Source organism: Micropterus salmoides, unplaced genomic scaffold (genome assembly GCF_014851395.1).
Source record: "Micropterus salmoides isolate LMB-PRFRI ecotype aquatic unplaced genomic scaffold, ASM1485139v1 Ms_hic_scaffold_17, whole genome shotgun sequence".
Lineage (NCBI taxonomy): Eukaryota > Metazoa > Chordata > Actinopteri > Centrarchiformes > Centrarchidae > Micropterus > Micropterus salmoides.
Genome location: NW_024040817.1, coordinates 10,050,692 through 10,189,902, shown reverse-complemented (window position 1 = coordinate 10,189,902; position 139,211 = coordinate 10,050,692). Strand labels below are relative to the sequence as shown.

The following is a 139,211-nucleotide window of genomic DNA, read 5'->3' as shown; positions in this document are numbered from 1 at the left end:
TATTAATTTGGTAAATACGATTACAATGATTCTGAATGTAAATTTATTGTACTGAGACTGTTTCTGGGACAACATTGTGCTACCAAGTATACTGTTTAGCACAAAGCCACACAGAAACATGGCTTGCAGAGCAAACCCGAGTCTGTGTGGGAGAATGCTTTGCTATCTCAGTTTGATTTGCACCTGCAAAATTCACCAAGACGTGTTTCATAAGCAGGTCGACCCACATCCTGTGAGAATAAGAGCAAAAATATTCATACTTTCTCTGCATAAGAGTGTTTATCCTGTTTCTGAGAGAGAGAGAGAGAGAGAGAGAGAATCTTCCCAAATAAAAAATTTGCATGAAATAAAAATATTTAACTTACTGTTGAATTCCTCTTTTGCTCTCAACGGGACATCAGTTGGGTCTGTTAAGGTGGATTGAGTGGAGTTTTGCAAAGCTGAAATGAAGATTGGAAAAGAAAGAAGTCAGTAACAGAATGAGCATCAAGCTAGGCTACTTACCAATTCACCACATCAAAGATCTACCACACGATTTGAAGAGTAACCGCTTGACCAAGTGTCTTATATCCGTGTATTAGCATGTCAATTGAGGGTAGTGTGGGTGAAACATGGTGAGTCACACCACCAATACGTTTTTCTCTAACTTTATTAATACATGCATACAAATGTGTATTTTCCACTTTTAATCCAGAACTTTTTTCATCTTTTTAATTACTTGTCAGCTCCTCAGCATCTGTGTAAATGACATTTGAATTTTCTTCAAGGCATTTTCTATAAAGAAAATTGTTTACCCAATGAATAGTTTCCGCTTGTGAATTTCTTCTGAAATACACTGAATAAGATATAGCAAACTTCACAATGCTTTGCCAGTAGTTTGCCAAAAAATACTCTATCCCTCTGACAGCAGTGTGTATCTTTATCCATGTAAAGTGTATAGCGTTATTTACTTTTCTTCAGATAAATTATGGCAAGGAAATTGTAAAATACAAAACAATAACCAGCTTCTACCATTTCCCTTCACTGACAACAATAATTTAACATGTTTCAGTCATTTATAATTTCCATTTAAAATTTAATTTAATTTAAACACAATTTAGGCTAAACTATCCGATTTAAGAGAGAACCCCTTGCGAAGTAAACACATCTCAAAATATAGTTTTCCTTTTCAATAAAGTGAAAGTGCATAACTCTCAACGGTTTCTAAATAACTTTTAAATATCAAGTTTATAAATGTATTAAACTGTATACATTACCTTGACAAAGACAAGTCAATTGGACAATTAAAATGCATTTCATCAGCTTCATGTTGTAGACAGAAGGTGAGAAACAGCTTCTATTGTCTCTGTTCGAAGTTGAAACTCAAACTGTGCACTGGAGAACAAAATCTACTGAGCCTGTGTGCTGAATGTGTGGCTTCCTGTCTTGTTCCCTTGATATTCAATCAGCAGAACTTCCCATTTACAATCAGTTACATTAATAGAGGAAGTGAAGCCCATGACTAAGTCACTGGCACACAAGGACAAAAAACACATTCATGATGCTGAAGCTTGCGCCAGTCTATTAATTTTCTTATTAGATCTAAAGCATATAGTGCTAATAATACACCTCGTTCTGTCTTTGATATGAACGTTACAGTTAAACTTCTGTCATGGACACTTTAGCAGTGTAGTGAAGTAACAATATGTAGTAACTAAACGTCTAAAAAAATAATGTTTAATTCAAGTCATATCATAATGTACACAGCACAGCACTACACAAACCTCAAATTGAGATCAGAGTGCAACATTTATAGTTTTAATTATATAGAAATGACCAAATTACTTAAACTGCACTTACACACATGTTTTGTGTGGTAATTGTATGGTAGGTATGAATCTTATTACATAAAATAAATTTAATCTTATGATGCTTAATGGTTTAAAGTATGTTTCTGTTGTTGTTTTTTCATGCAAAGAAATGTTATTATTAAAATAAAACGTGATGTCAAGTCAACAGCCATGTAATCATATTCACAGGATGTAAGGGAAATAAATAGTTTGACTGAGCTACACTGAGCCTGGTGAAATAAAACTACATTTACCCAGAGGGCGGCGACATAACTTCAAGCTAGTTGTGGTGCAAGTTTCAGCCGAAATGTTCAATATTGTCTTTGAAACTGATTAGGCTGAATTTAAAAGACAAACACAACACACTATAAATACTCTAGGATATTCTACAATTAGGCAAAGCTATATGATATAACATTTGATGTTTGCTTTAAAATTAAAACATGTTAACCATTAGGGAAATTTAAACACAAATTATACTGAGATCATGCATGTCCACAGTATTTTTTATTTCTTTTTTCGGAAAAAATGTCGGGGGACCCTTCAGTGGGTATTTGGTGGATATTTTAAAGGCTGATTCCACAATTGTATTTTAACTGGACTACCTTTACGCCAGAAAAGAAAGAAAGAACTATAATTATTATATTTAATAATAGCAGTATATTATTATTATTATTATTATTATTATTATCATCATCAGTAATAAAAATAACTGTATAAAGCTTTTGAAGCTTGTTTTATTTTGAGATTTTTTGCAAAAATTATTTGCGATCAGTGATAATGAAACAATAAATGCTGTCCATCTAACAAACTGTGCACTTCACGGACAGTTTACCATTAATACGATGTTTCACATGTACATGTATTTATGTAGAGGAGTTGGAAGACATTTATCATGACTTGTGACATGATTACATTTTAAAAGCGGTGTGACTGCTGCTCTGGTCCGACCTCCCCTCTGACAGCTGCCTGCTTTGTTTACATCCTGGACAAGGAACACGTGCTCTACTCAACTCTCTCTCCTATTGGCTCTCCTGTTATGTAGCCCCGCCCACTACTGGCAGGCTGGAAAATTCAACTGACAGGAAGAAAAAATAAAAGGACAAGTCGACGTTAATGTAAGATTCATGTTAGTTACATACATTTCCTATTGCTATAAAGCTTTATAAACACTTAAAGCAAACATGTGATTTAATTAAACTGCGTCCGCACCTTAGAAACGAGAGTTTATCTTTTAAGTTGCTGGTTCAGTTAACTTAGTGTTACAGTTAAAAGCTACACCAGCAGCGTTAAGGCAGTTACAACTAAAGCAAAGGGAATAAATACAAAACAATTTTAGCGACTCACCTGTAAATTAAATATGTTTTAGGTCTTAACCTCGGCTTAAATGGATTAGGGTTGGGAGTATTTATACACATGCGCAATGTGCAGCTAACGCACATTTGTTGGCGCCAGCGCCAATTGGAAAGCAGTTTGATTTGGGGTCGGAACCGAGGAAGGTAAGCTGCAGCTGTTTCTGTAGAGTTAGCACGTCTTTGTAGCCCAGTATTTTTACCTTTTACAGTTCTGGATCCTTTCTGAGCAATATGTGTGCAGGTGCGATGTCTTGTGCTTCAATTAAAGCAGCAGTTTGTTTGTTATTTTTCTGGTAAAGTCGGTCGGTTTAGAGCTCTTAGTCCGAGTGGCTGTGTTTAGCAAGCTAGCATCAAAGTTAGCTATCAGTAGTAAGCAAGTATATGTTGGCTGGTTGACAGTGAAGAATAGTGAGGATGCAGAGTTTCTGAGCTAAATGAGTAAGTTAACGTTAAACTAAATCCCCTCTGTTTCTGTTTCGGGATGAATGATTATGCATCTGAATCATGACTGAACCAGCTGCTACAACTGACGTTAGTACAACGGATTAAATGTTTAAGAACTAATAATCATGTTACTGTTGGTTAGTGTTGAGTTCAAAAATTGTTCAATCAGTGGTACTTGAGACAAAATGTCTTTCTTGGGCCTTTGTGGTGTTGTTGCTGCAGATCAGTTGTAGCTTTTGGGAGGATTTCACTGCTCTCTATGCTGTTCATGGTCGTTTCGTCTCATGCAACTACAGGGTCTTAAGTCCAGAACTATTTATAGAGGTGATACAAAGCGACACAGATCAGTAAGTTTTTAGCAGCAACGATTTGTTTCGCGGGTGATGGCTGCAGACTACTGCTAATTTACGCGCTCATTAATAATGTTGGCGCGTATTATAATAAATATTCCGGAAACTGTGTGTTGTTGTTGTTGTTTCATCGGGCTTGGTTTTGCATGTTTTGTGCAAGTTGAGATGGCAGCTGGTTGTTGCTGCTGAACTTCCTTGTTTCCTTGTTCCTCCTTTTCACAGACCGAAGCAGCCACAGCCATGACTAGACGAAGGTAATGACCACTTTTGTTGCATTATGAATTGATATTATTGTTCTTATCTTGATTGGTTGTTGGGCTGTTGTCAAATCTCCTGCTCCATGTTGAGTTCAGTTTGATTTCTTTGCAGTGGTCGCCTGCAGAAAAGATCTGAAAATGCTCCAGGGCAGAAAGGCAACACAACAAAGGTAAGAGTCCTTTAATAGCAAACTATTAATTTAAGAGGATACTGTATAGCTTTTAATTCATGATTATAAAGACAAGTGTTGTCTAGATGGTCTGACATACAACTTATCTTTTCAGCGCAGCAACAGAAAAAAGGTTCAGCCCCTGTCAAAGCTGCAGTGTGAGAAGGTATGTCCCATGTCAATTTCTTTTATTGAAATTTTTGTTTTTTTCACAGGTGTATTACTATTTTACATACTATCTTAAGTAACTCTAGGAGCCAAGAGTAGTTTCAGAAATTCTAAGAACAAAAATCACTCATACAATAACGTTAAGATCCCCTTAATCACCCTTCACACTCTACTCCCCCAAAACCCCAACTCAGGTCATCGTATAACCTAGATTACCACCCATGAGGCAAAGGAGGTTTGTGCTCTTCATAGATTTTGTTTATAAAAACAGATGTTTTATTATATTTTCTCATTTCCATTTCAGAACCAGCTGGTACTTGAAGGTGTCGCCAAGCCTTGTAATCTCATAGAGACTCATGAGAAGGGAGTTTCCACTGCAGGAGATTCCTTGGTTTGGCAGTCACCTCTGCCTCATCTTGGGTGATTATTATTTTTTAATTTAGCCATGGTTTGTCTATCAATAATGTCCTGATGAAATCATCTGCCAGACAGTTTAACATAAATGTTTCTCTTTAAGGCTGCAACTAAAGGTTATTTTCATTATCAATTATTCTCCCAGTTTGTTTCTCAAGTATTTGTCTGGTCTGATCACAATATCCCTAGAGCACAAGGTGCCAAATGTCTTGTTGTGTGACCAACAACCCAAAACCCAAAGATATTGTATTTACTATAACGTAAGACCCAAATTCTCACATTTAAGAAACTGTAACTATCAGATGTTTGTAATTCTAAACTATTAATCATTTATCAATCCGGCTGCCAATTAATTTTCTTTCAGTTGATGAAGTGACTAATCGTTGCAGCTCTGTGTATCTGCATGTTACAGATGGGGATCTTCTGAAGATGTGTGGGTGAAGATGGTCGGCAGGGAGCAGAATTACACACACAGCAAGAGATTTATGCAGAAGCACCCCACAATACAACCCAGAATGAGATCAATCCTCCTCGACTGGTTAATTGAGGTGCATCTTCAGCTGCCTCTCCAAATTTTTACCAAAGTTATTGTTTATATGCTTCAATGGGTTTCTTAAAAAACATTTGCTCCCTAAAATATTTGTTACAGTTAAACATTCATCTGCTTTTAAATAGAACATTATCTTTCAGATTTCTGGGTATTGTTGATTATACAACCTTGTGTAAAATTCTTTTATGGTGGCAATGTTGTTAAACTGAGACTAAAACAACCAAATTAGTTATTTCATATTTGACCTCTTTACATCATCATTCTTGAGTTGTTTTGCACAAGCCTGGTTTATTATTAATTATAATTAATAATATTTTAAATGCATTTTTCACAAGTTCAATTACAAAATTCTTGTGTCTAATGTCAATTGTTTTACCAGGTGAGCGAGGCCTATACTCTTCACCGGCAGACGTTCTACCTGGCACAGGACTACTTTGACCGGTTCATGTTGACCCAGAACAACATTGAAAAGAATATGCTGCAGCTTATTGGGATAACCTGTCTTTTTATAGCATCAAAGATGGAGGTAAGCAGGGGTCAGGTCTAATTTTCCAAATCATTCTAAAGTAAAACGTGCAGCACTGCGACAAGTGCAGTGCTGCACTTGACACATCTCAATACATTTTCAAGACTTTCCACATTTCCCACATCGTCTCTGTTTGGTGCAAAACACCCAGCAGCCAGTTGAGAAGCCTGGTGAAGTGTTAGAGAAGTTTACTTTTCTTTCCTTATAGGAAGCCTGTCCTCCAAAGCTCTCCCAGATGGCCTATGTGACTGCAGGGACCTACTATGAAGACGAGATTCTTCAAATGGAGTTAATTATTTTAAAGGTAATACTATCACAAGTATAGCCACATTTTTGATTATTTTTCATTAATAAACGATGAGACTTTTGGCGTTATTCTACTTTCCGTTTGTTCTACAGGCATTGAGTTGGAACCTTTCTCCTGAAACAGCCGTGTCTTGGCTGAAGCTTTACTTCCAGGTGGCATCGATGAACACCAACTCTGACCTGCTGGAGCCACAGTTTCCACAGGACACTTACATACAAATGACACGTGTAGGTTTTTTGATGAGATTTTTCTTTTAACATGCATACTGATACACATCTGATCTCAAAGCTGAGTTAAAACCCTTCTGACGCAGTCGACAACAAAAATCCAACATTAAACCAAGGGCTTAGTCTTTTAGACTGGCGACCTGTCCAGGGTGTACCCCGCCTTTCCCCCGATGTAAGCTGGGTTTGGCTCCAGCAACCCTTTTTATTGGATTTTCATTTTGTTTGAAGTTGTCAGAGCTTTTCCTATATCCACTCTCATACTAAAGTAGACAAATTCCCTACAATCATCTGCTTATGTCTCCCAACCAGCAGCTAATGTAAAAAGGAACCAAAACTACATATTTATCTCTTCAGTTTAAGCCTGGCTCATGACTAATTCTGTTTTCTCTTCTGTCTTTTTGACTTTTCTAGCTTTTAGACCTGTGTATCCTCAACATAAACTCTCTGGACTTCCAGTATCGAGTGTTGGCTGCCTCTGTCCTGTGCCATTTCATTCATCAGGAAACAGTTGAAAAAGTTTCAGGTAGGATTTGGGATAATTGTGTTTTATATAAATCGAAGAAAAACATTTTTGTCTAAAAATGTGAGCCTAATAAGGACAAGAGAATGTGACCAGAATGAGCGTGTGTTTAAGTTGATCGAAAAATGCTCCGGTCACTATAACCTCATTGTGTATGTGACCTGAATGTCAGTGTGACCCACAGCGAGGTTGCTTGGTGCATGTAAACATGTTATTTCGTCTGTGTTCAGGACTGTCGAAAGAAGCTACCCAGCTGTGTGTTAACTGGATGGCCCCCTTTGTGGAATCGCTGGGCCAGTTTGGGAGAGCGACACTAAAGGATTTTACTACAATAAAGAAAGAAGACAGACACAACATCCAGACGCACACAGACTACATGACCCTGCTGGTTGGTATTTTATTGTTGTAATTGTAAGGATGTTGCATCACATTAATTTGGCTGATGCTTTTATTTAAGCGACTTACACCAAATGCATTCAACCTCCTTAGGAACACAAGCTAAATATATCAAAACGTCCCTCCCAAACAAAACTAAAGAATGTGATTGAATTTTAAGGTAATGTGGAGGATTCTAAAGTGTATTTCATGATTCTTTTCCATTGGTATGCTGTCAAAGCATCATGGCAGCTGAAGTAGACATAATAGTTACAGCTGCTTTCAAACTCTGTCGCTGCCCAAACACTTGCCCATAAAGCCACTCATTAAATAATTCATATATAGTAGCTTAATAGGTTAACTGCTGTCTCAGCACACAGGACGTCTGAACAGCCTTTTTTGTATCTCAGTACGCACAAATTATTAAATCATGAGTACAAATGAGTCTTGACTCATTTGACTCCCGTGCTGAAACAAGTTATCGATAGTTTGTCTGTCAATCGACTAATCATTTAAACTCTATGGCAACTATTTTGATAAGCTTATGAATCATTCAGTAATTTTTCAAGCTATTTGAATACAATGTTCTGTTAACTGTGAATTGAAATTTTTTCAGACATTGGAAAATGTGACCTTGGACTCGTATTAAAATGGCTGAAAATCTGCTTTAGAGCTGTTATTTAACATCAAAGCTACTTTTAACAAATACTTGAATATTCATTGACTTTCAACCTGTTCCTTTTAGGAGAATGCCAGTAAAAATGAGAACAGCCAGTTTCCCACTCCTCCCAACAGCACAGAGAAAACCTGCCAACACTGAACTGCAAGAGGAAGACTGAAGCAAGTGTGAACAAAGAGGACTCAGGGTTAAGGTCCCACACAGACTTGATTTGTTTAGTGGAGACGGCTCCTAGCCAGTGGGAAAAGGCTAACAGGGATACTGATTGCATTATCCAGGATATTTTAGGCTTTTAAATTTGCTAAAGCTTGCTTGTTTGTTTTTGTTTTTTTAAGTAAGTGGGTGCTTTTGATTCAGAAAAATATTTTGCTGTAAAATATGAGTTTCATTTCTAGGAAATGCTGTTTTATTATTGAAAGTGACCTGCAGTTTACTTTTGTAGCATATTAAATGCATACTGTCTGAAACACTGCTTCAGGGTTAAAATAGATGCAGATGAAAACAAGCTACTTCATCTGTCGGCCAATATCTAAACTTGGTGCGAAAGGTAACTTTAAAGCGCTGATGTACGATACACTGTTTCATGAACCCTGATGAAAGCCATGTGTAAGAAAGCATGGGCTGAATAAAGTGCATACAGTGTGGTTATCTTTACCATGCTGCTGTAACTTGACAGTGATGTAATTTTAAAAAAATCATTCCAAATGATTACAAGTGTACAGATGATCAACTGTATTTATTTAGTTTATTTTTTACCACAAAATAAAATATACATTTCCATCCCCCCCAGAAGTCTGACAGTGATTCACATGTCTCCTAGAAATACAGTTTGGCCATCGCCTGCAGGAATCTCTTCTTTCTCTTCTGTGCAGCAAGCTGCAGCACTTCCTCTGGGTTACTGGTGTTCAGCTCAGACTGCCCGATTGCTTTTATCTGAGGGAGAGCGAAGAGTTTGGAAACTGATGCAGCCTCATCAACTTGGAGATATGCAAGTTAAATTTGGTTGCAAAGTCGAGTTTTAGACATCCGTGTAAGTTATGAGTGTCATTTCTAGGAAACGCACTTAACCCATTTAAACATTATGATTCTAAATATATTTTAAACAAGGTTTATACAAAACCAAAATTCAAAGCTGCTAATTGCCAAGTGAATCCTTACTGCACTAATGTCACTCAATTAAAACTAAATTTGGTGAAATTCAGACAAACCAAAGGATTAAATGTTTCTATAAGAGCTAAGAAGATTACATAAACTATTTAAAAACAGTGTACGGTCTGGAAAAACACAATACTGAAAATACTTCCCACTCTCAAAAGTCCATTTTGGTTTGTCATCATCAAAAGGACAACAAGCTACTCTTAACATTAAACATGATAGTTTTTAAAAGCAGAACAGCAGTTTGTTATCTTTGTACAAAACAGGTTGACAAATTAACTAGGGTTTGACCTACTTACCGCTATTTGTCTCTTCTCAGTCTCTCCACGTTTGTGGTGAATATCTCAATTCGCAGTCAAGGAAGAAAAAATGACGAGCCTCAAGAAACAAGATGATAATTATGAAAAGACAGAGTTAAACAACTTTTTTTGCAAAAGGAGAATTGTCATGGGAGTGATTTAATCCACTTCTGAAGGTCTGTATTTGCAATCATGAATCAAAACATCAGAGAGGATACACGTGAGGAATTCCAGGATGGTGACGTCCCAGATGTATTCGTAGAACGAGTCCATGGCATCGTGACTGTGGGGACAAAAAGAAGATGTGAGAGCTGTTCAGAGTAGTGCTCTTGGTCTTAAATGTTCAGCGTGTCGTGTCATGCCTGTTCTGTTCTTGAAGAGCTTTAAATGCCGTCATGTAGTCCACCTCTCGCAGGAACTGACAGAGAACAGCAACCTAACAAGAAACGGAGACAACCTAGTTTAATGTGGAAAAATCAAAGCAAGCAGGATGTGAAAATAGACATTTTACCATGACGCTGAAAGTGTAACAAACCTGGTATTTTATTCAATCATACCTGGACACCAGTCTAATACGCTGACATTTTCACAAACACTGATGCAGGAAACTGACCTGTGTGTGGCAGTTCATCATTGAACAGCACTTGATCATCCTCTTCAGGACCTGCAAACAACAGTCAGTTATTGAAGTATTGATTCATAGTAATGAGACATGAGAACAACAGTGGACAGACACTGCAATTCATTGACTAAGGATGTTAACTGTCTACCTTTTGTTGTTAATCTTCTTAATGTATGTTGTACTTTAGAATTACTGTAGAAACTGTCAGTGAACGGAAACCTTTTTATTTTTTAAATTTCCAATACCAACAGCTGTTCATTGTAAACCTAGGTGTAATGTTTTATCAGAAACTGGTGAGTAGCCTGTGTGATCTACCTGGTCAGTGTAGACATCAGGGGGAACAGCTTTGGTGAAGAAGTCGGAGCACACAGCTCCAGCCTGGAGGTAAAGGTTCAGTGCAGCAGAGTACTGATTGGTCACTACAAATGGTGAAGAAAAAGAAGGCTTTAGTCTAACTAAGACATCTGGGTCACACTGTGTTTATAATTTCCCTAAATTGTTGTACCATTTTAATCAGCCAGATGTTTGGTGTTTGCCAAAACAATCAGTACTAACCCTTCTTTAATTCAGTGATTCAACAAATAATTTTTGCCACTTCTATTAAACCCTAATTTGTCTAAATCCATTGATGAGCAGTTTAGAAACTCTCAAATATTCATTGATGATTAATTACTAAAGACAAAAAAATCCTTACCAAAGTATATATCGGCCTGTGTGATGAGCCATGACTGGTTATTAGGATTCAGGGTGATGGCATAGGACACCAGCTCTTTGACCGTCACAGCCACAGCCTCCACATCTACTGCCTGTATGCTGCTCGACACAAACACATCGTCACATTTAGTGGTTGGTTAATGAAATCTTAAACATTTCATTAAAGAAAAAGAAATGTCTTACTTTGGAAGGGTAGATGGCCAGATGGTGAGGTGTTCTGCTGTCACTTCATTTACAATATCATCCTAAAGAAAGAGAGAACAGTTGGTGTCCAGACTGAAACTGCAACAAAAGCTACCACGATATTTGTAGACTTACTGCAACATTAAAACCATTCTAGAAAACCCCCTTGCTTTGCTTTTGGATAATTCTACTACCACACATACCCGCACTATGCTGTGGAGCCTCACAAACAGTGAGATGAGGGTTGTCAGCACCAACGGCTCCTGTTAGAAATAAAAAGAAACATGTTACCTCTGCATCAACAGCACCTCATCCAATGAAACTTTAATATGTCCACAGTGGGTTTAAGTTTGGCTTATTGGATACTTACTCTAAGTTTCTTGATGAAGGTGATGAATTTGCTCCTAAATAAGTCAGACAACGAAAATATACAAGAATGAGCACCTGTGTATGCTTATGTGCAGCCTGTAATTGTGTTGTAATGCTCTTTATGTGCATTATTCTAAAACATATTAACACAATCATATCTTAAGTGGTAGTAGGGGTGGCTGCAGCGTACCGGTGCAGGATGCCCATGGAGGACTCTCTGTGTTTAATGAGGCCCACTCTGCCGTCGTTGTTCCTCTTGTGCTGGATGGACACGCTGCAGATCTGCACCACCACGTCCCACAGCTCTTTGGCTGTGCGCCGACACTCTTTAGGACCTGGGAGCTCTTTGCATGTTGATGCCAGTAGCTGGCCGAGCTATATCATAAGGAAACAGAGGGGAGGAAATTTGTGAAAGTGAAAATCACAGCGGCCCTTCTGACTGTGTCACATCCTGGACCCAGCGAAAGGTCCATCTCTCATGGAGATCACTTTTTTCCCCCCCAAAAGGTACCAAATATTTCAAACTGAATTATGGGAACGTGCATAATAAGCATGTGCAATACATTTACTGTTAAAGAATATTTCTGTAGTGGTACAGGCAGTAAATTACACTTTAAATTCTCCCCATTTCCTAAGCATTCGCTTAAATCTGCAATAATTGTTTGTTTTTTTGGCAAATTGGGGGCGCAACAAGAAGCTGTATGCACAACACTGACATGTTATCACCTTATAAAGTCAAATCAGTTGCCTTTTTACACAACGAGCACACATGGAGCAACATTAATACTAATTGGAAGCCTTGTTTCTGTCCATCTGATAAATATCAGTCCAATATTCACTGTCTTTTAACTGTTTTGATCTCCAACTCCTGAGGGAAATATCTGGCTTTTTTGCTGCTAAATGCTCCACTGAGTTCACCAGCTAGCTGCTAATGCTCTCTGTTGTCTGGTGCTGGACAGGTTCCACAAACAGTAGATTTATCAGGGCTTTTTTTTTTTTGCTGAGTGCTGCTGATGAGAGCCAGAAAACCAAAGTAGTGAGCTGAAGGAAGTGACACCTTTCACATGCTCATTAAGAGAGAAATACCGTGGATCTTTAAATGCAGTGGTGCATGCAGCAACAAGCAGACACAGGTTGTTATGCTGTGGCTCTTACTGCAGCTGGCTAATCTTAAGATTTCAGGAATCCAGTGAGCATATAAAGTTTTTTCGGTGGCCCAGTGAAGTCAACATTAACATAGCGGAAAAATAAAACAAAATAGTCTATTTTAATTATTTCATAACTTACAAAAATGTTACGGGCTTCTTGGAACAATGTATTTGTGGAATCAAGTGTAGTAATAGGCTTGAAAACAGACTTTTTACCTTGATGTATGGGTTGTTCATGACCAGAGATGGCGGCACCTGTAGAGTCAGGTAATCGTTCTCCCTCCAGTTCAACATGAAGGCGACACACTCCTCTCCTACCACCTGACGCAGAGGCAGATCTGGAGACAAAGACAAGGACCTCTTGTAATTAAGTGCATCTGAAAAGTAGGTGCTGATGCTGTTTACAGTTTTTGAGGTTGGTGAGAGAAGCTTTAAAATATTAGAAACAGCTTTTGCATAGTCTACAATATTATTGATAGAACGTCCAAACTTCATACATTATCTCTTATTTCACTGCAGTATTAATCTAAGTTAGCAAGTTCCACAAAGCCCAACATCAGAAAATTAAAAAGAAATTATAGGCGGGTAAAGACCAGGTAACAGTTTGTGTCTATCAACTCACCGTGAATCCTCATCTCCAGGTATCCTCTGACCCTGCTTACCAGGTCAGGGGGCGGTCGCTCCTTGCTGCCCTCGGCCGCCATCGTCTCGTGGGCCCGGACTTCCAGCAGCAGCATCTCGTTCAGCATCACCTGCCTCAGCTTCGGAGAGAACTCGGTAACAAGCTCCAGGCAGGCTGAGAAAAGCTGCCGTGCATGGGCAAAGTCCTGAGATAAAGGGAAAACATGATAGATGAAGTATTTAACATTTGAACTTTTATCAGATTGTCACTGCTTGGAGCTGCTAAACAAGCTCATTCCACATTTCTGATCCTATTGAAAAAGTTATTCACAGTGCCTCAAGTAAGACAGCTCAAACAGTCTTCATTGATCATTCTTGCTCTCCATTTTGATGCATAATTAGGAGCCTAAAAATATCCCTAACCAGAAAAGGGTTTTCTTTCCAAATTACATTTCTGAGCACTGATCATGTAAGCACACCTTTATTGATATGCAGTGGAGTCCTTTTGCCATGAGGATGTAAACCAGGTCCTTTGTCAGGTTGTCTTTAATGCCAAGGATCACGTTAATGTAGTCTGGAGGAACTTCCCACTGTACACACAAATGGAAAGAGGTATTTTATTATGTATATTTCATTTGATCTGAAAATCTATATTACAATTTCCACTATAAGCTAAATGAATGTTACATTTTGGTGAATCATATTTAATATGAGTATATTATGTAAAATACAAAATCTTGAATGTCTTTGATACCAGCACTTTTTATTTTTATCAGTTTGTTGACCTCTGACCTTGCTGTTGACCCTCCAGAAGGGTCGTTCGGCCATGCCGTGGAGCTCGATGAGGATCTGTCTGATCCTGCGCGGCTCCAGTGAAAGGATGAGCTGTTGCTCCAACTGCCCTATGTTCACACTCGGTGAAGCTGTGGAGGGGTGAACCAAAATTCAGTCACAAGAGACTGAAACATGCCACTGAGCAGTAATAGATCTTTCCTGTTGACAATGGGCAGTTTGACAGACGACAAACGGATAAGTTGGATGTCACCGAATAGTATGTACAAGAAAATACCTGGAATGTCATAGAAAGAAGGCAGAGGCTTGGCGCTGAGGTTGATTGTAGCCGATCTCTTCCTCATCTGCTCCGCCAGGACCTTCCTCTCCTCCTCCTTCACCAGCTCCATGAAGAGCTTGTGAGACGACACCACAAACAGCAGAGACAGATCCTCCAAGCTTCCACTCAGAGTCCTGAGAGATAAGAAAGGTCTCATTTAAAACACGATTTAGTGATATGGGTCTGTTGACAGTTTCATGTTAAATCAGTGCCGTTTAAGGAGATGCAGACTGTGAAAAAGATACTGCACTGCACAGTGAGCTGCTCTGTAGCCAGAGGTACTTGTACATTTGTTGTACTTGGAAAGTAAAGTGACAATGACTCTGCTGTCACTCACTTCATGAAAATGCCCATGTTTCTTCTGGATGTCTCAGACGGACGCTCCTTTTCCAGGGAAAGTGTGCACACCTGCACGACAACAAAAAATTGTATTTAAATGTGCAGTATCTTCTAATTTTACAATCATAAAGAACAAAAAACAGCCCCAAAGTCCCACAAACCCCTTTCCATAATCAAAAGGTCCAAGCTTTACTACCACTGTTCAGCCTGTTTTCATTATTTAAAGTAATCTGAGTTTGATAGTGGATATCAAAGACTGAAGGAAAGATGGATGCATCTGTTACAACAAGACTTAAATCTGAGACGTCCTTTGTATGTGCCGAGGTTTGTACACTTATCAGCTGAAGCTCCAGGATGTTCCAAACATTAATTATTCATTCAAGAATCTCAAATGACACGCACACTGATTTGGGACATAAGAAGGTGAGTACCTCCAAAATGAAGTCCACCATCCTTTTACTGGGCTTGAGGAGGAGCTGCTGGAAACGCACACTGAGGACTTCTCCTTCCAAAGCATCTCGGACGGCATTGCAAACACACAGCTTATGGCAAACCTCATCCAGGCTTGATTCCCTGCAGGGTGTTAGAAATGGGTTGTTTGACGGATTGTCTGCGCAATAATTTTAATTCTCTCTAAAACTGATAAATTCCCTCTAATAAAGCAAATCTTATTGCAACGGCAATATCGGTCAAAATAATCACAATTAGAATTTTTTTTTTTATCTAAATCTTTAACCTTAATCTTTTTTTTTTATTTAAGCCCTAGGAGGTACCTTGTTTCAATGCATATCATACAGTATGTTTGACATTAGTTTGACTGTCTCACCCTTGTTGGACTTTGTACAGGAACTCCCTAAGAACAGACCGTCTGAAGTCGTTTGGCAAACTGCGGGACACGTTGTCTTTGATGAAGGCTTCAATGACAACCTGTCATAGGGAGGAAGTGGCATTTATTAACAAATTAACATAATTATCCTAGCTTTAGACTTGGTTGAACTGGACTTGGTTGAAGATACTGGAATTCCATATTCCACTATCTTCAACCAAGTCCAGTTGCCCTTGATTTTAACCTTCGTTGGATAACTATGACCTGGATGACTGAGAATCTTCATAGACAAATTAACATAATATTAGTATATAAGTACCACACATGATTCACAATAAAACATGCCACATTTCTCATTATGTAGTTCAAGGTGTATTTTTACAAAACAAATCTTTAGCTTTAATTTCCCTGCAGTGTCTGCTCTGACCTGGTACTTGTGCGCCCTGATCAGGCTGTTGATGTGGTCGTAAGCTGTGGTCTGGGAGTCTGAGGGGTCACAGTCTTCAGTTAAAGCTTTGCAGGCGTTCCAGTAGCCAGCCAGACGTTTCTCATCCAGGTGAACGTGGACAGTCGAGTCCAGCTGAAAGACATAAATAAATGACTGAGATCCACGAACTTCGTTGCAATTGTTGTTATGGACAACAACATCCCAGGACAGCATTGTGACTTCATCTAAGCAATTTCAGGTAGATGTACCTTCTTTAAGAGTTCTTTTGTCTGTCTGAAGTGATCCCGGGCTTTCTGATAGGTTGGCTGGTCTGTGCAGCCTTGCTGGAAGAAAATAGCTCCCAAATCATAATGCACCTGAAACACAAAATACAAATTAGACCAGTTTTGGATTACACACACTAGAAAATCAATTAACTTAAACTGAAACATTATTAAGTTACATTTTGAAAATTCATTTCCATTATTTTTGTCTGCAGATTATATAAAATATGTGAAAATGAAAATGAAATGAAAATCTATTGTTCTGACACACACACTCCCCAGTTTCTCCCTTGAGAGATCAATAAAGCTCATCTAATTGTATGTAATTAAAATTATCTGAGCAAGACAACACTGTTGTTGTGTGTAGTGGACACAGTGTTGTCCACTAACCTGGCAGTGCAGCTCATCGGCACTGATGCGAAGCCCTGCAGTCGATGACTCTGTCTCTCCGTTGGCAGCAGCATCAGCAGCTAGCAGATCCAGAGTCCTCAGGGTGTGAATGTAGAAGTCTTTCTTCAGCTGCAGAGCTCCTTCCAGGACACTGATGGAGTCGGTCGCCTGCTCTTTAAGCTGAGGGCAATAAAAGAGAGCACATTTCATGTAACCTACTAGACAATTTCTTTGACAGTGGACAGGGACAAAACGGGAAAAAGGGATATAATGACATGTTGTTCATCCAGCTATCTGGCATACCTAAATGTATCTAAAATGTGGATGACATGTTTATTAATATCAGCAATAGTTTGAGAAAGTATATAGCATGACAGTGTTTCAAGATTTCCACTTATACATAAAAAAATGTGTTAACTCACCACAGCAAGGATGTTTTCCGTCATCTCTTTCTCCTGCTGCACAACACTCAACCTACGAGAGGCCACAAGAGAAGAACTCACTATCATCTTGATGCCACTAAAACTGAGCTCTTAAAAGTTATTCGGATTTATTTTTTTTAACTGTATGTGCAACAGATAAGCATGAATACATTTATTTGTTCTGTAAAGAATTTAAGCTTGTTCCAAATCAGAGGGCAATAACAGGAAGGAAGGAGCAGAATTTACATGTTCATCTGGTGAGGTCCCGGTTTGGTCTGTTTCTCTGGAAAGCTGCTCAGCACAATGGTTCTGATGGCCCTTTGAAAGACACAAGAAGAATTGGACATGGAGATGGTTAAAATTTGTTGTTTTTCTTTCTATCATCTACATTTATTCTTTGAGACTAATTGCTAAAAATCAATAAATGTTCAGATGCACTCACTAAGTCCGAATCGGGTTACTTGCCAAGTAGGTTTTCCCATTCAAGTGATTTGTTTTGGTATTTTGGTGCATAACAATAAACACAGTAAGAGAAAATAAATTTAAAAAGGCTAAAAAAAAAACAAGTCAATAAAGTATAAATATATAATAGAAAAATGGTCAGTAAACATATGAAAAATATGTACAATATCTCTGTTTTTAGAATGGAAGAGCTATAAGCTGTACAGCTTGCGCAGGAATGTGCAAAAATTCACAGTATAAAGTGTAAGGAATAAGAAATATGTGCAATGTTCAGATAATCTAAAAGATCTGGGTTAATGTGATGCATTGAGACAGATGTGGTGCCTGCGTGTTAATGTAATGTGTAGTGTCTATTGGAGGGGATACAGGTCCATTTCATAGCAGTAGCAGTTCACTTTGAGACAGGATTAGGATAGGATGCGACAATCTGAACTGCCGACCACAGCGGAATTAGCCAGGCTCTCCAACAACAACAAGCTGGTGCGTCTGACCTCATTGAGTTTTGTGTGTTTTCCCAGGGAATCTTACTCACCAGCGGTTGTATATGACAACAGCCATGGCTGTAGTAGGAGGCAGAGTAGACAGATCCAGGTCCACATGTTTCACCCCTGGTGGCACTTTGCTCACACATAGGAGCTCGTTCAGTAACATGTTTAACACTGGAATGGTCAAGCTGGCAGGGAAGAAAGATAAATCATTACATGATGCAACAATCTCTTTCTGTTAAGGTAATTACACAGTTACCATTTTAAAATGTTGGAAAATACATTTGCATAATTTTAAAAGGTCAAAATAACAGAATGCCACAAATCCTGACTGGGTCAAAACCTACAACCTAAAATTTCACACATTAACTAAAATGACGGATTACCGTGTCCTCTACAAAATAACACATTTCTGCTGCCTGCTAAAGTGACTTAAATTAAAAAGGTACACATGCTTAAAAAAAACATGAAAAGTTACACTGACGTCCTCCACATTATAAAGTTAAAAAGCCTTTTCACGCACCCTTTCTCAAGAGCATCCAGATCCCACTTCATATGTGCAGCTACTTTCAGTGCCAGCAGCTTCAGTGTGCGGTTCCTGCGGTTGTCTGCCGGAGGCTGCACTTGATTCTGCTCATTCACCGAGGGCTTGGACGCCTGCTCCAGGAACTGGATGATCAGCTGCACTGGCGTTGGGTCTGTGAAAACATACATACATACATAAAAGCATTAACAGGCACACAATGTGTTCATTCGAGGAGTCCACTCAAAACCCCGACTTAACACATACATCCAACCTCGAATGCTTTTAGACTGTTCCAATTCATAAATGTATTATATGCCATCATCTATATTTATTGTGGACCCACTTTTCATTAATTTGCCTCTTCGGGAGATAATTTTCACAGAGAGAGTGATAGCCTTTGCTTTGTGATTCTTACAAAAACAGCACCAAAGCGTCAAGTGTGCCATCATGATTTTGAGAGCCAATATAAAGCTCTAAAGCTAGATGCACTGCAGATATCACAATATGATGTCTTGTTGTTCCGTGGGGTAACGTTTGACCCGTTACCCAACAGGGGGGAAATGCACCATGAAACAACAAAATGAACATCGGTCATGAACAATTTGTGAATTTGTTTTTGAACAATGTCTTTCCATTTAATAGCCAATTATTATGCAAAACACAAAGATAACTGTTACTTCTATGAAAGTGACACTGAAACAGAGCGACAACATTTATACATTTCATCTAATAAATGCACTTTACTCAACAATGGAAGTCAAAAGACAAGGAGATTGATACAATAAAGAATTGTTACCCAATACACAAGGCACGTATATAGATACGTTTTTGTAAAATGATTTGCGGTGTCATGAGTTTCCATCCATTTTCAGCCATGTTTAACTTATTGAGATAAAAAGAGAAAAGGTTCTATGGTAGTTGATACATTGAGTCCAGATGTTTATTGGAGGGAAAGAATCCGTATTACTAAGATATAAATAAGCTATAAATTATTAACTTGGTTTATTTTATTAAAAGACAAAAACAATTTTACCACAAGGCACTGTTAAATAAATGTTCATAAGTAACACTGAGCTGACCCGGGTTTGACTTCTGCAGGTGTTCCTCTAGCAGACTGCCGTCCAGAAGGAACTCAAACCAGGAAGTCTGAGGAGGAGTGTTGGGCCGGCTGCTGGTCACAGCAGCGACCCGGTCCGCAGCCTCGGCACTCATCCTCCCCTGGTGAAAAATGACAAAGATTTGTTTTAAATGTGTTTAATCTTTTAAGACATCACAGAGACCTACAGTAAAGGTTATAAGTCAGATTCCGACTAGCGTAAAGCTCTATCAGGGTTCCGACTCTTTTCCAGGTCATTTTATGAATAGCCTCAACATAATTTTGCCTACTAAAAAAATCCCAGCATTCTGTTGGACATTAGCTTTCTACAATCACTGTGGTCCTGAGCACAAATGCAGTGTGACGGTACAAAAAGCTATTTCAGACATGTTGCTCTCTGTACATCTGTCGGACCACTGTCACAACGCCACACTTTATTTACACCTCACAACGATATGCAAGTGTAATATGGTATAAAAAACTGGGTCAATAGATGTGCAAATATCAAAAGTTAACTGATATTCTAAAGAACACATCACAAAAATAGGAAATATGAATTTGAAATTAAACCAAGCTGTGTTATAAATATGTTTATCACACCATTTCATATCACATCATTAAAATAATTTCCCTTGACGTAATATTTTGCATGACATTTTTCTTTTTCTCTCATTTTCCATGTGTTTTCCATGACTGGAAAATTGGTCAACCGTTTTCCAGGTTTTCCAGGACATGTGGAAACTTCATCTACTCTCTCTCCGTCTATATCAGCAAGAATGTATGACGCAAGTGTCCTGGAACAAAACAGTGAATCAAGGATGAATGCATATCTGCAAGTGGCGGGCTGTAACTAAGCATGTATTATATTTAAGTACTGTACTTATAAATAGAAAATGTTCTTGATTATTTCCATTGTACTGAAGTACTGAAATACTGTACTTTTTACCCCTCTACATTTATTTGACAGCTATAGTTAATGGTTACTTTGCATATTCAGATTTTTAATACAAAATATAATCAACTAATAAATCGGTGTATGATTTCCTACTATAGATTACTAACACTTAATAATATAATAATTAATAATCCAATAATATAACACAGATTATCTTGAAATGAATTTCAGTTCTTGTACTGTTGTATATTTACATTAAGGTAAGCTTATTTTTATTTATATAATAACAAAATCATTTTTGTAGTTCACATTTCCATATTGAAAACAGACGGCCATATTCTATACCTTTTCTTTACCTAATCTATTATTAATTGTCTTGCATGTTGTGGAAGCATATTATATTATATAAGCTTCCACGTACATCAACAATTTAAGTTGAGTATTTAGATAACTTAATTACCTACTTATGGACCATGAAAGCTAATAAATAATAGCTTTATGTTCGTTCGTTGCCAGGAGAGCTTTAATCTTATTAACGTGCAGTCCCGAATGGGCGGAGTTATCAACTTGTCAGCGAGAAGAGTGGGACTTTGACTTCACAAAGATGTTTCGGGGCTGCAAGTGTACTAAATCAAGCGCTCGTTTTCCACCCATTCTGTGTTGTGTTTGTAACTAGCAGTGTTTTGAGCTAATATTACAGCTAACTGGCTAAAATCTACAGCCGGGCCCGGACACAGAGAGACGGACAATCTTACCTCAACAGGCCAAAATGAACAAGTAGAAGATATGAGGTAAATATACACAAAAAAATCTCAAAATTAAGAGCAGGGACAGCTACACGGGCTGCTTGATTCTCACATAATTCATTCTGCGCTTCGCCATCTCTCCACCGTGTTTCCGGTTCCGCTTCAGGGAGACACACAGAGCGCCATGTATGCGCATATTTATGCTCTGTGCGTGAATTTCAAGTCGGGGAAACTGTTTTTCTGCGTTAAATACTGTCACTGTTGTTTACTATGATTCTGGAGTACTGTATAAAAATGTCATTTTTGGTTTTACGAATGTTGAATGTATTCTTAAAGACAAATACTTTTTGATAAATTTTTCGCAAAGTATTACATCCACAAATGTAAATTCACTAATGGCAAACTAATATTGACTGTACTTAAGAAAGAAATTAAATTACATATTGGAGTGATAAACTCATCCCAGAACAAGATAGCTATCAAAATGGTGAAACTATGCACTTTACACAATTTATTTGTAGATTTATTACCCCAGCTTATTTTTATTTGATTTTCCTTGTTTTCTTTTTGTGTATTCTTTGTACTATGTTTATATTCCCCTGGCAAGTTCTCCATTTTGTACTCATAAGGTTTGTTTGTACATTGTTTTAAAGCATTAAAGGTTATTTAAAAAAAATGTAAAATACTTTAGTATACAGTAGTAGAAAATAACTTTTACATTTACTCCAGCACTGTATTGAAGTGCAATATTTAGGTACTCTTTTCTGGTACTTTATACTTCCGTGCATTTTTGACACCTATTTTGCAACATATGAACAGTTTGTAAAATATAGTGCATTTTTCAGTGCAAAAAATCTGCTTAGTGAGCAATTTCAGACCTTAACATCTCTTATTTTCTTTTGACAAAATCTAGTATTTGTAGTAAAATGTAATATTTATAATTGTAGTATAGCCAAATGCCTTATACTTTCTAAACAAGCTGATTTAAACTAAAAACAAACAAAAAATCCTTGTTTTAAGATATCACTGAATATTTTATCTTAGAATACAGGATACATTTGTGTTGATTTTTGGTGTTTGTGTGCCTGAGAGTTAATTGACCCCCTCCCCCGTTAATGTTTACACAACATATAAGATCTGATTCTGATTTTTCTATTGCACATGTAAGTATCTGTATATGTTATGTCAAACTAATATTTAAGATATCTTTATATTTATAGGTTTATGTTTGTTTACTGTTGTATAGTTGCCAAAACAAATTCCATGTCTGTGTAAAAACAACTTGGCAATAAATCCATTTCTGATTCTGATTTGTTAATTACTAATATATAAGGTTATCTTTTTGTTTCCCTCATTTGCATCCTTTTCCATTCTGCTCTAAAGGGCGTGGCGCGATTGCCTGAAAGGAGCAGAGGTGAAAGGAAATATCTGACAACATTAAAAAGACATTTAAAGCAGCTCATAATAAGCATGTCACCAATACTTGTCACACAATACTGTGGAGGTTAGCTTTTTATTCACCAACTCATACACTTTTTAATCTCCCTAAGTAATTCAATAAAACCTAAGATTCACTACATGGCCTTTTGCGGAGGGAAACTTATTGGTGGGACTTGCATGATAGCACCAGAAGGAATTTACCACCAAATACTTCAACACCCAGGGGATGGGAAATGGCCAGTCTCAGACGTAGCCAAAGAGCTAACAAGTCAGCCAGTCCCCACATCTCAAAATAAGGCATCCAGATGAAGAGGATGAAGACAAAGCAAGAAATGAGCAACTTCACAAGTCAGCTTAAATGTTCACATATACTGTTTCTGTTGTCAAGAGTTGTTCAATCTATATTGAGATATAAAACCCCTCTAATCATTACAGGCACCACTGTGTTATTATGTGTAATATACAGAACTGCTCCACAACAAAACCATAGTGAAAATGGGAAAATAGAGAACAATAAAACCAATCAATCAGTCCATAAATACTGATACTTCATTCATGGTGTTTGAAGCAACGCTACACGCCATATCTGATTTCACAAGTTCCTTGTCCTCCAGTGTCGCTGCTAAGATTCAAATAAATTCACCGTCTGTCGCCAGGAGTTCCGTTTAATGAACTCCTAACGGTTGTCCTCTGTAACAGCAGACATCGGCTCACCCTCGCTTCCCTTTTGCAGAACACATCACACTATAGGCAGCTTACAAAGACACATCTTCCCTATTAAAGCTGAGCATATGAGAAGCAGCAACCTTTTACAAGTACATAACACATATACATTAACTGCATAAGCACTTTTGTGAGGAAACAAGAGCTGAAAGTGGCAGAAAGCAAGAACAGCTGTGTTTGCTAGTATATTTGTTTTAGGTCTCAATTACTCTTATCACATTTTCTTCAGATAAAATGTTATCTTGTGAACAGATCATAGAAAAAATGTCTTGACATAAATTATGGTGTTGTGGTTGGTCAATGATCATTATTTAGATCATTATTCCAAATATAATTTGTTCTTCTCACTATTAAGACATAATTATCCAATTATCTCAGGATAATTAATGTTAGTCATAGGTGCATTACTAGATACCTTTTTCTTTTTAGGCAGACATGACCGACTCCATGATTAGAAAAGTTGGATAGACCATGATTATCCCAAGATAGTGAGCCATATAAATCAAAAGAAAACAATGTTTGTTATGTTGAGATAACTGCATAATTATTATTCACAGATTAGTGGGAATAAAAATAACAAGACCAAGAATCTACAGCCCTGCTAGCAGCTCTGTGAAGTTGTACTTAGGTCGTGCTTCGTGTTAAATGCTAACATCAGCATGCTTTCATGCTCACAAAGCAAATGTTAACTTTCAAATGTTTAGTTACAAGATGTTTACCATCTTAGTTTAGCATGTTATAGCATGCTAAGATTTGCTAATTAATTCAAAATAACAAGTACAGCTAAGGCTGATGGGAATGGCATTAGTCATGCAGGTTTTTGTTCATAAACCAAAGCAATGAAGTAAATGAGAACGTTAAAGGTCGGGTATGAAATTCTAATCTAGTCTTGCAGTCAGTTGTGTGTGCGCACTGAAAATAAATTTGGTGTTTTTAACAGAGTCCTGGATCTGTAAATGGGAAACAAACAAAGTGGCTCGGACTGAACCCCACAGAACGCTATTCCTGCCATGATTTGTGTGTCAGGTAAAGTTACATTACTTGCCCACAGACATTCTGCTTAATTTCTAGGTGGCTGAGACATGCTGTTGTTGTGATGTTAGCCATAGTCGCAGGAAAGTTGTGAGTATCGCTGTCTGGAGCTGATGTGCTGGCTCTGGGACAATTTTGTCTCTGCATGTTAGCTTTGCATCAGCAACACTTTGCTAACTCACAATATATCAATGTTAGTTCCAACACCTGTTGTGTTGTTGCTCGTTTTATATCATGGAATTTGTAATGGTATTGGATTTTTCCAGAATCACATACCCCACCTTTAAGGGATGACCAATTGAAAATATTTGATTACAATTCATCCTCAAGTGGACAAATTTCATGGCAATCCAGCTAATATTTGTCAAGACATTTCACTCTTGAGCCAAAAATGTCAACGGGAGTGCTAGAGGAAAAGTCAGGGGATCACCAAAGGCATTGAGCTTAATCTTTGGAAATCATGAATGTTCGTATAAAATGGTTTGCCTATCTGTCTGATAGATGTTAAAGCTAGGGTAACGTTGGACAAAGAATCATAAGCCAGCTCTTCCCTTCAAACCTCAGGAAGTGCACGGGCAGAGCGCGCACAGGTAGACAGGCAGGTAGGCCGTGCTTATCACAGTCCTGTAAGACCAGAGCATTTGATTTTCTGATTGGTGTCTGGATGTAAAGAGAATTTTAACAAATACTTCTGAAATAAATTGCTTACCCCAGCTTTAAGATATTTCACAGATTAAGAGTCAAAACTTTGACCTGCTGGTGAAGCTACAAGGAAAATCAGTGGATCACCAAAATCTTCAAGATTAAACCTCTGGGCACCATTAGGCATATATGTACTAAATGTAATGGTAATTCTTCCAACAGTTGTTCAGATATTTCTGGTCGAAACGAAAGTGGTGGACCAACAGACCAACTAACAACAGACACTGCCATGATGCTAGCACGGACTGTCCGTTGACTCAAAATAATGAGCATTAAAAAAAATCTACGCTGCTCTTGGCTTCTGAACACACAGATCTCACATATTAACCTCTCGCTTCATTAAAAGCATCACAATAACAGTAACGCATGGCTTATAAAACTACAGTACAGTGATTATTATGGCATATTTCAACTTCAACAGGGTTCTCTCGTGTTGATTTTCATCACACAATGTGTAGGCAAACTCCACTACAGTGCGCTCTGTTGATCCAAGTTGATTTGAATTTGCAGCTGCACCGGTAACAGTGATTCGACATTTCTCTGAGCACACACACTGCAAAAACATGTTTAAGTCCTCTGTGTCACACTGTGGACATGATGTGAAATACTGATGAAGGGCAGAGCCAGGTTCAGTAAAGTCTCAGCAGGGAGGCAGAGGCCCCTGTCAGTACTGGAAGGAAATGACAGAGTTCACTTTGTAGACGTGGTACGAGCGGTTCCAGAAAACTCGAGTGAAGTAGTTTGTATACGGTGAGTAGTTCATCTTTATCTCTTGGCAGAACCTTCCGTGCTTGGAGAAAGAGTAAATCTCCCCTTTGTCATAAACAACCTGAATGGGACAAGAGGATGTGGAACATTAATGAGAATTACAATTGTAACACTTTCTTAAAAGCTAATGTCATAAGCATTACTTTCCAAGAGTGAGGCCACTTTGTAAATAAAGTCTGTGTATTCTGAGAACACTTAGCAAACGCTAAAAATCAATCTCTCATTGTAATTACATATATGTGACGATATGGCAAATGCATTTCCAAGAGTTCCACATGTTGGGGAAACATTATTCACTTTCTTGGCTACAGTTAGATGAGAAGATCAATATGACTCTCATGTCTCTACCACAAATGTGTGCATGAAAACACCACAACTCAGATTTCGGCAGTTTGGCAGCTTGCAGTAAAAGAATAAGTGTCTAAACTCACATGTCCATTGGCGATGTCGAGCAGGTCTTTGATCCTGCAGCCTTTATTAAGACTAAGCTCGTTGCAAATTGACTCCTCGATGATCACATAGTTTGTCTTGTGAGAGGTCAGAATCTTATAGATGTCCTCTGCAGATCTCATTGCATACACCTGGTAAGTCTACAAGGAGAGGAATGAAAAGGTTGTTAGTTAACACATCTGATGAGAGAAATCTAAAATCTTGGACCACGGCAAAAATAAATTGTTGTTCATTTCCATGCCTTGAAAAGAGAATGGGTAGTATAGAGATGACAGATGAGGGGACAGAGGTGGACAACATGCAACAAAACTCCATGGTCAGACTTGAACCGTGGATGTTGGAGCTCATGGATGGTAACCTACACCCCTAAGCAACTAGGGCCCTCCATTTTGTCATTTTTAAGGCTCATTATAAAAGTTCATGACATATTACTACAAGACATTAAGCAGGAAGTTTACAATGGATTCAAGTTGTTTTGAGAACATTTTTATAACCAAAAGACTTGAGCTGCCTAGCTGTGTTTAAAACTGACTGTACAGCTCTAAAGCTGATGATACACGAGGCAACTTTTTGAGCAATGTTGCTGGGCAATGTTGCTGGTTGCAATTCTGACTATGTTTTAAACGAATAGGGGAGGGGCAGGGCAGGTGGCGGAGTGGTGGGGGAAGGGGATTACGGCAGTAATCTTTACTCATTACCATTGACAGCAACATTGCTCTAAACATTGCTCTAAACATTGCTCCATGTATCATCAGCTTAACTCATTTGTTTTTGTGTCCAATTTCTTTCCTTTCAAAATGAATCTTTCATCTCACTCACATCTTCAGTCCTCCTCAGCAGGTTGATGTCTGAGTAAAGCGGTAAGCTGGTCACAGCTGAACCTGAACACAGCTTCACTGTTCCTAACAGCTGAGGGCTGCCTGCAAAGACAGCCGCCACTGGAGCCTGTGACCTGGAAGACAAGAAGAACAAGTTGTTATATGCCGCAATAAAGACTTTATAGATATCTTCAAAGATACAGAAAGATCTCATGACCCACCTGATCCAGCTGATCAGCTCTACTGTGTCTGGGTCGTAGAACTCCTGTAGATCTGACAACTCTGCTATGACACGAGGGCAGTACTGCAAGAGGAGTGCAGGAAGATATTAGGGGCCTTTAAATGTCTGACAGAAAGAGCTTTAAAAGATAAAGAGCTGAAAATCTCACCTCTCTCCACAAGCTGAAACAAATGATGGTAGGAACTGCTGTGCTCAGGATCAGAGACTGGAGAGTAAAAAACATAAATCTACAAGTGAGATTCTATTTTTTACTGTATACTAACAGTATATACTAATAACAACAACAGCAACACGTTGTAGGTGACAACATTAGTCGATATTAATCCAATTTAAAACACCCTTTTTAGAGTGAAACAGGAGAAAGAAAGTGTTACTGTCAATATGTGAAAGTCATACACTTCAGAGGCCACTCACCAGTACTACAGGGTGTATGGACTTTAGTTTCAGCCACTTAAATACAGTCATCCAGAGTTCTGGAGAACATACACCGAACGCCGTAAACATGCAGACGTACGGGGTCCACAAATATTTCATCCTGCATGAAAAAAAACCCACAGTCAACATCTAGCTGTGGCATAACCAAAGACAAATGATCAATTTAACGTTACTTGGTTTACTACAGACACCTGTTGGAAATCCTCATTCTTAAACACACTTCTACGCTGATAAACGTACCCATCAAACAGCAGAGCCAAGCCTCCAAAAAGCAATGTGTGAAAAACATGATAGATGACCTCTGGCTGCTCTCCTATTCGTCCATCTTCAAGTCTGAGGTTGGTTTTCATTGGCTGACCACTGTAGGAAAGTATATACTGCTTTCAGCACCATGATAAACATTTAGTAGAGCATCAAACAGATGCCCTTCACAGCAGAACTATAAACTGTAGCTGGGAACCACAGCTGGTTGAGGTCCAGCTTTTATAACCATTTCTGTCAAATATAATTTTAAAAGACACCAAAGAGTAACGTCATGCATTGTGTGTGGCACAAGTCTCTAACCTGAGTCTTCTGTAAATGGTCTGCAGGGTGGACAGCAGGCAGACAGCCAGTACCAGGAAGTAAAAGGGAAGGACCGAGGCCTGTGTCAGTCGTAGAAATAAGTCCTGACTGGGTGTCTGTAAACTCTCTTGGCACAGGAGGAAGTTGGTGACAAAGTCTCTAACATGGAAGGAAATTAAACATTGCAGAGTGCATTAGATTACTCAGAACTGACTAATATGAATACTGTTCAAAACCACAAAGGATAATACACAATGCCACCATTAGTTTATTTCTCTTTACCATTTTTATAATTGCTTCTATATTATATCTTGCTTCTGTATGTCTGCTACGTAGCAGAATGGGGTTTCAAACTCAATTTTAGTCTATAACCTGTTGTATTGTGACAAAATAAATCTACCTACCTACCTACATTCATTTAAACCAATGTCCAGCATGCACTGTAAAAGCAAACCTTTAATTCAATAACTGTAACTCACGTTGTTGTGTTGAGTCCGAATTTTAATTCAAGGAATTTCAATATGTAGTCACTGTCACTTACAGGTACAAGTTTCTGTAAATAAAAAACAGTGATGATTAACCAAACAACTTAATAACTACAAATGAATGCTCATGACTTTGTGAACAAGACGACCCATGTTCTTGTGGTTTTACCTTGACCAAATAACTAAAGGTGATCGTTGTGGTAAAGACTAGGTGGAAATGTAGGAAGAGCTTCATTACTCTGGCCACAAGAGGCCCCATCTTCATCTTTTGCTGCAATATAAATACAGACAAACAGTAATGAGATGGCATCACTCTGCATTCAAACCCTGTTAAATTGAAGGTAATCCCTTTTTAATAATAAACTTCAAAAAAATTAAAATCCTCACATTTGAAAAGGAGCAACCAAACAACGTTTACTGATTGTACCTGATAAAGTGGCTCCGACTGAGCTACACAACACTATTCCAGCTGTTCAAGCCATTATTTGCGTTTCAGGTAATGTTAGATTTGCCCACAAACATTCTGCTTACTTTTTAGTTAACCAGGACATGCTGTTTCTGTGATTTTAGCAGATAATAGCAGGATTACTTGCTGTGTCGTTCACTTTATATCATGGTATTTCCCATGGTATTGGAAGCTTCCAGAATCACATACCCCACCTTTAAAAAAAATGCCTGTAACATGTAATTTCACAGAGATCTGGTGCGAGGGAGCAGCTAACTCTACCTGGAAGTACCTCGCGAGTACTGAGCCAATCAGAAGGCTGAGCAGAGGCGAGCTGAGCAAGGTCGGGTTCTGAAACTGGAACAAGTAAGCCAGGAACAAGGAGCTGAGGTACACCTTGTGAATGTCAGCCATCTTAACATCCCAGAGAGAAAGACAGCGAGAGAAGAGAGAAACAAAGATAAAAGCAGTGTATTTAAGGACAATCGTGGACACAAATACTAGACAAACAGGCATAACCAGTTAAATTATTAGAACACACATTCATTCTTGAAGAATATTTAAACCCATTATAAGTAAAAGATAATGTAATTTTCCTCTTTTTACACATCTTACATTTATAAATAACTGGCCAAAAATTTAAATTTAAAATTCATGCTAACATGTCATAAATCATTAAGCAAGAAAATGTCCTCAGTGTACAAAACTCGTGGCTCATAACTAGATTAAGCCAAAAAGAATGTGCAGTAAACCATAAACTACAACAGCTAATCTCATTCATTACTTCAGCAGTTAAAGGAATAGTTCATGATTTTGGGAAATACGCTTATTTGCTTTCTTGCCAAGAGTCAGGTAAGAAGATTGTTAGAACTCTAATACCTGTCAGTTGACTACTGAGCTATAGCCCCTGTCAGCAACAACTATCCTGGCTCTGTCTGAACTCCCTACCAGCATCTCTAAAGCTCACTAAGTAACATGTTATATCTTTTGTTTATCTGCGCAAAGACCTAAGTGTAAAAGTGACAATTTGTGGTTTCATGCGCAGGACTATTTCTTGGTTGGATGACTTCCTGGAGCCTTATTTTTTACACAAACACTAAGGCACTCTATAAAAAAGCAAGTAGTGGTTAAATGTGATTCAACCGTGCCAACAGACTGTACTCCTTTACTATGCCAGGACTATGTTACCTTACGTGGTGGCACCAGGTCGAAAGAGTCAAGCAAGAAAAGACAGAGGCCTTGGATGAAGAGCACGTAGTGACTGTGTTCCCAAACCAGGAGGAAGGTGAATGTGGTGGCACTCATGGTAAGATAGCAAAACATCTACAGAGAAATACAGTTTATTTTTGTGTGTAAATGCAGTGCTGAATATAGTAGTCGTTTTTAAAAAAAAAAAAAATGGTTTCATTAGCTGCTCACCTCAGTGGCAGAGTTTATGTTATTACTCAGGAATCCAGTCAAAGCTGCAACCTGGCAAGAGAAGTAAGGAAGAGCCCAGTTGTCCCGCAGAGGGATGGCATGGTCTACTTTGGTTGTATCTGGTCTGAGGATAATCACCAACAGAAGAGTTACAAAGTCACCATACAATAGAAAGACATTTTTCAAGTCTGTTTAAAAGCATTTGTTATCAAGGAAGTAGGAGCAGCAGGGAGAAACATTGAAAGAAAGCATGAATGAGGAAGTATACAAGAGGAATATAAGTTTACCACCTTTGATAGGAGGAAAAAACATGAAGAGGCATAGACAGAAAGTAAAGTATGAGGAACGAGTTGGTAAGACATCTACTCACCTGTTAATAACATACCAGGCCACAGCCAACATGCCAGCCACCCAGGTGCCGCTCATCACCCAGCTACACACAAACAGGGCAGTGACATAGATTGCCTGGAGGCCGAATACCGCTCCAATATAAAAGTAGATCGGCTCCACAAAATCCTGAAGGCAGAGACGGAAACATGAGGGTTTCCTCACAGGCGAAGCAAAATTATATGAGCAAAAACTCAATATAATAATATATAATAACAATATAATATCTATATGGTTGCTTTAAAGGTTCAGTGTGTAAGTTTTAGTGGCATCTAGTGGCGAGGGTTGCAAATTCAATCAGCGGCCCTGTGCATTCACGTGCTCCTCGGATGGTCCCAAGTCCCGAGATGTGAAATCATTCTTCCAACTTCAGTGTGTATTCATGTGCTCTGAAGTCAGAATGTGGAATCAACATGAACGCTACTACAAAGATGTGATGGATTATCATTATCAGAGCATATAAACAACACACAGACATCTAGTTCACTCTACATGGACAACAAACCAACTGTATTATAAATTATATGTTTGCAGAATATGTATATGCAATACGTGATTTTTCATGAATGAAAGTTATGTACACTTCTTTATGTCCCATGTACACTTTATTTCTCTTTTTGCAATAAAGATTTAAGGAGGGAAAAAAAGACATGAATGTACCTCTCAGCCCTCCCTTTCCAAGCGCGCAGGAAAAGCAACAGTGGCTGACAAGCTCTGTTGGCTCTTGTGCTAAATAAATACGTGTGGTCCTCTATTTGTCCAAATTTCTCTTCTTTTCTTACTTCTGTTAAACCAGAAGACTACTACTAGCACTACTAATGTTACGTGTTCTTCTTCTTCTTAGTAAGTATTCAACGTATTGACGAAACGCGGCGAGATCCTTGTAAGAGGACCCGCGGCGTATGTAGATAGAAATGTCTCATTTAAAGGTAAGAAAAACATAACGGTTCATTATGTAAGGTGTTTATACATCACTGAAAACATAGTTATGTATATTATATTGCATTTCTGTCAATAGACCATCCTAAATATTACACACTGAACCTTTAAATGGCTGTATGCTAACAACACCAATGCCAGACATCTAAATAAAAATGTGCTTAAATGAGGCAGTGTGCTAACTGCATAACTTAGAGACTACTACTATCACAAGTCTGTGTCGGTGTGGACATGTTTGTTGCTGGGCCCAGAAGCAAGAAGTCATCATTTTGTATTTGTCAAAAATGATACTATGATAATCCATTGCCAATGCAATGAAAAGGTTGGACTTCCCCTCACTTTTTTCTGGCACAATGCATTGAACGATTTATTGCATTATTTGGTAGCAAGCCCATTAGAGATTATTTTAACAACATGGAGAATTATATTTATTTCAAGTGTTAATTCAGGGTTTTTACAGTGAGACTTGCTATCTTGTAAAATTATGCTATTTCTTGCACCAAGCAGCTCCATGCATCTTGTGATAGAGTATACTGAGCTTAAAGCTGAAAGGCCCCCAGCTGTAAGACAGGAATGATGTTACTATTTCTAATATGTTTGCCGATGTTTGCTTTAAGACAGGGCATGTTACTGGTTCAGCATCTTTTTTCTTAAAAATACACATGCGGCTTCAATTGCATATTACCATCAGATAAAAATATGGATGTATTGTAGCATGGTGAAAACTGACAATGCCCTAATTGCACTTTAACTTAATTCAGAAGCTCCAAAAACAATAAAAAAGCCTCACCTGGCTGCCTGTGACTCTGTATATGAAGCTAGTGATGAGCTCTGGATAGAGAGACAAATGTTCCACTACGTTGACAGTCTGACCTGAAACAGTCCTGTTATCTAACGTCAGCTCATAAAACCCTGGAAAACACAAACCACATAAGATGAGTTGATTGACAAGGACAGAGTGACATTTGTAACCCTTTAATTCAAGAATTTGTCTTTTGTCTGGCATTTTATTTTATTAGATACTTCCATCGTCTTTCTTTAATGAGAAGCAGAAAGGATAAATGTACCTCTTTCAAAAGATGGTACTGTCAGCATGTGCTTGTAATAGTAGTAATAGAGCCCACTGCCTCCTTGGAAGGTGATTTCACGCTCCAGCTCCTGAGACACATTGGAGTGAATTTCAGAATTGATGTGATATGGCATTAAAGTGGAGGTGTAATGGAAGCAGACATGAAAAACAGAGCCACCCACCTGTCTAGTCGAAAACCAGAACTTCCTGTCATGATATGTAGACAGATACACAGCATAAAGCATGCCACAGGCAACTGCTGCCAGACATCCAAAGAACACCCTCACCAGGCGCTGCAAAAAGACAGCTGAGGAGCAGAAATATAACACTGAATATCACATATCATAACAATACTTGCAAGTTATTATAAGTGTGTTAAACACCTTTTGAGTGTATTTAAAGGAAAAATATACTAGGACTATGCAGCCACAACATCATCAAGGGTTAATTGAGTCTCTTTTTTAAGATGGATTCTGTATCACTGCTGACTGGTAATGGTTTAAACTGCTCATCCAGGTACATACTCTACGGATAAAAAAAGATCCAAGAGTGCATCAGGAAGATGGCCCCCAAAGATGAAGGGCTTAGTGAATATATACATATATATATATACACACACACACACACACACACACACACACACAGGCAACCCTGAACTGGAAAAGGTCCTGTAACGCTGTTACATTGTCCAGGTTTGACCAGGTACTGCAGGAGTAAAGCAACAATCTACATATCAAACAAAAATAGCACAGACACAAAAAGCTTTAAAGTACAGAATTCAATTCAAAGTGCTTTAAATGTGATTGTTTCCTTTATTGCAATCCATTAGTGTGTGCGTGTGTTAGAAAAAGTGAAAACATTTGTATTGCTGTTATTATTGTATTTTCTGTTGTCTATCAGAGCATCCCCACAGTGAACTGCATGTTTGTGCTGAACTCAGGATACTGAAATGTATTCTTAAAAGGACAAATACACATTTTGTTCAGCACAAGACTCCTGAAATAAAGTCAGACAATCAGTTATACTTTAAGTACATGGACACATTGATCCAGTGGCTTATTTACAAAAATGCAATGCACATTTGCTGCTTCTCTTATTTACATTGCAAGCTACTTTTCAGAACATTTTTAACAAATGCTTTCAAAAAAGTGATGGGGACAAAAAGCCATCTCAAAAAGTGGTGGGGACAAGCCCCCAGCATCCCCAGTGTAAACAACACCTATGTTCAGGACATAAACTTACATGCAGAAGAGCTCTTGGATCTTTTGATAGATATTTCAGGTCTTTTTGATTCTTCCTGTTTGTGTTGAGGTTCCTCATCTTTCCTCTGCTTGTCATCTGCTTCACCAGTGGACACAGTCCCCTCATCCTCTCTGTTCACCGGGCCATTAACATCTGTTCAGGTGTCACATCAGACAGACAGATGTTTAACAAATACACGCTTTGTGACAATCTTTACAAGCATCCAGGTCAGAGGTAGTGTTTCTCTGGAAAAGTTAACAAAGTTACCGGGATGCTTCTGCACGGGATGCTAACTTGTGTTCAGTTAGTAAACTGCTAAGTTGGATAAACTCACGTGTTGTCTGCACATCAGGCTCATGTTGGCGCTCATCCTCTTCTTTATCTCCCTCCAGAGTCTTTGCTGTACGACACCTTAACTCGGTCATGACTACAACTAATTAATCCGAGAGGAGTTGTCTGGTGTGTTGACACAGCAGCATGCTAGCTAACAAGCAGTTAGCTAATCCAAGAGCCTTTCAATCAATACCATAGACTGTAGATCAATACTTCCCTTTGCGGGAAACAGGGCGGGTGACAGGTGGAGCTACAAGCTTCCCTTTTCTAGATCGACTTTTCCTGCACGGAGTTGCAAAGAAGCAGCTGTAGATTTAATGATGTTGTCTGTGTGGAGGACTCAAGTTAGCTGCCGAACCCTTACCAATCTCGCTCCTCCTGCCTGAACCGAACCAACGAAGTAAACGAATACTAGCCAATCAGAGGCAGAGGAGGGCGGGCAACGACGTCATCACGGCGGAAGATGCTGATGACTACAGAAAGCAGCGAAGAAGAGCGAGGACCAAACTTCACTATATTTTCATGTTATTTAAGAAAACTTAAAACCAAGGAAGGTTAAACTCAAGGGCAACTGGACTTAGTTGAAGATACTAGTAGATAGATCCATAGATTCTAGTATATTCAACCAAGTCCAGTTGCCCTTGATTTTAACTTTCCTTGGATAACTATGATCTGGATATCTGAGAACTTTGACAATTTATATTAATCTATAAAACAAAAAAGTTTCAAGCGCTTCATTCCTAAAATAATTGTATATTTAACATATTTGGGCTAGGGGTAAATGTTGAGGGCCATTTTTTATGGATGTTTTGACTAAACTATTTGTTGATTAATTCAAAAGAAAGATAGTAATAAGAATGCATTTATAATCAGGGTGGCACAGTGCTGTAGTGGTTAGCACTGTTTAATTTAATTCTAATTGGAGAAAGTGTACATCTGATGCCAGGTTGTAAAACCTGGATAGGGGCAAGCAAAGAGCCCTGCTGTGAAGTGACCAGTTGCTGCACTGATTGAGAAAATGTTGTAATTTTGGGTGGCATAAAGTCAAACTGGAATGAAATTGACAGACACAGATAAAGAGGAATAGTTGTGGGTGTGTGGCAAGCCAGCTGAAAAAGACTCATGTGATGTGAATTTCATAGTGAAAGCAGTTTAATCCAACACAACAGATTTTCACTGCTGCATGCTGAGTGTACAGTTACTATGTAAGCAGGAGTGCAACTTACATCAATGGGTGTTAAATTTCTCTCTTAAAAAATAAAAATAAAATCAGAGGAGACAGCCAATGCAAAAAATAGGCACAAATAATAAAATCCAAGACTGTGATAAAATCTTTCAAATCAGGAACCTACAAATTTTGGTCCCAAACTTAAAAATAGGGGTAAAAATATTAACACCATAAATTAACATATATCTAATGTATATAAAACACACTGTTTTAACATGAACGCTAAGATTGTTAGGGAGTGTCTCTCCGAGGGATTTATAACACTTTAGGAATAGGAAGTCTATCAAACTTGGAGCCACTAGGTGGTCTGAACTTCCCAGTCTGGAAGGTGAAAGGTAGCAATATAAAGGTGTTTCTTCAACCTGTTACAGCTTTGTCTTATCCGTTTATTCTTCTTCTGGTGATTCCTCTGAGCCCTCCTCCTCGCTCGAGCTCTTTTCTTCAATCGGTGTGTCTGTTTTGGACAGTGAGAATAATGTTTAAACTCTTTATTTTGAGGTTCTATTACATAAGCATTGATAATGACTTGGTTATGTAATCAGTACCTGTATTGGTTTTGTTCAGGCTTCCTGTTGTCCCAGCTTCTTCACCATCACACCTCTCCAGTATTATTCTCAGGATTTTGGTCACTTGTGGGTGTTTAGCTGCCTTGGTTAAGGGTTCATCATCTGAACAGTTGCTTGACGACCCTGAAGAATGATTAATTTAAATTAATGCATGACTAATATGGACAAAGGGCATCTCAGATTGATTGAGAATTCATTCAGAATACATTTTCTTGTATACTCATTTATTTAACCATATTATGTGGCCTCTAGAACCTCTAGTCTCACTGTTGAGTGTTATGAACTGCATTTTCATTTCTTCTATCTAAGCCCAGCGTGGCCATAGTCTTTACCTGAAACAGGCATCTTTCTTGGCCTTTTCAGAGCTGTGCCCCTCTTCTTCAGAGCTGAAGCTTTTGTTTTGTTTTTTGTTCGTTTGTCTGTGCGGCTCTTTTTCACAAGATTAATTAAGGGTTCATCATCTGAGCTTTCATCAGAGAGTCCTGCCAAATGATAGTTTGTTTTCTTTTAAAATCTTTTGGCAAAAATCACATGTTTTGTTCATGTCATGATTAACGCTACAGTACCTCGTCTCTTTCTCCCTTGCGATAAAGTTGTCTTCTTTGTGTTTTTCTTCACTGGTTTCTTCTTCTCCGTGATGAGGTTCACCAAGGGCACATCATCATCATCCGAGCTGTTGTCTGAAGATGAAGGGTCTTTTAAAACCCAAGAGGTTAGTACTTGGAATAAAACGGAATTTAATTCATTCCTTCTGGACAGTCTAATGAAAGTGCTGCCTACCTTTCAGTGATTTGTTTTTAATTTTTTGTCTTGTTTTCTTGCTGCTTGACGAAGTCTTTAGCTCTTTAGGAGCTTTTGTCCACTTCCTCTTTATTGTTGCGTGGGGTTCATAATCAGAGCCGCCACTGGAAGACTCTGCATATTTCACTAGAGCAAATAAAACATTTTCATTTTTTGTACAAGTGCTTTGAGAACAGCATGTAAATGAGTTCCACATTTGAACACCTACCAGTTTTCCTTGCTGCGTTCCTTTTGGATTTCATAACAGGGTTTGCTTTTCTAGACGCCTTTCTCTGATGTTGGGATGGGAGTTTCTTGGCAAGTTCACTCAACAGCTCATCATCCGAGCTATGATCCGAGCTGTCATTGTCATCCAGTGATTCTGTGTAAAAAAAAAAGAATTAAAAAAGAAAGTCAACAATACGCATCTGCAAAATTTCCCGTTGGTACTGTAGGTGCATGGAGAGAAAAAAATCTTACCTTTTTTCTTTGTATCAACTGATTTTTTCAGAGGCACTGAGAAATGCTTCTTTGCAGCTTTGGAGGACACTTTGGCAATGTTTATGAGAGGTTCATTGTCAGAGCTATCATCTGTATTCAAATGTGAAACAGTTACAACAAAATGTTAAAGTCATGCATTCCAGACAAAAATCAGAAAATACAGAAAATATCCACATTTGAGAAGCTGAAATCAGGAAAATTTGAATCAGGAAAATTTGAATTTTCTTCTTAGAAAAATGACTCAGAACAATCAATCGATTATTAAAATAGTTGTTGTCCATGTAATAGTAACCACCTGCTTTCTTGTTATTTGTGTCTTTAGATCTGGGTGACGTGTTGCCTTTTCTCACTGGTTTCTTAGCTGGTGCAGAAATAGTTTTCATCTTTATTAAAGGCTCGTCATCCGAGTCATCTGAAGCTACAACAGGAGAAGATGTACAAAAACAAAATTTAGTACCGTTTGCTTTCAAAGGCAGCAATATGTCAAGCTGAACATATTTTACTTCAGCTGGCAGAATTGTTGACAGCGTTTTTAATTTGCAGTCCTCACCACTTTTGTCCTTTTTGGAATTAGCGTTGGAGCTGTAGGTTAACCTGCGTGTAATTCCACTCAACTGCTTCTCGTCACTGGGTGTCCTCTTCAGGAGCTTTGAGAGGGGTACATCATCATCAGAGCTGGAGCTGTCCTTCCCTGGCCAATCAGACACAACGGGATAAATACCAGTAAATATATCTAAGCCATCAGTCTAGAAAAATTGTAATAAAGGTTTGACCATAAATTTTGACCCAATAAACTACCTTTTTTCTAGTCTGCATAGCCTGATTTTACTTAAGTATTTTTTTACAGTACTTGTTATAATAATTTATAGTTAACTAAAGTTTGGTTAAGTTAAATTTACAATAAGTAAAACTGTTTACCCACTGTCCCTCCACAGATGAATGCAGTCATTGCCAGGGTTTGCTTAACAACGAGATCTTTTTAAAGGCCAAAGCATATTGGTGAATGTGTGAATTGTGAAAGATTAGTGTTTATAATGTTATGTTTTTATGGTGTTTGTCTTTATTTGAGAGTATATTTGATAGATTGATAGAGAAAATAGGGCTGAAGAGAAATTCGGTAGACAAGCTGGCTGAGGTAGAGCTAACTTGGATTACTTTAACATACTGTGGCTAGTTCATTAATCCATATCAATATTTTAGAAGCTGTTCATGTGTGTTGTATGTAAAATGATAATCTGCAAAGGCACAAGTTACAATAGATGTCAGATGAATGTAACGTTAGTGGAATGAAGTACATGTTTTCCTTCAGGAATATAGTTAAATATAAAGTAGCTTAAAACGAAAATAAGTAAGTAAAATACTTCAAAAAGAGTAAATTATTTTGAAGTTGTAAGCTAACTTAGCCTTTAACTAGCTACAACGCACTCCGGTAACATGTCAGCTAATATTAAAAATAACAATATTAACCTAACTACCTGGAGAGTCGTGTACATTAGTGGGCACGTCAGTTGTGCTGCAGTCCATTTTGTTGCTCAGTATATTAGCTAATTATGCTCTTCATCCAAAACGTGCCAAGTTGGTCTAATGATGTTAGCTTCTTCTGTTTTTTGAGTTAATGTTAGCTAAACTCGCAGTTAGTGTTTAGCTGGTTATTGGACGTCACTAGCTGTTAAGTGTGCAGCTCCGCCAACCTTCAGCTAAAAAATTACTGTGCCGCAGAGTGTCACTATATAACTTTAAAAACCAGTTTCCCCAAACATAAAGTAATGTTACTTCCAGCTCACGCTTTAGTTTGTTTTCTTCCGCTTCGGGTTCGGAGAAAAGCCAAAGGCGAAACGGCGAGTGTTGATGACGCCTCCCGACGTCATCGGTCGATCAGCAGTCAAACTAAAGCAACCATGAGAGCAACTATCAAAAACAAATCACTGTTTTATTGCTCATGGCTTCACAGTGGCATTTTGTTAGCTGGACAACTCTTAAATAATAATAGTTTCATATTCAGAATTCAAGAGTCCATAAAGAATAGCTTTGCAGCAGGAATATGACATCCATTGTGACACAAATTATGGAATAACTAAGAAAAATGGAAATAACTAAGAAATTCATAGTACAAACATAATAAGTAATGAAGGACACAAAAAAGCATGCTAGAGACTCATATTCAAGGATCCACCCATCAAGACATAAAGAGAGAGAGAGAGAGCAATACAACAAGTTAGTTAAAATAAAAATAGCCTATGTTAAAAGGTTCTGTCAAATAAAAAATACAATAAAAAAAGGTTTAACCAAAGTATGCCAAGTATGTGCAAATCTCAATCACTACAGCTTATTCAGCTCATTTGGCAGCAGGACAAAAAAGCAATTTTAACTCTTCGTTCTGCACCTTGGGACTTAAAGACTCTGTCCAGGGAAAAAGCTGAAAATCATAGAGATAGCTATATCTCTGTAGCTGTCTGGTGTAAAGGGAGGCTGGGCAATACTGTGGTTTACTAATCAGCTGACTGGACCATTAAACTATTTAATATAAAGAATTTCTCTCCTTTAAGAATGTGTGGCTTAAACCAAGACATCAAGGAAAGTTACGGAACTGATTCAATAAAAGCACAATAAAAGATGGTCATTGTGGTTCGGTCAATATGAAAATGACAATAAACAAAAAAATCCCTGTTGACCCTTTTTGCACACAGCTTCACAGTTGGCTTCAAAGTTTAATTTTGCATTAGTGATGGTTCCCATAATATATTCCTGCAGGTTCTCTTCCAGTTTTTAAAAAAAGTGCTAATTTCACAGATAAAAAAATTAAATAGAAGGAATTAATATTTAGAATAGGTCCTGCAGTAACAAACATATAAGGAATGGTTTGGACTATATAACATACTCTCTGCAGCAAAATTATTCTGGTCTTCTATTGTGAGTGACTTACAGTGGAAAAAGCCATGTACTATTCTTAACAAATATTGTATTAATAATGAGGTAAAAGAAGTGTCCTTTGAAAAATCGCATTGTATTTACCCTGCCAATGAAGTGATGCAAAGATTTAAACTCAACATTAATTATAACTGTGATTTTTGCAATTTGGAACGAGAAAATATATTTCATCTATTTTACAGGTAAGAGTATACCAATTAATGTATTTAATGTCATGTTATATTTTGTACTTCATGGTACCTGGAAAGTTCCACATCCACAAATCAAGATGGACTGGATCCAAACCCTGCTTCAATCTGTTTACTGTTGAACTGAAACACTACTGCACCTCAATAGAACTCTTAAAAAATAAAAAAAAGATATGAAGTTTCAATATTCTAGAAAAATGAATTTAATTTGAGCATCTGGCAATGTAAAATGTATTTTTTTGCAGTTCTGTTATTGTAATGAACTTTGCATCAATAAATGTAAAAAAAACTATCCACGCTACTGAACTAAACCTTAAGTCAATATAAACTCAGTTTAGTTAAATAAAATGTAAAATATGAGCGGAGTCAAGTTCCTCCATTACACTCTTAAGTTCATTCTTACCTTACAGTTGACATAACAATCTCACCCATTTAGTACCTGGTCTGGGGCTTTCGATCACATCATCTAGAAGATACTAAATAAACCTTGAGATTGTTTGTTTCCAAGCTCAAGAATGAACTTTAAAACTCAACTTTTAAGCGAATGTGGACAAGTGCTAAGGAAGATCGTGTGACAAAGTTCATCAAAATATCCACAGCATGAACTTATTTTCCTTTTCAATTAATCTATCATTTAGTCGACTGGTTCTCAAACATTTTCACATCAAAGACCCCTAAATGCCACAAATTAGACCACAGACCTCCATTTGATAAGATGTTGTCCCAGGGTTCCCCATCTGGTCGGACTGTTTTTTAGATGTTTTAGTACATAAAGTGTATGCAACCTATGACCAAAATAGTCACACATTCTGTCATTGTCATATGTGTTACATATGGAAGTGAAAATAAATTATTACCCTTTTTGCTGGAGAGCCCGCTCAAGGACCCCTGGAAGTTACTGGACCACTGACTTAGTATATGTGATTAAAATTATAAAAATGCAAGTCAATCACAAGCTACGCCTTTAACTTGCTTGTTTTGTCCATTCCAAATCCTAAATATTTTCACTTTAATACGATACAAGACTAAACAAAATCCAGGAAACATTTTCTCTATTCACATTTTACCGATTGTTTCCCGCATTTATGCTTAAAAATGACTGAAAACAATAAATTATCAAAATTGTTGAAATCAACCTATTACAGTACAGTAATTTGTAATAAAGTGGAGACAGTCAACCCATTAAAGTTTTATTTACAAAATCGATTGGCATTAATGTTTATCCATAAATATATTAATGCTGACTTGAGTTACTGACGTGAGGAGGGAAAAAGAGCCAAATATTCACCCACAAATGAAAGCAATCAGTATGGCAGTTGATAGCTCAGTTTATTACATACATATACAAGATAAATATTCAAGCACTGTGATGTTGGGCAAAGAGGACATGATCATCTAGATCCAGACAGAAATATGAGGACTTACATGTAACGCTTCATTAGTCAACATTACTGAAAGAAAGTGAGGACACTGTTGTGCTGTTCCCCAATGCCACACCTCAGGAACGCAATTTAATACAAGACAAATATGGAGAGTTTGTTTTCCTCCTTTGGTTGGCTGTCATTTTCTCCCAAACCATCTTCAGAATTGATCAATCAATATTTTAATTTTTTTATTCATTTTCTGCCAGGCATCGCGATCACATCCCTGAGACAGTAAGAGGACAAGCTGGTGTCTTCTGATCATACTCAGTCCTACGGAGAATTTAACTTGTCATACACATGAACTATTCATTTCTTTTCTTTTTAAATCAGAAGTGCTACCACATAATTACTTACATGTTTCCAACCTTTCATCCATTTCTTCCTACCATTTCTACAAACACATGAATCACATGTTATACAATGCAAATTCCTTACAGCTGTATGAAACATCAGTAGGTAACTCTCAAAGAAAAACATTTTTTTGATGTCACGACAATATGATCTTTCAAAACTTGATCCTTTTAAATGTTTATTAAATTAAATGTTACTTATACTGAACAAAATAATACACACAACACTTTTGGGGGCAAAAATAAAAAAGTGTTGCGTTTATAATTTTGTTCAGTGTAGTTGAAGTTATGATTACATGACTGAGAGTTTACCAATGTTTCATGCACCTTAATCTCTCAAAAATGATATTTTGACCATTTCATCACAGAAATGCTACACACACTACTCATTAAACTCAAATTTAAGAAAACATCATCCTGCTTTCCAGCGCAGCGGACCCAGGTAGAATATCACTGGGATTATCCATTGTTCATGCCTTGCTTTTAAATTTTTTTGCATCTTGTCGCCAACAAACAAAAATTTGCTGGATTTTTGATATAAATAAAAAGCACTTCAACTATGTTTGTGTTATATATGTAGAGCCAGGCCCCTGGAAAACCCTACTTGAACCCGCTATTGGAAAGTTACTAACGGCGTCTTGCTGATCAGACACAGTACAGTGAAATATCATTTCAAGTGGAGCAATTCAGGCAACGCAGTCCAAGTTGTTTAACGGTCTGTTGCTCAGTGCAACCCGTATGTCCATGCTGGTGTTTTTAAAAGCTCTAGGACTGACTGACTGACTGACTGACTGAGTTTACATAGCAGCCATCTTGCTGGCCTCTCTGACCCCACTCAGGTAAGCACCTGTCACTGTTTGAGGGAAATGTCTGTTGGTGGCCTGGTAACAAAAACAAAAACAAATCAATCAACAGTTTCAAAGTCTGCAATATAAAAAGCCAGTATTGTAAGTGGACTTAAGATTATTTCATCAAACTACGTCTCTAAGGTCAATTTTCACACATTCCTATTATTTGTTTTTTGGGGATAAATAAAACTGGTTAGTTCACCATAAATACTTGCAGAATCCAAAACGTTAACTAACAGGTTTGACAAAATTCATTCTGAAATGTAACAGTAGGAAAAGCACAGTTGTCTGAATTTCATTTAGCTGCTGAAGTCACTGGGGAAGTTGAATACAACAGAGCCATTGTTAATGTTATTAGTAACACCTGTACCTTTCCTACTGTGTCTGCTGTGAAAAGGCCGATTGACATGGAAAGTGCAGTGAGGAAAACTCCTAAGGAATAACAGCTTATCACAAATAATGTCAAATGCAAAAAAATCTCATTTTACCACTTCATTACAAATAAACAAATATTTCAAGACAATATTTATAATATGGTTGAAAGCAATGTTACCTCGCCAGCAAAGAACACCTTTCCCTGCACGTCTTCAGCGATGATATCATAGGCCTCTCCACTTCCCCCCGTCTTCACAAAGCTGTAGGACATCTGGGACCACATGTCTTTGCTCCAATGTGTGACAAAGAAATGCACTGGCTCTGGGACCTCCTATCAAGGACAACAGACAGAAATAATACAGTCGAACCTTTTTAGGACTTTACCTGCACCTCGACTAAAGGAATCAGGGTCTGAGTTTAGTTCCTTCAATATATAAGTTCCTATCCTGTAAAAGTAGGAGTTCTGGGCTGTACTTTCTGATTGCCCAGGAACTATCAAGGTGTAGGTTTATGTCTCCTTCTTAAACTCCAAGCAAACAGCAGAGTATCAAAGTAGTAAGATACGAACAACAACATCCAAATCAGTGTTTCTTCCTAACATTAAGGATACCTAAACTGACACAAATTAGACCACGGACCCCCATTTGAAAGATTTAGTCCCAGGGTCCCTGATCTGATGGAATTTTAGCTTTTAGATGTTTATGTTTTTAACCCATAACCAAAATTTTCATTGTGTAACTTATGGATGAAATTATAGTGAACATAAATTACTCCCCTTTTTGCTGGGGACACCCTGGAGCCCGCTCAATGATCCCTGGGGGTCACTGGACACCACTTTGAAAACCACTGGTCTAAATGAATGTGAAAAGGGACTTAGCTCCTAATTTAGCTCCAATGTTTAGTTCCTGGGACTGTTTGGACGGAAGTTGAGTTACTTTCACTGTTGGTCTTACTGTTCACTTTTCATCAGTTACCCTGAATAAAGTGCAAGCAACAGCCAAAGTGTTAGTTACACAGAATGTTACATGGTTAAACTTTAGATGTGACAGCATTACCTGTTCTTTGAAAAGTTCACGCAGGACCTTCATGCACTCATCTACCACCTCCTCGTCCTCCATGTCCCGGACAGCAGGTACAGCATCACCAGTGATGACAGACATGAGGACAGCATGTTTCCCCTACACACACACACACACACACACACACACACAGAAACACAGCATTCTGTTTATCAGAAAATAAATATTATTCTTGTAGTTGGGCTTGCAGTCTAACATAAATAGTTAAAACCTATATTCCCTAGTAGGAATAGTTATCTTAAAGCTGCAGTAGTGAATTCTCTTAAAAATAATTTTTTGCTACATTTCCTAAAACTGTCATTCAATCAATGAGACAGATAATCTGGCTCCTCCAACTGGTCCTAATTCCATTTGCAAGATCCACCGCTTCCTGGTCAGAACAACCAATCACAGCCATGTGGACTCTCTAACGGAGTGTCAATCACTGCTCATGCACACGCTGCGAAGCCCCACTCCTTGCGCATGCTCTCACTGAGTCAAGCTTTACATCTTCAGTGCGACCTTTGCAAACACAACGGCTGAGAAACAACCACCAGCAATGAAAGAACTGCCAACCTCTCCTTTGCCAGTAACAATTGTTACCATCCGCACCTTTAAGGGTCATTTCTGACAGGAGGGGATGTGATTATAATACATGGTGAGCAGTAAGATATGGTCTTGCTGAATAATAATGAGAAAAGACAAACCTGTGGCTCCATGTCATAAAAGACACTGAACATGCCTCTCTTTTCAGGACCTGGTGGTATGTGACCAAAGTAGTCTGCCCCTTGGATTTTGTTGTCCCAGAATCTGTACGGGAACTGAAGAGCAATCTGAAAGAAGTTTTTTTAAATGATACTTTAGCATCCATAGGGAAGCAACAGTCTCATAATTGGATAATAAATTGAATACATGCAGAAATGAGTCACCTATAAATTGCTAAGACAAGATAGACAATTGCTAATATTTGCCTCGTGGCCTGTACTTATTTAAAACCATTAATGACACATACACACCAGAGTTATTACCTTTTCTATGATACCGGCTCCCAGACTGTGGATTGCTTTCAGTTTCCTTTCAGGAAGTGGAGGGTTGAACTGAATCAAATTCTTCTGCAGTAAAGTCAAGGGGACTGTAACAAGAACCTGAAAAGACAAACTCAATAACTTTACACCATGATAATTGGCACTGAATACATCAAGCATTCTCTGAAATGATGAAAGGGGTTATACATTTGGTTATTTTTTTATTTACCTTTTGTGCAGTCCACTGGGACCCATTGGAGGATGTAACTTTGACAACATCACCTGAGTAATCAATGGCCTGAACCTAGAATTGAAAAACACCAGATTTTTCACAATGGCATTTATATATGTAGAATACGCAGTGTAACAAAAGATGAAAGTAGCTGAACTGAAATTAAAAGACTGAATTACAAACCGGGCACTTTGTGCAGATGTCGAGGCCCTCGCTCAGTTTGTGGAGTAACACAGAGTAGCCCTTGGTGAGTAAAGTGTGGTCTCCTGAGAACTGGGCAAAAAACTCATTGTGGTCCCAGGATCTTGCTGATACCTACAAACAGACAAACAAATATACTTGAGAGCATTTTCATCACAATTCCCTTGAAGGCACAATACCAAAAGCCACACAAACAAATTGAATTTTCTTCATCAAAACGCCTACACTTCACACTCATTGAATATACAAATGCTTTGTGGAAAAACTATTGAAGCAGCCCCTAAGTGTTTGAGTTGTTCAGACCTGGTCTAAAGTGCTTCCACAGGCGAACTCCAGGTTGCTGAGATGAAACTGAAGCACTTTCTCCTCCAACTCACTGAACTGGATACCAGAATCCTGAAGAAAGTTCTTCTTCACCTCCTGGACTTTTTCTGTAGAGAAAAAATGCTTACAACTACGGGTGAAGTATCTCTAAACCCTGTTCAAATTCTGCTTTTATATGATTTTTTTAAATTTAGGAAATAGTTTAAAAACATTTTCTCATCACTACTTCTGTTTTTGTTAGGAGTGTGGTATTTGTATTCATGTCTTCCTGTTTAAGTCTGTTTTTGGTTCTATGTTTCTCTGTAGTCTTGTTCAGTTAGTTCCTAGTCCTGTACGTTAGTTAATATCTTTTGTGTTTACTCCTGGTCTTGTGTTCCCTGTTTAGTCTTGTGTATTCCCTTGTTCTTTTACTGGTTCTGTTTAGCTCTGTCGCATTCTTGGTTATTCACTCTGCCCCATGTCTGCTTGTCTAAGTGCTCCCTCTGTTGTCTCTGCCTGCCTGCCTCTCTGTTTTCCTGCTGTCTCTCTGCCTCCCTCGTTAGCCTCATGTCTGTCCCCTGTGTTGCTCCCGCCCTGCTCGTTATCCCTGGTATATATATGTGTGGTCTTTCTGTTCAGCCCTTGTCCGGTCATTGTTCGTGTTACTTTCTATGTGCGTTATGATCCCTCGTTGTCTGCCTACTCGTCGTGTTTCCCTGCACCGTTGGATTTCTGTTTGGACAGCTTTTGTGGTTCTGGACTTTGTGATCAGCCACTCAGTTTGAAGGTGTGCTCGCTTTTTGTTGCTTGGAATAAACCATCTGAACTTTACTTTACCTGCTAGCCTACGTGTCCTGCGTTTGGGTCCTCCAACTTGCTCTACTCTGCCATAACCACCACTGAACGTAACAGTTTTACTTCTATAACCTTGCACTGTACACATTCACACTTGTGACTCTAGACCAGAGTTATAATTGGCAGGTAAGGCCAAACATGAGAATGCCTGCTTTCATTGTTTCAGAAGAAGGCAAAGTTGTCAGAGGGTCACACAAGAAAAGTTTTCACAACATGAATTTCAAAATGTTCTTGTCTGACATATCTATATAACAGTTATATTGTATCTTCCACCGAAATTATGTTATTCTTATCAAAAGAACTAAATGTGTACACAAAAACACTAACTTGGTCTGAGAATGAACGCTATCAAGCTGTTGGTTCCATTTGTTAAAGTGACTTTAATGAACCTCAGTGAACCTCACACTTGAGATTAAAACATGCTGTCTTTTGGGATAACAGTTCAGCACCTTTCAGCGGTATGTCCTGGTTCTGGGACTTGTCCTTCCTCCATTCTGACACCACGTCCAGGATTGCGTTGAAGTGAAAGTCCATGCGCTTGTCGATGGCCGGGTCAGTAACCTGCCCTCCCTCCTGAAAGAGGTCACACCGCTCTCCCAGCTTGTGCATCTTGATGCCCATCTGCAACAGACAAGTGAAAAAGGCAAATTAGACGAGATACAAGTCAAGTATGAACAAAACAAGTTCTATTTAGCAGATGAAATTAGATTTAATGTGCATTTAATAGCAGAAATATGTAGAATTCTCAGGTCTTTCTTACCTGTTCACACATCAGGGCAATGGGGTTGTTTACACAGCCATTGACAATCTGAGCTCCTCGCCCAACTGTGATGCCCAGAGAAGTATCATCCCATACACGACCTCCAATTCTCTCCCTTGCCTCAAGCACCACCACCTGTAAACCAATGAAAAAGAAGAGTGTAAAGCAGTGTGCACCAGTACAGTGACCAGTGAACAGGGTAAAACAGGAGGTCAGAGAAGATGTGTACCAAGAACTAACTTAAGCAGAGGATAGTTACCTGAGTGCCAAAGTTCTGCAGCTGCCGTGCTGCAGCCAAACCTGAAGCCCCAGCACCGATGACGATAACATTCCTCTGCAGAAGTGATAAAAATGTGGGAGGTATTGTTAGCCATAATCAAATAAATGATGAACTTTTGTGTCAGGATCAAGTGAAGATGAGCACTCTCACAGAGCAGTATCTTTCAGGAAGCAGAGGCCGTTTCACTGCCAGCACACCAGTGTTGATGAGGCCCTTCCTGGTCATGAAGTGGAGCACCCGGTCCATCTCCTGCACGCAGCGCACACGCACCAACCCCCGGACAATGATGTTCAGAGCACATTTCTGGGAAGTCAGCACCTCCTATAGAAAAAAACAGGAAAAATGTTCATTGTTTTGAATGGTTTTTTTAGAATCTATTGTTTTGTTTTCTTAAGAGGAGAAGATGTGATATTTAAGTGAAGACAAACAAAACGAGCAATTTGTATTACAAAACCTAAAAAGGTGAAAACTAGGGCTGGGCACGTTAACGCATTATTATCAGGGTAAAGCATAAATTAACTAACGCCAACAATTATTTTATCGCATGTTAACGCAGTTTTTATTATTATTTTGAAAGTTCGTTGCTCACTGGCTCTGAATACACATACATCACACAGGAGGGGTGGGATGTTGATCAGCCTGCAAATCACCCACCCAAACAAGCAGCGGAGGGAGGCTTCGGCAGACTACGCTGGATGCAGTGTGTGGGACAAGTAAAACAAGCACCAAATGCCATAGCGAAGTGGATAGCTACACACTGCATGCTGATTAGTTTTGGGGAAGATGTCGGTCTTAGGAATGTTATTAAAATCAAAACTTAGTCGCTTGGCCCCGTGGAGTTGCTCTTTGCTTCGGTGATTAGACAGAGCTCCGGGAGTAAACAGCAACGGCTTCTGTGCGCTACACAGATCTAACCTATTTAACTGAAGTTAAAATTATAGGCTAACGTTACATAACTTTACCTAATAGGCCTTCATCTAGTTTTACGGGGATGCTCTGCCATTCGAATTCCCTCCTGTTGATGTCCTATTTAGTAGCCTAAACAGTAATAGATTCTGTAAACTCACAAACAGCAAGGACCGGTCTCTCTTCCAATGATTTGTGCTCCACGTCGCCTACAAAAAGTTTAAGACAATTTAACTTCGGCAGCGGGCGGGCATGTGCATGAGGCGAGCACTTCACCTCACTCTACAGGGACACTTGCTACTGAACATAGACTGTTTATGCTGCTCCCTGATAAAAGAAAAATGTTTCTGCTGATTCCTGTTCAGAAAAAAACACGAGAAAACAAATTCATGCATGTTAACTTGTTCAAAAGGTGTCTGTTATGATTGTGGCTCTGGACACTATGCCTGGCAGTGGCAAATAGCTTTGGTTTTAAGTTGAGATTTACAAGAAATATTTTATTGCTAATGTGTAAAGGGAATACTGCTAGTAAACAGCACTTTATTTGTTTAAAGTGTTTGCAAACCACATGTTAGTGCACTTTTATGTATATAGCAGTGGGCCTACATTTAAATTAAAAGAGGCAATACACTACTTTAGGAATCATTATTAAATTTTGCTCATAACAATGCGATTAATTGCAATTAATCGCAGAAAATCATGCGATTAAAAAATGTTATTGTTGAAAAAAATACAATATTGGAATGTCACTCTTGGCAGATGTCTGCTGCGTACCTTGCAATTCTTGTGCCAGGAGGCCAGAATAAGGTTACGCAAAGCCAAATACATGGTGGGATCGCGGGAAAATTCAGGAAACTCGTAAAGCTCATCCAGCTCCATCATATCCGGCCGCACGCACAGAGCCTTGCCACACTCATTAGGCTGGTAGAAGGGCTGGAAGTATGGACACAGGCCTGGAACTGAGGGATACAATCATAATTAGACATTATTATGTGGTTTAGACTGATATTTCTAAATGGGAGGCTGACCAAGCATCTCCCTGGTGTATTATTCCCCCATCTCTCTGTATATAGAGTAATTGTATGTACATCATAGTAGAGCAAACCATGGCTGTTAACATATTCATTCCTCTCACTCTTACTGACTTACTTTGTGGCTGGACGGCTCTGCAGTGGTCTGCCCTCAGCTCAGACATGTTGCTGGTAGAGCCTGATGGACTCATCCCCACACAGTCAGGATAGTAGGCAGCGAGGAAAGGGCTGGCTGGACTGTCTTTGAACAACGGCGGCAAAATCAACATTGAATGCCACCAGCTGTCAGTCACCTCGGCCACTCTCTGTGAGAATTAAACGGCATGGGATTAAAGGTGCAAATCATCATTGTGTATTTGCCTAAAGCAATGCTGACTAATACATTTTATTTTGTCTTAACTGCTAGATTTCCAAAACAAATCATAGAACACACATCACCAGCTTACCAAGTCCTCAGGTTGGGAGCACTGGTCCGGTCCTTCACTCTGCAGGCAAAGACACGCAATTATCATCACAAAAACAATTAAAAAGGTCACTTGTGAATGGCTGGTTGATTCCTTTCTATGTTCCTGTTAACCTTGATGTTGTTGAATTTCATTCCACAGCGGTACGTTGCTGCTAGGGAGGCAGTGAGTTGGATCTCCTTAGTCAGCTGACGCCACTTTCTACAGTCCGGTTTAGTGCATTGAACCTGAAAGGAACATACCACAATTAACGTTACAGTATTTGTGACACGGAGAACATTAAGAATAACCACATTCAGCTGTTTAACCAGAAACTGGAAGAGATGCCTGAGCTTACCCAGAATGGAAGCAGCTGATCTGCCATGAAAGCTTTCAGACTGGGTTCACTTTTCCCGTTACTAGTCCACACCTTCTTCCATGAAGCAAAAATCTCATAGCCATCTTTGTGACTGCCAATGGAAAAAAAAGAGAAAAGTTAATCTTATGGCCTTGATGAAACAGCACTTTAAATGTCACCATGGAATAAAAATACTGAAACATGTTTATAATATACAGAAATATGAGAGTGGTTCTGTCAACATTACCTTCTGTAGTAGTGATCAAAACATTCGTTGCAAAAATGCTCACCACATGAGAGATGATACCACCGAGATGTGTATCCATTTTTAGCACATCTGAGAAGAGAAAATTACAATCATGTCCATTGAAAACAATCTGTATCTAAAAGAAAGAAGTGACCAAGATAAGATCTGATTCCTGTTATACCAGAAAACATGCTACCTTTCAGATGCACTTGCAAAACAAACTGGGTATGTGGCAGAGCATCCAGCCTTCTCACACTTTCTGTACTTCTTCTCAGACTGGTCATCTTCCTCCTCTGTGTCTGTGGCTTTTCTCTTGCTCTAGAAAGAGTGCAGATAAAGTCAACACTGAGCTCCACTTAACTTTATTTATGGGGCACTTTAACTTAGTGATGCACACATCTGATATGCTGAATCAGTATCTGTGGCAATACTGATCTTGTTAAGCAGATCTGGTATCTCAATGACATCACTGATCCACAATAATAATAACTGGACATTTAGCTTTTATCCAAAGCGAAAGATTTGTGCAAGGTGATTTAGAAACAGTGTCTCCTTTACATCGTTTGTCCCAAGACAGCATTTTATGCCTACATTGAATAACTGACAGTAGAGATGTAACAGAGGGCCCCAGCCAGGGGCACAAACCCACACGTTGTGGTTCATGATCTGTGCCATAAAACCCTAGGCCAAAGGGCGATGGACTGTAAAGTAAAATATATTTACAGGGAGGTAAATATATTTTGATTATAATTATTTAAAAAAAAAGCAATATCTCAAAAATGTTTTCTTATGTTACATGTATATAAAAAAAAGGAAATATCAAGGCATCACTTTGACCTAAGACATGTACCATGTAAACCACAAGGTCCCTGGTTTGTGTTGCATGTCCTCACCCTTTTTCTTGCTCACATTTCCTGTCTTACTTTCGATTATATACAATCAATTAAAGGCAAAAATGCCACCAAAAATAGAAATATGGGTTGATTGTCATTGGATTAGTCAGTCTGTCGGGCATGACCCCACAGGCGATGAGGGCTGAGGATGAAGAGGAGTCAGCTTTAGAGACAGAGGCTGAACATGCATGCTGCAGTTTACCTGTCCAGGTGGAGGGTTGTTGGTGCGCTTCACCCGGACATTTGTTTGCCTTCCAGACGAGCGCAGGGTCTGGCCATCTCCCGGTGACTCCCCGGAGCTCCTCTTCTTGCCTCGCCGAGCACCAGAGCCATTCCCAGAATAGTCTAAACATTATAGTAACAACAACATATATCTTTAGTAGACAATACAGTGCAGCTCAGTATAAATGGGGCCTTTGTTGTGACTGATAAGGATCTTTATGATAGATAACATAACGTCCAAATGTATCCTATTATCGGAAATAACTACAAATTGACCAAAGCCACTGAAATACGAGGTTAATACGTATATACACACGGCAAAGGTGGCGACAGTTAAACACATTAGCAAGCTATTTAAACAAGTCAACAACGTCCGCCTGTCACATTTATAAGCACGTCGCAAGCAGCAGCGTTACGGATACTAACCTGCATCAGACAGCATGACTCACGGCGATTTATTTATCAAATCCCAGGGATTTATTGACGTTTATGTGAGTCTCCGAGACGGTTTTATAATGGTTGTATTCGTCTCCCTCTTATTGTTGTGGGGGGAAATCAATGCGCTGCTGTTTCCAGAATACCACTTCCTGTGAGAGAGAGGAAATGGGCGTTTCGTTTTTAGATGAGTTTTGAACACCGTCGCTCTCCGTACTATGAAGGTAACCATAGCACCTGTGGGACGCTGCAAGACTCGGGCAACACAAGGAGCAAAGAGGGAGATGTTGGAGGAAAAAGGCTGTTTTAAGATGATTATTATCCGAGTTTTCCGTGTAAAGGACAAGTTAGCTCGTTTTTATTAGCAAAGAAACACCGAGGTTAGAAAATAAACCTGTTGATAATGTTTGAAACTGTATAACTGTAAACGTTAACCCAACTGGAACTAAAAACTGAAATAATCAAATGAAACGACCATGTTTACGTTGCTTTTGCGGCTAAAATAAGAAGTTCCTTGAAATTGGGGGAAATGGATTCAGGAAAAGTTGTGCTCAGAAGAAACCTTCCTGTAATCAGACCAGGAGCATCTTATAAGAACCAACACATTCATGAGGTAAACTTTTCTTTTCTTACAGGGTTAATTTACATAAACTAAATCCTAGTTGTTAACTCCTAGGAATAACCTAGCCTACTTTGATTTACAGGTATTTTGATAGCAAACTAGACAACAACATCAACAATCATCAACATCTGAATATAGTAAAGTTATTAATAAAAAGAAGGGCAGCTGGAATTGACTTAAGATACTCGAAGACATTTCGTGCTTCATCCAAGAGACTCTATCATTTCTGAGAAACATTTGAAATGATGAAGGCACTTACAAATGACAAGCTCATCCAAAATTTAAACCATACTTTGGTGTTTCTTTAGAGTTTATAAAACTCTTTTTTTTAACCTTTTTATAAAATGAACCAACCCCAATAGGTGAGATCAATCAATCTGGACAACGACCCCACAGAGGTTAAATAGCTGAGACAATCAGAATTGAAGAAGTCTCTTTGTGAGGGACAAAACATCTTTGAGTATCTTCAACCAAGTACAGTTGCTCATGATTTTAACCTTCCTTGGATAACTATGACCTGGAGAACCTTCACAGACATACAATTATTAATGTTTAATGATGAAACTAATGTGCCTTTTTTCTTTTCTGTTGGTAAGAAAGAGCATGGTAAAGTAGCAGGTAGCACAGTAAAGGAGGATGAGAAGCAGGATGTGTGGTTTAACTTAGAGAGTCCTGAGTTTACATATGGCTTGTTCTGTTTTTGTAATTTACTCCACAGCAGGCAAAGGCTGTTATGGTTTAAGTCTCTAAGATAGAGGGAGTGGAATTGGTTGCCCGTGTTTCCTGGCAATAAAATAAACAGTTGTCATTTCATGATACTTATCCATCTGTCAATTTTAATACTTAATACATTGGGTTTAGCACAAATTAAATAAATATACAGTATAATGCTACATGATAAATAGAAGGTTTCAAATAGACCAAGTGATCGGTGATTGCTATTGGCCGATACTGCTTTCAGCAATCGGTGATTGGCCTAAAAAATCCTGATCGGAGCACCTCTATTACTAACATACCACAGTTACTGTATTTTTATGAATTGCTTATTGCTTCTGCATGTGTGCAAATAGAAATAGTACATCTGAATCCTCAATAAACTCTCTTAGGAAGTGAGAATTTCACAAATAATATTCTCTATAATAATGAAATATAGGTTTTACTACAATGCAGCTTCACACTAAACCCACATGAATATTTAAAAAATTGTGTTTTTTGTTGGCAGTGTCTGTGGATCTCTGTGATGTGGTGATCAAAACTCAGTTTATTGTTCAGAATGATGCCAAGGTACTTAAGCTGTCAACAATTTCTTCTGGCTGTCCATTGATGGAGATGAGGCATGGAGGGGTGGAGAGTTCATGGCACCCAAAATGCCAGATGGATCAAACAGAAACTGTAAAAAGGGTTAAAAAGCAATAAACAAGGGAGAAGTTACTCATTCCTTTCGTATGGACTGTACTCTTACTTTTATAATGGACTAGGGGCCTGGAAATAAAGTAGATATAAGAACTCAACTAAATATTGTAAAATAAGCCTTTTGCAGAAAACCATTTAGTTCATCTCTACAAATGTCAGGATTTTGACCTGAACCCAAAGGCAGACCAGGTCAGGGAGTAAGCTTTAACAGTTTATTGAACAGTTCAAACAAAAAGTGGGGGTACTCTCCAGAACTAGCTGGTTTGGAAGAGAACTGGAGCAGGGTCTGGAGTTTGTCTAATGTTGGTTATGGACAGGGCTGGCTGACAAAGGTGGGATCTACAAGTGTGTTGGTTTACAGACGGAGATTGAACAGAATTACTAGTGCTGGCAAGCAGGAAAAGCAAGCAGACCAGACAAAGTTTTCTAGCAGATTAAGTGGCTGGTACGTTAACAACACCTACTGTGCACAACCCAACAATCCAGCGGGGACTGGATGGGAGGCCTAGGTATTTATGGAGCTTGTGGAGTGGCAGGATGGAGATCAACCACACTGGTGGCCTGTACTACGAAGCGAGGTAACTGTCTTATCCAGGTAACTTCAGGAGTAACTTTGTTACGTCGTGTGTAACTTCCATACTAAGAAAGGTGGATAGGTGTTATCCGAGATCTGTTGTCATGGCAATTTACGCTGCATCTGTAAACTGTCCGAGCAGGTTTTGTTCGTGGTTAACTTGAGGGTTACCCTGTGGGCTACACACCACATCTGTACTCAGTGTTAAAGATGGGAAGTAGGATACACACCACGTGATAAAATACTTTTAGATTTCATCCTGACTTGTTCTGCTGTGGTTGCAGCTGAAATGAAGTTATTCTTACAGCGAGCCCTGCAGCCTCTGTGATTTTAGAGAGGAGATTTTAATTAGGCTAATTAACAGGACAGTTTCTGAGATGTAGCCCATCTGTAGGCTATAACTGAGTGTTTTCACATATTTAGATTGACTATTTTATGTGTCAAAAAAATAAGAAGCCAGGTTGAGGGTCAATAAACCGAGAGAAAAAAATCCTAGATGAAAGTGTCAAATTTACAAGAAATTCAGAAATTTCCTGAAATTAAAGTCATAAAAAATCTAAATCAGTCTGGTGTTTTCTTCTGAATACGCCCAATCCACGGCAAAGTTTCTAAGGTGCATGATAATATAGGTTAGTGTTGTGGGCTAACCTCACTGCTAATTTTCCACTGCATGCATAATACACGGCAGGAAGTGTGTGATGTTGCAGCCTTGGAAAGTGAAGCGATGTGGTTCCTTGAAAAAAAACCCACCCATGAGAGTTTCTCTCATAAATGTATAAATGTCGGAGATGTTAAAATTCAAGTTTTTAACTTGTAGATTTGTGATTATTAGTTTCTCGTAAATCTACCACAGTAATCTTGAAAATTCTTTCCCCCTCTCCCCTGGCTCCAATTTCTGTATTACAATGGACATTATGTGCTGTTGTACCTTTACATCTTAATGATATGACAACGAAGTGCCATGAAGAGTGTTCAGAAGGTTATCGGTGCTTTTCAAAGGGACCCATTGACTCTACATTGACGATAAAAGGGCTTGGAGACATGCAACCAAATATTTTACGTGATGATTTTGATACAATACATTTAAGATTTGTGACAAATTCTTTCTGTCACCAAAAGTGATTATAGAGTCATCATAATGAAAATAAAGTAATGCAGAGTCAGTGTTGAGTTTGATCTGAAGATGTCATTTCTCTGCAGATAAGCGCTAAAAGTCTTGATCTCAGTAAAGCGGTTCGTCTTCTTGAGGATCCCTTGACAGTAAGTTGATCTTATATGATGAATGTCATCAGACTTGTTTTATGTTATATCTTGTCATACTGTGTATTATGTTTATTAAAGGCTAACCTGAAGGAGAGGCACCTTTTTGTACTGAAGAAACTTCTGAAGAGAAGCCAAATTGGCTTTGTATCCTTTGGTCTGGATTTAGTCTTCTGAATTACAGTTCTGATAACCAGACTTCTCTTTCCAAGAAGTGTCTGTCTTTTCCAAAATAAAGCTTTCTCAGGTGACACACACTGCGGCAGATAGTCAGATTTTCCTCATTACTGTCCCCTGTCACAGTTATGGGAATACATTTGCTCTCATGCAACCTGAACACTGAGTCAAACCTTATTCCCAAGACTCTAATTTATTTCTGCATCACTGTGTCTGTCAGCGTTTTCCCCGTTCAGAAATAACCTCAGTTATCATGATGGCTCTTTGCCCAATCACTTCCCCTCACTGAGATTTATTTCTATATACACAAACACTTTGCCAAAATGTTAAAACTTCCTAAACTATTTTAAGCATTTGAAGGAGCTGACAGGCATCGCCAAAATACTCAACATCTGTGCAGAGAAAGTGAAGGATCACCCTGAATATGTGCCCATTTTGTGTGATGCCCTTAAAATTTGTAGGTAAGACACTGAAAATTTTTTAACCTACAAGGAAAAGACTGATATGTTTTGTTGTGATGTCACCTGAACATCCACAAGTTGCTTTGCTTCATCCCAGGCTTCCCTTCCTGAAGGAGAAAGCATCTGATGAGCTGAACTACGCTCAGGACGTTATAGAGTTCTTCTCTCACATGGGTACACAGATCAGTATTAAAGAAGAGAGCAGTTTCTTCTAACAGGAGTGACGATGACGAGTGACTCTGACCAAAGTGTTTCTGTTGGCAGGGTGTCTGATGAGGGTGTCAGATGCTGAAGTGAGACAACAGATAGTTGAGTCTGTGAAATCATTCTACAGCTGTGTGACTCGTAAACAGCTGCTCGATGGTACGGACCGCCCCACCAAGCCAAAGCCTTGGACTTTCCACTCTGACAACCGATTTTCTAGACTTTCGCTAAGTGAGGCTCTCTCAGGTCTTCTGTGGTGGCATGCTTGTGTTTTTGTTTCTTTGTTTCTGTCTCTCTTTCATGTTTTACCTTTTTTGGGGGGTACAGAATCTTACTGATTCTGTATTATGAACCAGTGACCGCTTATCAATCTTGGTGAATATAATTGTCAAACTGATTGTACAACTGTAAACACATTTGTACACATACAATTAATATTGACTAATGTGTTTTTAATACATTTGAACAGATAAAAATACTTGCATGGCTTTCAGTCACCTACTATAAGTTAGACTCAAGTTTTTATGTTCCCTTGAATCAAAATTTCTATGATGTTTTTATACATTTATGTATTTACTAAATCTGTTATTCTTCCTGTCTTCTTGTATCCTGATTTTCATTCTTTTTTATCAACTTTTTCTTACTTTTTTGCTATTGGTGTTCTTTTCCCCCAATTTCCTTAAGGGTTAAGATTGACTTTGAACAAAAATGTGTTGTTTTTCTTATTTAATTTTTCTTTCTATCTTTATATTTGTCCGTTTTAATAAATCATTTGTAATGTATTATTAATATTTAATTTATTTATTTAACTCTGTTTTATCTGCAGGTCTCCAGCCAACCTCTCCAGGCTACAGGCTGCAGCTGCTGGAGCGCAGTGACCTGGCTCAGTCGTTGCTCCTCTCCATGTCTGCTCTGGAGAACCAGCCCACCATTAAGCTGCAGCTCCTGCAGACACTTCAGATCCTCTCCAGCTCCTCTGGTCAGTAACTGATTTTATTCTGGATCCACAAAGGCAGTGGAGGAGGGAATCTTTCAGACATGCCAATCCAAACTATGACCTCCTTCATTAGAAAAAGTAGAAAAAGTCATCTCTCAAGAGCATAAATCATCTTATTACTGAAGAACAATCAGAAAAACAGTGATTTTAAGTGTCCTTGAGTCAGTTTCAGCAGGTCAGTGTTTGTTTTTTTTTAATCATCAATCACATCTCTTTAATCGCATTTCATTTTCATTTAACCACAGATTTGAACTGTGTGTTAATACTGAATGCACGAGGAGCAGAGACGATCTGTCTCCACATGAACGAACCAGACCAGTCCGGTCAGGTCCTGTTCTGCTCCTCCGAAATCCTCTGGAACCTGCTGGAGAGAGGCAGCAAAAAGGAGGTCACTGCTCAGCTCAGCAACATGGAGTGTGTCGTGTACGTGTCTCCTTTAGGTTTAAGATGTTATCAAATGTGGCTGATTAGGACTGTGAGTGTGAGATATTTAAATTTTAAGATCTAGAGGAATGTTCTGTGAGTCAAAAATGTATTACCCTCCATCCTCTAAAACAAGTTGGTCTACTTTTGTTCTCTCATTCTGTACAAATAGATATTAGATATCTAACTTTTTGTTCATTTTGTATCTCAGATCTCTGAAAGAAGCGTTTCTTCATCAGCTTATGAACGGTTTCCGACATTCTGACCTCCAGCTCAGAAATGATCTGCTTGTGATTACGACTCTCATTGCTGAAAATCCCAACTCTCTGCTTATTGTGAGTACATGATTGGTAATTGTATGATGGCAATGCATTGAGGTGGGCATTTTTAGTGTGTAAAATGTGCCTCTACAATTTCCTTAACATCATGTTTCTCATTTTCAGGAGAGTTTATTTGCCAAACAGCTTATAGCTTTCGTCACATTTCCAGAGAGTGAGGCCACTCTTTCCTTTTATAAGTTTTGTATTTACATTTGAATTATTTATTATGTGAGCACAGTAGCATATTTTATGATAACAAAATGCTTGATTTATGTTTTAGTGAAAAGTCACAACCCTTTGGTTCGCAACCTAAAGCTGAACTTCAGTAACGAAGACTTGAAAATGAAGAAGTTGCTGTTGAATCTGTTGGTTATAATGTCGAAGGACTTAGCTGCCCTGCAGGTCAGTCACACACAGTATCTCTGTAATTGTTTGAATAAATATTTAAACATTTTAAAGACTCTGCTTGTCCTCTCTATGTTTTCCTCTCCTAGCTTTATAAAGAAGAAAGAGTTATGCTTGCTCTGCTGACGCTCATGAAGTCGCCTGTTGCCTCATCTGAGCGCCGGTCAGGTTCACGTCACTGGTCCTCCATCCAGCAGGAGGAGCTCCAGCTGCAGGCGCTGGCCACCCTGGCCACTGTCGCTCCGCTCATGTTGGATGACTACATGTCCTGTCAGGGAAATGCGTGTCTACTGCTCCTGTTGGACTGGTGCGTCCGGCAAGGTGAGGATGCAGCAAAACATAGGAACAGACAAACAATAGACTAAAAAGAGCCGGTCTTTTATCTGAAAGGTCAGAGATCAAACACTGTCAGTGCCGTCATCTCTTACAATTAACTACACCTCAATTTACAGTTTAATTTATATAATCTCTTGACAGTTTAACTATTTTCAGGGAAAGATTGACAATTCAACTGCTTCCAAAGTTTAAACGTGAAACTAAAATTTCAAAATCCTACAGATCTTAAACAACAGACACCTCAGTTGATTTTAGTGATTCATCTTCAACTACAACTCCCATACAGTCTCTTTCAATCTACTTTCCTCTTTCACACTTTAGTGGGACTTTCTCATCTTACACTTCAACTGACACCTCAATTATTTTCATCTCTTGACAGTTTAACTATTTCCAGTGATTACATACAAATGAACAATTCAACTGCTTTCAAGGCTTAAATTTGCAACTTTCAAAACCCTTACAGTGCTTCAACTTCAACTGACACTTCAACTGCATTGAGAGCTTCAACTTCAACTACAATTCCCATACAACACTTCACATTCAAACAATTTTAAGACATTGTAATCCTGTTAACAGTGTTTGCACCTTCAAAAACACTTTCTTCTAGTTTTCAACAGTGTCAACAACTTTTTTTTTTAAACAACAGAATATTTATGTTATATTATATTTCCTCCTTTCTCCCAGATTCTTACTTTGGTCAGGGTCACAGCTTTCACGGCACAGGAGGAAGAAGCAGTAAGAAAGCTCAGATGCGTCATTGTATCAGAGTTATGAGATCTGTGACGTCTATAGGTGAAGACTCAGTCAACCAGGACCTTTGTGATCAAGGAACCATCAACCAGCTCTTAGGTAAATTAGATAAAAAAAATGTATTTTACTTACACGTCACAAAGTGCATCAGCAAAACACGTCCCTTTCTTACAGACATATGTGGTGTATGTTCTCAGGTATTTTGATGCAGATGGAAGCAAGTCCAGATGAGGAGGATGTCGTCACCCTGGAGATAAAGTCAGACATTCAACTGATACTTTCAGCACTGTGTGAGACTGACATGCACAGAAAGGTAAAACTGAGACACTGACAGAAGTCACTGAGCTAAGAACAGCTAAGAAGGATGTCACTATGTGGTTTAGCATCTTTCAAATTATTGTGATTGTTTGTAGAAAAATAAGACAAGGCTGTTGGAAGTTTGTGTGGTCAGTGTTGTTTGCCACCTTATTTTATCCGTTACCACTTGGTTACCACCGAAGAATGACATTTTAAATACCAAACATAGTGTCTTTCATCAAAAGATGAATAAATTTAATCTGCCTGCCAACTCTAAATTCTAATATGATTTACTTTCTAAATTTCTTTGTTTATATTTGTCAGCCAGATGTCATCCTAATTCTTGTAACATACAGTATGTCCATATTGATGGTCCTGTTACGTTGTACCACAGGAACTGTTTGGCTCAGAAGGAGTTGAGATGGCCGTTCACTTCCTGAGGAAAGGCGCCAACAAGTTCTACAGCGGTCTGGGACACAACAAGCTCATCCTTACTACAGTGGACTGTGTGTGGTCAGTTCCGCTAAACCTCAGCACACTTTGATAGATTAACTGGCTAACTGATTTTTTTTGTGGTATTTATTATTATGCAACATACCAACAAATTCCCTGCGATGGACTGGTGACCTGTCCAGGGTGTACCCCACCTTTCGCCCGATGTCAGCTGGGAATGGCTCCAGCCCCCAGCGACCCTGTACGCAGGATAAGCGGTTGACGATGGATGGATGGACCAACAAATTCCACATTTTCACTTGTCATATACAGAATCAATTTAGCTGTAAATTGATTCTGTAAATGACAAGTGTGATTCTGATCAATGTGTCCTCCAAAGATATACTGATGTCTCACTTCTTTTCAGGACCTAGCCCCTGAACAGGGACACAGGCCTCGTGTCCTCACATGGTTTCAGAAATCAGATTTGAATTTGCCTAATGTGTCCTGGTTGCTTTCAGGCATGTAACTATTGTTGAGGACACAGAGGTCATGTCTTAAGTGTTCATTTTCATTTTTCACACACACATTTTTCAATTAATTTAAGAAAGGAATGAATGTTGATGATTATTTTCTTAAATTAGAATTTAATCTAGAGGAATTTGTATTATATTTAACTTTATACTCAATTAAATGACTAAATTCAGGTAATGGACATACTAAACTAACATTACATTGCCTTAAAGCTTTCTGAACATCCCAAGACACATGAAGTGGCACACTGTAAATACAGTAAAATTAACTTGTGGGTCTTAGAGAATTTGGTGGACAAACAGGAAGGAAAGCACATACAGATTTCCCACAGTTGAGAAGGTCTGTGTGTGTCCCATTAGGTCCTGTATTGTAGGCTGCTACACCACAGAAGATTATTTTTTGGCCAAAGAGGGAGCGTATCTTCTGTTGGATCTACTCAATGTAAGTCGCTGATTGATTCCCAATGGCTGAAACTTAACTGAAGTTACTGTTGTATGCACATAAATATAAAGTACTGATTTGAAAGTGTTTGGGTATCTCTATCTCTAACAGTCAAGCCCCAGATGCATACACTCCATCGTCCTTGCCACCCTGCTGGAGTTATGTGACAACCCAAACACAATGTCTCACATCCTGAGCTGGAAAGATGACGGCGGTCAGACAGCTCCCAGACTCCTGCTGCAGCTGTGGAGGGAGGAGGAGGAGGAGCTGAAAGTCAGCCGAAACCAATACGGCGGGATCGCAGGTCAGTCTGCAACTAGACTGTAAACAACGAGTCAATGACAAGACTTTACATTAAGATACACCAACATCCTCTTGTTATCTAGACTGACTTGTTGGTTAGTGGCGATGGTGCAGTGAGAGATACCTGGGTTCGATTCCCACTGCAATACATCCACCAATGTGTCCCTGAGCAAGACACTTAACCCTTAGTTACTCCAGAAGCATGCCACCTCTGACATATATAGCAATTGTAAGTTGCTTTGGATAAAAGCATCAGCTAAATGAGCAAGTGTAAAGATAGAGGTCTGTCAGATCTGAACATGACAGCAACAGGTGATGTAAATGGTAACCCTTCACTCACATGTTTCAACTTATTCTCTGAATTAGAGTCATTCTTTTCAAAGTGCAAAGTGTCAGATATTGTTGATAAGGGGTCCAGCACACACCAACCAAAGAATCTGCTAAGAAAGAGTTCAGATCAAAGAGGCCTTGGTCCAGACACATCTTCATGACTGATCAATCATATTTGATAAACCTAGAAGCTGCAGTGTTATCTTTCCCTGTTATTTTCTGCTTTTTCACTTTTGACTTTAAGATCCCCAGAAGCCCATCCTCAGTCTTTACCAGCAGGGGGACACCCAGCTGCCATTTCCTGCCCACATACCGAGTGCAGCAGTGCTGGAGATATCAGAGAACCTGCGGTCAAAGATTTACTCCATCTTCTGCAAACTTGGTAAAGCAGTTATTAAATAATTAGACTGGATTTTAACTGCTGTAAATATATTTTCACTTCTTTAAACAACTTATGTAGATAATGCTATTTTATCATGTAGCCGAGAAGCCATAGTCTAAGACATGTTGTAGACGTACTAAACATTTGTTGTTAAACCATCTAGATCTAGATCAGTGTTTTAGTCCTACATGGATGGAGTTATGACATGTAAGGTCAACACATGATTAATGATCACAGAAGTTGTCATTTACCCTAATGCAAAATATTGTAATGATGTTATAGGAAAGTATCATGGTAGAGGCTAGTTACATTTGTGCTATGATAAATTTGCACAAAGCAATGTATGCTTAACTTTTAAAACTGTGCTGTGAAAGGTATTTATTACTTTTGCAGGTTTTCAAGACCTTCCTGGATTGTCAAGAAAAGATTATGTGACCTTGAGCATCGTCAGGAGATATCTGGACTTCAAGGTAGAACTGCTGTTTATGCGGCAAAGAAAATGCCAGTGCTAGATATGAAATTACTGTAAAACTTTAATTAAAAGCCTAGTCCCAATTAGATGCCGGTCCCTTTTACTGGCCTGGTGTGGTTACACACTTTGACATATAAACACAGGTCTCAAATAGAAGCCTGGTTTGGTTTTTATAGATGCTCTTTGGATTATTAAAACCAGGTCGCTCTCTCGAGCTTGTTCTAAGCTGCGTTGATTATGCATACAAATATAACTTTTGTCAATATGGACTTGCTACACATCATTAGATCAGTTAGATTCTCCGCAGTTCAATTGCTAATTTCATTTTACCTGTATGGTAAAGAACAAAGAATTGAAATAAACATTTTGATAGTAGCCTATTTCACATCTTTTCTCTGCATGAGTAGAAAGGAATTAAAGGGCTGTCCCATATAGGCAAGGTGAGTTCAGTGTTTGAAGCAAATAAAAGCCTGGGCTATTAATTGACATTTTATGGTAGTTGTAATAGCACCAATTGTCATCAGTCATTTTTACACAATTAGAACAACTTGAAACCATGTTGAAAAGTCGTTTATGTATTACTTTAAGGATTAACAAATTGAGCAGAGCCAAATATGGGACAGAAATGTTCCTGGTTGTATATTTAAGCTCTAGAATTCTACATTCATTTTATACAACATATTTCCTGCAAAGATCTTTAAGTGTTATTTGAATGCAGCAAAAAAAAAGACTTTTCTTTCATATGGCACAAAAACACAGAAAGACTATATATAAACATGCGGTTGTCTGTCGTGGTGCTGCAGGTCGGTGAGGTGTGGGAAGAGATCAGCAGGGAGCTGAGTTTGGATGGCGTGAGGCCGATCACCCCTGATGAGGAGGCTCTGAGTACTATCTTGAAGATTGCAGAGGACACAGCGAGGAGGGTCTCAGCAGAACAAAACAGCATCCTGGAGCAGCAGGAGAAGGAGGACATCAGCGAGGAGGAGCTCATGTACACAGAGGTGCTGAGAGATTAATTCAGCCAATACAAAGAGTAGAAAGTCGGCAACACACAAAACTGGTTTCTAGTTTTTTGGCCATTGCTGATATGTTGCTGTGGATCTGAGAAAACTCAGAATATACCGCACAATGGCACATGTATCCCACAAATGTGTCAGTAGTGTATTTTGAGGCAGATCTGGACTCAGATCAATTGTAGAGCTTTGACTGAGTGCTGTCTTTGATTGCTTGGATATTTTCAATGAAGTTAATTTGTGTCTGGGACTTGACCTAATCCATGTAGGCACAGCAGACATCTTGTTTTCATAGTTTGCACTCTGATTTGTTTATTTTTTGGTGTCATGGTATTGCAGATTAAGTCTCATTGGAAGCAACGGGAGCTCACAGCCAAGTTATGGGACAGTTACGTTTCAAAGACTTCAAACTATGAAGTCCTGAAGGTTTGATCTTTAACATACACAGATATAACCTCAAGTCATCATTGCTGTTACAAAGAATTAATTTGAATAACTATGTTTTAAATAAATAAAAAACAAAAAAACAAAACCACTGTGACTTTTTTTCCTGTTTTTTCTGTACAGGAAGTAAAAGCACGGAGGGAGAAATACATTGAATCATCCAGAACCAAACCAAAGCATGAGGATGCTGCAGTTCATCATACAGAGGTCTCTCACAACATAAGATATTAGAGTATTGTGCTGCTCACTGACAGTAATTTGGCTAAAGCAGATAAAAACCTGCAGTATGTTCAGCAAGGTCGTTGACTCAGTTTCACAAGACGTAATCAGAGGTTTCCTGGCCTCTACAGGCAAACAGTAGGAATATCAACAGTATCTTCAACAATATCTATCTGCACAAAAGGGAGAAATATGCTAGCTGCTAAACGCAGAGATATAACAGAGGCATCTAGTTAAGGGGTTACATGCAATATACTACTGCTTTTTCATTAGAGCTGAAGGCCTGAAAATTGGACTTTTATCTTTATTAAAAAGGCTTGCCGTTTATCTGTTTGGCAAAAAAGCCAAAAACTGTTTTGAAAGCCAGAAATCTGAACCTGGGGAAATAATCATTAAGGATATGATCATTAATGAGGACGTAATTATTGCCAGTGTGGTAATTTTGTGCACTGAGGCTGTAAAAAGTTACTTTTTTAACACTTTAGACCTCTCAAGTTAGATCAGTTTTAATGTACCACTAAGGGGCTCATGACATAGAGCTGTGTAGAACAACTGAGAGAGCCGCTCACTGATGATTACACATGTTGCGTTCTGCTGTGTGTTTCAGCATTTCATCGGGCAGGTCCTGTCTGTAGAGCGCACAGATAGTCAGGGGCCTGCAGGAGTGAAACTGACCCTGGCCAGAGCTCCCATCGAGGCTGCATGTCAGGACGAAGTGGGACCCACAACACAGGACCCAGAATACTTTAGCACCATATCTATAAAAGACTGATGACAGGAAAGATAATGATTTACTGCAACACAAAATACAAACAGTACATTTTAACAGACCAAACATTAACATGTTTATTATGAATAGTTGTTTATTTCTAAAAGAAGTATTTTATTTGACTTTTGCAGCAAATGCAGACATGAGGTCACTTGTTGTGCACAATCAGCACCTTGTAGTCTAATCCACCACCAATCCCCTTATATAGACAAACACACACAGTGTAGTAAACTGACTGGTCTTTGTGGCCTCTCAAATCTTGTGTCAGCATGTCTGATGCACATTACAACTGTTAAATTCATGTGTATTAAATAAATAAAACAACATAAGCATTACATGAAAGTGTTTTGGATGGAAAATGTAGTTAACATGAAAATTGGTTAAAGAATTAAACCTTTTGTCCACAGAATTCAGATTTTTAGATATGTTTCTATGGCGCAATTATCCAACATGCTTCATTTATACAACCAACAGAGCAACATGAACAGTAAGACCTTGAACAGTCAATGTAGCATCATGGGAACTGACGCCTTATCAAAAAACAACCACTAAATTACTTTAACATTAAAAAGTCCAGTAAAAGTTAAGGTTTATGTCAAAGCCTGCAGCTCAGTGTCCATTTAGGACTAACAATATTTTCTCTTTAGTGTTTTTGAGTTACATAAGTTGCTGCAGCGCATTAACACACATGTTCCTTCAAGCGTGCAACATGCTGCACACAGCCCCTTCTTCTTCTTCTCTCTGCTCTCACCCTTTTTACTGGCTGGATGGAGCTTTTCATGCAGCTTTGTGAGTGTGTGTGACTGTGAGTGTGTGTTGAGCTGGACTGAGCCCCTCAGACTGGGATGTTCACACTGCACAAAAGAGCGAGGACACGCCTCTTCAGTATGGCAGGCTGCCACTGTTTGTTCAGGCTGCTGAGGGGCTTCACATGCAGCCTGTCTGTCTACGGGTACTGAGCTGCTGATGAAGGTGATGGTGAGCGAGGGTGCTGCTTTTGGATTCTTGCTGGGTGCTCATCATCTCCCTGAGGACCAGTTAACTTCAAACTGTGAGACAGACTTTGTATTCCCTAAAAACTTTTGTTATTTACTATATACTTTCTTCTAAACCTGGCTTTATATTGACATTGTAAAGACATTTAAAATGAATAAATTAACATTTAATATTTTTAAATACTGGAAAACGGTGAGAAACAACTTTTGCTTGAGTGGAGCTGCAACAACTTTGTGTTTAAGAATTGTTTCACAAATAACTGATTTGGCTTCTGTCTGTACTAACAGGTGATAAATATTAATATAACTAAACTTTTTATGGTATTTTACTGGTTCAATTCAGGTGTGGAAAGGCTGCGTGAATATTAGAGAAGTACTGATACTACTGAACTACTGAAGTACTGAACATTACCTATAAAAGAAGATGAGATGACTTGCAATAAAAGTGAAAATAAAAAGGCTCTTGTGTTGGAATTAAATATATGACCAGGGTGAAACTGACAAGTTTGCATTGTTGCTCCGCAGGCTGCAAGTAATTCTGTAATCTTTGTTTTCATAAAAGTAAATTGCCAAACGTCTATTAATTCCAGAGACAACATTTTCTTTAATGTTTAATGTTTTTTTTGGGTCACAAACAAAAAGTAAAAACGTCTTGTAAGCAAAACTTGTGGAGGAGTGATGACATTATTTCCTCCCCTGCAGGAAAGTTGTTGTCTCGTCTGAGAAGCTCCAGCAGCAGAAATGATCATCAGACTGGGAAGACTGACACCCGGATACTTCCGTCTCCTCCAGGTGGGTCACAACCACTCAGAGCACAAAAGTATTACATCTGTCTTTATGTTTTGTTTGACTCTGCTCCACAGCTGAAACATTTCTGTCCCCAAAAGTATAGTTTCACACAGAGAAATATGTTGTATCTCTATTCTAATTTAAAGAGCACTAATTAATCAATCCACTCACAGTGTTTTTATTTCAGCTTCATTTCATACATTTTTTATAGAATTGCTTTGAGTGAGTACAGTGATAGACAACAAGTAAATTAATATTTTACAGAGTGCTGATGCTGCTCATCTCAGGAGGTTGTGTTATATAACCTGTTAAGACTCACAGCTCATGTTGCATAGAAGAGGCTGTATGAAAGGGAAACGTTATGAATGTAGAGTGGAGGAGGGTGAGCATACACTGCTGTCTGCAACAGTGTCCTTTCTGATAATACCATTGGGGGGGTGCCAAGTCTACTAATTCTACTCACATTAAACAGTTCAAATCAGCAACATACTGAAAATACTGCTGCTGCACTATTAAAAGTGATGCACTAGATTGTCACTAACCACGGATCTTTGTACTGAACTGAACTAAATTTAACTTCAGATTTGTAATTTCCACACCCACTGACTTGTTGAAGTCTCAGTTTCCTCTCTCTTCAGCTGACTGTCTTGCCACACAAGTGCAAATGGAAAGGAAAGTCTACTATATGATGTATTGTTCACTGGTCAATTTAAAGCTACTAAGTGCAGCATTTTAACATTTTCAACTGAGGCTGATGGGAATGTCATTTGTTTTGCAGATATTTGTTCTTTAACCAAAGCATTAGACAAATAAAAAGTTTGACCTGATGATTGTCGCTAAATGAAAAGTCACACAAGTTATTGCAATTATTCCTGAGAGACTGAGAGGAATATCTGTCCATCCAGTAGTTGTTGATATATATCAATCTGGAAGTGACCAAAAAAGCACACACCCTTCCAAAATCCCCCACCCCTGAGACCACATCATTCACACTGAATGAATTCACACCGCACCAAAAGTTATCAGGATTGTCACATTTTTCAACAAAAAAAACAAAAATAAAGCTGCCGTAATCACATAAAATTTAAAATAGTGTTAAATGTGTCTGTTTTTCTTAATCTTTCTGTCCGCCCTGTCTACAGAGGCAGGTCTCAGGTGAGGTCCGGATACAGCCACAGAGCAGCCTCATCGATCCCATTGCCATAACGATGGCCACAGTGGGGATGGGAGTGTCTCTGTACAGCACCAGGCAGATGGCAGAGCGAGTCCATCTGAAGCATCCAAACGCCTGAGATCAATGAGAAACACTCAGCCGCAGACCGACGCCGCCTGACAGAGCGGCTCTGTGGGTCGTTTGTGTGACAGAATGTTTGTTTGTGGATGTTGGAGAAGGTTTGAGATGGAAGAGGTTGAGAGAGTCACTGTGTTTGTGGTGTTTGCTTGAAGGAAAATCTAAGTGTCCCAGGAGTAAAATGAGAGTCATTGTTCAGACCCAGCAGGAAGATTTGTCATTTGTTCAAACTATTTACACTAGCTGTGCAATCACAACATTCATAATGCAAATACAAGTGTAGTTTGACCAGTCTGCACTTTTCTTCACTGAGTGTATTTTAATGCAATAAATGAGCGTATCATCTGTCAACAGGGATCCCAGCAGCCATTATTATTTCCTGCATTTTATAGTCAACTAACACAAAAAAAGGTTTAATAAAAATAACCACAGAAAATCTAATAAAATAATTATGGTGAAAATTCAATCAGCATACAAGCTTATTGTATTTATTGATATTAGTCACAAACACATTTCCTACAAAATATTTCACTACATTCATTAGTATGTTGTACTTAAGCACCTTTCACCCTTTGATTATAATATTTATGCTGTTTTCATCAACATCTTCAGTTTGCTAAATTTAAATGTCATGTTTGTTCTAGAATTGAATAAAAGAAAATGTCTGCAAATGTAAAATCCCACTAAAGGACTCACATGATTTACTTTGTATAGTTACAAGTTTGGTAACTTGATGTAAATCTTAAATAAATATGTTCACAGTTTGTGTGCAGACTTCTATATATTGATATTTCTGAGGTGTTTTTGTAACATTAAAACAGCTCCATGGTTCTGAGGCTTCATCCATGTGGAAAAGTTTTTCAACTGAACAATCTGTATGGAGTAACTCATGTGGATGAAACTCAGATGAGACTTGGTGACATACTGTAAATGAGATGCTGAGACGATGTTCTTCAAAGCTGTACAGAGCGATTCAGCTTCTTTCAACTTTACTGTTTTGGTTCTGTCTCACCGCTCTCATCAGTGTCAAAAAACAGCTAAAAGAGACTATTATTGGTCTTACATTCATTGTAATTCGTTGCCCCGTAACTGCTCGATGTGTAAATTATTGATAATATTAACTGTTTGCCAGTAGTGTCAGTTTATTAACTTAAAAGGTGACGATATGTCAATGTTGTGTTTACAGCTTATAATGCTGCCCTCAAGTAGCCAAAAGCTGTGTTATTCTTAGGAAAAAATGCTAAAAAAAAAAGGACATCAAATCCTGGATTTTATAACCTTGTCATACTACGGCATACCTGTTATTTTATAGGACCCAAATATCCCAAAATTTGGTGTAGCTAAGCGGATATTTCTAAATAAGTGGGGACAGTTTGTTGGTTCCATTATATTTCTTTTACAACCCTCCACATCCCTGCCAAAAACAAACAAATTCTAGATTAATGTTTCCATCGGCCTCTGTTGGCCAGACAGTAGCCAGAGGAGGCGGTCTGACACTGTGGGAACCAAACATGGTTGCTGGTTTTACTAATTCTTCTCTTCAGGCAGGCAACACAGATGAAGAGGACATGTGAGCTGTGAATTATTTGTTTATTCTAAAACTGTAAGCTATTTCAAAGAACAGTTTATTGTGCATTACTTTATTTGAGTATTTGAGAGAATAGTTGGCATCATGTTAGGTCATCAGAGTGACAGTAGGGGCCGATATGGTCAAAAAGGAATTTAAAACTCATTAAATGTCATAAATAAGAGACAGATATCCAGTGCAATGCCAATAACTGGATTCTTGTCCATGAAATCTGCCCCAAAGAGGCCCTTGAAAGAAAAATAAACACAATCCAAAAACTCCAGGAAAGGTTTCAGAGTCTGCTCAAATAAAAAGAATTTAATGATCAATGATTGAAGAGCAGATTGACTCCTTACTCTGGCTCATCTGGTTAACAGGCATTATGCTCCTCTCGTCACGATTCATCAAACTTCCCCACTGAGAAACCTTCAGTACTGCATGTTGTCGCACTGTAACGCACTGCATAAATAATTGTATGGATAAGTGCTGCTGTAATATTGATCTTGCACTGGTGAACTGATGCTTTCTTTTCTTTCTCAGTTTTGACAATTTGTAAAAGTAAATAAACTAAAATGACAAAAATTTATACAAAATAATATAAATCACAAAGGCAATGTTTATCATATATGTCCCAGACGGTGAAATACATCAGACCACTTAACAAACTTACTTCACTCAAGTATATGTAGAAATACCACACTATAAAAATTCTTCATTACAGGTCCTGCATTTAAAATTTTACATTAGTATATGTACAGATGTAAAATGTACTTACAGCTCCTGTGTTATATATCATAAGTGCTGAAAAGTAACTAACTACATTTGCTCAATTATTGTACTTGCTTTGCTTTCCATTTGATGCTACTTTATACTCCACTACATTTATTCGATGATAAAGTTTAGTTACTAGTTATTTTGCAGATGGTCTATTTATCTGATTATTAATACAAAATATAAATCAACTAGTAAATTATTTTATATTAAATGAGATTAAGCTACCCAGCAGTCGGCACCTTTTTCCAGCTGCGACATTAAGGTGATGTAAGCATTAATGCATAAATAATTATAATACAATTATATTATATATTATTTTTAAATGGGCCATTCTGCATAATGAGTACTTTTACTTTTGGTACTTATAATGTTAATTTGATGCTAGTACTTTTCCTTAAGAGAGATTTTCAATGCAGGACTTTACTAATTTACTTTACATAACAGAGTATTTACACTTTTGTATTGCTACTTTTACTTTAGCAGGTCTGTACTTCTTCCACCACTGTGCATCATTTTATTATTGGATCACTATCATTGATGCATTAACATACAAGTGGTACTTTCATGTTGTAACTGGCCGAGGTAAAAGGTCAACATGTGGGTAGATTATTCTATCCAACAATATATTAATCTAACAATGCATCAAACTGATCGTTTTATCTAAAATGTTAAACTAGTAACTTATTTAACTGCAAAATAAAGAGTAAAAAGTACAGAGTACGTTTAGAAATACTCAAATACAAGTACATCAGAATTGTATTTAGGTGCAATACTAAGTATTTTCCACCACAGACGTCTACATATTGTGGAGGCTGCATGGTGGTCGTTGTGGTCCTCCTCTCCAGCAGATGTCACTTTCACTCTGGCTAAACTTCGGAGGGGCTGCGTGCAATGGCTGCGTGTTAAAGTGGAAAAAAGTTCAGCATGAGAGATTCCTGTGAGGTGGACATGGACCTTGCTAATTGATGCAACTCATCAGAGTTACATCGGAGGAGAAAACAACAGTTTAGGATCAAACAGGCCAACGACACTTCAGACTTTAAATCACCTCAGCAGGCGAGAAGTGTGTATATTAACACGGATGACAGCAACTTGTTTGTTTGCAACATAAACCATCGTTTGTTCTTCTACAGCTATGCGCAAATTTAAGATTCATGGGGAGTACGTGCGTAAAAGTGCGCGCTTCTCCGTGGCGCACCACGCTCGCTTTCCGTACTATCCTCATCTTCACCTTCATCGGATCTAGAGCTGAGCAGCACCAGCGGTTCAGCCGTCAAACTGTCTGAAAATGGCTGTGCTCCGTCCCGCCCGGAGGGGCTACAGTCTGCCTCTGACGGGGTTAATGTGCGTTTTGCTGCTCGTTTTCGTCTCTGCTGCCTCCGCGAGTCGTGATGTTTCAGGAAACAATGAGACGTGGAGAAACCCACCCCGAGCGCCAGAGAATGACTCCCATCACAGAAATAACTCCAATGCTCACAGAAAGGCTTTCCCCGTCCTCTCCTTCAACTACGAGCACGTCAAGAAGCCTTTTGAGATCTCTCTGTGGATCCTCCTGGCCCTGCTCATGAAACTTGGTGAGTTACATGTCCAAGATTACAGAAGGATTTCCTGCTGCCAAAATAATTAAGAATACCACCCATGGGTTATTGTAAATGGAGGGGTAATGATTATCACGACTGGAGGGAGGGGGTAGGCTCCAAAACTGTGTTAGTTAGTTGGGTTCAGATTTGGGTCTGAAAGTTTGTGAAATGGTTCAAGTTTATTTCTATAGAAAAAGTCTAGCAGTACAACAGAAAAGAGAAGAGAAATACAAATGAATACCTTACCCTAACAGCAGTGAAGAAGAAATACATTATGACTGAGGATGTGAAACTACTAGCTGCTGAGTTATCATAAAGTAATTGGAACAGAGTTAAATAAATCTCGCTTTTTCTGTGCAAGAAAGCATCTTTTCTATATAGCATGTTTCATATACATACATGCACACACAGGCATACATATAAACCGTACATGATTTACAAAACTAGCCAAACAGGTACAGGAAGGCAGTTACTTTTTATTTCTGTGTCATGCCAATGTTACCTGCATCTTCTGTTAACACATGTACACAACTGAAAGGAAAAGCAAACATCAGTTACAACATTATATGTACTATAATATGTATACTTTTAAATTATAATTTCATATAGATTGTACACCAAAAACTGCCAACAGTTTATCCTGATAAATGTTTTCTCATCTTTTAGACTTTCTTCATGAAACTGGTTCATTTTAAATGTTCCACGTGTGAGCAGCCAATGCAGTCTTTGTGAATCATCCATATTTACAAAATAAAAAAATAATGCTTCCCCAAACCCATAGGTGTAAAACAATGTGAACACGTCTTCTGACCAAGAGCTAATAATTGCAATAATGAAAGCAACAGCAATCAGATGCTGTTAAAAAACAAACAGAACCATCCAAATGAATCAAAGTTACAGGAGAGAAGGGATGTTTTTAGTCTGAGTTAGTTGAGTTGAGCTAGGACCATAAAAACCAAAAGCTCCTTCACCAACTTTAGTTTTAATCCATTGAACAGCCAAAGGGCCTGATGACTTAAGAGGTTCATATTGGATAAACAGGTCAGAGATTATCTGGACAAAAGCTGTGTAGAGCTTTATAGACAAAAGGTCAAATTGTAATTTGTTCTTTTTTTGGTAGAAATTTGGTTGCAGCATTTTGTATTAGCTTTTGTGAGCCCACAGTCATATTAGTCAGATCAGTAACTAGTAGACATATTTTTATGATCGCTATGTTGATGGATAAAACAAACCTGTCTCCCTCAGAGAGTGAAAGAAGGTTAAGAAAACTCTTTCAGCATAGTTCAGTTAGTAATGAGTGTAATTATTAACTAGAGAATTAATTTCTGAAGAAACTGCAGTGTGAATGCCTGCTGTTGAAAGGCTGATGCTAAACTGGATTACTTCGTTTAAAAGTTGACTAATAATGAATGAAAGACGTGGAACGTACTTTTGTTTGAATAAACTGTTTAGCAAAAGTATGAAATAGCTGAAAAAGTGTAGGACGGAATATGAATAGTTCAGAAAGTGGGAATAGGCTAAAGGGTGCAAAATGAAGTATAAGCTAGAAGCTAAACTGCATTACTTGACTAATGGCTGGCCTGAGGAAGCAACTAAAGGAGTCCCAGTTTCTGCCTCCTTCTTGATATTTCTGGTCTCAGTTAATGTGTAAGTCTGTGCGGCATATGAATATTTTAATGTTTGAATGAAGGTTCTACACTGAAAAATGTGGAAGGAGTGAAATTGCAAACACACAATGGTTATTTAATGTTGGTTGTGGACAGAGATGGTTGTGCCCATATTTACTAGCTCTAAGTTTTAATATTCCTTCTATGGGCTGTGACATTAATGGTGTTTCTACAAACCTCAGTTTCAATTATGTTCCACAATGCTATTAGGAATGGTGGTGATGGTGGATTGAAAGTATAAATGCAGCCTTGGTAAGGGGTTTGAAAGCAGTTGTTCAGACTAATTAGAGGGATTAAATGTATCTCTCAGGAGATAGTAAGTGAATCTTTTGCTTTGACACAACTACAATATATGTTATTACGATATATGTTGAGAGGCTACACTGCAGGATACCTCTGGCTACAAAGAACTTATAAAAGAAGTAATTTATCCAACAGGTTGTCAGCTTACTCAATTCTTATGAGACTCAGTTTTTATCTTTTTTTTTCTTGTCATGTTTTTTTTATTATTGTTGTGGATGTATTTTATTACTTGGAGTATTCATTCTGTCAGTGTTTTTTGGTATGTTCTATTTCATGTTTTCTATTTTTACAGTGACCCCACCTAACCCAAACATTTGACCAGCCACCAACCAAACTCTGTGCAGTTTTCAGAGCATTTAAGAAAATCACAAAATAGCACATTTTATTTATTCATTTAACTGTTCAAATATATTTAGTGTCAATTTTATCTCTACATTATGGTCAAACTAAATAGAGCCAAACAGACAAATATTCACTTATCACAGATATATAGTTATCATTATACACACAGGTCCAAAACACACAAACATATGTTAACTATACACGTGCATTAACATATGATGTAGTCAGACACACTGAGCAATTAGGGGTTCAGGGCATTACTCAAGGGCACCTTCAGCTGTGTAATCAGCTTGTGCAGTGTGTGACCCCATGTCACCGATCAGTCACATAGTGTGAACGCCACAACGACTCCCGTCCTGAGGTGCAGGTGAACTGCCACCTCTCCAGCTACCAGTCCACACTGGTCTGTGCTGGACTTGAACCAGCGACCCTCCAGTTCCAGAGCCAAGTCCCCACAGACTGAGCTACTGCCGCCTCCCGACATGTTTGAGTGTCTCTATTACAAAGTTTGTCCTCCAGAGAGCATTAAGATATTTATTTTTTTTAATGTAAAATTTCCCGCTCAGTACATTTTTAGGAAAATAAAAGCAAAATCTAAATTGTGCTAGTTGCAATTTTTCCAGATAACACAACAGTTAGATATTATCTGCCAAGTATCTATTTATATTAGCTAAATATTTTATTTAGCATTCTCATAGAATCTCATAAAAATAGGATTTTTGTATCTTAATCAGTGTTATACTCTTTTCCATCTTTCCTTTTGCCTGTAAAATCGGAACTGTTGCTGTTCATATAAAGTTGAACTATTTTAGAAAGTTTCAGAAACTTAAAATTTTATGGGCATGTCCTTGGTGTCCTCAGCTACACTCCTCATTACGGTGATGTTTATTTTTTCCACAGGACAGTCTAAGTATAAATAATGGTGCATTTAGACTATGTTGTTGTATTATCCACCATGCCACCGTGTTTAATGACTAAACATTGGTCAGAGATGATTCTGATTGGCTGTACCAATCTCTCCTGCGGTTTGTTTTTGGCTGTGTGAGCGGAACGAAGGTCTCTGGCATCTTATCTGTTTCGTCCAGCTGTTGTCTCAAAGGGCCGGTCCGACTTCCTATCCTAATGCACTGCTCGATAACAAAGATCTCAGTGTGTGGAGTCAGAGAAAGAGGAGGGGCGGGGACAGATGCACACAAGACCACTGACTGCAGAAACGTAGCAGAAAACATTTGTTATAGCAGCCTGAACCTCACATCACATGACGCAGAGACTGAATGTCAAGGCCTCACTCTGAATGAAACTGACAGAGCAGTTAGTTCAGTTCAGCATGAATCAGACTTACTGCCCTCTTTGATTCCTATTGTAGTCCGTGTTTTTGTTGACAATAAATAAACACTGTCTTCATAGTTGTGCTCAAAATAATATTTTTTTGAATTATTTTAAGTGGCAAAAATTGATAATTTTAAAATGTTATTCTGTGAAATGGGCCGCTCGTAGTGATGAACCTACAGAGAATTAGCACCTGAATGCATCTTCCCTCGGCTTCACAGAGCTTTATAGTGAGTTTTCAACCCATTTGTTTAGCTGCTTGACAGCTGCTTTACTGTAATCAATCAATCGAAATTTACTTTAAACAACCAAAGTGGACAAATTGCTGTGCAGAAAAATAAATAAAATACATGAAATTCATCTCACATGAGGCATAACATACAAATAAAACAATTATACAATAAAAACAATAAAATTAATACAATCAAAAATGTCAACCTCAGGTGGCAAAGGCCAAGGAAAAGAGGTGGGGTTTAAGAACAGATTTAAAAACAGACAGTGCAGAAGCCTGTCTAATGAGCAGAGGTAGATTATTCCACAGTTTAGGAGCTGCCACAGCATGTTTCGCTTTGTTTTGGTTCATCCGCTCTCATAGGCTGAATCCCGAACTCCACACTCATGGACTCACGGACATTGAGGCGTGTTCTCAGTGAGTCCGTGAGTGTTTAGGACCATGCCACTGTCAAATCGTCAAGTGCGTGAGGGCTTTCTTGCAGACTTTTCATGCCCTCCTTAAGGCCGCATCTCTGCAGACTTTGCCTGAGGGAATAACCAACAGTTCATATCGTTGTGATGTTTAAACAAAGGGTTACCTGCATGAAAGGTACAATTTCTGGCAACAAGAAATGTTAAATAACAAATGATGTTGATGCTTTGAGAAAGGTTAATTTGCACAATAAGAAACATGTAATGCAATGTAAATAAATATTTATAATAAATAAGAAATGACATGCATTGTCCAAGAAAGTAACTTAAAGCTAAAAAAAACAAGTTGCTGATTACTACATTATATTACATTATATTTTGCGTTGTCACCTTACACCTGAATTTTGTGTTTCCCTTTATATAATACATTTCAACCATGAATTGGTCCAGAAAATGTCTCCAGAATGCAGGACATTAAGTGTTTAATGCTCATAATCTTCTGGGGGAGGACCCCCCCCAGACCCCACAAAACATATCACATTAGTGAATATTTATCTTCTTGTTTTTGTCACGTTTCGGGAGCAAGTGTATCACTGCACTCCTAATCTGAGCTCTTACATGTCCTCACCACTTTTCAGCACAAAGTGGCACCCTTGGCTAAATAATTGACTTGCATCTGTCAGGTTGACAGAAACACAACACCTAATGATGGTTAATGTTGCTCTGGATTGCTGGATGTTTAAATCAGCAACTGTAAACAAATTTGATTTATCAACTTAAGGTTCAGTGCTTGTTTTTGCTGCCTCCAAATTGCCAAAAAATCCGTTATTGCACTTAAAACGTTTGTAATGTTATTTTCACCATAAAATTTGTTAGCATCAGTCAGAAGCTAAGTAGCATTACTAACAGTTCCACAACTACAGTGGTGTTAGCCAGCAAGCTAATGTTAGCTAGCTATAAAGTAGGATAATTTATTTGTACAGTACAGTTTTAAATATGTAAAACAGCTATCAGTTTAGTAATTAAAATTTTTATGAGGTTGAAAATATAGTTACTTTCTGTGTACAATAATGTGTGTTGATTACCGTTGAGATATAAATACAAAATATCTGTGACGAAAAGATTTGTTTTAGGCTATATTGTAGTGAAACGATCAGCGGTTTAAACTATTTTTGGTTTCTGACCTCTTAAAAGAAAGTGTACTTGTGACCCCTCCTCACAGGTTACGGCCTCAAGACTTTCTCACCAAAGAGGTAAAATAATCCAGTTTTCACTAGAAAAAAAGCTAAAATTTTATCTAAAGCTGTTTTCAAATGTAAGGTTTTGTTGCTTGTTTGTTTAATATCAATGTAATTTAAATTGGCTGTCTTTGGTTTTTCGACTGAAGTTTAGACAAAAGAAGAAATATGAAGACGTTACTTTGGAGCCTTGGGGACTTGTGATTGGACTATTTTCTGGCATTTTAAAGGATAAATCAGTGAGAAAAACTGATTAATCAACGATGATTGGTTGCAACCATTGATTTTTCATTCAGTAACATTCATTAAGGGCTGGTAGTGAAGACATCTCAGTTGAGTACAGGTTAAATAAAACCTAAAAGATTAAATAATTAATTAAATTACATTTTCAGACAGACGTTCTGTTCCCATAAACAGCCTGTTTCTTCTCCTGCAGTAGCTGCAAGGTTTTATATTTCATGAGGACGTTGCTGCAAAGTACAAATGGCTCAGTGGATAATTTTTTATTGTCACGCATGTATCACTAAATGTAGACTCAAGGTTACAAGGTTATGGGATGATGTCTTTTTTTGTGTGTCCTGCATTGTTCTTCTGCAGTGAATGTGAGGTCCTGTTGTTTTTACTTATGTCACAACTAGACTTATAAACAAGTTATTGTGAATTAATTTTAGTATGAGTATTCAGTAATTGTTGATTTGTGAAAAAATTAAATACATCAAAATATGCAGTTTTCACACTATTTGTTTTGTCCAACGAAAGATACGACACAGAGAAAAGCAGCATGCTTGATAAATGTTTCAGCGTATTTGATTTTATATATATATATATATATATATATAAACACTATAATGGGGGGGAACTAATGGAAATTGGCTGAAATGGAAATAAAAAGTGTCACTTCTGTTATTTTTTAAGTATGACTTCAAACATTGTGTTTGAAGGTAATATTTTTTTCTAAGCAAAGAAGACTAAAACGACCATGAACTGAAGGAAAACATTACATAATCCTTAAGAAATGATAACTGATATATTATAGTCTATAGTCTGTTTCTGTACTGCGGACATCCAAGATGCTCAATTTTATCCAACTTATACTACTTTTAAATTTAAGAGCATTTAAAGTACCTTTTTAACTGTTTCATAAATTAAAGTTTTCATGAGTAAACTCTTTAAACCTTCTCTCTCCGCAGGTTTTCACATTATTCCCAGAGTGTCGCACATCGTCCCAGAGAGCTGTCTGCTGATCTTCGTTGGTCTGCTGGTTGGCGGTATTATCAAAGCCATCGGGGGGGAAGCCCCGGTCCTGGACTCCAAGCTGTTCTTCCTCTATCTGCTGCCTCCCATCATCCTCGATGCCGGATACTTCCTGCCCATCCGGGCATTCACGGAGAACATGGGCACCATCCTGGTGTTTGCGGTGGTGGGGACTCTGTGGAACACCTTCTTCCTCGGCGGGACGATGTACGGAGTGTGTCAGATTGAAGGAGCCAATTTGGGCAACGTGGACCTGCTGTCCTGCATGCTGTTCGGCTCCATCGTCTCGGCCGTTGACCCCGTGGCCGTCCTGGCCGTGTTCGAGGAGATCCACATCAACGAGCTGCTTCACATCCTCGTGTTCGGGGAGTCGCTCCTCAACGACGCTGTCACTGTGGTGAGTGAAGGCTAGAGGTGCTGTGGTGGGAAGTACCTAAACTAAAGTACAATTTAAGTACAAGCTTAAGTACTTGTATTTTAGTTGAGTATTTCGATTTTATACCACTTTTAACTTCACCTCCACTAGAGAAAGGTTGTAATAGGGTTTTTTTACTGCAAACACTTTTTGTCAGCTGAAGTAAAATACAATAAAACTGTTTTTAGATGATACATTACTAAGGATGCTGCTGGTTAACTGTCTTGTTATACTGACAAGTGTTTCTATTATTTATTCCACACCATTTCTATCAATGAGGGTAGACCGTAAATTAGCAAGGTGTACCTAATAGAGCTGCAACGATTAGTGGATTAATTGTCAAATATTAAATTAATAGCCATTATTAGTATTTTGATAATTGATTAATCGTTCACTACTTGTTTGTGTATACTGTACATGCTAACATGTGTACACAAGATCCCGAGTCAGACTCAGGTCTCAGTCTGTTTTCCCTGTTAAAATTAAATGAAAATAAAAGTTCATGAGACAGAAGCTAAGAGTCCCCCCCCCATCCCCCAAATGAAATGGATCCGAATTTTTGAGATACCCTGTTAATAAACAAAGAACAAAACCTCCTTTCTCTAAGATAACCAGTACAAGGTTGAGAGCTGTAAAGCCAAAACAGACAATAACAGACTCTGGAAATGTTTTTTTCTCTGTGCAGGTTCTGTATCATCTGTTCGAGGAGTTCTCTCAAGTAGGAACTGTGACTGCGGTCGACGCCCTGCTCGGTGTAGTCTGTTTCTTCGTGGTTTCTGTGGGAGGCATCATGGTGGGAGCCATCTACGGCCTCCTTGGTGCCTTTACTTCCCGCTTCACCTCGCACACCCGAGTCATCGAGCCACTGTTTGTTTTCCTCTACAGCTACATGGCTTACCTCTCTGCCGAGGTCTTCCATCTATCAGGCATCATGTCGTAAGTCACTCAGCCTTATTGGTTCCCAAACTTTTTCAGTCACGCCCCCCTTTAGAAAACAAAAAAAAGTTCATGCCCCCCCAACTCCAGCAAAAGTAGTTTTCATTTATATCAATCATTAACAACACAGGTGATTGAAATAAAGCAAAAGATTCAGGTTAGCAAAATAGCCTTGCCACCACATGAATCACATTCATGCAACTTTGGGTCTGCCCAACCAACATGCCCCCCTCACAGTTTTGAAAAGATGCCAACAAGTCACTGCCAAGCCAAGACATAGTCCTGCGCACAACCCCCATAACTTGTTGGGTTGTTGTTTTTTTTTTTTAAAAGAGAGAGATTTAATGTGTTTATTTGTGAGCTTTAGAGGTGCTAACAGGTAGATGTTGTTACCTTTGGACAGAGCCAGGCTCCTGTGGGTGGAGATCACACTGGACAGATTTCCAAAACCTAATTTCAGTTTTTAAATAAAACAAAAACAAATCTAATGTCTCAATTAAGACTTCTGTATTGAAGCCTCTCTTTGTTATTAGGTTAGTAACACTTGTACTTAATGTAATATTGTTTAGTACAGCTTTAAAGCTGCAGAACTGGTTAAGTCATCTCTGCAATGCCAAACCTCACTTTGCATTCATAATCTTTTCTTGTTTCCTTCCTTTCCCACACAGGTTGATAGCATGTGGCGTGATGATGCGACCGTACGTGGAGGCCAACATCTCCCACAAGTCGTACACTACCATCAAATATTTCCTGAAGATGTGGAGCAGCGTGAGCGAGACGCTCATCTTCATCTTCCTCGGTGTTTCCACAGTGGCCGGTCCTCACGCCTGGAACTGGACCTTTGTCGTTTTCACTGTGATCCTCTGTCTGGTGTCAAGAGTTCTCGGTCAGTACAACAAATCATGGCCAAACGCTGACTTTTGTCTGGATTAGCTGGCAAACTAACATCACAGGGTTTATTTAAATGTATCCCTGCTTTTCTCTAATGTCATTATTGTAATTTCTGGACCAATGCGGTGTTTCCCTGCATGAAAGGGTAAAACAGATTAGGAAAAAAATATGCAATCGTTGTTCTTTTAACTGCAGGTGTCCAACCTTAGAGGAAGATTTTCAGGCCAAACATCATAACAATTTTCCATAAATCTGCTTAGTGTAACTAAATCTTACACTAATAACCTCAAACTGACTTGCTTATTATACTTATTTAATCTAAATACTTTATACTATACATTATATCAGCATCAGAATCAGTTTTATTCGCCAGGTATCGGTACATATACGAGGAATTTGACTTTGGATTGTACATTGCTCACAATGTGCTTACTCATACAATAATACAATAACACAATAATAAAATCAGACACAGGCTACAGTATAGACATTTTGACAAATAGTGCAGTGTAAAATTATTAAAACAGATATGTAATGATTAAGAAGATATTAGTGGTATTTGTAGTTCTTGGCGTCCTCCTTTCCTCTTCCCCTTCCTTTTCCTTCTAAAGTCTATTATGTTGTTTTCTGTGTGTTTCAGGAGTCATTGGCCTCACATACATCATCAATAAATTCCGTATTGTGAAGTTGACCAAAAAAGACCAATTCATTGTTGCCTATGGTGGCCTGCGAGGGGCCATAGCCTTTTCACTGGGGTTCCTGCTGACTAACAGCAAGATGAAGGACCTGTTCCTTACCGCCATCATCACAGTCATCTTCTTCACAGTATTTGTGCAGGTGAGAAAAGTTTTTCATGACAAACATAAATGTGCGTTTGTTCTGTGTGTTTCTTTTTTTTTGCATAGGTATAAAGTCACTTATGACTTAAAATTTAATTTATTCTATCATTCCTTTTTTTGTTATGTCCTCCATCTTGGGAACCAGTAATCTTTATTCACCTCTGTTGGTGACTAACTGGAATTGCAGTAACTAATTTGTGGACCATTGCAGCTTCCTTTTTTAAACAAACTTATTTATTAGAGCTGAAATCTTTTGTTATTATGGTTATGACATATGTCAATGTAATTTGATTTACTTATATTGTTTGCATGCAGTGACATTACATGGTTCAAATTATTGAAGTACCCTTGATTGGTATCACACTGAGGAAGTCATAGGAAGGTGCCGCACCTTTAACACAGGTGGGTGGCTCCAAGCTGTTTGGGGTTTTTTTGCATGATTTTTTATTTGAGAAAAACATCTTATGGATTTTGGAAGCAATTACATCTATTTCCTTTCTACAAATATTTTATGTTAACGCTCCATAGTTATTAGAATTGTTGGAATCAAGTCTTGCAGCCGACACTGCAATCTTATTTGTGAATGAAGTTATACAGTCTATACTGAAAAAGACCTTGCTCCTGTTTCTGTCTTTAGGGAATGACAATCAGGCCTTTGGTGGAGCTTCTGGCGGTGAAGAGGAAGAAGGAGACCAAAGGATCAATTAATGAGGAGATTCACACACAGGTGAGATCAATAATAATTTGTGAGTTTTTACAGCTAAACAATAAAGGACTAGAGTTACATAAAAGGACAAAAAAAGTCAAACTTCAAATGATTTTCAAATGCCATTTGTCATTGTTGTGGTGTTTATTGTTCATCATCATTCATAAGATACTTATAACGGCATATAAAAACTCATTCTGTCTTCAGTTCCTGGATCATCTCCTCACAGGCATTGAAGACGTCTGTGGTCATTACGGGCATCATCACTGGAAAGACAAGTATGATTTATTTGTTTTTCTCAACATGTCCTCCATCTCCTCTGGGTTACTGTCTTTTGAGGGAAGATTTTGATATTTTGGTATGATGAGTGGCGTTCAAAAATGTGTGATTGCAAAATAAATCATTTATAATAGGAGGGAATTGGCTAAAAGGATCTCTTTTTTTACCGTGACCAAGTTAAATGGGACTATTTTCTAGTGTGAATATGATCTTGTACAAATTCTCCCATGTTGCTGCTGCAAACATTGATGCTTCAGAGTGACAGGAAGTCATTTTGCCAAATTAATATCCTGTTGTTGTGGTTAAGAACCACATTTCATGACTTCCTCATATGATTGGAGGTATCAGATATGTACAGGGCTAAAACACACAATTCCCTGTAGTGGTACTTCCACCATGGCCGTGGTGCTAAGTAGATTTTAACACTTTCTCTTTGGTCAAGGACACCTGCATGAAGGTGGGTGGGTATAAATGTCACCTTAAATTTTGTTAAAGCTTTTTTTCTGCTGGACTCAGGCTGAACCGCTTCAACAAGGCCTACGTGAAAAGGTGGCTGATCGCAGGCGACCGCTCCACCGAGCCTCAGCTCATCTCCTTCTACAACAAGATGGAGATGAAACAGGCCATGATGCTGGTGGAGAGTGGAAGCGCCGCTAAGCTGCCCACGATTGTGTCGTCCGTTTCCATGCAGTAAGTGCGAATACTAGAAGTATCCTGTCAGTTTCTGTCCAGTTTTATGGATTACCCAGAGTAACCGGGACATTTTCTCTAGAAACATACATTGGTATTCTCGGAAACAAATATCGAAAAAACAAACTACCTGCATGGCTAAATGCCACTAACATTACATGAAAAAAAATGCAGCTTTATTTATGTAGTACATATAAATCATAGAGGTAATTCAAAGTGCTTTAGAAAGGCAAACAAAACCATTACAAGGACATTCAAAAGGAATGTGCAATAAAAAACTGAATAAAATCAATAATAATTTTGAATTTTTAAATTTATAAAATGAAATAAAATGCACACAGTATTATGAAATAAAGTATAGAATATAACCGAAATACAATTAGTCACCCAAATGCAACAATGAAAAAAAAGTGCAGTAGAGAAACCAAACAATCAATCAAAGGCACAGGAGAACAGCAGTTCTCGCAGTACTGAAGAAGAAATAAGTGCTAAAAAATATGGTCGCAACCTTCTGTGTCTTTTCATAAAGTCTCAGTTATTTATAAGGATCCAATATCATCTGTCATGAAGTGCATCTGATCATAACGTTTAGCATAAAAGAACAAGGATATCAGAAAAATAATGTAAGCAAGCAGCAAAGTGTCTGCACAGTAGGGAAGCAGGAATACATCACAAAACACAAGCATTCATGTATGTCTTTTATTTTATATGCTACCAAAATATTCAGATTTTTGTTCTAAAATATAGCACAGGATAGAAGGTTATTAATGTGGATTACTGGTTATCAATGGAGAATAAACACATGCACATCCAAAAAAAAAAACTCTTCAAAAAGGGTCTGAACCAAGCAGGAGATGTGAAGGCCAAAAGTAGAGTCTGCTGTAGAATTACTGCAGAGAATAAAATGACATTGTAGGAGCAACAACAACAACATGCAGATTCTAATTTTGTTATTAATACAGATGCCAAAAACATTGATGATGAAGAAAACTACTGTATATTTGTGTTATCAGACGTTACTATGTTTTTTCCTTTTCCTTGTGAATTAGTTTTCAAATAAGGCAACACAAGCCAATAAAGGTTGTAAACCTCTGGTATATCAACTACTGCAGAAATATATATGCTCATTTTGTCCTTTTAGTTCTCTTAAGGCTGTTTAATAGAATTTGTTGAGACAATAGTTTGTTGTTTTAAATAGCAGTGATATGTTACGTGTGTCTCCACAGAAACATTCAGCCAAGAGGGTCGGCCAGACAACGGGCAATCCCGAGCATCTCAAAAAGTCGCGAGGAAGAGATCAGAAAGATCCTGCGAAGCCATCTGCAGAAGACCAGACAGCGGGTTGGTAACACAACTACGAGTGTTGGTAGCAGTCAGTTTGCTTTGGGTTTGATCGTGTTGTTGAGCTGAGGTGTGTTGCAGGCAGATTGATGAGTTGTCGGAAAAGTCTGTCGCTTGTTGGTTAAGAAGCCCTTTGCAAATTAACGCGTTTCTGACGCTGCGGTTCATAGTTTTGCTCCTGTGTCCTCAGCTTCGTTCTTACAGCAGACATGACCTGATGATCGACCCGTTTGAGGACAGTATGAGTGAAATTCGCTTCAGGAAGCAGAGGGTGGAGATGCAGAGGAGGGTAAGTTTTTGCCTAATATTTGTATACATATGAACACAGACATACATAGCAGATGATATTTTATTTAAGTTTATTTTAACAGGAAAAACAGGCTGTGGCCTGTGTAAACATGTTAACATGTACAGTAGACAAACAAATGTGAATATACAAAAATGTATTAAAACAAATAAAACCAAGAAGTACAATTCAAGTTAAACTAGCATACTAGCATAAAATAGCATACAACATCATAATGATTCTGCATAACATTTCTAAATTTGTTAAACATTGACTGTTTAACTTGAGTTTAGTCGGCAGTTTGTTCCATAAATATGTAGCGAAGGAATTGAAAGCAGTCCTCCCCAACTCTGTGGAGACTGCTGACGTATTTAAAGTAATCCATGTCTGTAACCTAGTATTTGTATTTGTTACTCAAGTGGACATTAAGGCTGATATATATGGAGGTAGTTTTAAAATAAGTGCTATGTAGATTACCAAGAGAGCATGTTGCTCACGTCACACATACAGAGAGGCCCATCCAACATGTTGATATTGATAAAAGTAATGTGTATATAACTATCACCGGTGATAAATCTAAGTGCACAATGGTAAAAAGCATCCAGTTGTTTTAATGTGGTAGCTGAAGCACGCATATAGATAATATCACCAAAGTCTAAGACTGACATAAAAGTAGCATGAACGATTTTTCTTCTGGTTGCAGGAGACAGACAGGCTGTGTTTGTATAGAGGCATATTCAAAGAGAGGATTGTATACTCACATAAATAGTTAGAATGAATGCTGTGAAGCAAATTCTTAAAATGTTTAGCTCTGAAACAAAGTTCCATCCTGACGAACCTTTTGTGTCTCATTTGCAGATGAGTCACTACCTCACGGTTCCTGCAAACCGCAAAGAAGCACCAGCGCCAGTGAGAAAAGTCTGCTTTGACTCAGGTCGGTAAAACACACAATTCATCTTATCATTTTCTTTCTTTAATTCTACATAGTTCTGGGTAAAACAGGATTTTGGGTCTGAACATAATGCAGGGAGGGACCAATAAAAAGTGTAAAGTTGGGTGGTGATGGCGCAATGGATGAGACACTCGCCTTAAGACATGGTGTGAGAGACCCAGGTTCAACTCCCCACTGTAACACACCAATGTGTCCCTGAGAAAGACACTTAACCCCTTGTTGCTCCAGAGGTGTGCAACCTATGTCATACATAGCAATAAGTTGTTTTGGATAAAAATGTAAAAGAAATGTAAATGTAAAGTAATATTTTAAAGCTGATTTGCGTGATGACGTAACAACGATAACAAGATTATACATACCTACTAAGTATTCAATCAAAATATACTTAAAGTACCAAAAGTAAAATGAGTCATTATGCAGAATGGTCAATCTCAGAATATATATATATTATATTACTGGATTATAATTAGTGATACATTATGTGGAAAGATCACTTTAATGTTGCAGCTAATAACGGAAGAGCTAATTATAATTACTTTATATACTGCTGGGTAGCTTAATCTTTATCATAATATTACTGTACTATGTTACATTCTACCACTGCCAGTGTCAGTATTGGCCTCAAAAATTCAGTATCCATTTGGCTCTAATGTGAACCTGGATCATATTCTCTCAACCATAAATTGACAATAACTAACTATAATAAAGCTTTGATTAAATAAACTAAACTTACTTTTTACTAAAAGGTTTGATCGTAGGGATTAGACAATTACCCTTAGATTACCTAAACATCCTAAAAAAAAAACAACCCTCGTCAAAGCCCAAACTACCGTAATGTTTTTATGATTTTGCAGCTGCTTTAGAAAAACTTTAAGCACTAATGTATCGCTGCTCTGTTTCTGTATCCCAGAACACCAGGTTTACACTTATGATAACAGTGAGAGCCCCCGAGGCCAGACGGCTCAGCCACATCCCTGCCCTCCTGATGCCGTCAGCCTGTTGAACGAATCACCCCAGAGGACCAATCAGAGCAACGCACAGAGAGCCAAAGGTGACGCTCAGCTGAGGACGAAAGTGCCAGACGATCAGGATGAGCAAGAGCAAATAAAACTGTCACGCTGCCTTAGTGACCCCGGTCCCAACAAGGACGAGGAAGAGGATGGCTCATGATATCTCTCATATTTACAGTTTACAATCTCCTTGTGTAATCTGTTGTATTCAAAGAGTGGAGATCCCTGCTTGACATTTATTAATTTAAAATAGTTGATAGTGTTATTCTTTTCCATGTTCTGTATTTGTGAGATGAGATTATGCAAAAAGAAAAAATCCATGAGTTCATAAGGATTTTTATCATGTAACACATTACCAAAGCATGCACTACTGACCATTTGCTTTTTCAGGATTTTATTACAGCCTGTATTGTGCCAAACGTCAACAGTGACAGATATCGTTTGAATGTTGTGCTAACAGCACACAGTTTCAGACAGTCGCTCCTGGAAGACATGCATAGTGTTGGGGTCGGTTATTCACATGAAAATTAACAGAATTGTTGAGTACCAAATTAATTAAAGAGAGCTTGAGAGAGGAGTTCAAACCCAGCTTTCCTTCTCACCTCAAGTGGCTATGAATGTGGGTTTCTTAGCATATGATGTCGTAAAGGTGTGTACAGGGGGTTTCTGAAACTATTTGGTCCGACAAGCAACTTTAAATTAAACTGGTGCCTTTGGTCCTTTTATTAACTGTGAAAAGGGTCTCACTCTTTACATATCCTGGTCAAAATTCTTTAAGAACTCATTTGAGCAGGTGATGCCATTATCAAAACATTTTAAACTCAAATATCAATATTGGTATCTGTTATCAATCCAGTCATACTATCCTATATGTATAAAAACACGACCAGAGGGTATAATTTCCAGTGATTGAAAATGTGTTTTGCTCAGTTAAGTGTCCTGGTGAAACTGAAGTAACAAATCTGGTGTTAAAATGACTTACAAGTGAAGAATAAATTGCAAATATTGTTTGACCGAGGTATGTGAACAAGCTTAGCACTAACAGCGCTCCATGAGTGATCAATGTTTTCTCAGGGACACAGTACTGACAGATTCCTCTGCACACATAAATAAGTGTTTCTGTCCAAAACCTGTTCCACCTATATCTATTTAAGATGTTACTGTTTTGTAAGCTTAAGTGTTTTGACTTCTAAGAGCTTCACTAAGATTAAAGCAGTGATTACGTTTGTCGACTTTGTAACGAAATTCTACATATCTGTTCCTGCTAACTGAGCATGCTTGGACACTTTTATTAGGAGGTTAAAGAGGTAAAACATTTTTCATATCTGCAGCCTGAGCTTCCACTGCCTCCACATGTATGCCTTAAAATGTGTTATGCTTTCTGTGTGTGTGTGTGTGTGTGTGTGTGTGTGGCAGTCGATGTATTGTTTTATATTTTGAAAAAGAAAATGTCCTCAAGTCATAAATATTTGTCAAATGAAGGAAAGTCTCCATTTCTGTCTGAAATAAAGGTTAATTGCCTGTGTTCAGTGTCAAGATGCAGCAATTTTGTTGAATATATTGGAAGAAGAAACATGTTTGATTTGGTCTATCCAGGCAAACACCTTCATATGCCCCCCCCCCCCCCTTACTCATATCTGGTGCCATATTTTATCTATATACATTTACATTTATTCATTTAGCTGATGCTGGTGGAGCAACTAGGGGTTAAGTGTCTTGCTCAGGGACACAATGGTGTCTCACAGTGGATTCGAACCCCATATACATTACTTAACATCTGTTGTTGCATTCTGTAAAGATGTTACACCACAGCTTCTAAATGTGGACTAACAGATAGTTCAACCTATCGTGGCTCTTGCTGGAAATCCCAGTCCAAATAACAGGGAGTTTGAAGTCCCCAACTTGCCAACCAGCAGAGTGGGTGATGGGATTATGTCAAGAACAACAAACATCCTCGGGCAAGCAACACGACCAGCAGACATGGACTTCAATGGCACATGGAAAGTTTATTCTGAGGAAAACCTTGAGGAGTTCCTAAAAGTAGTAGGTAAGAACATTTTCATGTTTAAAAGATTTATTTGCCCATGTATGCATCTATCGTGTTTTTAAAAAAAAAAATCATTCAAGGTGCACCTCAAATGGTTGTCAAAATGCGAAAGGAAGTCAAACCGGTGCTAGTGATCGAGCAGAACGGCAAAGACTTCACCTACACAATGAAGACTCCCATGTGCACTAAAGTCCACTCATTCAGCATCGGAAAGGAGTCAGAGATGACTTCTGTGGATGGCAGGAAGTTTAAGGTAAGACTCAAACACTTTACGCATATTATGAGCACAGAAGAGAAGACTTGATACTTTTATTTGAGCTGATGATGCCAACATTTTACCATAAAAAGTGTCTCCATGTCAGTGAGGCTACAGGAATATTTTTGTGCAATTTTTAAACAAATGCTGTAAAAGATGCAGAGAAAGAAACAATAAACAAAAGGAAATATTGAAACATGACGATATCTGTCTTGCTCCTAAGTTCACTATCAATATAGTAGAAGAGATTGGTGTCTTTTGTGCCTTAAACCTCTGGAAGTTTATTTTGCATTTTTAATTTGTAATAATTTGATTTATGCATGGGAGGCATGCTTTTTTCTTGGCTAACAAAGGAAGTTATGACACAAAAAGTTTTGGGTTTTGACCAGTGCACTGTCAGAGAGGAGAATGGCAAACTGATTGCTGAGACTGACAAATTCACCTCTGTCCGAGAGATCCAAGGGGACGACATGGTGGAGGTCAGTGGCTTTAATTATTTACCAGAAAAACTGCTGTTAATGTGAGTATTCCAGTGTTAGAAAGAAACGTAGACTGTGAGTTTTTTAAATTGTCTATGCTTTCTCACTTTTCCAGACTTTCACTTCTGGCTCTGTGACTTTCATCAGCAGAAGCAAACGAATCTGATCAACACCTGGCAGCTACAGTAGCTCAGCTTCAAGGAGGAGGCCACCTGGAAATAATACAATGAAAAAAAAACTGCTTAATACTATTGTGAATAAATCTGAATGATGAAATAAACCAACAAGTTTTCATTCAGTACACTGTTTTTGCCACAGCTGCAGGAGGTGAAAAGTCCACACTGCAGGGGGCGCTGTGGGTTTTTATCTCCTGATTACTGTTTGAGAGGAAGAACAGAAGGCGCCTTGAAAGTGCGCATGCGCTACAAATATTTTCGCTGCAGATTTTCCGTTCCCAAAACATTTCTTCTGCTGTGTGTGTCTGTGTAACTTAATGGCCAGACACATGAGACCTCCAAATACATCTTTGTTTGTCAGAAACATCTCGGATGAGTCAAGGTGAGTCCACATTCAGACCACAACCAGATACGAAGCTCATTCACTAACGCTAACTAACTCATGTCAACGGCAGCTAGCTGATGTAGCTTAGCTAGCAGCTAATGTTAGCATCCTCGTCGGAGGCTCAAGTTACGTTAAAATCGGCGTGCTGAGGCGCTTACTAAGAGGAATATTTATAAACAGCAGCACATTACACTTCTAGGTCAAACAAACAAGTTTAACAGTAATGTGTCTTTGTTAAACCTTAACGTGCTTTAGCAACGTTTCTTTGTTTGCACGTTGACCGTGCACGCTTTCATGTTTAGAATTAACATTAACAACGACACGTTTAACTAAATATTTTTGGTGAATTTGCAGGTAAAATACGTTTAACTTGTGAAAAATCCAGATTTTATTTGTTTGGACTATTTTTTTAAAAAAACCTACCGTTAGCAGGTTAGCCTAACCGTTATTTCAGTTGACTGTTGTTAATTTTAATTATCTGTTTTTATTTAATTGGGTAACGTTAACTCTTATACATTATACATTAACGTTACAACCTTATACTGTAACTAGAAAAGCAATTTCTAAAGACATTGTGGCGTGAAAGCTGAAAGACTTACGCTAAACTGAAAAGTTGAAAAGTTTGAAGTATGAAAGATGTAGAATATTTAAAGAATTGTTGAAAAGCTGACGCTAAACTGCATTGCTGGCTTTAATGGCATGAAGTAGCTGAAGGACTATGAAGACTTGGAAACACAGGAGATGTTCTAAATATGAATAAGATTAAAACCTTAAATTGCACTGAAAGATGTAGAACATTTCAAGGTTTGAATGAAGTTTCTAGCTGAAATAACAGTTACATGACCTTATTAGCCATTTATTTAATTAAGTAACTCTTACAATGTTATAGTAATCTTACAGTTAAATGTTCATGTGTGGATTTAATAAATGTGTAACCTTAGAAAAACTTTTAAATCGGTTAGTTTTAATATCTGTTAAATGTTAACATATAGTGTAAAGCAATTAAAACATTACTTGTGCGTATACAAGTTTATTAATGTAATGTTAAACTTAGTATGGTAGTCCATTGTCATTCAACAGTTTAAAAAAAAAAAGGTGATGCATCTGTGCTTTTGGCTGAAAATTGTTGCCCTTTTTCTGTCCAGTTTCTGGTGTTCAGTAAAACCAACAGTAATGCTACTGACTTTAAAATGCTCAAAGCACAAGGACACACAAATTACATAATTCTAAGTAATTATATACAGTATTGTAATTCAGAATATGTGCAGTTTGCTACCTTTACCAACAGTTTTCATCTGCACATCATCAAAACACACAACCAGTAACTTACTGTAAAAGTCAAGAGTCATTTATATGACAGCCGACAACAGTTACTTTTTTGTTATCTGATTGCATATGATCAATTACTGCCTGATGCTGACTAATGCAGTGTGTATATGAATGTTTGAAAAAAGCATGTTAGTGCTTATCTTAATCTATCCGTTTATCTTTATCGTGGTAACATTCACCCATGCACTTCAGACATAACTAGTATTTATTTGCTGAAAAAGGTTGTACTTGATCTAACCTGAATGGAGCAACAGTGAGACTTGTTTGGGTTTTTTTTACATTGAATTGCATGTTTACAAACTAGTGTACGTATCCTAAAGTGTCACTTTACCCCAAAACATTGTTGCAGAACAAAATACAACCTTTAGAATGAAAAATGTGTCTTTAGCAACAGTAAAACTTATAACATGTAACAATGTAAACAAATAACATGGATACCATGTGTGGACAGGTTGTCGGATCGCCAGGTAAGAGGTAAAACACGTTATTGTGTTTTGGGGAGAACTGTACACTTTTTATTTTTTTTTATATAAATCTTTTTTATAAGCCCTCTCATCAACTGCTCTCCCAGCTGTTGTTACTGGTTAATGATGTAGGTAGAGTTGCCCATGATGGTCAGTTAAGTCATACTTGTATTTACGGTGTTCAGGCCTGAGGATTTGCGGCGTGAGTTTGGCCGCTATGGGCCGATAGTAGATGTCTACATCCCACTTGACTTCTATACACGTCAACCAAGAGGATTTGCATACATTCAATATCCTTTCCCAATGAGTTTTTTAACTGTGTTTGTGTTCTTGCTAACCAATTTTAATTTCCTTTTTCAGCAGAGAAGATAATGCATTTATAACATTTCTTTTTATTGCACATAATCTGATTGAATATCTAACACACATATTTCTCTGTTATTGCTTCAGAAAATGTAAAAGCATCCAGTTGTGGAACCGGCCACAAAGAGTAACAAAGACCCGTATAGAGTAGCTGTAAAGACAAGTCACACAGACCTTCAGGATCAGAGGGAGGGAAAAGGTTGAAAAGAGAAAAGTAAAGCATGAAGAGGAAAAGGGAACGGAGACAAATCTTGGAAATGGCGGCAAAGAATTGGGAAAAGAAAAGAGGTTTAAGAGGAAAAGGCAAGCAGGAAACCCAAGTCTCTGTGGGAGTCGATAAAAGAGTGTAAAGATCAAGATGAAGTTCAAAGTCAAGCATGGGCAAAGGTAACAAGTCTGAATTATTTTGTATCCTCCCTAGACAAATCCACAAATTTGACATGACGACAAAATCAGCTTTCCCTGTGATAACAATGCCATTTTAATTTTTTCTCAAAGCAACTTAATCAACTATAAATGTATTTGATTTGTTTATATTTGTCATCCTGATCCCCCGGACAAGTATTTGTTCGAAAAGCTTGCTTCATCTTTTATCTCTACAAAAATCAACTGAGCCTGTGTTGTGTTTTTTTTTTTTTTTTTTTTATTTGCTAGTTAAGTAATATATAATCATAATATCATATATATTGTGTTCATTTTAAACTGATCTACCTTTTTATAAACCAGGCCACACAAATTAAAGAAAATGTTTGAATATCCTGCATCCCTCTTACTAACAGAAAGTGCAAAATATCTTGATGAGATCTTGAAGAAAAATGGAATTGATGTTTTTAAGATTTTATGTAAGTGGTTCTTTTTATTTTCCCTTGCTGACTTCACCTTTCCAAGAGGAAATGAAAACATTTATTTGGATTTGTGTGGTCTTTAACCAAAAAATGCGAGCAAACAAAACCCTTAACCACCCAGCATATTCGAGGATGTGCGCGATGCAGAGGATGCTCTTCACAGCCTGGACAGGAAGTGGGTCTGTGGCCGGCAGATTGAAATCCAGTTTGCCCAGGGTGACAGAAAGAGTGAGTGTTCAACTTTTGTTTGCAAGCAACCAAATACTGAGTCTGTCAACAAGTATTTCTTATGCTCAGATTAAGCTGTGAAATGGAGGATGGTGATAATTGAATTAGAATGAAGAATGACATTGGATTAAACTGCAAAGTGCCGTGGTAGCAAAACTGAACAAAATGATTCAACGGGGTTTGCTGGTCAAAGGCAAAATACTTGCCTGTAACATTTTCAAAACCTGAACCCTGGACCTTCTTAGTTTTGCTTGGTAACTAATAACATTATCAAAGGCTCCATTCATACTAGCAGTAAAGAGTGGATTTTTAGTTCCACATGTGCTCTGATATGAGTAAACAAATTGTCTGACGCAGAATCAGCTTGTGCGCTCTGAGACTCTGTATATTTTGTCTTCTAATGCATATATTGAGTGCATGCACTTCCTGATAACAACATTGTGCAGCCAATTGAACCGGTTGTGAAAGTGTTAACTGGTTCACATCTACTGTAATGCTCAGTATAGAGGAGCACCCTGATTTACTCTGTAGGGCTCATGGGGCAGAAAGCAATTATTTTTACACACACCAATGATCTCAGAGTCAAGGTCTTGCAGTCCCCCTGAGCATCTAAAAATAAAGATCTTGCTGAGGAGCTCTTACTAGTATTCCACACAAACTGCTACTTGTGGGAATGTTTTGTGCTTTCTATTTTCCCAGTCTGGGCTAACTCCTTTCTCACCACTGTTTATTTACATCAGCACCGAATCAGATGAAAACAAAGGAAAGGCGTTCTCCAAGCAGATCCTCTCGATACGATGACCACGATCGAGATGGCCGGCGCAGACGTTCCCGCAGCCGCAGCTACGACAGATACCGATCACGCAGCCCTTCTTATGACCGTCATCGCAGACGATCTGAGAGTCCTCGAGGGTGAGTTCTTCTTTAAGTAACTTCTTTATGCAGACTGACTCCTCACAGTTGTTGTATTTAAAAGTTTCTTAGAAAAGGAAAATCATTTTTGTTTTGTCATTTGTTTTTTTTTTTGTTTTTTCTTCAGCTCTCGTGGACGGATGTGTGGAAGAGGAAGAAGCAGGAGCCGCGAGGATGACAGGTACGACTTCTCTTTGACATGGTTTAGAGGTTTTAGTTTGCATCTGTTACTCTCTCTCTCTAATGAACAAATACACAGAATGTTTTGGGTAATTTATTGTAATGAAAGCATAAACGCAGTCAAATTAAGTTATTAAAGTTAAGTAAATAAGTGTTGTAGGAAAAACTTGAGTGTAAATGGTCTTCAGATACAGGCAGAGGCCTCGGAGAGAGTCCAGAGGGAGATCCCGATCACGCTCCAAATCTGCATCTCCACGAGAAAACGTCAACCCAGCATCGACTTCCCATTACGCCGAGGAAGAGGTGCGACGGACACACTCCCCATCCCGCTCCAGGTCTCGGTCCGTATCAAGATCACGCTCCCGTTCACGTTCTCGGTCCCGATCCTGGGCTGGTCGCAAGTCCGGAGGTCGCTAGAAAATTGTCTGAACCCACTCCCCTCGTTCTATCCGTCATTTTGTCAGATGGACCAGAGATGGTTATTTGTCAAGAAAAGATTTGTTTGTTTTGACATGAATGTAATGTCCACTGAACCATTTGTAGAAAGCTTGTTTTTGCAGCTCCATTTTAAGAACAATGCTGGTCCTTCGGTTTTATAAAATGTACGATTTCCAGATTTGTGTGTTCGGTGGTAGTCGGCCAGGAATAATTGTCTTTTTTTATATACAGTTACTGATAGTTTTGTTTTCTAATCCCTATGCACCTGTTTTGTTTTTTTTTTGTTTTTTTTTTTTGCAAAAGAAAAAGGAACATTCAGTATTTTAAGAGGAACGAACCAAACCAGCGTTTCTGGGTGTTTTTATGACAACAAATCACATACTTTACACATAACTGCTATTTTCCATGGCTGGAATGTAGATTTGTCTTGTTTTCTTACCTTCTTTCAGCCACTGGTGTTCATTTATTTTACTATGAGACCATCATCAGCGTATATTGTCAAAGTTGCAGAGTAAGTTAAAGTGCACCGCATTACCCTGCAACAATAACTTGACTGAGACAAATAATAGTAGACTTGATGTTCAAGTTTTAAGTAATCACAAATCAATGATTTTCAGAAAATTAGAGTCTGTGGCTTCCTTGAAGAAAGATATTTTATAGTCTGCGTTGGAAAAATGATCTGCAGCAGTGTGAAATATGAGTATGGGGGCTAAAATGCGCAGAAACGCTGCTACGGTTCTTGAAGTGTTAAAAAATATGTTGACCAGTGACTTTAACCACAAACGGTTTAAAATGTACATGAATAAGTTTAAAATTTTGTGGTGTTTTCTGTAAGATTTCTCCAAATTTCGGTCCTGAAAGGAGGAACAGAAGTCTCTTATTGATGTTTCTGCGACTGTGTTGATGGTTTTTCAGAATGGATCTTGTCGCTGCATGTATTATTCTCCTAATCTTCTATCTTTAGTAGGAAGAAACTGTTATTTTGAGTAATAAACGGATAACGTTCAGTATAAGGAAACAGTGTGCAACTTAAGTGTGTAAACTTAACAGCTTTACAGGCCCACAATAACACCTCCTACAAGCTCTAAATGAAGATATTTAAATTAGCAATAGAATGTAAAGAGCCAGAATGGAGGAAACTTCAGGAGAAGTAATTCAGAGTCCCCCCCCCCCCCTTTTTTTTCAAAGACTGATGTCCCAGTAGGTGTCTGAATATTTAAAGTAAAAAGTGGAACCAGTCTGCAGTCATCTGTGTGGAAAACAGACCGGTGCCGTCTGTCAGTCCAGCCATGGTCATTGATTTCCTTTTAATGGATCAGTAGCTGCGAGGAAGAACTTTAAATTTAGATTCACAGTGAAGAAGCAGCCATGTATGAAATCGGACATGTCTCATTGATCTCCGCGTTGAAAGAAAATAACATTGATTAAACAAGTACGATTGCCATGTGGGGCTTGATGTGAGTTGTCAAGAGTAGCTGGTGTCAGCACAGTGAGGTACAGGACAGACAGAGCCAACACAATACTGTTGTGATTATATGTACATGACTGAGCTATGATCCCTCCAGGCGTGCAGATGACCTACAGATGGAGGCTGACTAGTGACGGAGGAGTTGCCTGTGGTGCCTGACATCTCTAAAAACCCCTGATCCCTTTTCACCAGTACGGTCACCTCCTGAAGATAAACAAACTGATAAACCTCTTATTTCTTTCAAAGCTGTTGAACATCTATTATCTGTCAAGATTTCAACTTGGGCTCAGAGAAATTGTGATGCCACGATTTCCATATTTTTCAAAAACGATTAATCAAATATTTCCAGTTGATTAGTGAATAATGAAAATCTTTAGTTGCACCCTTAAATGTTATTTTTTTAATTTCATTTGAACAATCCCTTACTTTAAATATAACAGACCAGCTTGTGAGACCATCTTAGTACAACACCTGCCACTAGACTCGTAGTGGTTCATGAAGCTAGAGCTGGTCTCTCAAACTGCAGGATCAACATGGTTCAGTGTTCTGGGTGATATTTCAAGATAGAAGATGTCCTGTTGGTCTGGTTAGCTTGGTTAAAAGGAATTGGAGGAAATGACAGGTTATCAGTGAAGTTTAATGAAGCTCCCAATGTGACCTGGAGGTTTGGAAACAAACCATGTCTGGTGTTGGAACTGCAGATTAAAGTTATGACAGAACTCTTCAGGATGTAGCTGTGTGGATAAGCTGAAACTAGAGCTGCAAAGTTTGATCAATTGGATCTATAGAAAACTAATCAAGTATTTTGATAGTCAATAAAGTAATGGTCTCAGCTTTTAAAATAAATTCAATTTAATTTAATATATTTTGTTTTTTGGGATGCTGGGCAGGCAAAACCAATAATTTGAAATTGTGAATTTTCTAAATTGACTGGTCTGTAAAATGTCAGAATTGTGGAAAATGCCTGTCTGGACACAGATAGCTTTATTTATCAGACAAAATCATTTACTAATCTAAAGTCTATTTACTATCATGTAAGACAAAGACGAGCTTCAAATCTTCACAGCTGAAAAGCTGATGAATATTTGCAAAAAGAAAAATGAAACGATTTACTGAAAATAAGAGCGGATACATTTTTCGTGATAACAGACCAGTGAATTGACAGCGCTTCATCACAAAGCTCAGTAGTTTGTTGTGGCTGAAATATTTATTTTGACCGATCTTTCAGTCCACTTTTTTTAAGATTATTGTATGGATTATAATCCACGTTCAAGGCACTCTCAGATGTCAGCTTCCCATCTAAGGGGCCAACCCAGTGCACCACATCTGTTCTGTGTGAACTCAGAGGAACAAACCGTTTCATGTTCCGTTGAGTTCAACCGGCAGCGTGCGTCAAATAATTGAATATTTGCAACACATTTCACCTCTAATGACTCGCAGGAACTGGCAGTCTGTCCATTTACACTGCTGCGAGGTGAATGGCACAGATCACTGCAACAGTATTGACTGTTTTAGTCTTTCACAGGCTATAAGTTGTGGACTACTAGAGCCAGCAGGGATCATTTGTTTTTGTCCAGTTTTCACTAACAGTTGAGACTAAAGTCTCCCAGTTATATATTTTTTAATATTTTCATTTAAATAGTTTTTTTTAAAACAAGGTCAAAGAAGATAAAAAGATGTGCTCGTAGGATTGTGCTCAACGGCATTCTTGCAAAAGATCTTTATTGTTACATTTTATATGCAAGATGAGAGGTAAGTTCACTAATTTTAAAATAAATGTATATATATATTCTTTTAATGGAAGTCATCCGTTTTGCAGGAACTTCACAGTGAGCCAAATATATCAGCTTTATTTAGTACAATATTATCCCCTATTTTTTACCTTTGAGTAACTCACTTATGAATAACATCACACAATTATTGATTTGTATTTGAGGTGATTAATTATGTCTAATGATTACCAACTTTTACCAATATATCTGAAGGTGTTTGATTAAGATGCTGCTAATTGTCTTAACTTCACTTATCAAATTAAAATGGCTAATTTAATCATGTAATACTTTCAGATTAGTACTTCATGGCTTTAACTAGTGTCTAATGGGGGAGTGCTCCGTTGTAACTGGGTAAACTGGTTGTATATTTGAAAACTCAGCAGTGGTGGAAGAAGTATTTTTTAAAGTATAGTAAGAAAAATAAACTTAAAGTATAAGGAGTAAAAGTACTCATCAAGCTGTAATGTGTGTAATTAGATATAAGCATGTTAGGCCACTTTGATGTTGTAGTTTGTCAAATTGGAAGCTTGTTTTAACTTCTTTATATACTGTGCAAATATTGGTAGTTTGATGCATCATAGCATTGTAATATTTAAATAAAATGATTTACTGTATAAAATCTTCATCTGAAAAGTAGCTGAAACTGTCAAACAAACTAAGTACATTAAAAAGTACAAAAGTTTCCTCTGAAATATAGTGATGTTTTAAAAATACTAAATTAAAGCAGGTCAAACATCATGTAAGTACAGTAATTGAATACATTCCAGCGCTGGTTCTCAGACCTATGTTTCTTTTAGTATTACCTGCCACCTGTTTCCTCTGCTTATTTGCATAGAAATGTGATAACAAAAGAAAAATCAGGCCGGTATTTCAGTATTAGTTTACATGTTGACAAAAAAGTAACAAGAAATTGCAGTACAGAAATGCCAAACTAGATCTGGGGTAGAAACAAGTGAGGTTACATCCTTTGTCCATTAGAGAGCACTGACGAGTTGAACTGAACAAATCTCGGGCTCTGTTTCAAGATTTATGTTATGTGATTGTTTTTCCTTTTAAATTATTTGTACCAGATTGTTTAAAAATCTCCTAAAATGTCAGTATTGTTCGGGCTACAAAACTTATTAAGCACCTTGAGGTCATTTCTTTTCATGTTTGACACACAGATTCAAAGCATAGAAAGCAGTACAAACTTTCATGATCATACTTCCAACTGACATTTCACTGACTTCTAGACTATATTGTACTATTTTATTCGTGAATTAATAACATGTGTCTAAGTTATGTGTTTAAATATACTCACAAAAGTCCAGTATTATCAGTATTATTATTATATTATTATTATTATATTATTATTATTAACAATCTCTCTGTCCTCATTGGTTATAGCACTGCTAATGTAAAAAATGGGGGACTGGAACTTCCTTGGAGGGATCTTGGAGGAGGTGCATATCCACTCCACCATGGTTGGCAAGATCTGGCTGACCATCCTGTTCATATTCCGCATGTTGGTGCTGGGCGTCGCAGCAGAGGATGTGTGGAATGACGAACAGTCAGACTTCATCTGCAACACCGAGCAGCCCGGCTGCCGCAACGTCTGCTACGACGAGGCCTTCCCCATCTCCCTCATACGCTATTGGGTGCTTCAAGTGATTTTTGTGTCCTCTCCCTCCCTTGTCTACATGGGTCACGCCATCTACCAGCTGCGAGCTCTGGAGAAGGAGCGCCACTGCAAGAAGGTGGCTCTCCGTCGGGAGCTGGAGGCGGTGGACGCGGAGTTGGTGGAGGTGCGGAGGAGGATTGAAAAGGAGATGAGGCAGCTGGAGCAGGGGAAGCTCAACAAAGCACCGCTGAGGGGTTCTCTGTTGTGTACTTACGTGGCCCACATTGTTACTCGCTCATTGGTGGAGGTCAGCTTCATGATGGGTCAGTTCATTCTCTATGGACACCGCCTCAGCCCTCTTTACAAGTGTGAAAGGGAGCCGTGCCCAAATGTGGTGGACTGCTTTGTCTCCAGGCCCACGGAGAAAACTGTTTTCATGGTGTTCATGCAAGGTATTGCCTCCATCTCCCTTTTTCTCAGCCTTCTTGAGATCATACACCTGGGATTCAAGAGGCTAAAGAAGGGCATCCTGGACTACTACCCACATCTGAAGGACGACCTGGATGATTATTACGTCAACAAGTCAAAAAAGAACTCAGTTGTGCATCAGGTTTGCATGGGCACATCTGTGGGGCGCAAGACTACTATTCCCACAGCACCATGTGGATACACATTGCTGTTGGAGAAGCAGGGCAACGGACCTAACTACCCTCTTCTTAATGCCTCCTCTGCCTTCGTCCCAATACAAGGGGACCCTGGTGCAAAGCCAGACAGCCACAAGGACAGCAAAGAGGGAGTGCCGAGCCCCACAGAGCAGAACAGCAACTCCAACAACACCAGCAGCGAGACGCGTTCTCCTCCTGCGGACAAACAGGATGAGCCAGAAGAACAAACTTCGCCCCATCATGAGGACAGGGAGTGTGCGAGTTCTGAGTACCCCACCCTCCCTGTAGCAGACACCTCCTCCTGCACAACACTATCAGGCATTGCAAGGAAGTCACGGAGAGTCAGTCCACCGTGGCATTGCTCCACCCTGGTAGAGGGGAACGGCTCAGACAGCGGAGATTCCTACCACGGGAACAACAGCATGAAGCAACGTAGCAGCTGTGTCGGCCCCCGACCGAGGATGCTCTGTAAATCAGACGTTAAGAGGTCGAGCAGGTCCCAGAGCCCAGACTCCGCAGGGGAGCTGAGCTCTGTATCGCGACACAGCCGTGAGAGCAACAGCCCCACTGCCTCCTCTCCAAACCGCCGGGTGTCAGCGGCGAGTAGTGGCGGCAGCAGCAGACGAGCTCCAACTGATCTGCAGATATAAGCACCAGACTGTGTGCTCGCCAACATGGCAAAAGAAATTCAGCCATGTTTGGTTTCAAGTTATATGGACACTATATTACTGCACATATAAAAGTTCTTTAAAAGACATTAAAACACAAACACAAAAAACCTTTGCTACCCAATGCAAAGGATATTATGCTCCTGACACAAAAAAAGAGCCTTTTTCCAATCATATTTGAAAAGAACTTATGAAGCATATAGACAATATGCAATCTAACATCTACTCTTCAGATTTTAACAGGTGATCAGACCACAATGGACTTTTGGTTTTGGTTCCTTACATTACAGACATTCAGACAGACATTTAATGATTTGGCCGTATGCAACAGCTGAATGATTTGTGGGGAATGGAAAACAAACCCACAAATCTATAATGTTGTTTCAGGTCACATAGTGCTGTTATGCAACTGGATACTTTTAAATCTGTGACGCTGTCTGAATTAATTCACCCCGTTCCAACATGTCAGAGAGGTCTTTAGCAAGAACATTTAACATAAAGATACCCAGTTCTGGATGCAGCTGTGGAAAATAACTGCTAAATATCTTTGAATTAGTATGGTGACATGAATAAAAACTTCAATATGCTGTCATCTATCAGACTATAACGAGCAGCAACGCTGCTTTTGTATGAAATTTATTTTTTACTTGATACTTATTACTGCAGTCGATATCAATTTAAATGTCTTTGAAAGACCATTCTAAAGATTTAGATGAGTGGCTGAATATGTTTGCAGAATCTCTTGTTTGAAAACAGAAGACCAATTGTTAATTTAGGACATCAAAGAATAACTGATGCCAAATGATGAAAAAAAATTTTATTTATGACAAAGCAAAAAAGTTGCTTGTTGTTATATAACAAATAGCAGTGATTTTGTGTTCACTGTACAATATTATGTAATAAACATTTTAAATAATATTCAAAAAAGGCTATTATTTAATGTTTTTCTTTTCTTTTTTTACCCCAGACAGAAATGACAAACTCCGTGTTTCTACTCTGCTGCTTCATCCTCAGGTGATGGTTCGTACTGCATCAGCTGGAAAATGATATTAAAGCAGAGTTTAGAGGTTACAGCAGGAGCGACAGTCTTAAACACAGGCACCGCTGCTTACCTGTATATTTAGACAGAATTTTTTTAACAGCATCTCACCCTGTTTTTCAGCTCTTTGTTCTCCTCCACGAGCAGGTTGCATTTCTGTTGTAGATCAGCCAGCTCCATGCGAAGAGCCTCAACGTCTGCTGGCTCAGGGCCACTCGCGCCGAGGTGAAGCTTTATGAAACTGTGCAGGTGGTTAAGGTCAACATGTGCTCTCATTATTCAGTCTACAGAAATATTTTTTTTAACAAAGATGGGTAAAGACACTAACACCAGTGACTTGTTTCCTTCTTAAGCCATTCGTGTAAAGCAAAATGATGATTTAGTTTGTTTTCCCACAGACATTTATGCAAGAAAACAACTGTTCCGGCTCAATGAAAAGCTTCATTTGAACGTTACTAATCTTCTGCCCGATATACTGTCTATATACTGTAATATTCAAGGTGAACAAACAAACTAAAGCATGGTTGACACATGAAACCGTAGCCTTGCTGCATTTAATTACCAAGCAGTGGGTTTCAGCATTCACACTTTAAAATCAATGTTTAATCTGTTTCCTCATGACATTAATTGTTCTTGATAGATGAGAGCACGGGGGGGGGGGGGAAATCTCACACAGGCCACAAATCTGTAAGAATGCTGTAAACCTTTCCAGGAATTCAAGGTATATGGTAGATGTATTTTTTTTTTATCATTTTACAACACAGGGCTGTACAACAAGAATAGGTTGTAGTTCCCTTTATGCTACTCACAAAATGGTAAATGGTCCATATCCACACACTGATGAGCGGAGACTAAGGTGCCAGCTGCTCACCAGAAACAGAAATTCATTCACACATTCACACACCAAGGACACTTCGACATGCAGACTTGGGGAAGCCGAGGATCAAACCATCGACCTACTGATGATTGGATACCCATCCCTATACAAAAACAAACGTTATACACAAAAATTATATACAGTAGATGAGTGGATAAATAAGTCACAGAAATGAAACTATTTTACATGGTGGAGAGCTGAGGACAAACTAAGGAGTCTCACAGACTGAGGTCCCTGCTCATAATTTAAAGGACATCAACAACTGTTTATTACCACCAAAAGTTCTATAAAGCTGCATACACAAAAAAGGATACTCCAGAGCATTGTTAGGTTTATCAGTCTCTTCATAAAGTGCCACTAAAACTGCAAAAGAAAAACGAAATGGTGATGCATCAGCACAGCAGGGACATAGGTGAAAAGTAAGTGAATGGAAGTGTTTAACACCATGCATTGGATGCAAATGTGCATGCTATATGAGGTATTTGAATTGCTTGTATACCTACCGCTTGTTATAGTGTCAAGGACGCCAGATTTTTCAAGATATCTTCTAAATTGTTCTCGCTTAGATTCTGAGGCCTGAAACATAACACAAATGTTTGACTTTGACATATAAGTTAGCAGCACACGTCTGACAGGTTTTACCCACTGGCAAAATACTTGTGGGTTTGTCATGGGAATTTTCCTTTTGAAATCAACAACACTAGTTACATGACAAAGACGGTAGCTATGAGGTGCGTTCAATGCCAAGTTACAACCAAACAAGACGGGGACAACTTGCTATGATGCTAGTGAGCTAGTTAGCACACCGACTATAAACAAACTTTTACCGCTTAAAAAAATAATCAACAGCTACAGAGTCTGTAACCAAATACTTACTCTGTAATGAGCCATGAATGCGACGGTAGTTGAATAATTTACAGGTGCCTAAAAGTGTAACAAGTTAATAAACTCCAACTCTTTGACAACCGGGTTTTATGTTTGCTAACGTTATCGTCCAGAACACACGGGAGGTGGTTTCGTTGCCATAACAACACATTAAAACGGCCGTAAATATGCGGAAAATTATTTTATTCCCAACTAGTTTAAATCAGTTAAAGAAACTTTTCACGGCTTGGAGGAAGCCATAAAAAGAATATTTTGTGTTTTTGATTTAAAAAAAAAAAACGTTACTACGGCCCTGATTTGAACTGATGGTCATATCCGGTGTAACACCAAAACCTGTGACCCATCAGATTCTGTGAACCCAAACACCGGTGTTGCACCACATTCCGTGAGCCATCAGATTCTGTGAACCCCAACACCGGTGTTGCACCACATTCCGTGAGCCATCAGATTCTGTGTTTGAACCCAAACCAATCCTTTTCTAAACCTAACCAAACTGCGACAGCTTCAAAACATCAACAACGTGTTTGAAAGCCCCGAGGTCTTCATTTCCCATTTGGGTCACATAATCTGATGGGTAACAGATGTTTTGTGTCGCACTTGTAACGTCACTTCCTCCATTTCGACTGTAAACTATAAAAGCTAGCTTCACTGTGCGTAGCTAATGTTTTGTAGAAACCGGCGTCTCCCTGAAACTGATGTGCTCATCGGTGCTCATGTGACTTGTTTTTCTCTCGTAGAAAAATGTTATGTCCGTTCAGTACAACACACCAGGCTGTCTTAACCAAGAGTATTTTGTTGTTTGAACCCCTTCTCAAGGTAAGCTGTAACTTTATTTGAAGAACGTTATAGCAAGGTTAGTTCACTAACTAGCTAACGTTATGAGTAATACTTAAAACCTAACTTAGCTAGAATTCAAGTTACCTTTCCAAGTCCTGTGTGGTCTTATGCTAACATTCGGTGACATGTTGGTTTATTTTATTGTTTTCTTCTTATGTATCTGTACATGTCTGAAACTTGTCACATAACAGACCCTATTACATTCTCAGATAATTTAAGATTTTAACTAGCTTAAAATTAACCTGAACTGTTAATCAAATCGCATTATGGCTTTCTGCAATTTTCAAATCGCAGGAGGTGTAATATTTGTTAAAAACAAACTATGTGTCAAAATACAATTTTTTAAATTGAATAATGAGGTGCTGCAGAGATTTCCTCGTCTGCACATCATATTCTAGAGGCTTAAGGAAACATCTATATTTGGTACAGATCCTTGCAAAAAAATCACTGTAATCATTTAAATGTTTTTCAGTGAAGATGAGAATAATTATGCAATTCATATTGCAGTCAAAATGTTTCCTTTCATTATAAATGGAATACTATGTTTTTTTTCTTCATGCTGTTTGTTTGACAAAATAACATATTTAAAAACATTACTTTGGGCTGTGGTAACTTGTGATGGCACTTCACCTCATCTTTGACCTTTTTTAAATAACAGGAAGCAGAAACCGGCAATAAAATGTCATGATGCATTAATTGTTTCAGAAAGGAGAAGTGAATTGGACTGTTTTTCTGAGCATCTCATGATGGGCTCACAAACGTATAGTTGCACAGACACACTTGCAGACATGGATCACATGGTATGGCAAATGGTCTATTCTTTGTCATGCATACAAACCTTTTAAATGTATTGACATGGATGCCACATAGCACAATAGTTAGGGATTGCCTCATGTGTTACAAATAACATGATATGTCACGCTCTTCAGGAAGGTCACACCACAGTTTGGGGCCCTAACAGCAAGGTTAATTACCAGTAGTCTTAGGAATAGTCTCTGGGACCATCAGGAATGCCTTGCTTGAGGAATGCACATGCTCATGTGTTAAATGGTCAGAAGTTTACTCAGGAGCCAGGTACAAATGTATTTTTCAAAGTGCTGGCTTTTACCCACACCTTCTCACATATTTCCATACTATTTTTATTATTATTTTATTATTATTATTTTTCACGTTGTCTTTTGCTTGGTGGTTCATGTTTCAAGAAGACATTTGGTTAAATGAAATCTTTTCATGCTGGACAGCTCGGAAAGATGTGTATCCAGGTGGTTTTCATTGTTGCTGAAATGTTTTTGAAGATCAAAGTTTTTACACGACAATAAAACCTCTGTGTATATTACCTTTGTATTTCTTGTTCACAGGTTCAGTAAGGTGAAGAGACAAACTCACTCAGTTTCATCTTCATCATCTTACTAACAGGCTTTGCAGTGTTGTGAATCTGAGCATCAATAACTCTTGTAAGTGTGTGTGCGCACGCTAGCTACCTATCTTTGTGGCGACCAAAATGCTGGACCCCACAAGTATAAAGGGCGGTTTGAGGGATAAGATTTGGTTTTAGGGTTCAGGTTATAATTGGGTTAAAGTTAGAATAAGGGTCCAGGGATGCATTTTTTTCAGCGAGATGTCCCCACCAACAAAGTAGGTCCAGAAGGTTTTGTAAAAACCTGCTTGCTAATGTGTTTTTTAATTAAAATCTGCTGATGTGTCACCTGACTTGTCTTCTGATATTTTCTTGCTTGTCACATGTTTGTCTCACATCCCCCATGTGTGTCTCTGTTTGTGTGTGCCTGGCTTATAATTACTATTTCTGCCTGTCCAGCAGGTTTCCTGACACCATGGCTGAGTGACATCATTTTACTGACTTAGTATTTCCTGGCCAGCCGAGTACCATGCCGCTACCAAATGGCTACTCCATCAACTCAGCTGCTTCGCACGAGAGTGAGGACAGGGAACCTCTCATTAAGAATGATGCAGGTGTGTTTCACTTTGTAGCTGGTAAAAGGTATTCAATTAAGATTTTGGACTTGCTGCATGCCAGATTTCTCCAAACAATTTCCATATTCATTCATTTGTATTTATATTTAAGACTCACTGATATTTTTATAATCAGTGAATCTGCTTATTTTAATTGTATAAACTCAGGAAAACTATGAAAGTTCTTCACCAACAGGCAGATTTTTAGTCTAAAACCTAAAAACATTATTCATTAACGTCATTGTTTGGATTTTGTACTTAAAAAAAAAAAAAAAGGAAAAAAAAGACCATCAATTATCAAAATAGCTGACGATTGTCTATCAACTAACAGATTGATCAGCTAAGCATTGCAGCTGTGTATATCTTTAACATAACCTCTGATGCAAACAAAGACATTCTCACTGCCAACATGACATCAAACATTAATTATGCTTAAATTACCTGAGAACTTGCATATGCAGCAAATTAATCTTATTCCTTCATTGTTTTCCTTTTCTGCTTACTTAATTTTGTACAATGTGCATTTTCTGCAATTCTCCTACAGTTTTGCCTCATTTCGATGTTTTTCTGTATTGTTGGATGTAATTATGAACATAAAGACACAACAAAGGTAGTATTTGTAGTAATACTACCTTACTGTGTTATTTTGTACTTTAGCTCCATGGTTAGAGAACTGTCACAGGTGTGTGTCTCTCTGGTTTATTTAACGGTCTATGTAGTTGTAGCAGTCATATACACGAGCACCTTAATGGTTAGAGATCATCTGTTACGGAAGATCTTAATGAGGTAGCTGACGATCAGATGGCTACAGCTAAACTGATGGTGCAGTGAAATCACATGCTACATCAAATATCTGCTGCATGGATTGCAATTTTACATGCATAATTAAATGTTTGTGCCATTTCCAAATTTATTTAGATTTTAAATGCGCATTAAGCAGTTAAAATGTAAATGGTTTTGGGTTGTTTTTTTTTTTTATTGCACAACTTCACCAGCTTCCATTGTGCATGCAAAGGGTCAAAACTGCACTGGTAGTATAAAGGGCAGCTTTAATGTCAGACCAACAGTTTAAGCTTTTGAATCTGATTAAGTACTTAATTGGGCCTGTATAGTCAGTTATATCAGGAATACATTTACACTTTTTTTTTTTTTTTTGGTAATGTACTATATAGATGGATGAATACTGATTGTGCATTACATTTCAGATGTTACTGTAGATGAGTTGATTGCAAATAATATTAGCTAACATTAATTGTCCCAAGCTTTTGTCTGAATGTGATTAAATTTTATTTTTATATATTATATACCAATTAATGCAACTATAGCTTGGGCTTTTTAAACAAGAGGGTGAAACATAGCTGAACATTGAGAGTAAGAGAGTGAAGTTGGATATCATTCAAAATTTAAAACAATCATGTACCAAGTGGTAATTTTGTACGTCATTTGTCTAATCAATCTTTGTCACGAACATCAACTTTTCAAACAGCTGTGTTTTCTAATTTGTGTCAATGTGTTTTAAAATTTATTTTTAGCTTAGAATAAATTTCTCAACCCATAAACTAATTTTAAGTTTGTGAAAATAACCAAATAGATGGTTTTCACAATGCTCCCAAACCAGACTACATGTAAATATCATTGCATTCTCTGTAAACAGTGCCTCCCCAGTGCTGCTCGGCTCGCCTCAACCTGGCCGTCCTGATGTTCTTTGGCTTCACTGTTGTCTACGGCCTTCGTGTGAACCTCAGTGTTGCATTGGTAGCCATGGTGAATACCACTGACCCCAAACCAGCCCAGAACACTTCTGTCATTCATGCATGTCCACTGCCACCAGGGATGGAAAACACCAGTGATACTTTCCAACAACCTGAGGGGGTAATCATTTTTTTCCTTACGCTATTTCTTAAACATATTACAACACGTGTGTAGTTTAAAACAAAACATTAAGATAAGCTGTTGTTGAGAGGAAATCCAGGTGTTGCAGCAGCACTATAACAGAAATAAGTACACAAATACAGAGAAGTTAACAATAAATAAAAGTATATAAAATAAGAATATAAAACTACAAACAAGCACATTTCTCAAGAAATTTAGAGTGTATATCCCAGCAACCAGTTTTTCTGATTCTGGGTGTCAACAAGGAATACCTGAAGCACTATGGGTAATAGTATTTGTGGCTGTGATGGTCCTACTACGTCAGGCAGTGGTATGAGTGCTGGTATCACCAGTACAAGTGTTAATAGCAATAGCTGTATCATATAGGTGTCAAATTAAATTTCTGTGGTAAAATCTTAATTTTCTGAGATGCAGATTGAGATTTTACAGCAGTACAAGGACGGAAATGAGTACAGAAAAATATAAATAAAAAGGTAAAAAATAATTATATGTATAGACTTATACAATAGAACTATACTGGTGAATTGGTGCATGAGAACATCTTGGCAGGTTTGGAGACTCGTCTTTGCCACTATCAAAACAGACAAACTTTATTCAAAATATTAAACTAAACAACAACCATAAATTCTTCCTCCTCTCCGTCCTCTTGTCTCAGACCCCGCAGTACCCGTGGGACTCGGAGACTCAGGGCTGGCTGCTGGGAGCCTTCTTCTTCGGCTACCTGTGCACACAGATCCCAGGGGGCTACCTGTCCGGTCACTACGGGGGGAAGTTGTTCCTGGGTTTGGGTGTCCTGGGTACGGCTGTCCTCACCCTGCTCACCCCTCTGGCTGCCCAGCAGGGGTCCTACTGGCTGTTTGCACTACGAGCATTGGAGGGCTTTGGAGAGGTACTAGTGTTCAGCAGGACACTGCTCTCTGTGTGTGTGTGTGTGTGTGTGTGTGTGTGTGTGTTCACTTAGCTGACGCTTTTATCCAAAGCGACCTACAATTGCTATACATCTCAAAGGTCGCACGCCTCTGGCGCAACAAGGAGTTAAGTGTCTTGCTCAGGGACACAATGGTCACAGTAGGGGATTGAGCCCTGGTCTCACACCAAAGGCAGGCGTCTTAGCCATTGCGCCACCACCACAATACAGTAGAGCTGCAACTTACTATTTGCATGATTAATTATTTGGTCCATTTTACTTGTCAACTCAACAGGAATGAGTTTTTGATTCTTAAAATAGTTGCCAATTAATTTAGTCAATCAACAAATAAATGAATAATTTCAGCTCTATTTTACATCCCAGAAGTAGTATCGTAGAAGAAAGATTTCAAACCTTGGATTGCCTCTATGTTTTATCTCCAGGGTGTGACGTTCCCAGCCATGATGGCGATGTGGGCTCGATGGGCACCTCCTCTGGAGCGCTCTCGCCTAATGACCCTCTCAGGATGTGGGGGCAACTTTGGGGCCTTTGTGGCTCTACCGCTCACCGGCTACATCTGCCAAACCTTGGGCTGGCCCGCTGTTTTCTACCTCTGTGGTGAGTTAGGTGAAACGCGCGCACACACATACTCTTATAGATCATGGCATACCTTAGTCTGTCACTGGGAAGATGCCAGGCCGATGCATGCTGCCACAATGGTGAGCAGGAGGTGCACAATTAAAATTTTAAACATTCCTCCTAGGAGACTAATACAAACACTGTCCCCCCTGGACTCATACCTTTCATTATCTTTTAATTATCTGATCCATAACTGCACCACAACTTATACTTGCACTTAATTTTGCAGTATGTGCACTATAATGATGATAACTGTTACTTAAAAGGCACTTATCATTGCTTTCCAATAAAAGTGCGTTTTAAAAAGACTTCAAAGAACCGACTTAGACAGCCTAACTTCCTCGGGCAAATCATTCCAGCGCCTCGGGGCCCTGACTGCAAAAGCTCTGTCCCCCTGTAACTTTCAGCCTGGACTCCAGACACAGGACACCCCAGCTCTGAGATTCAAAACTACAAAAAGGATTATAATTAAATAAAAAATCCAAACTATAATCTGGAGCCAGGTCATAGAGACCCTTAAAAGCAATCCTAAAACAAACGGGGAGCTAATGTAAGGAGGCTAAAACAGGTGTCATGTGATTGTACCTCTTGCTTCTGGTGTAAAGCCGGGCAGTTGAGTTCTGAACAGTCTGTAGTTGTTTCAAAGATTTTTGATTTAAGACAACAGGATTTTACTTGACTACCACAGCATTACACATGTATAGCAAACTATTTTAAGATATTCTGATAAGTATTGTATTTTCTCTGCTTCTCTTCCAGGGAGTGCTGGTTGCCTCTGGGCATTCTTTTGGTTTATCTTTGTATCTGATGACCCTCGTACCCATCGTCGAATCAGCAAAGAGGAGAGAGATTACATCATAAACTCCATTGGCTCTCAGGTGCACATAAAACATTTACAAACACCTTATGACATTTTCTGTATTGCTGGTCAAAAAACATTAGGTAGTTGTGATTTCCAAAGAACGAGAGGACCCAGAAGAAGATAAAAATCATTGTAGCAAATAGCTTCTTAGTAATTTGTGTGAATGAGATGGTCTGCTTTTGTGCCACTCCTTGTCGTTGCCAAGATAGAAAAGTCTGGCGTAGTACAGCTTAAAATCTTGGATATAAATACATAAAACAAATACTAATTTGTGGAAAGTTTCCCTGTACTGTCATTGTTATGGAAGCTCCATACCAAACACTCTAGTCCAGCTATAGGTCAGCAAGGGAGTTTGGGATGTATTGAAACTGAGATGTCTCTCCCACCAAAAGTGAATATTGGGGAGTTTTACCTCTTGCTGTTTAGTAACTTCCTGTTTCCATTTCGTATATTGTTCTGTATTTGTGACTTTCTCTTCCCCTCAGCTGCTGGTCTGTTTTGTTAAGAACAAAAGTATGTAACAGAATTGGCTTTTCTTGAACTTAAAATTTAACAAAAAGCTTATGAACATTCATCACACAGGAATGTACAAAATGCCAAAAATATCAACAGCTTATCAGTAAAGATCATACTTTGTGAGTTGCATATGGGTATATGAGTGTAAAATTACACTCATATACCCATATGCAACTCACAAACGTGTACATTCTCATTAACGCGTGAAACCTGTTCAAATCTGTAATAAAGTTATTGTATCATAAATAATGATTTCTCCTTGTATGGGCTTTTTTTGTCATTTATGTAGTATTTTTCTAAAGATTTTATCATTAATCTGAACTGAATCTGCAGGGTACAGGTCATGGCTGGTTCGTGCCTGTGCTCTCCATGCTGCTGTCGGCCCCTCTGTGGGCCATCATCGTCACCCAGATGTGCTCAAACTGGTCCTACTACACCCTGCTCACCTCCCTGCCCACCTACATGAATAACATCATGCACTTTGACATCCAGTCGGTGAGTTTCGATTTATTTGTTCCTCTGTTTTCTATGTGAAAAATGATCATTAAAAGCAGACCGTAATCATAAATTCATTGCTGAATTGCCTCCTTCAGTTTCAGGGTCCTGGTATTGTGCGAGTTGACTCACTGTCTGTACTTGCTGGGAACAGAACAGAGGCCTCTAATGTTTTTAGTAACAGCTTATAATACTCCAGATGCTTAGGGAGTTGGGTTGTCGTTCGGTGAGAACACATATGAAGAATCATTTTCATTTGCTTCAGTGTTTACCACTTTAGCCTACTTTTATCTCATGTGATTGAAGAACAGTAGCATTGTTCCAAAAGTAAAAACTGAGAAAAATTTAGCAGCTTTTGTAAAATGGGACTTAATCTTTATTTACATCTGTCCATGTGTTTCAGGTTCATGTAGGTGAGTGGTAGAACAGACTAAAATTATTGATATGATAAAATGACTTGCTGTTTTAAACTATCTGCTTTCCTTGTGAAGGTGTTGTGTAATGAACTAGGAACGAAACATTGTATTTGTGGTTCCTTACCTGAAAATTTTCCAACAGTGACATTAAGGTATTTTAAAGTATAAATCAGCAGTGCATATAATGTGAACTACAATCACATTCAATTTTAAATAATTCTAGCTAATATCAGCAGCACTGGGAAAAAATAATCTTATTTGCTTTAAACCGATAAATCGGTAACCTTTTTAAAGTGCAGTTATGTAGTTTCTGTGAACAGAGCCCGGCTAGCTGTTTCCTCTTCAGCTAGCCAGCTGCCGGCTGTAGGTTTATATCTCATACATAGACATGAGAATGCTGCCCATCTATCATTTGAAAGACATGACAAGGCAAGCATGTTTTCCCAAGTGTTGAACTTTTTCTTTGAACTTCTCTATGGTGATAAATGATTTTGTTGTCTGTTTTCTCATCACATATATGCTGTTTATGAACAGGACACTGTAATGTTTACTTACATCTCTCAAAACTCGACAAGCAACCGCCAGTCATCAAATCCTTCACTGAATATACAATAACTGAAGAAATCTGTGTCCAGAATGGTTTGCTCTCCGCTCTGCCGTACCTCGGTGCTTGGTTGGTCTCGACGCTGTCTGGTGTCCTAGCAGACTACCTCATTGAGAGGAAGGTGTTCAGCGTCACCGTTGTACGCAAACTGTTTACACTCGCAGGTAAGGGAGCTTTTACACTCAGATCCTCTTTGTGTACTGTGTCACATTTACGTACATGTGGATGCATCCTTGCGTACAACTTTTGCATGCATGATTGCTCTTGTGTCTGGATGAGCCTCACAGGAGAGGGGATACACAGGATTCAGTATTAATATAGTAGAAGGTGAAGGCACTCAGAGGGGAGGAAGAAGTACTCTGATATTTTATTGAAGTGAAAGTAGAGATACCACAGTGTAGAAATAGCCTGTTACAGTTAAAAGTCCTGCGTTCAAGTCTTTCACTTAAATAAAAGTAAACAAGTAAACCCCCCCAAGTATTTTTTGACAGGAATATTGTAGGTTTTGGAGGTTACTACATTTATCTACTGTAGTGGCCAGAAGTAAAACATGTAAACTTATATTTAATGCTTAGCCATGGATGGAGTAGTTAAGACTTTTAGTCATATCAATAATTTAACCTTCTGAAAGATAAAATGCTTTTTTTAAATTTTTTTATTATTTACTCCAAACATGAAGGCAAGTTAACATTTAAATTGCTGTCCTTCTTCAGACTAGTAACTTAAAAGCAGGCCAGAGACAGAATAAAGTTATTCATTAGCAACAACAGTACTTTGGCACAGAGTGGGTGGCAGGTGAGTGGAGCTGGTTTTGGATTAGAAACCCTGGGCTGATGCTGCGTTCCAGGCCAATGGGATATTTCTGACCTCCAACTAGAAAAAAGTACCAGCGCCACTTGAAGTCGGATTTCCTACTTGTGAACTTGGAGAAAACATATGTACCCCGACTTCATGAGTAGCAGCCGAATGACGTCACTCGATAATGGCGGCTTCCATGGAAGCACACATTGTAAATGGTAAACCATAAACGAAAAGGCAAAGTTAAGTATTACATTAGTGTGTGTGTGTGTGTGTGTGTGTGTGTGTACTAGTATCAAATGGTGAAACTCATTCTGCATGTAAATTGATGTAGAAATATATTGTCAGTGTTATTAGGTAGCTGGATAAAGTCATCTTCTCTACCCAAAAGTTATTCAGGAAAATGTTAAAAATGCTCAGAAATGTGGAAATATAGCTTCAACTTTTGCTGACTTTTGAGGATGACCAACTGATGTAGATACAGTTAACGAGTGACTTATATTATCACTTGGTGGTAATTAAAAGAATGGCCATTTTATTAAAAACAAGTGCGCTGCTGAGGGTTTAACTGTGCAGAAACTTAAGTTTGTCATAGTCAGCCATGTTTACATTTAGCATCATGCACCTGAAACACTTTGAGGTTGGAAGTCTGATATTTCAACTTGAAAATTTTCCCGTTCCGACCAGTCTGGAACACGACATGAGTGTGGCAGACAAGCAAGTCAGGCTGGTGACTCAGGAAGCGCTCCAGTGGAGTGCCAACTGGCAGAGTGAGCTGGGTTTTTCCCGTGGTTTGGTGCGAGCGTTTCCTGCAGACCTGGAGATTCCAGTGAGTGTTGCAGACGGGTCTAACATCCAGCAGGCTGGTGTGCGAGCACACTGACAACAGTTCAGCAGGGACTTGAAGGCTGGTCTGATCTTAAGTAGGCTAAGGTGATTTGGCAAGGGGAGGTGATGAAGCAGTGGATAAGACGTGCTGTTGGTGTGGGAGATGCACATTTGATTCCAAATATGACACAACAATCCACCGTGTCCCTGAGCAAGACGCCTAACCCCTAGTTGCTCCAGAGGCATGCGACCTCTGACATAAATGTCAATTGTAAGTCCCATTGGATAAAAGCACCAGCTAGATGAGTAACAGGTGTATGAGTGGTGATTGTAGTCAGGTGACTAAGCAACAGAGGAAGTCCAAGGACACGCCCACTGTCTACCTGCTGAGCATGAGGAAGGTGAACACAACAGATAAAAACCTGTGTCCGACTTTCACCAGCGCTGCAAAACGTCACAATGTCACATGACATTAAAACCTCACAGGAGCAAGGCGGCTGCAGGCGCCAAGTCCGGCGGCCGCAGTTGCTTTTCTCCTGATCTCGCTGCATTTTTCTTTGCAAATGCCGTGAGATCAGTCATTGATCTCGGCTCACAGTAAGCTCATGCAGGTAGAATGTGTCCGACTTGACAGATCCCTGCAGCTTACATTAGACTATCAAGTCGGCGGAAGTCAGCCGCAGTCATCTCAACCGCACCTTCTGGTTTTGAATGGAGTAATGCTGCCCTCATCTGGTGTGGATTCAGTTTGTTGTATTGAAAAGACACACATCCAAATATAACCTCCAGTGAAAAGAAGAAATCTCATGGCAGTCAAAGGTTTTTATGTCTTAGTGTTACAAATATTGAGACGCACAGTGTACCGGGATTTCCTTTTTTGAAACGTCTCCACCCTTCTGCCTCCTCTCTGCAGGTCTGTTGCCATGTGCAGCTTTCCTCGTGGCTGTGAGTTACGCCGGCTGTAGCCACATCCCCGCCGTCACCTTCCTCACACTCTCCACAACCATAGGAGGCTTCAGTGCCTCTGGAGTCTTCATCAACCAAATAGACATCGCTCCTCGGTGGGTGTTAACCGTCCACACCCTTTGTCTACTCACAAATACAGCCTTTTTCAGGATTAGATCCTGCATGTGGCCATTTCAATTTCCCAGAAGCTAATACTTTACTCACTTTTCCCCTCCTTTCACTGTATTTTTAAAGAAACCATGAAGAATATTTTCTTTCTCACACCTGTAGGTATGCAGGATTCCTTCTGGGAATCACCAACACATTTGGCACCATTCCTGGAATCGTGGCACCGATAGCTACAGGATACTTTACTGGGGATGTAAGTATCGAAAAATTAAAGATTCGAGTTCTGTCACATTAATTACCACTATATGTGACAAGACATTTGGAGCACTGTTTCACTTGCGTATAGCACATAATTTGTTTAACTGATATGGGCTGATATTTTTAGTTTTATGCAAGAAATAAGGTCAGTTTTGTTTTTGCCAGAGAAAAGCCTGTGAAAAATTTTAAAGTGGAGTTAATTATGAGAAGGAAGATATCAAATTACACTAATCCACAAAATGACAATAAGACTAACATTTAAAAGACATTTCTATTTTGGTCCTGGATGTGGATTGTAAAGATGCGGGAGTTGACATGGCAACATAATACTACCAACCAAAACAATAAATAACAATTAGTTAGAGAAGCACTCAAGTCACACTGCAAAGAATATTTCTAAGAACTGTACACAAATTATAATAAATAAATTTCCAAAAAGACATAATTTGACCTTCTTTTTAAAATAGTGTTTTTTTTTTTTTTTCCATAAGCACAAGTAAACTCTGATCCCAATTCCTGGCATCACAGACCATAAATGAACAAGAACCCATGTTTGTATTAAACCTACCACTCGTCAGCAACACTAGCTCTGGGCTGGTGAGTTCCCCCAACTCTTGGAAGGTGTATGTAAAGATACTTGAGGTAGTGGTGTTGGTGGTTGTTGGAGGATTATTATTCCGCAACGAGATGTGAGCATTAGCCCTCGGGTTCAAATGCAACAACCTGATCTGTAATTCATCTTAAAGCCTTTTTCCCACGAACAAAATGGTGTGGTCAGTTCAAGGTTCAGCTTTTGTCATTACACAATGTAGGATTGCACAATGACATGCAGCGGCAGCCCTCTTGGTGCTACACACAAAGTGTATAGAAAGATATTATAACATTACAGAAACATTATAATATTTAAAGTCGACACATTCAGAGTTATACCAACAAACACCATTTAGTTAGATGCACAAAAATATATACTGTACATAGAGATTCAAGTAATTCAGTACTGATTTCCTCTTCTCTGGCTGTCAGCACACCCTGGCAGGCTGGAGAAAGGTGTTCTGGGTGGCAGCCGGGATCAACGTCTTCGGCGGTCTAGTCTACACCGTATTTGGCAGCGGGAAGATCCAGCCGTGGGCCATCACAGAGGAAGAGAGAGATGCTGAGAAAAGGAGCGCGTCCATCTCCACATAGAACATAAGCATGCAGACAAATGCCTGATGTAGCACAGCTTTAGTAGTTAGCAGGGTACAAAAAGGGCACCAGCTACCAGCCAAATGCTGGTAAAATTGCTTCACTCACCAGATGAGAACATCAATCTATTTTGAGTATCATTCACTAGTCATTTGACCGGTGGAGAGAATTTAATTTTGGCCCCTGGTAGTTAGCAGTTCAGCAGTGTACAGAAAAAGGAGATTTAGAGGTTAATGTAGTATTCACACTTTAGTGTGAATACTACATTTAGCATCAAGAATCATTTCAAGTGTTTGCGGAGTTTCTATATAATATGTATGTACTTGGAGAGATTATACTCAGGCGAGCGTTTAAACAAAAAATAACTTCTTCTTTAAAGTTAAAGCTGGGGTTGGCAATTTATTTCAGAAGCTTTTTTTGGTTATTTGTTGAAATTCTCTTTACATCCTGACGGCTATCAATAAATCAAATGCTCTGACACAAATCAGGTATCTGTGGCTGTCACAGAAAATCTGGCTGGATCTTGCTAGTTTCTCCAGCATTGCCTACCCCAGCTTTTCATAGATTTTCTTAGAAATATGATTAAGTTTACCATATATTGCTACTGCTTTCATCCAAAAAGGGGTGGGGCCTGACACACGGGCAAAGTACTTGGATGTGCTGCGCTCATCCATTAGATAAACATTGTGATTGGCTGGAGACGGGGTCAGGTTGGCTGGAAATCTGAACGGGAGGGGGACCAGACTCATCTGCCAGAGCAAATAAATACAATAAAACATGAGCTTGCAGGTTCCCAGACTGAGTAAGCAGTGTTACGAGAACTGCAGATGGATGTTCACATAAAAGTAGACAATTTACACATGAATCAACATCTGCTGCATATTCACTGCCTTTACCAATCAGGAAATTGTGAATACTTTAACTCTAGTTTTGTTACTGTTGTTAAATGTCTTTGAAGCATAGTTAAATGGACAACTCTTGTAACTTTTACATTATAAACGGTGATATTTGCATTGTGTAGTACATAGACTACACATTGACTCAGGATAGACTTATTTCATGTTTTTCTAGAACTGTGAACAATATGGGACCCAATATTTAATGACTACAGAGTAGAAGTATTACCCACAGACCTTTTACTGCTGTGTTTACAAGTGTTGTGTTTTCTGACCACTTTTAAACTGTCCAGTTGGGCCAAAAGAAGCACTTTTCTACACCAAAAGCCTTGTATTTCATAACAGTGCCAATAATTTGCAAAATATTTCAAGGACATGGTTTTATCCAGTCTTTAGAACGCTATGGTTCTTTAGTTTCATCTAGAAAACCAAAGCACCTTCCACTACCAGAATATTTTGGTGGTCATGAACAATGACTTAGTCTTTGTAAGAAATGTGGATTTGCAGTGTTTGAATTGTTTGAGTTTAAATGTCTCATCAAGAAGCCTGTTTTGTTGTTCAATTACAATAATTATATAGAAAGTACAAACGATGAACTATGTATGTCAAAGTGCACTTTCACTGTGAAGATGCAATCATTTGCTTTCTCCGTGCTTAGAAAATTTGCAATGTTGCACAAATATGTAAAATGTTTATGCTCGACTTTGTATGTTGTGAAAATAAACTTTTGTTTTTAAGTAAAACAAATCTGGTGTCTGAGTGAAGTCATTTGTCGCATTTTTGTGTGTGTACCCTCAGATACCACATACCTTCACATTTTGTCATCATATCAAAAAAAATCTGTAAATCTACTCAACACAACTGTCAAAATGCTGTTTGAGGAGTTTATTCTACAGCAATGCATCATATAAGATTATCCTATGTTTGAAGTGTCTGCTGAAAAGTCAACTTTTCATGAGAAACGGAACTGTTTGCACCTTTATGATTTTCCAGCTGATCAAGGGGGTTTAAATTTATTTATCAAGATATAGGACAAATTATTATTAGCTCAAAGGGACACTTCAGATTTACTAAATTTGGAAATACAGGGTTTCATTACCTTAACACTGAGTAAATGTACATGGATTTGGGTGAAGTCACAGATTGTGTTCAGTCTAGAGTCCACTGGTATACATTCATAAACCACATGTGGAGTTTTTAACACCACAGCACCTGAATTTACTTCACTTTTTCACTGCATTTTAAACACAATTGGCTATAAATACTCCCATCATAGGGGGCTCATACTAAATTCTTCTCTGCAGCCACAAGATGGTGCAAGAAACTACATTTTAGCAGTGATCTCAAAATAGCAAATGATTATGAAAGCAAAATAACAGTAAAAAGTGAGAAACATTTTGAGTAACAATTCTTAATCAAAGCAATAGTGGGGTAATGTACTACACATGTACAGAAGAAGAAGATTTATTGCCAAATAGTGTTTCACACATATGAGGAATTTGCTTTGGTGATGAGGTGCTACACGTTGAAAATCAATCAGTTGACATAAATAAATGTAGAAATATATAAATTGAATAGACAATGCAAGTTATATGAGAATATTAAAAAGAATAAAGAAAAATAATACAACTATTTGCAGAACATGTGCATTATACTCAGTACTCATTTCAGTCAAGTCATATTTTCATAAAAGCAATCATTTGTTCCCTCTTGAGACTCCCAGTCTTCATTAATTTGTCTAAAAGTTAGTCCTTTCAGCATATTTATCTTAGATACGTTCAATGTATCTCAATAAGCTTTATAGCTTACTGAAACAGAGAAATATGCTGTATCAGACTGAAAGTTGGGTAAAGATTTCTCCATACTTGACTGTTTCATTACTTTTTATCAGTTCTCTGTGTAATTATCAATTTTAACTCTGATGTATGTCACAGTTTGCTAAAGGCGTAGCTCTTGTTACCAGGATGACGTAGAAGCTTGCATCATTTTCGAAGAATGACCCGGATGTTCTCATGATGAACCCGGTGCGGTGTTACAGAAATGATCGTCCCCCCCAAACGTCCTGTTACCATTTAATTTATACCCAATGGTTGTTGCTACTCCACGAAAACTTGATTCTGCCTCGGTCAATTTATCCCTTTTGAATACCGTTGAATTTGCCAATTAGCTGTTTCAATCCAAATTGGTGATTTTATTCGTATGTTTACGGTCAAACAGCAAACAACAGCTAGCTAACGTTAGCATTTTTATTAGCATAAGAAATTATGAACATGTGTAGCTGCGCTTTAATTTACAAATGCAGAATATCTTTATGGTGTTGATTTTTGCCCCATCAGTATGAAACCCTAAAAAGTGACCTTGATGTATTTTATTTAGGCGTTTCAAACATTATTTCTAACTTATGAAGTATATAACTGTTACAGCTGGCTAGGTCATGTTGCATTGTTTCACTGCCTTCTTCTTGATTAAGGTTTTTTTCTTTGACTGTCCTGGCAGAGCTCGGCCAAATACACACTCCACGTATGTGGATTGAATTATTTAAACACAGAAAACTCATCCTTAAAAATGTGGAGCCTTTATTCTACACATAGAAAATGAACATACCACATATTATATACTGTATAGTTCTTTTTATAAACCTTTCTTTGTTTGGTTCAAGCTAGATGACACAGTCCTAGTCAGAGGCACTTAATGGGACTGTTGTCCCACTATTTTACTACTATTTAAATTCCACAGTTAGTCCCTTACACAATTCTAAAGTCAGGAGTGTATGAATATATGAAGCAAGACTGTTGTAAAACTGGCTGCATGGGAACTGAACTGTTTTTTTCAACAGAACATTGTTGAGCCAGGATTATGTATCACTTGGGTCCCTGTGGAATATATATATGTACATAAAGTGATTATGAACAATACCAATACAGTGTAAATATACCATCAGGGATATATGTTCCCTTATTTTAATGTACATTGTGAAGTATATCTCAGTAAAGTTTTATTGCATGGACGTTCATTTTCTAGTGACAGTTGATTTATTTTGTACTTGATTGTCCTCTCTGTTTTTGCCTTATCACACACCTGCATATAAGTGAAAAGAACTGATAACATTCATAAGTCATATGGCTTATAAAATATTGAAGCAGAAACCTCACCTCTTCTGAGCCACTTAAAATATATTACATTTTGTCAATCATATTTTAAACTGGTTGCAAGGTTCATGAAAAATACTCAAAAACTAAAGTCAAGTTTATTTGTTTTGTCCAATATCAAATACTATATTTTAAAAGAATTTACAGATAAGCTACATTACAGATCCACCCCAAGGAATATGGGTAAAAAAAACTTTGAAAGAAGCAATTCAAAGAGAGCTCTCCACTCCTAGGCTGGCTCGGGGGTGCAAACAGAGCCAGAGGTGTGTGAATGAAATTTCCTGCAGCCCCTAAAGTAGAAGCTAAATGTTTAATCGAGTGGCCACCTACCCTTGAGGCTATGATATGCATGTGACACTCAGGGTGTGTTAACAAATGCAGACAGTAGCCTGAACACCAAAAGGGAATACTTTGTTTGCAAGTGTGAACCTGGGTGTGTTTTCAAGTGTGAAGCGTGGGGGAGTATGTGGCCAGCAGGAGATGTGGAACTGGCAATGTGTTGCAAATGTGCTTTATTTGCATCAACTGTTCCCTCTGGCTCAGATTTTAATTGCATACAGTGTGCTGACGTTGGTTTTAGATTGAGTTAAACTCTGCCTGTATGCACATGAATGCCAGTGCCGTGGCATTTTCTGTATGTTGGCATTGATCAGAATCTGTCAGAGCCTTTTTTTTCTGCACCCACACAAACACCAAGTCATGTTTCATAAAACTGGCAGATAAAGACGACTCTGAGGAGCCACGACTGATCTCATGCTGATGCCCACCAGAAACTATGGTTTAAACTACAACCCGTGTTTAAAGTCAATAGTATGTGGACACTTTTGTGTACTGTGCCTTAGATTAGTACTTCCCAACTATTTAAACTCATGACAACTTAAAATTATCCAATCCACTTTATTTATATAGCACAATTTAAAAAAACAACAAGGTTACCAAAGTGCTTTACAGAGATGATGTAAAATATGCTCATGATAAATAAAAACAAAACAAAACAAATAACACCAACACTGACAGCGACAACGAAGACCACAGCAGCTCTCATGGTGAATTAAAAGCCAGGGAATCAAAGTATGTTTTTAAACGAGATTTAAAGGTGTGGAGGTTGGGCGCCACTTTAATGTGAGGAGGACAGTCATTCCACAGTTTGGGGGCAACTGCTGAAAAAGAGTGATCGCCCCTGGTCTTCAGCCTGGTCCTGGGCACGTTCAGCCGCAGCTGATCAGCAGACCTCAGTGACCTTGGCGGGGTCTAAGTGTGCAGGAGCTCAGAGATGTACTGAGGTGCCAACCCATTAAGTGACTTAAAAACAAACATTAAAATCTTAAAATGTATTCTAAAATGTACAGGGAGCCAGTGGAGCGAGGCCAGAATGGGGATAATGTGTTCGTGTTTCCGGGTTCCTGTTAAAAGACGAGCAGCTGCATTCTGGACTAACTGCAGGCGTGAGAGGGAGGTTTGGTTCACACCGATGTAAAGTGCATTACAGTAGTCCAAACGGGTCGAGATAAAAGCATGAATCACATGCTCAAGAAGATCAAAAGATAAAACAGGTTTAATTTTATATAAAAGCCTCAAGTGATAAAAACTGGATTTAACCACAGTGTTTATCTGCTTGTCAAGTTTAAAATCAAAAAATTTAGAAGGACAACAAACATGCATGTTAAAATCACCAACAATTAAAACTCTGTCATATTCTGTCATGATACTGCCCAAGAAATCATTTCACACTAAACAAGCAAAGATTATATGAGTGTTATATATATACAGTAAAGCAGTGGTTTCCAAATGTTTAGGCTTGTGACCCCCTAAAATAAAGTCTGCTTGCGACTCTCTTCACCAGTTGTGTATCTAGTGATTGTGACCAGTCAAACCAAAGTGTGATTTTAATTTTCCTTTTTTTTGTTCAGATACATTTGAAAGGTTTTTGTCTCCTTTCCCATCCTTTAAATCATCTTGCAACCCCTCAGGTTAATGCTGCAGGCCCCTAGAGATGCTTCATGTGATAATGTGCTCCAAACATGTCGACATGTTTTGTCTCCCTTTCCTCTTTCAACATGTCAATGCCCCACTGCACAAACCCAGATTCTTAAACACATGGTTTCCCCAGTTTGGTGTGGAACAACTTGACTGTGTGGCACAGAGCCCGGACCTCGACCCCATCCAACACCTTTGGGATGATTTGGAATGACGACTGTTAGCCAGGACTTATCACCCAGCATCAGTGACCAATCTCAAAGCTCTTGTAACAAATGCATTGTTTGCAGGATAAGCCTCCTAAAAAGTATCATCCTGATTTCAAATCAATACATTTGACCAATTAATAGGTGGTTCATACAAAACATGACAAATATTGGACAAAAAACATTGTCATTACATTAATTTATAATCAAAAGTAAATATGTACGCTTGAATTCACATTTGAAAACAAGAAATTGCTAGTTTGAATAGAAAGATTTTATGGGTTTGATGTTTAAAGCTAAATGAGTCCAAACCCTAAAAAGGAGTGCTTTGTTTTCACGAGAACAGTGAGGAAGACTGATTAGTGTTTGAATAACTATTTTGAGGTACATGTACATATGGTATGCATAATATGTGGTTATTAGTGTTTTAATGTAAATATTTGTTGTCTGTCTTTTCAGCTATGTTTTTGCTTGCTTGCTTTCTAGTTTAGAATATTATTTATGTACATTTTTTGGCTACTTCCTATATAGGCTACATATATTTGTATGTATACACAACCTCTGAAGCGACTAGGGGTTAAGTGTCTTGCTCAGGGACACAATGGTGGACGTGTCACATTGGGGGTCTCTCACACCAAAGGCATGTGTCTTATCCACTGTCCCACCACCACCCTGTCCTAATTATCTAATTTCTTTGTGTCTGAATGCTGTTGATTTATGTCTATAATGGTCATTGGATTCATGGGTAGCAGACGAACAGGGTTGGCGAGGAAGTGATAATGTTTGTTAGCTCTTTTTATTATTTTGTATTTTCATCTATGTACACTGCCTTGGTTTATCGTGGGGGTGGACTGGGCTGGTGGGAGGGAAACAAGGTATATGGCGAGGTTAAAGAAACAGTTGTACTACATTTGGCATTGTTTGTGTCACTTCTGTAACTGTGATGGTGCTTCCCCCTTCCTTATAAAAACAATAAATAATTGATCACAAAAATATATGTATATATTACATCAAATACTACATCAAACTGGGTAATGAAGATGAACCGATGAACATTAAGAATCTCATTAATATCAGGTATGATCTATTTATCTATCTATCTATCTATCTATCTATCTATCTATCTATCTATCTATCTATCTATCTATCCATCTGAAATGGGGTTTTCACAGTCAGTAGTTAAATGTTCAGATCTCGCTTGTTGCTATAACCACCAATCGTACCAGATGACTCATCACTGACGTGCTGCCAGGAGCCGACTGTTGAATCACATTCTCCTTTTCACACACATACATACTGACACACACTCATACTTCCCCCTCTCTCCTGCCCTGAAATAAGAGCACAGCTGTTGTACTTCGCTCTGTTCAGCCGTCAGATCTTTAGACGCTTCATGAGCTGAGCTGAATGTTTGTAGACTTTAAGTGTGTTTGCAGCTGGATCTCCACTTTGGTCCAAATATCTCAGAATGTGGATTGCCAGGAAATTTTATACAGACACTCATGGTCCACAGAGGATGCATCCTACTGAGTTTGGTGATGCCACATGGATCTCAACAACTATTGGATGAATTGTCTTGAAATTTGGGGACACACATTCATTGTCCCTTTCAGGATAAATTATAATAACTTTGGTGATCCTCTCATTTTTCCTCTAGCACCATCATCAGATGAAGATTTCATTTTGTTCAACACTTTTATGGCTGCAAAAACCTGCGAAACTACATTTACATTTACTCATTTGGCAGACGCTTTTATCCAGAGCGACTTACATATGAGGAACAACATACACGTATCAATTAAGTAAGAGATCTACAAGTGACAATATATACTAGTAAGAGCAGCAATAAATACTAGTAGTAAGTTATTCGCACATATGGGATCAATGGGGTAAATACCTAGGGTAAGAGTTAAACTTATTTCATTTCCATCAGCCTCAGCGGTACTTGAAAGAAGCAAAATAAGTGCTAATTTGCAAGTGTTAGCATGCTAACACGCTAACATAAGATGGTGACCATGGTAAATGTTATCCCTGCCGGACATCAGCATATTAACATTGTCAATGGGAGCATGTTTCTAAAAGCTCTGATATATCTGATTTAGCACTTACTAATATGGAAGTATCTTTCATTTAAAATATGGGAGCAAAAGTTGTGAGATACCAAGTTAAATGGTAACCATGACGTGAAGCTTGGTTTTGTGTTTGCCAGCTGAACACTGAGCTAAAGCCACTTTCCTCTGCACACTGGTAAAACAGGTCAAATATTTCTGTGTCCGTGTGTCACCCTGAACACGTGAGTTCACCTTTGGGTCTCTGCCCAGTTTCTTTGCTCCACCTTTTGTAGGTTGGGAAACTTCTTGCTGTCACTTCCTTACTGTCTCAACCTTTTCAACTTCCTTTCTGTCTCTTTACTGCCGCATCTCTCTCAACCTGATTGACCCTAAACACAAACAAAATCAATCAGACAGGGCAAGTAGTCTCAATTTACCTACCCGAGTGGTATGTTTGAGTGATATTTGACAGTGTAATTTTATTTAAACAGGGTATTTAGACCCAGACTAAGAGCTGTCACTGTAAAATATGTTTACCTTTGTGTATGCACAACCATTCACCTCCTATGAATGCCACAACTGAGAGGAGATTACATTTAAGGGTAACTCTGGTATTTTCCAACAATGACCCTATTTTCCATGTTTTTGTGTCTATGTGACTAATGGGGACAAAACTTTTATAAATTGGTCCAGTACTGAGCGAGCGCACTGCAGTCGGCAGCAGTGAAACAGGGCTGCAATGTTATCTTTCAAATTTGTTGCTTGTTTTTGCCACTGACAGGCTCAGATTGTTATTATAAGTGTCCGACAACATTATATAAAGGATTCCTACAAAGATATAACTTTTTAAAGGTCATTTTTGTTTAACCAGAAACAGTAGCCATATTAACCAGAAACAGTAGCCATATTGCTCTTGTCAAAGGCGCCAGACTCCCTTGACAAAAATAGTCATTTTACTATTCTGCTATTCCGCTACCTTGAGCGGTTGGTTTGTGTTATTGTGTCACTTTACTGTTTTTAACCCTTTTAAACAACAAAGTCATACAATAACACAAACAAACTAACTGACTGAGGCAGGGGTAGATCAGCAACTCCCATTATCTGCGAGGAAAAATTACTGTTTTTTTCCATAGAGTCTGGTGGCTTTGACCAGAGCAATATAGTGACCATTTCTGGTTAAACAAAAAATATCTTACTTTTTAAAAAAAAAGTCTATCTCTATATGGATTGTTCCCATAGTGTTGTCAGACACTTGTTATAACAATCTGAGCCTGTCAGTGGCAAAAACAAGCACGTAGTTGATGTACTCTGACAGGTCGCAATTGCCCACAAGGATTACATTACAGCCCTGTTTCATTATGGACCAAAAAATGTTGTCCCCATTAGTTACCCTTTAATGCTTTATCTTTTTTATTTTTTATTTAATGCATCATTTTATTGATTTGTGTTTACATGGGTCAAGATGAACTTTGGCTATGTTTTGGTGCAGCAATCTTTGTCCAACATTGCATTTAACAACAACCCGCGTTTGTTCTTTGTTTTTTAACAGGGCTTAATTAGGGGTAAAATTTCAATTTTGTTACATTACAACTTTTGTTACATTAAAAAAAACATTAGAACTCCTTGATGAAGGCAAGATAGAGTTGTACGATGTGTTTAATTTTTATGGACCGAACTGTGAAGAGGGTTCATAATATAACAGGCAAGTCAGGTCTATTTATGGTGGATAACAGAATAAAAAATTAGACACAAAGCAGTTTAAAAGGCTGCTGCAAATCAATGATAACCTACTGTGTTAATTTAAACTGGCTCAGAACACATTTTTTAAGCCTGTAGTTATGGCAGTTGCTCAACATTGTCCTAACCAGTGGATTCAGAAGATATTTCAAAGTACATTATGTGTTTTCCTGTACATGGAGGAGAATTATAGGTGTGGTCCTTCACATATAGCCTCGTCAGACGGGTTATTTAATCTGAATTGAAACAGGGAAGAACCTGTTTTTGACCAAGCAAGAATATAGTTTGCATTTATCTGACATTTACCAGGGATTTCTTTACAGTAAATAAATATATTTTACAAGATGTCTGCCCGTTCTGTACTTTTTAATGTTCCTTCTATGACTCCAGCAGAGGAAACAACACTCCTGGTAATTTACCCTCACTTTTTATGACTCTATTAGCAACTTTCCACTCCCTTTCTGCCCCTCAGTCGTCTTATCACTTTCATGTCCTCTCCCCATATCTCCCCCAGCCTGCCTCTTGTCCTCCCTCTCCACCTCTCAGCCCTTCACTCTGCTTCCCCCCAGCATGGTTGCTCTGCTCTCCACTGATTGAAGGCAACAGCTGCCAAGTCGAAGTGGCTGTTACCTGAACTCTATGGAGGAAAAGCCAAGTAGTTACTGTGTGTGTGTGTGTGTGTGTGTGTGTGTGTGTGTGTGTGTGTGTGTGTGTGTGTGTGTGTGTGTGTGTGTGTGTGTGTGTGTAAATATATATTTATATGTGTGTGTGCCAGAGGATGCCAGCTGCCTCTACACTGGGAAACATGCCACAGTGATGGAGGAAGAGGCAGAATCTGACCTCCTAACCCCCAAGTAACATCCCAGCATCAAAACAGACCTTTTCATTAAGTTTATCCCATGTATTATAAACTGGGTTTTGATTTTTAATCTGTCTAATTAATAACTTGCATTGACAGGATACAGTGGGCAGCTTTAAAACCCATATGGGTGTGATTGTGTTTATTTGAATTCACCAGATAATTCAATTATACCTAATTAAACAGATTACCAAACTTAAAGGAGCAAACCAGCTGACCCTAAAGATAAATAAATAAATTCAATCAAACACTTGTAAATGTAAACGACCAGTAGATTAGGTGTCTTGAAAACAGCAGGAGTTCATCTTTTCAGGGTCTGGGACTCTGTTTGAATGCAAATCTCATTCGGATTTAGGTAATCTTGTCAAGCTGGTGAGTCCAGTATTACCAGTGGGTGGGAGGGCAAGTCCAGTGGGGCCTAAATTTCTTTCTAAATTTCTAAATCAAAATTTCCTTTCTTTTTTAAATTAATGATGAAAATCCACTTACATGAGTGCAGAAAATCACCTGTTTCTATTTGATGTTTACATACTGATCCCCCTGGAAAACATTAAATCAGGATTACATTTATTATATGTCGAGGAAATATTTTGTTTCATAGTCTGTGTTTTGCATGTGTTTTCCCACTCTTCAGGTTAAAATACACCCTGCTTTAACAGAATAGTAAGGTCAATATTAGGCCTATATTTTCCCCTTTTTTGGGTTTGAAACTTCTTGAATGGGTGGTTTTATCTTGCCTGACATACTGCATTTAGTTTTTTCAGTAAAACCTAAAAAATGGGTGGTTTTATCTTGCCTGACATACTGCATTTAGTTTTTTCAATAAAACTTAAAAAAAGATGTCATACTAGCGAGTCACAAACTCAAAAGCACCACGATCTATTGTGTGTGTGCTTTAACACTTCTGGATCATTCATCATTATATTGTCTGTTGTTGTCGTTGTTTTCAGTGCCGAGTTAAAGTGCACAGTCCCTGGTGAGACATCATGCATGTTTCAGGCGGTTCATCCGGTGGCGTGCTGACGTTTTTTGCAGGAATGTGTGTGATTTGCGGGGTCTGCACCGGGGAGGGCGACGGGAAGTCAGGCCGCCTCCCATTCAGTATAAAACCTCCGTGTCCACCCCTTGTCTTCCTCTTTCTGTTACCTGGCTAGGGGCAGCAGCTTTGGCCGTGAAAACCCAGAAACACCGGTAAGTTCAGCTTTGATTCATAAGGTAGCGAAAGGGCAGGATACAGGCCTTTAACTTTTCGTGATGCTTGATGAGCTTCAGCTGTAAATTAAATTTTTTTTCTTCGAGTATTAGAATTTCTTTTATAAGACAAAACTTTGCCATTTCAGTTATGTAACTTCACACAAACCTGTGGATTTCTTATAAAGTAATTAGCGTAAAACGTGAAGGAAAACATTCACTTGTCGTTTGCTAACGTGAATTTATTGTCAGCATTTTTGTGTGTTTTAGCAAGACTCTTAACTTAAACAAAAGCGGTAACGAGGGAGTAGAGAATGTAAGGGGGGTAAGGAACAAAGGGGGCTGCTAAAGCTGTAATCAGAGGATGCTGGGATGGCATTTCTTCTCTCTTATCCATGAAACAACTGTACAGATTATACACCGACAGGTGTTGGGAGTCTGGACAAAATAGCTTCTGAATATATATGGCAGTCTTTGTAACTTTATACGACGTGGCCCATGGAGTAACACGTGTCTCGCCTGGCCTGTAGCCGAGTGAGGCCTAGTAGCCACCGCCTGTTAGCTCAAATGTCGTAGCCTTGTCGTTCAGTAACTATTAAATGTTGTTTTGCTTTAAGTTGATTCAACATGTGATATAGATGTTACCACTTTAAGTTACCTTTCATGAACTATTATCAAAATGTGTTCAAATTTAGCCGGTACCGAAGTGTCATGGTTCAATTAATGTTAGCGTCACATTAGCGCTCTGTAGTTAAACGTTAACGAACGTTGGGCTCATAAGTACGGTGCGGTTTTTAAAAATGAGCGCTGACGGTTATATATATATATATATTTTTTTTTCCCTCATTCGTGACAGAAACTACAACAATGGGAAAGGAGAAGATCCACATCAACATCGTGGTCATTGGCCATGTCGACTCCGGCAAGTCCACCTCCACCGGTCATCTGATCTACAAGTGCGGAGGAATCGACAAGAGAACCATCGAGAAGTTCGAGAAGGAAGCCGCCGAGGTGAGCATTATATTTTCTTATCTTTATAACCGTTGGCGTCAAGAACCAAGATGGCGGCGTCAGCGTGCCTTCCCTGAGCCCTACTGCCCGGCACGAGAATGTGGCAACTGTGTGCGCGCATTCGGGGTGGGGCTTAACGCGAGCGGATAGTGACTGTGCACTAATTTCACTAGAGGCCTCAAGCTGTCCAATACGTATAATACACTATCCTACTGCTGAAATGTTTAAAATCAAAAAGCTAAAGGAATCTTTTTTCAGGGGGGGGATAACTGTCAGTACAGTCAAAAGGAGCCTGAAAGCTGGCTCAATTGTGTTGGCTATTAACTTGATGACCATTTGTTTTAATCTTAATTAAACGGGTTTATTAGTTGTAACAGCGCATGGGTATCTACTATGCATCTTCAATCAAATCCCTGATGCCTCTATCAGCATATTAATGTAAAAATGTCTATTTCCTATTTTTCCATAGATGGGCAAGGGCTCCTTCAAGTACGCCTGGGTGCTGGACAAACTGAAGGCAGAGCGTGAGCGTGGTATCACCATTGACATTGCTCTGTGGAAGTTTGAGACCGCAAAGTACTACGTGACCATCATTGATGCCCCTGGACACAGGGACTTCATCAAGAACATGATCACTGGTACCTCTCAGGTATAGGAACACCTTTAATTCTGCTCTCTACTGACTCTTCGCCTTATACTTTATTATAAAACTCATGCAAGTTTCTATAAAATTCTCCCTTTTTAGGCCGACTGCGCTGTGCTGATTGTTGCTGCTGGTGTTGGTGAGTTCGAGGCTGGTATTTCCAAGAACGGCCAGACCCGTGAGCACGCCCTGCTGGCCTTCACCCTCGGTGTGAAGCAGCTCATCGTTGGCGTCAACAAGATGGACTCTACCGAGCCCCCTTACAGCCAGAAGCGTTTCGAGGAGATCACCAAGGAAGTGAGCACCTACATCAAGAAGATCGGCTACAACCCCGCCACTGTTGCCTTTGTCCCCATCTCTGGGTGGCACGGAGACAACATGCTGGAGACCAGTGACAAGGTGAGGACACTTTTAAACTTTCATTAATCCGATTGTTGAACATGAACCAATTTCCGATGGAGAACATGGACTGAAATCTGACTCCGTCTCTAGATGAGCTGGTTCAAGGGATGGAAGATTGAGCGCAAGGAGGGTAATGCTAACGGAACCACCCTGCTGGAGGCTCTTGATGCCATCCTGCCACCTGCCCGCCCCACCGACAAGCCCCTCCGCCTGCCCCTGCAGGATGTCTACAAAATCGGCGGTAAGAATTGAGTTATTGGTAAAACACTGAATACATTGGAAATGGTCAACACTACTTGTTCCTTGTACTTAAACTGATATTTTTCTCAGGTATTGGAACTGTACCCGTCGGCCGTGTGGAGACTGGTGTCCTGAAGCCCGGTATGGTCGTCACCTTCGCTCCCCCCTGCCTGACCACTGAGGTGAAGTCTGTGGAGATGCACCACGAGTCTCTGCCTGAGGCTGTCCCTGGTGACAACGTTGGCTTCAACATCAAGAACGTGTCCGTCAAGGAAATCCGTCGTGGATACGTGGCTGGCGACAGCAAGAACGACCCACCCAAGGGAGCTGACAACTTCAACGCCCAGGTTTGTATTGTGAATGTAACTCATTATGAAAGACTGGCTTCCAGTTTTCTGGGTAAAGTCTTAATCGAATGGAGTTCTAACTTAAAATGTATCCACAGGTCATCATCCTGAACCACCCCGGCCAGATCAACGCAGGTTACGCACCTGTGCTGGATTGCCACACAGCTCACATTGCCTGCAAGTTCAAGGAGCTCATCGAGAAGATCGACCGTCGTTCTGGCAAGAAGCTTGAGGACCAACCCAAATTTGTCAAGTCTGGAGACGCCGCCATTGTCAACCTGGTTCCACAGAAGCCCATGGTTGTGGAGCCATTCTCCAGCTACCCTCCCCTCGGTATGTGTTATACTTGCAGCCTGAGACTACAGTAAACTTAAATATGCATTGACTCAATAAAATGAGAATATCCAATTAAGTGCGCATGCAGTTACTAACCACTCGCCCCTCTTCTCCAGGTCGTTTTGCCGTGCGTGACATGAGGCAGACAGTGGCTGTCGGCGTCATCAAGGCTGTTGAGACCAAGGAAGTATCCGGAAAGACAACCAAGGCTGCAGAGAAGGCCCAGAAGAAGAAATGAATGGTCGTGCAGGACGTCCAGCAACAAGATGTGTGCCGGCAGCAGCGGGCCACCCCTACCCCCCACCCTGGATCATCTTCTCTGTGGCAGAGCTCTCTATTAAAGGACTGGCTTATGCTGATTAAAACCCATCGCAAAAGTTTTCGCAGGAAAAAAGAACTACGTGGCATTGTCACTTACCTGAATGACATGACGGTGCCTCTTCTCAGTTAAGTTTAAGTTGAAATGGTTTAAAACTGTATCTTGATGTTTAATGCCACAAATTTAATTGGAAAGAAAGCTGCTGGTAACTAATAAAATAAATGTCTTTGAAAAAATTGAAACTGGCTTGTCTTCATCCTTTTACTGTTGCAGTTGGTGCAGATTTTGCCTGTCACAGGCGAGCCTCTGTGTTGCAGCTGTTTTTGACCATCCTATCTGTGTTGGGTGATGCACTTGTCATCCAATCGCCTCGGTAGGAGTTATGCCAACCCAGCCAATGGCACCCCTTATTTTAGTCTGACAGCAGCAAGAGCACGCGCAGCCCTCCCTCCTCCTCTGGTTCAGTATAAAAACTCTGAACAGATCACACTTCTGTCCTTTTTTCCCCCCTCCGCTCTAAATCTGGGGTCTTAGTTGCTGGGCAAAGGTAAGTGAATGTCATCTCCTGTTTTTTTTTAAAATCAAAATCTTAAAGGTGAAATCTTTAAAAAAAAAAATGCATGTTCATGCACAGGAGAAGGGGCTGCATTCAAGGCAGGGGATTTTAAAAAAGGCTCTGTCAGGATACAGAAGACTGCTGTGAAACTAGATAAAATCAGATGCCTTGTATTTAAAAATGTGTTCCCCTTTTTTTTACAGAAAAGGATAAACATGCTAACTCACCTTGTATTTCTATCCAACCCTGTACAGCCATGTGGTCGTCTATTCGGCTTTTGTCTTAATGAGCTTTGATCCACTGGCTTTAACACAACACTGAGTGGGAGCTATTACATTAACTTGAACAATAAATGAGGTGCTAGATTGTTCTTTCTGCCAGTCATGGTGGTCATTTCTACCGTCGTGAACGCGCACCCTTACACCCAAATGCTGGCTGACGTCGTGAGCGCGCTTGCATCAGTTGGTAACATGGCGGCTCTGCGCTCCCGGCGCAACATGGAGGCCGGACAGCCGGTACCGAGCACATGGCGCGTGACTCACTCAGCAGTATTGCCTCTCCAGTGGCGTGCACGAGCATCGAAAAGAGCTTTTCCAATAATGCCAGACATCAAACTAACTAAAACTAACGTTACACCACAGCTGTATTTTACACAGCTGCCAGTCGCGCTTTAACACTTAACGTTCTGTTAACTGTCGCAGTCGTGACGAGGTTGAGAATTACAAAATGTTAATTTACAGGTTAAAACCCTTCTTCTATGTAAGCTGGCTTTCGATTAAATTTGTGTCAAGAGTGTCGTCTGGTGGTCCCTATTGAGCATACTCTATTTAAAAGAGTAACGTTGATGTGAGCCCGACGTATTAAGTCAACATGACCAATGTTAACGTCACTCCCTTTGGTTTATAATTTGATCAGCTAATTTAGCTATCGTTTAGGTAACATTTAAGTCATGACATCGATTGATGTCCCTCTGCGCTCAATCTGTTTGGAGACAAATTTAAGCCTGAGCTATTTAAACATAATTATTACCCATGTTTATAACCAGTAAATCGAAATGGGAAAGGAGAAGATCCACATCAACATCGTGGTCATTGGCCATGTCGACTCCGGCAAGTCCACCACGACCGGCCACCTGATCTACAAGTGCGGAGGAATCGACAAGAGAACCATCGAGAAGTTTGAGAAGGAAGCAGCTGAGGTTGGTCATGGAGGCACCTGAGGAATTCAGTTTTTCATATAAACACACACCACAGGGGGGACACATGTATGAGACCTTGAAGGCAGTGTCATCTCCGGGAAACGGGTGTGGTGGATATTAATTACTTGGTTAAAACTGCCACCTACTGTTGAAAGATGTGTACTGTTCTTTTTAATGCAGACATTTTAGGTAACTAAACATGAAAGTTCACTGTTTCAAGACTTATAGCTACAAAAATAGTGGAATCTGCTTAAAATACATAATACATACAATATACAATAATTGCTTATTATAGACAGTGTTCACATACTTATTTAGCAATTATGAATATAGACACTCATGTTACTAAGGCAAACAATACAAAACATTGATTGGTTTAAATATGTTTTAAATCATTTGTTTGACACAAAATGGAAAAATGAGCCTGATGCTTTTGAAGTAACTACAAAGCAAACATCACAGTAATAAATATTAGACCTACAAAACCAATATATTTTAACACTATAGTAAAGTGAACTGAAAGCAGCTTCAAAAAAGTATAATACCATTAAATAAAAAGCTGTGAATTAAATGCTCTGTCAAATTCTTGAGTGTATTTACTCATTCTGTGATTAGATATTTCATGATCTAAAGTAGGAAACTATTCTAAATTTACATTTCATTCAGACAAAGACCCTTTTTTTTTACACACATGCATTTAGCAATTTGGTATATTTTGTTAATTGGAATAAAAGGGGCTGAACTTGTTTAACTTCCCCAACCTAAGGTATCTAAAATAAAAATATTGATGTGGTAGCAATACTGAAATTCAGGCTAAAGGATTTTTTTTTTTTATTCGCACTGAGCTGTGATTATGAAACCTGATAAATGTGTTAACTACTCCATGTAACGTGATGTAGCCTAACTGTGGTATGTAGAGTGAGCGCCTATTTAGAAACTGATAGATGGGATCATAGAGGACACGGTGGTGGGTGACACTTGGTATTTTTGGGGTTAACAAGCTGATAGGTCTCATCGGTTTCATTAAAATTGGTCCTATAACGTATCCCAAATCCAGCTTTAATTACGAGGACACTCGTAGAGGAAGTTTGCTGTTACAATAAAGAGGCATGATTTTGTTTTATTTTAAAAGTCTCCTCAGTTAAACCTTTATGGCTGATTCATAGCTTTTCTCCCATTGTATTTCCTGCTCTGATTGTGTTGTCTTGACCACAACAGATGGGCAAGGGCTCCTTCAAGTACGCCTGGGTGCTGGACAAACTGAAGGCAGAGCGTGAGCGTGGTATCACCATTGACATTGCTCTGTGGAAGTTTGAGACCGCAAAGTACTACGTGACCATCATTGATGCCCCTGGACACAGGGACTTCATCAAGAACATGATCACTGGTACCTCTCAGGTATAGGAACACCTTTAATTCTGCTCTCTACTGACTCTTCGCCTTATACTTTATTATAAAACTCATGCAAGTTTCTATAAAATTCTCCCTGTTTAGGCCGACTGCGCTGTGCTGATTGTTGCTGCTGGTGTTGGTGAGTTCGAGGCTGGTATTTCCAAGAACGGCCAGACCCGTGAGCACGCCCTGTTGGCCTACACCCTTGGTGTGAAGCAGCTGATCGTTGGCGTCAACAAGATGGACTCTACCGAGCCCCCTTACAGCCAGAAGCGTTTCGAGGAGATCACCAAGGAAGTGAGCACCTACATCAAGAAGATCGGCTACAACCCCGCCACTGTTGCCTTTGTCCCCATCTCTGGGTGGCACGGAGACAACATGCTGGAGGCCAGTGACAAGGTGAGAGACTTATTACATGCTAAGCTCAAGTCGACAATAGTAGTTGTTGTACAGGCGTATTGGTAGGTGGACACCTCTGGATCATACATCTGTGACTCAGGAATATATTATTTCTGATTCTAACTTAATATTTACATAATCCTAGTTATTTTCATTCTCTTAACCCATTACTTTTCCCGTGTTTGTCTCTGTGTTTCTGTATTCTCCATTTCAGATGAGCTGGTTCAAGGGTTGGAAGATCGAGCGTAAGGAGGGCGGTGCCACTGGCACCACCCTGCTGGAGGCTCTGGACTCCATCCTGCCCCCCAGTCGCCCCACTGACAAGCCCCTCCGTCTGCCCTTGCAGGATGTCTACAAGATTGGAGGTAAGGACTGTCAGATGATGTCACCACATAACACGTCAGCTTGAGGAAAAGAAAGTGATGTAATGTCAGTGGAAATGAGCACTCCTTCCTACAAACTGCACCTACGTCACTTTTATTCAGCGGCTCTGTATATATATTCACATCATACTAAATACTACACAATGGTTATGGTTTTTGTATTTATTTGAATGGCCAGGATAATTTGTATTTAATAGTTATCAACAGTTTTACACAAATTTGTCAAAGCAGCCGTCAAGCATGGCAACTGCAAGATGATGATGAGGGAGAGAGATGCGTTCATGTGCAGAGTAGTCAACACGCGTTAGACCCGTTCATATGAGACAGCCGTCACTGTTAGCAGAGACTTCAGTCTGCAATGTAGCAGTACTGGGCTAGATGATGAAAGAAAGTTTTTGTTTTGTGTCTCCACTTCTGTCCATATGCATGCTGACACTCTGTTGCTCGTCCATGTGCGTTCTCCCTCTCTCCCTCCCCCTCTCTCTCTCTCTCTCTGAGGGAGTACGTGAAACATCATTCAGTTAATACTCTGCCAAGCTTCCGTAATTTACAGCAACCTCTCATTAATAGACCTATTTTATAATCAAGAGCTATCACTAAAACATACATACATTATATTGTACAGTGTCACTGTACAGTGACA

General features: G+C 38.7%; 15 protein-coding genes across 24 annotated transcripts in view; 9 read left to right on the top strand and 6 right to left on the bottom strand.

The window, feature by feature from the left end:
- The window catches only part of LOC119907167 (T-cell differentiation antigen CD6-like), an 11,952-nt gene extending 10,558 nt beyond the window's left edge, over positions 1-1,394 (bottom strand). For both annotated transcript variants that reach the window (XM_038724806.1, XM_038724807.1), the window contains exons 1-2: positions 1,257-1,394; positions 366-440 (exon numbers count right to left, since the gene is read on the bottom strand). In XM_038724806.1, the coding sequence (XP_038580734.1) occupies positions 366-440; positions 1,257-1,308 (127 nt within the window). In that variant the 5' untranslated portion in view covers positions 1,309-1,394. The remainder of the gene's footprint in view (positions 1-365; positions 441-1,256) is intronic.
- Positions 1,395-3,208: 1,814 nt separating this feature from the next.
- Positions 3,209-8,955, top strand: LOC119907166 (G1/S-specific cyclin-E2-like). Its single transcript, XM_038724805.1, has 12 exons — positions 3,209-3,328; positions 4,201-4,232; positions 4,348-4,405; positions 4,521-4,571; positions 4,878-4,993; positions 5,400-5,535; positions 5,917-6,063; positions 6,272-6,367; positions 6,463-6,597; positions 7,009-7,120; positions 7,348-7,505; positions 8,238-8,955. Exons 2-12 carry the CDS (start codon positions 4,219-4,221, stop codon positions 8,310-8,312), a joined length of 1,098 nt encoding a protein of 365 aa, XP_038580733.1. The 5' UTR covers positions 3,209-3,328; positions 4,201-4,218; the 3' UTR covers positions 8,313-8,955.
- Positions 8,889-21,450, bottom strand: ints8 (integrator complex subunit 8). 2 transcript variants are annotated; one of them, XM_038724804.1, is made up of 28 exons: positions 21,301-21,450; positions 19,634-19,772; positions 18,552-18,726; positions 18,076-18,216; positions 17,328-17,399; positions 17,082-17,133; positions 16,660-16,839; positions 16,255-16,362; positions 15,986-16,138; positions 15,559-15,659; positions 15,164-15,305; positions 14,731-14,801; positions 14,352-14,527; positions 14,075-14,205; positions 13,762-13,872; positions 13,284-13,488; positions 12,878-12,999; positions 11,704-11,888; positions 11,515-11,548; positions 11,348-11,407; positions 11,145-11,206; positions 10,942-11,060; positions 10,563-10,666; positions 10,239-10,289; positions 9,988-10,061; positions 9,844-9,908; positions 9,626-9,669; positions 8,988-9,104 (listed from the first exon to the last, which is right to left on the bottom strand). In XM_038724804.1, the coding sequence occupies exons 2-28, from the start codon at positions 19,764-19,766 to the stop codon at positions 8,988-8,990; spliced, it is 2,988 nt and encodes a 995-aa protein (XP_038580732.1). In that variant the 5' UTR covers positions 19,767-19,772; positions 21,301-21,450. The 2 variants fall into 2 exon arrangements, with proteins under 2 accessions (XP_038580730.1, XP_038580732.1); XM_038724802.1 differs by lacking the exon at positions 21,301-21,450 and having other exon boundaries at positions 8,889-9,104; positions 19,634-19,766.
- A 1,335-nt stretch (positions 21,451-22,785) lies between these two features.
- On the bottom strand, positions 22,786-35,181 carry LOC119907111 (probable C-mannosyltransferase DPY19L4). The gene is made up of 19 exons (XM_038724705.1): positions 34,785-35,181; positions 34,451-34,603; positions 33,391-33,515; positions 33,207-33,297; positions 32,930-33,051; positions 31,184-31,329; positions 30,814-30,937; positions 30,583-30,717; positions 29,677-29,808; positions 29,119-29,220; positions 28,944-29,017; positions 28,465-28,623; positions 28,141-28,260; positions 27,880-28,000; positions 27,614-27,670; positions 27,446-27,528; positions 27,226-27,358; positions 26,388-26,546; positions 22,786-26,017 (listed from the first exon to the last, which is right to left on the bottom strand). Exons 1-19 carry the CDS (start codon positions 34,873-34,875, stop codon positions 25,853-25,855), a joined length of 2,292 nt encoding a protein of 763 aa, XP_038580633.1. The 5' UTR covers positions 34,876-35,181; the 3' UTR covers positions 22,786-25,852.
- Positions 35,182-35,913: 732 nt separating this feature from the next.
- LOC119907113 (nucleolar protein dao-5-like) lies at positions 35,914-39,636 on the bottom strand. Of its 3 annotated transcripts, XM_038724706.1 has the most exons (11): positions 39,334-39,636; positions 38,777-38,833; positions 38,409-38,549; positions 38,154-38,276; positions 37,838-37,948; positions 37,587-37,739; positions 37,358-37,504; positions 37,144-37,272; positions 36,910-37,059; positions 36,557-36,700; positions 35,914-36,465 (listed from the first exon to the last, which is right to left on the bottom strand). In XM_038724706.1, the coding sequence occupies exons 1-11, from the start codon at positions 39,380-39,382 to the stop codon at positions 36,398-36,400; spliced, it is 1,272 nt and encodes a 423-aa protein (XP_038580634.1). In that variant the 5' UTR covers positions 39,383-39,636; the 3' UTR covers positions 35,914-36,397. The 3 variants fall into 3 exon arrangements, with proteins under 3 accessions (XP_038580634.1, XP_038580636.1, XP_038580635.1); XM_038724708.1 differs by lacking the exon at positions 36,910-37,059; XM_038724707.1 differs by lacking the exon at positions 38,777-38,833.
- A 2,648-nt stretch (positions 39,637-42,284) lies between these two features.
- On the bottom strand, positions 42,285-53,372 carry LOC119907188 (lysine-specific histone demethylase 1B). The gene is made up of 21 exons (XM_038724859.1): positions 53,212-53,372; positions 52,766-52,908; positions 51,867-51,988; positions 51,671-51,760; positions 51,424-51,535; positions 51,200-51,313; positions 51,069-51,107; positions 50,741-50,927; positions 50,366-50,550; positions 48,836-49,006; positions 48,665-48,739; positions 48,406-48,540; positions 48,095-48,266; positions 46,791-46,918; positions 46,470-46,601; positions 46,284-46,358; positions 46,058-46,174; positions 45,737-45,862; positions 45,027-45,149; positions 44,150-44,302; positions 42,285-43,629 (listed from the first exon to the last, which is right to left on the bottom strand). The coding sequence occupies exons 1-21, from the start codon at positions 53,225-53,227 to the stop codon at positions 43,546-43,548; spliced, it is 2,499 nt and encodes an 832-aa protein (XP_038580787.1). The 5' UTR covers positions 53,228-53,372; the 3' UTR covers positions 42,285-43,545.
- A 93-nt stretch (positions 53,373-53,465) lies between these two features.
- LOC119907187 (cilia- and flagella-associated protein 69-like) lies at positions 53,466-70,653 on the top strand. The gene is made up of 25 exons (XM_038724858.1): positions 53,466-53,833; positions 57,030-57,089; positions 57,171-57,236; positions 57,618-57,727; positions 57,825-57,901; positions 57,992-58,090; positions 58,758-58,910; positions 59,174-59,351; positions 59,563-59,686; positions 59,795-59,843; positions 59,952-60,073; positions 60,166-60,397; positions 61,097-61,261; positions 61,360-61,475; positions 61,854-61,972; positions 62,785-62,866; positions 62,978-63,170; positions 63,744-63,881; positions 64,275-64,351; positions 65,157-65,354; positions 65,706-65,792; positions 65,934-66,017; positions 66,637-67,849; positions 68,496-68,585; positions 69,725-70,653. The coding sequence occupies exons 1-23, from the start codon at positions 53,750-53,752 to the stop codon at positions 66,799-66,801; spliced, it is 2,778 nt and encodes a 925-aa protein (XP_038580786.1). The 5' UTR covers positions 53,466-53,749; the 3' UTR covers positions 66,802-67,849; positions 68,496-68,585; positions 69,725-70,653.
- A 2,323-nt stretch (positions 70,654-72,976) lies between these two features.
- On the top strand, positions 72,977-90,442 carry LOC119907251 (Na(+)/H(+) exchanger beta-like). Its single transcript, XM_038724992.1, has 12 exons — positions 72,977-73,788; positions 80,509-80,969; positions 81,673-81,923; positions 82,592-82,809; positions 83,455-83,651; positions 84,291-84,380; positions 84,567-84,637; positions 85,155-85,328; positions 86,555-86,669; positions 86,860-86,958; positions 87,814-87,889; positions 88,818-90,442. The coding sequence occupies exons 1-12, from the start codon at positions 73,503-73,505 to the stop codon at positions 89,075-89,077; spliced, it is 2,298 nt and encodes a 765-aa protein (XP_038580920.1). The 5' UTR covers positions 72,977-73,502; the 3' UTR covers positions 89,078-90,442.
- A 455-nt stretch (positions 90,443-90,897) lies between these two features.
- On the top strand, positions 90,898-91,905 carry LOC119907923 (fatty acid-binding protein, liver-like). Its single transcript, XM_038725622.1, has 4 exons — positions 90,898-90,964; positions 91,045-91,217; positions 91,610-91,699; positions 91,815-91,905. The coding sequence occupies exons 1-4, from the start codon at positions 90,898-90,900 to the stop codon at positions 91,863-91,865; spliced, it is 381 nt and encodes a 126-aa protein (XP_038581550.1). The 3' UTR covers positions 91,866-91,905.
- A 192-nt stretch (positions 91,906-92,097) lies between these two features.
- Positions 92,098-98,032, top strand: LOC119907154 (serine/arginine-rich splicing factor 10-like). 3 transcript variants are annotated; one of them, XM_038724785.1, is made up of 6 exons: positions 92,098-92,257; positions 94,239-94,343; positions 95,386-95,489; positions 96,230-96,401; positions 96,529-96,582; positions 96,776-98,032. In XM_038724785.1, the coding sequence occupies exons 1-6, from the start codon at positions 92,193-92,195 to the stop codon at positions 96,996-96,998; spliced, it is 723 nt and encodes a 240-aa protein (XP_038580713.1). In that variant the 5' UTR covers positions 92,098-92,192; the 3' UTR covers positions 96,999-98,032. The 3 variants fall into 3 exon arrangements, with proteins under 3 accessions (XP_038580713.1, XP_038580712.1, XP_038580714.1); XM_038724784.1 differs by having other exon boundaries at positions 92,100-92,257; positions 96,770-98,032; XM_038724786.1 differs by lacking the exon at positions 94,239-94,343 and adding an exon at positions 94,504-94,803 and having other exon boundaries at positions 92,117-92,257; positions 95,383-95,489; positions 96,770-98,032.
- A 148-nt stretch (positions 98,033-98,180) lies between these two features.
- LOC119907153 (gap junction alpha-9 protein-like) lies at positions 98,181-104,119 on the top strand. The gene has a single exon (XM_038724783.1). The coding sequence runs from the start codon at positions 101,663-101,665 to the stop codon at positions 103,172-103,174; it is 1,512 nt and encodes a 503-aa protein (XP_038580711.1). The 5' UTR covers positions 98,181-101,662; the 3' UTR covers positions 103,175-104,119.
- LOC119907155 (c-Myc-binding protein-like) lies at positions 103,995-106,250 on the bottom strand. Its single transcript, XM_038724787.1, has 5 exons — positions 105,985-106,250; positions 105,612-105,684; positions 105,423-105,471; positions 104,343-104,472; positions 103,995-104,228 (listed from the first exon to the last, which is right to left on the bottom strand). Exons 1-5 carry the CDS (start codon positions 105,997-105,999, stop codon positions 104,184-104,186), a joined length of 312 nt encoding a protein of 103 aa, XP_038580715.1. The 5' UTR covers positions 106,000-106,250; the 3' UTR covers positions 103,995-104,183.
- Positions 106,251-106,649: 399 nt separating this feature from the next.
- si:ch1073-513e17.1 (sialin) lies at positions 106,650-120,919 on the top strand. Of its 4 annotated transcripts, none has more exons than XM_038724780.1 (12): positions 106,650-106,809; positions 108,189-108,284; positions 108,650-108,801; positions 110,456-110,673; positions 111,350-111,583; positions 112,045-112,219; positions 113,000-113,118; positions 113,952-114,113; positions 115,165-115,297; positions 117,673-117,820; positions 117,996-118,086; positions 119,115-120,919. In XM_038724780.1, the coding sequence occupies exons 3-12, from the start codon at positions 108,717-108,719 to the stop codon at positions 119,274-119,276; spliced, it is 1,527 nt and encodes a 508-aa protein (XP_038580708.1). In that variant the 5' UTR covers positions 106,650-106,809; positions 108,189-108,284; positions 108,650-108,716; the 3' UTR covers positions 119,277-120,919. The 4 variants fall into 4 exon arrangements, with proteins under 4 accessions (XP_038580708.1, XP_038580707.1, XP_038580710.1 ...); XM_038724779.1 differs by having other exon boundaries at positions 108,647-108,801; XM_038724782.1 differs by lacking the exon at positions 108,189-108,284.
- A 10,359-nt stretch (positions 120,920-131,278) lies between these two features.
- Positions 131,279-134,882, top strand: LOC119907150 (elongation factor 1-alpha). The gene is made up of 8 exons (XM_038724777.1): positions 131,279-131,342; positions 132,199-132,353; positions 132,823-133,002; positions 133,099-133,395; positions 133,489-133,639; positions 133,729-133,985; positions 134,084-134,318; positions 134,438-134,882. Exons 2-8 carry the CDS (start codon positions 132,210-132,212, stop codon positions 134,557-134,559), a joined length of 1,386 nt encoding a protein of 461 aa, XP_038580705.1. The 5' UTR covers positions 131,279-131,342; positions 132,199-132,209; the 3' UTR covers positions 134,560-134,882.
- Positions 134,883-135,040: 158 nt separating this feature from the next.
- LOC119907151 (elongation factor 1-alpha-like) lies at positions 135,041-138,609 on the top strand. Its single transcript, XM_038724778.1, has 5 exons — positions 135,041-135,187; positions 136,242-136,394; positions 137,613-137,792; positions 137,889-138,185; positions 138,400-138,609. The coding sequence occupies exons 2-5, from the start codon at positions 136,251-136,253 to the stop codon at positions 138,592-138,594; spliced, it is 816 nt and encodes a 271-aa protein (XP_038580706.1). The 5' UTR covers positions 135,041-135,187; positions 136,242-136,250; the 3' UTR covers positions 138,595-138,609.
- Positions 138,610-139,211: the final 602 nt, after the last annotated feature.

Excerpts from the sequence above, each read along its gene's own strand:
- ints8 (XM_038724804.1), bottom strand. The coding sequence starts at position 19,766 with ATGAGTGCCGAGGCTGCGGACCGGGTCGCTGCTGTGACCAGCAGCCGG. Across the intron at positions 18,217-18,551 it reads CTGGATGCTCTTGAGAAAGG|CTTGACCATTCCAGTGTTAA; the intron begins GTGCGTGAAAAG and ends CTTCCCTGCCAG. Across the intron at positions 15,660-15,985 it reads TCAGGGCGCACAAGTACCAG|GTTGTCATTGAAGCCTTCAT; the intron begins GTCAGAGCAGAC and ends TCCCTATGACAG.
- LOC119907153 (XM_038724783.1), top strand. The coding sequence starts at position 101,663 with ATGGGGGACTGGAACTTCCTTGGAGGGATCTTGGAGGAGGTGCATATC.
- LOC119907111 (XM_038724705.1), bottom strand. The coding sequence starts at position 34,875 with ATGACCGAGTTAAGGTGTCGTACAGCAAAGACTCTGGAGGGAGATAAA. Across the intron at positions 28,001-28,140 it reads TTGGCTCTGCTGTTTGATGG|GATGAAATATTTGTGGACCC; the intron begins GTACGTTTATCA and ends TTTTTCATGCAG. Across the intron at positions 27,359-27,445 it reads GAGCTGATCAGCTGGATCAG|GTCACAGGCTCCAGTGGCGG; the intron begins GTGGGTCATGAG and ends CTTGTCTTCCAG.
- LOC119907154 (XM_038724784.1), top strand. The coding sequence starts at position 92,193 with ATGGCCAGACACATGAGACCTCCAAATACATCTTTGTTTGTCAGAAAC. Across the intron at positions 92,258-94,238 it reads AACATCTCGGATGAGTCAAG|GCCTGAGGATTTGCGGCGTG; the intron begins GTGAGTCCACAT and ends TACGGTGTTCAG. Across the intron at positions 95,490-96,229 it reads TGCCCAGGGTGACAGAAAGA|CACCGAATCAGATGAAAACA; the intron begins GTGAGTGTTCAA and ends TATTTACATCAG.
- si:ch1073-513e17.1 (XM_038724782.1), top strand. The coding sequence starts at position 108,717 with ATGCCGCTACCAAATGGCTACTCCATCAACTCAGCTGCTTCGCACGAG. Across the intron at positions 110,674-111,349 it reads CTTTCCAACAACCTGAGGGG|ACCCCGCAGTACCCGTGGGA; the intron begins GTAATCATTTTT and ends CTCTTGTCTCAG. Across the intron at positions 117,821-117,995 it reads CAAATAGACATCGCTCCTCG|GTATGCAGGATTCCTTCTGG; the intron begins GTGGGTGTTAAC and ends TCACACCTGTAG.
- LOC119907151 (XM_038724778.1), top strand. The coding sequence starts at position 136,251 with ATGGGAAAGGAGAAGATCCACATCAACATCGTGGTCATTGGCCATGTC. Across the intron at positions 136,395-137,612 it reads TTGAGAAGGAAGCAGCTGAG|ATGGGCAAGGGCTCCTTCAA; the intron begins GTTGGTCATGGA and ends TGACCACAACAG. Across the intron at positions 138,186-138,399 it reads TGCTGGAGGCCAGTGACAAG|ATGAGCTGGTTCAAGGGTTG; the intron begins GTGAGAGACTTA and ends TCTCCATTTCAG.
- LOC119907251 (XM_038724992.1), top strand. The coding sequence starts at position 73,503 with ATGGCTGTGCTCCGTCCCGCCCGGAGGGGCTACAGTCTGCCTCTGACG. Across the intron at positions 82,810-83,454 it reads TCTGGTGTCAAGAGTTCTCG|GAGTCATTGGCCTCACATAC; the intron begins GTCAGTACAACA and ends TGTGTGTTTCAG. Across the intron at positions 86,670-86,859 it reads TGCAGAAGACCAGACAGCGG|CTTCGTTCTTACAGCAGACA; the intron begins GTTGGTAACACA and ends CTGTGTCCTCAG.
- LOC119907166 (XM_038724805.1), top strand. Across the intron at positions 4,994-5,399 it reads TCACCTCTGCCTCATCTTGG|ATGGGGATCTTCTGAAGATG; the intron begins GTGATTATTATT and ends TGCATGTTACAG. Across the intron at positions 6,064-6,271 it reads TTATAGCATCAAAGATGGAG|GAAGCCTGTCCTCCAAAGCT; the intron begins GTAAGCAGGGGT and ends CTTTCCTTATAG.
- LOC119907113 (XM_038724706.1), bottom strand. The coding sequence starts at position 39,382 with ATGGACTGCAGCACAACTGACGTGCCCACTAATGTACACGACTCTCCA. Across the intron at positions 38,834-39,333 it reads TAATGTACACGACTCTCCAG|ATCTCGTTGTTAAGCAAACC; the intron begins GTAGTTAGGTTA and ends GCCTTTAAAAAG. Across the intron at positions 38,550-38,776 it reads CATCTGTGGAGGGACAGTGG|GGAAGGACAGCTCCAGCTCT; the intron begins GTAAACAGTTTT and ends CTGATTGGCCAG.
- LOC119907188 (XM_038724859.1), bottom strand. Across the intron at positions 48,541-48,664 it reads TGCAGAACTTTGGCACTCAG|GTGGTGGTGCTTGAGGCAAG; the intron begins GTAACTATCCTC and ends ATTGGTTTACAG. Across the intron at positions 46,175-46,283 it reads CCCAGTGGACTGCACAAAAG|GTTCTTGTTACAGTCCCCTT; the intron begins GTAAATAAAAAA and ends TTGTCTTTTCAG.
- LOC119907187 (XM_038724858.1), top strand. The coding sequence starts at position 53,750 with ATGGATTCAGGAAAAGTTGTGCTCAGAAGAAACCTTCCTGTAATCAGA. Across the intron at positions 59,844-59,951 it reads TTTCGTCACATTTCCAGAGA|TGAAAAGTCACAACCCTTTG; the intron begins GTGAGGCCACTC and ends TTTATGTTTTAG. Across the intron at positions 62,867-62,977 it reads TTCTGTTGGATCTACTCAAT|TCAAGCCCCAGATGCATACA; the intron begins GTAAGTCGCTGA and ends TATCTCTAACAG.
- LOC119907155 (XM_038724787.1), bottom strand. Across the intron at positions 104,473-105,422 it reads AAACCTAACAATGCTCTGGA|TTTCATAAAGCTTCACCTCG; the intron begins GTATCCTTTTTT and ends CCACCTGCACAG. Across the intron at positions 104,229-104,342 it reads ACAAAGAGCTGAAAAACAGG|CTGATGCAGTACGAACCATC; the intron begins GTGAGATGCTGT and ends ATCATTTTCCAG.
- LOC119907923 (XM_038725622.1), top strand. The coding sequence starts at position 90,898 with ATGGACTTCAATGGCACATGGAAAGTTTATTCTGAGGAAAACCTTGAG. Across the intron at positions 91,218-91,609 it reads TGGATGGCAGGAAGTTTAAG|TGCACTGTCAGAGAGGAGAA; the intron begins GTAAGACTCAAA and ends GGTTTTGACCAG. Across the intron at positions 91,700-91,814 it reads AAGGGGACGACATGGTGGAG|ACTTTCACTTCTGGCTCTGT; the intron begins GTCAGTGGCTTT and ends TCACTTTTCCAG.
- LOC119907150 (XM_038724777.1), top strand. The coding sequence starts at position 132,210 with ATGGGAAAGGAGAAGATCCACATCAACATCGTGGTCATTGGCCATGTC. Across the intron at positions 133,003-133,098 it reads TGATCACTGGTACCTCTCAG|GCCGACTGCGCTGTGCTGAT; the intron begins GTATAGGAACAC and ends CTCCCTTTTTAG. Across the intron at positions 133,986-134,083 it reads CTGACAACTTCAACGCCCAG|GTCATCATCCTGAACCACCC; the intron begins GTTTGTATTGTG and ends ATGTATCCACAG.